Source organism: Mchenga conophoros, linkage group LG22, assembly GCF_057382185.1.
Source record: "Mchenga conophoros isolate Kocher_MC1m ecotype Shallow Benthic linkage group LG22, M_conophoros_male_GT1.1, whole genome shotgun sequence".
In the NCBI taxonomy this organism is placed as follows: Eukaryota; Metazoa; Chordata; class Actinopteri; order Cichliformes; family Cichlidae; genus Mchenga; species Mchenga conophoros.
The window spans coordinates 34024365-34168543 of record NC_140546.1 but is presented as its reverse complement, the minus strand read 5'-3'; the positions used below and the strand labels follow the sequence as shown (position 1 = coordinate 34168543).

The following is a 144179-nucleotide window of genomic DNA, read 5'->3' as shown; positions in this document are numbered from 1 at the left end:
TCCCATGTGGTGTCTTGTGATATAGGAATAATTAGTGTGCGGAATTCAAAGAAAACAGAAAGATCTCTGAACTGGAAAAGTTGCATGCTACACATCCATCTGTTGTTAATATGAAGGTAATGCTGGCAGCAGGACCATCTTTGGACTCTCTTTTACTTAGAAGGCTGAGCAGTGTATTAAATTTGCATATGTGGTAGAATGTAATATACAGTAGAGCAGTGGTCCCCAACCTTTTTTGCGCCACGGACCGGTTTATGTCCGACAGTATTTTCAAGGACCGGTCTTTAAGGTGTCACGAATAAATATAACAAAATAAAACCAGTACCGGTACCCCAAAAAAAGAGATTTATTCATAACACACTGGAAACCGAGTTAACGATAAAAACGATAAAAAATCACGATGAAACCCTGAAAACCATAAATTTCACGGCCAAGCCTCAACTATCGCGGCCCGGTACCAAATGACTCACGGACCGGTACTGGTCCAAGGCCCAGGGGTTGGACCCCGGCAGTAGAGTGCAGTAATACTGTAATATACGGTAATATGCAATGTAAATATATTATGAGACAAGTAAACAGGAGGCAAGACTCACAGACATCTTAATGCATGCAAAAAACAACTAAATGGTATTAATAATGAGTTTTACCAGTGACCTGAGCTAAATGATAAACAGCAATAGATCCAAACATATGGGATTTGATTTTATAGTCAGAACTTATTGGTCAATTCAGTTCTATCTGTATAGCACCATATCACAACAACGGTCACCTCAAGGTGCATAATACTGTCTGGTAAAGACATTACAATAATACAGAGAAATCCCAACAATCAGACAAACACAAGAGCAAGAACTTGGCGACAGTGGAAAGAAAAACTCCCTTTAAACAATAAGAAACCTCTGGCACAAGCAGGCTCAGGCAGACGCACACATCTACCACGAACAGTTGGGGATGGGGGAGAGAGAAAGACCTCCTTATCTGGAGATGTGTTATGATTCCTCTGATAAAGGCTCCCTTTGCCAGATCCCTCACTGAGGCCAGTGTTGCCTTCACACATACTCATTCATGCTGTTCTAACACTATCACCTTCTAGGTTGGTGCATTTCAAACTGTGGCAGTTTTGGAACAGATGTGTGTAAATTAGAGGCCGACTGGACACCAGCCTGTTCCAATCACCGGCTTATTGATCAGTGCATGTCTAATAATAAGTTTAGATGCAGTAAAGGCCTTTGAAAGACTTCTATCCACTCTGCTCTGGCACACAGTACATTAGAGGGTTATGCAAGCAGAGCCTGGAGTGCCCACTAATGACCAACTGTCATCCCCATGTACATACACAGGGAATAATGCTGCCATTGGCTACGTTGGGCTTGCTTTTACATGCAACGAAAGCTCTACTAAGGCTTCGTTTTCAAATGGCAACCCCAAACCTGATTCGTAACAAGAGCAGAAAACCAATCAGTTGGTTTATTTCTTTAGAACAAGCAGAAACTAGCATTAATAAAAGGATAAGCTACAAAAAGACAGGTCTAGCAGTTTTATTAAATAGTTAAGAGGATTAATAATGATCCTTAATCAGCGTGGCTAGATATGGAATTATTTAACCCAGGTAGGATACTATTAAGTCTATTCTTTGCCCTATAGACCCAAGAAAAATCAAGACTGATGTGGATAATAACATAATAATTTGAACTTCTCAACAAGCCTGGCAGGGGAAAAAGAAAGCTACTCAAGAACATTGTCCTCCCTGGCTGCCATACAGAGTAACATTGATTTCTCTGAGGCCTGTTCAGATGGAGGATTCAATACCAGGAGGAGAGAGGGGGATTTTGACAATGGGGCATCTGTTTGACAAAGCAGTGATGCTTATACTAGAATAAATCCAACACAATCATCGTCTCCTCTTAAGAAAAAAACCCCCCAACTTTTCAGGTCTTTTCAAATTGTAGCTTTTGTCAGAGAAACATTATTTTGTGCTTTTTCTGTGCTCAATTTAACCACACTACTATAGTTCCGTGTCCTCGGGACACTTTCAGCATATATCAAATGATACATTTAAGCTGACAAATAAAAGAAATTTGGCAATTTACCTCAGGCAGATATATGATCTAAAGTAAGTTATATAAGTGTATATTAGCTTGCCGGCTAGTTTCTGATTTGTCACCCTTCCGGACGGTATGTTCACACATGCTTTGTTTTGTGTCCTTGTATTTTGCGACACTACAGCAGTGACAAACAAACAAAAAAAACACCTACTCTGGCTGAAATGGTGAGCTTAGCTCATCTGACTTGAAAAGACATTTTCCAAGAAATGTGTTTGATCACAATAACCGTGTAATGCACTCTTTCACAGATGAATGGAACATGTCCTTTAGCTATTATATGCCCCATTAATAATGACTTACACAAACCCAACCGGGCGCACGGAACCAAAGCACACAGAGCATGCAAGGTTTCTCATTAGTCACATGCGTGACCACTGCAGCTTTAACTGGGAACATATTGACTGTTAAAATCATGGTTAGTGCAAACTCATCAAACTTAAGCTCTCCTTATTTTTCCTTTTTGAATATCTAGGTCAGGAGAGACCCACAGTTATTGATATCTCCCCACTAACTAGAAGTGACCCACGTCTATTGTGTGATAATACTCTCTAGAGAAAGGAGGACAAGGAAATGGGTTCTTAAGGGAGAAACCATTATTGATTGTCCATAAATCCTGTGTCAGCTTCTTGTGGCTGACTGAAAACAATACCCAAACCAATACTTATGTTGGAAAGCTAGCTGTAGCAGGGAATTCATGCATGCGCTAATTTATGAAGGAGAACAAAAGAGTGGATTAGCTCGTATACTCCTCACATGTAATGATAGCAGCTGTTCCTCTGCTGAACATCTGTTAATCTTTTCTCATAATCAACCATCTCTCAAGTATAAAGGATCTAATTACACTGTTATTTATAGAGATACATTTTATGTAGGAGGTAGTAAGTGCAAAAAACATTGTCGTTTTACTGTATATATAAAACATAGTTACGTGTGGGTAGGACCAGGCTGGTTAATTCCTCGTGGCACTAATTCAATCAGTTGCTGGAAACATTCCTCTGAGAGTTTAGCCCATATTGACATGATAGCATCACACAGCTGCTGCAGATTTGTCAGCTGTACATTCATGAGCAGAATGTCCTGTTCCACTAATTCCCAAAAGAATCTGTTAAACCGAAAGACCGTTTGAGTACAATGCACTTATTGCCATGTTGAAGAAACCAATTTGAGATGATATGAGCTTTGAGACATGGTGCGTTACTCTGCTGGGAGGAGTCACTGGTCAGTAACAATACTCAGTCAATGCTCAGTGTGCCAAGAAAATCCCCCACACCACTACACTACCAACAGCCTGAACCACTGATACAAGGTACACAGCAAATCCAGCATGTCCAAATTAACACTGTTGGATTTGATTTCAACACTATTAAAGTGTCTATATGGGTCCACACCAGAGAGTGTTAATTTAACTCTTTTTGGAGAGTTGGTACGTTAACTCTGATTTAGTGTTAAACACCAAATCTGTCTGGAGTTGATAATTTAACACTTGGTGTTAAGAGTTTATATATTAACTCTCAAAGAGTATTTTAGTTTAACTATGTAAGAGTTATCTTCTAATTCATTCTAAAAAGCGGGAATTTTACTGTTCTGAACTTCAAGAAATTTCTTTTGGAAATAAACATTTACTAAAAAGATGCAATGGTTTTTGAAAAACATTTATTCTGAACTGTGCACCACAATTTCAAAACATTTTCTGAAAGATGTAACAGTATACATGTTCTCACTTTCATTAGTATTTTGTTTATCAAAAGGTCTGACATGGTAAATGCAAATAACAGCATTCTCATCACTTATTTCTTCAATACAATATGCATGTCCTTCATTCATCCCTTTGTGGAACTTCAACGCACTTCTGCTCTCCCCCATATTCCATCTTCACAAGCATATCCTGTGTGGAGATTGAATAAAAATTAGTTGACACTAATTAATGGCACAAATAATCCAGTAAACAATTGCAGCACAGTAAAAAAAAAAAAGGAATCCTCTTTGAGCCATTACTTGTGTAAAGTATTTTCCCAAAAGACAAGGACACAGGCAACAGGTAATACTGAACTAAATGTAAAACCTCAACCTTTTTCATTTTTACCTAAACTGTGTGCACAAAACTCTGGAGGGATCTATGCTAACGTAGAATCGAGTCAGGACGTCAGCTACTGCTGTTTGCTCGTTTTTTGTTTTTTTTAATGGGAAATCGTTTTCAGGCTTCAAGTAGCACCATTATACCAACATTTCACATTCTAGACATTGTTTTAGGTGTATATTAGACCAAAAGTTTGACTGAAATTTCACATGCAAGCTTTTTTCAAGGCTGTGGTATTTGCCCGCAAACAATACCTTTCAGCTAGCTAAAACAGAATATTATGCTATCAGCGAGCAACATGGCTAATGCCTTTCACACAGCTTTGTCTCAACTCCAAAGAGCCACAGAAGTAAAAGCTCATAATAATAATTGAAACAATCTTTGAAAAAATGACTTACCAAGCATGGCAAACAACTCAAATATGTAGAGCAAAATGTTCTGAAACGGCTTCACTTCAGCTTCGATTGGAGCCGTGCTGGGGGCGGAGTCTGTGAATTTACTCTGTTGGTGTCATAGCCCCTCTAGGAGTTCAGAGTTAAGAGGTCAAGAGTTAATGTTTCCATTGTAACACCTCCAGATTTGACAGAGAAACACTCATTTTTAACACTCGATTTTAACTACTGTCATTTTACACCTCAGAGTTACATTAAAAGAATGTGACTCTGCTTAGAGTAAAATTAACTCTACTTTTGCAAGGAGACTATTAACACCAAAAAATTTAACACTTTTGAATTTGCTGTGTAGGATGGATCCAAGCTATCATGTTGTTTATGACAAATTTGACCCTACTATCTGAATCTCACAGCAGAAATCGGGACTCATCAGACCAGACGGGCTTCAAGGTTTGATATCTTGTGTATTCAGAGATACTCTTCTGCATATCTTGGTTGTAATGAGTGGTTATTTGAGTTACTATTTCCTTCCTCTGACCTCTGGCACAAGCAAATCATTTTTCAGCAGTCCGTCTTGACCATGTCTACAAGCCTAAGCGCACTGAGTTGCTGCCATTTGATTGACATATTCAGGATTTGTGTTAATGAGAAGCTGAACTGGGGTACCTAATCAAAGTTGGCTCGTAAATTTATATAGCATAGTTAGAGCTTTACACCAAACATCAACCTCTGGCCAATGTTGAGATCCCAAAAGCTGCAATTCCTTAAATGGCCACTTGGGGCTAACTGTAAAAGTGAGCTCATACCCACAGACTCTCACCACAACTTCAGCTATGAAATGAACAAGTTCACAGTCTGATTGGTCCCTATTTGAACATTTAAACCGAACATGTTCTGAGGTACAGCCTGTCCAAGAAGTTTGCCGTACACTAAAAACAAGTCTAGTATTTATTAGTGTTATTGAGCACTTTTTAGAAGGCATGCATAGTTTAAGAATGAAGCATTTTAACCCAGCTTGCTAATAACCTACCACACCACCCAACTGTCATCTGAAAATGGGTATTTCTGGCTCCACAAAAATATAAATAGTAGCTTCAAGTTGTAGGGTTGAGAAACCAATGGTAAAACCACTGTGTTCATCATTTACATACAGTCTATGATTCTGGTGGAGCGTTATCAGGTACCACTAGCAAACTAGGTTAATAAGACACATCGCGAAGCTGTATTGACGCCATATACAGACAGCGATACTGGCTAATTAGTGCTAAGTAACAGACTAATGACATACTAGAAGTTAACTCATCAAAACTGGGGCACAGACTTATTAAACAGGCCATCTTAGGGTTATGTTGTGCATATGTTTATTAAAACTGGGGTTTCTTTGAGTCTGCACATGCTTTTCTGTGTGTATTTGAACCTACCAGAATGTGACCAGCGAAGCAAAGGAGCAGGATCAAAGCCAATAACAGGAATGCCATCCCAAAGGAGATCCCGAGCACAGCAGTTCTGCAACACACACACAGACACACACACATTACTCTTTAGTCTCTTGGCACCTCTCAGCCTTTTAAAGTGCCATCCAGGCCAATAAATATCACAGAACTTTTAATGTACTCTGCCTCAGACCTGCAGTTCGTTTACACTAAGGCAGAATAACATGGATCGTGTGGCTCAAAAACAGGTTTGCTCATGTTTCAGTTTTCCTGTGGAGTAACACGGTAACGGCTGATTTAAGGACGCCTGCCATAAAACTGATGATGTCACGTCTAAAATGTGCGACGCGATGCTGCAGCAAACAGAGCAAAGGTAAAGAGGGTGAGACGGCTGAATTAGAAAATCAATGGCCTCTCAGATGCGGAATTACACTTTTGGCTCCCAGAAGCAGTAAATTAGCATGACCGCGAATCTCTCTCTCCCCGCTATTAAAGAGACGCCACACTTTGATTCACCTGATCTATAATCACTAGCAGACACGCTGCCCTTTCATCTCCATCGCCTTTTTTAACATTCCGCCTCTTGCTCCCCTGCCTCTTTCATTTCAGCGCGGTGCCCGTTGATGAGACAGCTGGCGTCAAATGGCTTTTTCACATCAGCCCTGCTGTCACAGCTGGAGTTCGCGTAAACCCTGTAAGACTGGCACAGACTTACTTGGGCAAGACGAGGACCTGCACTATGAATATACAGGAGAATATGAGGCAGGCGCAGGTGACGTAGTACTTGAAGGCAGGTAATGTGGTGGATCTGTACTGCAGAGAGAAGATCGAGACCATGAGTGCAGAAATCAGAGTCAGAACGAGCACTAAACATGCATTGCAAACAAGTTAGAATTGTTCATGTGTGAAAAAAATGATAGTGCTTAACATTTACCATGTAATTGCTGTGAATTCAGGGTTCAACTTTCAGCACCTACAAGTTTATACTGGTTTCTAATGATACTCTAAATTTAGGTAGCGTAAAACAAAAGAAGTAACAACAATCAGTTTTAATGGAAAGGACACTCTAGCTATAGTGTACTAGTGTAATATAGTGGTAATCTCCAAATGATGAGACGAGCATGGAAATTTGAAGTCAGAGGTGTAGTATAGAATATTTAGTGGACACCCCTGTGTTCTATAAGCCTTATATAGCCTGCATAACAACTTCTTTTCCACCGATACCCACACAGTTGCATTGATTTGTTTCTCCCAGCGAGCGATGCCGGCTGCTGTTTTGTATGCAGTCGCCTACCTCTTTCTCCAGGGCTTTGTTGTGAAAGAACAATGAGATCCTCTGGATGTCTTCAGACTTCAGCCACTGTCTGGAGACAACAAGTGAGACAAAGTCCAGAAGTCATTCCCCGGATGACTAATGGTCGCTGTATCCTCAGTGAGAGATAAAATCAGCTGGCGCGGAAAAACAATATTACACGTCACAATGTGCCAACGGCTATGTATAGAACAATAATGCACGTCCCAACCACATAACAGCTGAAGAGTGTGTGAGCTTCGGTTTTACAACTCATCCATTTTGATATTGCTAAGGTCAGAAGTTAGGGGTGCAGCCCACTTCCTTTATTTCCCAAGGGGTGGGCACAGTGGATGGGTCCGCATGTTTGATTTGGCACAGTTTTACGCTGGATGTCCTTCCTGATTCAGCCCTCCTGGGCGAGGTATGACCAGCACTAAGAGTACACCAGCTCATGACTCCCCTGAGGCCGGATTTGTGTCTCCTCTGAGTCTTGAACTGAGGATCTTTCACCTGTACGGTGAATGTAGTGACAACTACACAATTGTGTACTACTATGGGAAAAGAGCTTTTCTATCCCTGTGATACACCAGAGCCACTTTCACCAACTGCACACACATGTATACAGCGCTGGAGAACATGCTGAAGACAGGGTTCATTTTTGAGAATGACTCTCTGAGGACACTCTGAGGACACCCACTCCACTTCTCGAGAATACACATAGGGTATTTTTTTCCACACGGAGCAAAGTACATTTGGATAGCTTTGTTTTCCCTTCAAGAAGAAAAATTAATTTTTGTATTTACTCAGGTTATCTTTGAGCAAAAACAAAGAAATTGGGAAAAGGAAAATACTTTTTCACTGCACTGTATTATACAGTATTTCTATTGTTATACCTCTCATGGGAGGGTCTTTTTACTTGCTTGAAACAATATCCCAAAGGTGCTTTTTCTTATAAATGCTTACTTTACTTTAGATTTATCTGCTTAGTGCTGTAATCGTCTCCTTTTTCCTTCATCATATATTACTTAAAATTATTCATCAGTGCATTAAAGACTGCTTCATCATATTTAAATCATAAAACATGACTAAAAAAAACAGACCTTCATCTGCATCTGTCACTTCGGCCCTGAATCCGATGACGTTCTTTGACTGCAGACTGACTTCAGAAATGTGAAGCAGAACTAGATAATGCAGCGGACACAGCGCTTACTTACTTTTGTGAGTTAATGCCGTCAATGGTGCGAATCATCCGTTCATTGAGTTCTTCTTCAAACCTCCTCCTCTGGGATTTGGACCTGGGTTTAAAGTGAGTGACAGAAAGAACTGATACATAAGCAGGATAAAAGTGGTTCTGTGTAACTGCTTGAATAAACTGTCCTGAGGGCGGAGCGATCACGTGTCATAAATATGCCGCTTGCTAACCTTTCTCGTCTCATCTGGAAGTGGTACTGGCCCATCGGAACGTCCTGAAAGAAGAATCGGACCATGAGTAAGTCATATCTGAACCTTTGTGTTCGCATCTGAGAAAGAGCAACACTCACTCTGGTGTTGATTTTGCCGTTGTCTGTGGTCATGCTGTCTCGATGGTGGAGATTGGCGAAAGGTTTGGCAGCTCCCCAGGACTCCAGGTATCGGGTCATCCTGACTGATGCTCTCATCTTCCCGCTGTCCAGAGAGGGACGAGAGCGTACGCCTAGCAGCGGGCTGTGCCTGTCGGTCTGGGAAAAGCATCGGGAACAGAGAAAAACAGACCTCAGAATGAGTGGACGCTAGAGCAGGGCCAGCAGGGTAGTCCTCGTCACTTTGATTGGTTATGCATGTCAACAGTCAAGGCTGCTGTGGATATTTTACTGCAAATATCCAATATTAGCATCAGGTCCAGAGTAAAAACCTCATTGTTGTACTCTCACTGCAATGGTGTAGTGTTCAAAATGGTAAAAGAGGACATTCAAACCCCATAATAGTAAAAAGCTAGCACGCGAAAGGACAGCTAACTGTGATCCATCAGTTGTGCCTGTGTAATCCAGACTTTGACACATAAAATGTGCTCAAACCAAGTGGGTGTGAAGTGAAAAGGACCGGCTGCTTTGAGAACAGTGGTCATTTGACAGCTCTTGGTGTCTCCGACCTGCCCGTCAATCTTTTTGAGCTACTTAAACACTTTCAGTCAAGAATAATGCATCTCTATCTCTCTCTGTCTGTTTTTTTTTAAATCCAAATTTTGTGATGAGTGCTTTTTCCCTGACAAAAAAACGTACCACTTTAGCACCGCCCGAAACGCTGACAATCTGGGAGGATGACAAATGCCACATCTCTGGTGGTATATTTTAATTACTCACAAAGACAGGTATTGCGAGGGACTAAACATGCGCACACATGCTTGTGACGACCACACCGCACACACACACACACACACACACACACACACACGGTCCACGATGACTGTGTTCATTTCCTGAGGGTGTACCCAAACAGCTCTGACAGTGACAATCAATGAAAGCGAAGGCAAAGATGACACCTCTTGTGATCGATGCTCCACGTTCGGCCTTGATCCATTTTAAGGCTCCTTGAACATGACAGAGACCTGCAGCCTTTTCACAATATCTGATAGGAAATCAAAAAGCCATCTCTAATAAATAATAAGGGCTACAGAGTGGCATCTTGAGAGACACTCGTGTAAGATCATAACACTACTGTATTTTGTAAGAAGGTAAGTACCACAGTTTAAACACCCAGAGGCTTGGGTTAGGTCTAAAACTGCTGTTTTTGTAATTACTGTAGCGCTGCATTCAGCAAAAGTAATTTAGGTCTCTCTACTCAAGTGTCACTCTGCATTTATAAATAGGATACTAGGAGAAAATAATGAAAAAAAACTTTCATAAAAAAATCTAAGAAATCAACACGATGAGTGCCAATCTCCCATAAAATGTACCAATCTACTGGAGAGAACAGAGGGTGCTGGTGAACATTTACGCTTTTTGCATGAATATAACATAAACTCTGAACCCTGAATACAAGTCTAAAGACTGGACACAGGCTAAACAAAAGCACGAGAGAGGCAGGAGAGCACAATCCTCCACCAAGGCAGCTCACTCTGTGGGTAGTGTTTATTTTGAAAGGAATGGTGTTGTACTTCTTATAGAAACTTTTGTAGAAGTAGTTAATGGATAATAGGTATTGATTTCTACATTCAGCTGGAATATTGGTGGATTTCCTCACGCAAGCTCTGTGCGAACCTTCAGGTTTGACTCAGCCGTTCCAAAACATTAACTTTCTTTGGTGGGCCAGCGTGTGTCCCACTCACGAGCTGCATGAGCTGGTTTCTGCTGGGATTCGGTTCACAAATCGATGTTCTGACATTGCGCTTTAGAGTTCGCTGGTGTAATTTAAAAGTTAGTGGCTCCATCAGTGAAGTTGAGCCGTCCCTACTTAGGTGGAATGAAAGACTCAAACGGCTGAATGATGGAAAAGATCATCATAACAGTGACCTCACCAGCAACTCAGCTGGTAGGAAAACATGAGGAAGGACCAGGGCTCCTCACTTCCTGTTTGAGAAATGAGTAGCTCAAAAGGTTTAAAAATGTTTTCCACATGAGCGTGGAAAGTTCACCAGTGAACTAGCTTCAAAGTCGTGCATGATGAGTGAATTGGGCCCTGTGTAGACGCAGCTTTGGGGGCAACAAATTAAAGTGTAAGAAATGTTAGAATTCTGCATGAAGTGAGCATAACATGAAGTCTGAATTTAGGGGGGTCACCCAGTGGGGGGCCTTGGATGTTTTTACACACTAACACCCTTCAGGGTATTTGTATCTCTGGCAGGAAGTGAACCAATCGACCTTTTGCTTGCCAAACAAACTTGCTAACAGTGTCCTGTACATTAAAAAATAGGGCTGCTGTAATCCCATACGAGTATTTGTAATGTAAAATACAATCCAGCATTTTATACTGAATTCTTATTTCTTATTTTAAGCACAAAAACTCTCCAAGTTTGTTTTTTTCTCAGGTTTGCAGACCAAGTCATCAGACATCTGAATGCCGTTCCAGCAGCTAATGACTGCAAAAAGCCTGACCGAGTTTGAAGTTAGTCTTGGTCAGGCAGCTCAGATTAGTTCAGAGCTGAGTTACTGAAGTGTGACCAGTTAATGATGAAGAGAAATGCTTCAGGAATTTAAGTGGAGACTTTTACTCTCTGCTGCTCGGCATGACTCTCTGTTTGAGCCATCGGGAGCCTCTTGAGCACCGTGTATAAATACTGACAGGCGGAGTGCATTGCTCCATTAATGAAACTGCAGCAGTCGAGATTCCAGATTGCACCGGCTTCACTCCAAACTGAAAATCTATGATCTTGCATGCAAATTTGCCAGATTTTTATTGAGCTGAAGACGCCAGCAGATAAAGATGAAACCATCGAAAGCATGCTCTCAGGGTTTGGTGAAACGTTCTTTGAATTCACTGGAGTGAGTGTTAGTGTCGTGCAGGAAAAATAAGACATTGTTTTTCTCATGCAGAAAAAAATAAAGCTAAAGATTCTTGGTAAAGCTCTAAATAGAAGAAGAAAACACACAAGCATATTTGATTTGAAAAGATGTGGGGAGAAACACAAAAACCAAATTTCTTTTGATAACACATGCCGGCGTTGCACCGAGAACTGAGCCCGGTGCAGACAGTGAGCAGAAGATGCCTGGAGTAGGGATATTTTGGGGAGTGGGTGTGATGTAGCCAAGTTATGGGGGGGGGGATTAGGAAGGAAGACTGTTAAGCACGGGTTTTCATTTGCCAAGCTAAAAACTCTGAGCCCAGTCTGAATGCCAGCAGCATATTCTATACAGAAATAGTCTCAACACAGTTCACAGAGGAGGCCGATCGCTTAAATGCCCTTAATCAGCCCTCCATGCCCTGTGTGGACAGGAGGAGCCGTGCGGTGTCACAAACCACTCGCAATGCCTCGAGCTTCCAGACTAACCCGGCTCGTACTCAAATGTTGTCATTTGATAACAAACTGTGGGCGCACTGCATTATTTTCCTCTTCTTGACATTGCCAGTATTGACTAGCTGCTCGCTTTAGCAGGATGAAGAGGGGATGATGTATTTCAGTGCATTTTTCGTGTCAGCCTGACCAGCATCCAAATGATTATGAAGCAGCGGCATTGTCCATGGTGTTGAAAATAGATTTCCCATGTGTTTGTGGACTGCCTCTTTACATCTACAAGAAGTTGCATAAAAGCTTAAGTCATTACCCAAAATATATAAAATGTAAGTAGATACTGTGGTCAAGGTTTGACGGGTTTGATCAATAAAAGAGATTTTTTAGAAATCAGGGAATCAGTGGCTTTCCTAGATAAATCTCCTTTCTGGTGGAATTTTTTTGATAAATTACTGTAAAAGTTTTGTTTTTTTATTTTTTACCCCAACTACAGACGTATCCTGTCACAGCTTTGTTGCTCCAGCTGTCTGCCAGCAGCAGAAGATACACCCAAGCCGAGCTTGATATGAAACAGGTATACTGTCTTTGGCCATTTAGCAGTTTCCCTATGACTGATCAGCTGGCTCTAGTAGTGGCTATATAGTTTTCTCACTAGCCTAGTAGTCAAAGCATTACTCCATCACAGCAGCGTTCGATACTGTTGACCATAATATCCTATTAGAGCGATTAGAACATGCTGTAGGTATTACAGGGACTGTGCTGCAGTGGTTTGTATCATATCTATCTAATAGACTCCAGTTTGTTCATGTAAATGGAGAGTCCTCTTCACACACTGAGGTTAATTATGGAGTTCCACAGGGTTCAGTGCTAGGACCAATTCTGTTTACATTCTACATGCTTCCCTTAGGCAGCATCATTAGAAGACATAGCATACATTTTCACTGCTATGCAGATGACACCCAGCTCTATCTGTCCATGAAGCCAGATAACACACACCAATTAGTAAAACTGCAGGAATGTCTTAAAGACATAAAGACCTGGATGGCCGCTAACTTTCTGCTTCTTAATTCAGATAAAACTGAGGTTATTGTACTCGGCCCTGAAAATCTTAGAAATATGGTATCTAAGCAGATTCTTACTCTGGATGGCATTACCTTGGCCTCCAGTAACACTGTGAGGAACCTTGGAGTCATTTTTGACCAGGATATGTCCTTCAATGCACATATTAAACAAATATGTAAGACTGCGTTCTTCCATTTGTGCAACATCTCTAAAATTAGAAATATCCTGTCTCAGAGTGACGCTGAAAAACTAGTTCATGCATTTATTACTTCCAGGCTGGACTACTGTAATTCATTGTTATCAGGATGTCCAAAAAACCCACTGAAAAGCCTTCAGCTGATCCAAAATGCTGCAGCAAGAGTCCTGACAGGGACTAGAAAGAGAGAGCATATTTCTCCTGTTCTGGCTTCCCTTCATTGGCTTCCTGTTAAATCCAGAATTGAATTCAAAATCCTGCTCCTCACATACAAGGTCTTAAATAATCAGGCCCCATCTTATCTTAATGACCTTGTAGTACCATATCACCCTATTAGAGCACTTCGCTCTCGCTCTGCAGGCCTACTTGTTGTTCCTAGAGTATTTAAAAGTAGAATGTTAGGGAGAGCCTTCAGTTTTCAGGCCCCTCTTCTGTGGAACCAGCTTCCAGTTTGGATTCGGGAGACAGACACTATTTCTACTTTCAAGATTAGGCTTAAAACTTTCCTTTTTGCTAAAGCATATAGTTAGGGCTGGACCAGGTGACCCTGAATCCTCCCTTAGTTATGCTGCAATAGACATAGGCTGCCGGGGGATTCCCATGATGCATTGAGTTTTTCCTTTCCAGTCACCTTTCTCGCTCACTATGTGTTAACAGACCTCTCTGCATTGAATCATATCTGTTATTAACCTCTGTCTCTCTTCCACAGCATGTCTTTATCCTGTCTTCCTTCTCTCACCCCAACCGGTCGCAGCAGATGGCCCCGCCCCTCCCTGAGCCTGGTTCTGCCGGAGGTTTCTTCCTGTTAAAAGGGAGTTTTTCCTTCCCACTGTCGCCAAAGTGCTTGCTCATAGGGGGTCATATGATTGTTGGGTTTTTCTCTGTATCTATGAAGCGCCTTGAGGTGACTTTTGTTGTGATTTGGCGCTATATAAATAAAATTGAATTGAATTGAAATGAAATGTAACATTCCAACTTCCCCCTTAGTGTGTTTGTTGGGCAGCTTAGATAATGTCACTTCAGAAAAGAATATAGCCCATATGGTTTTCACTGCCCTATGCATAGCCAAGAAAACTGTCCTCATGAACTGGAAAAATAAAAATAATCTTAATTCTAACCAATATAGAAATTATCTATTAGATTACATTAGTCTTGATACAGCCTCTGCCACCACATCAGATCAATTGCTCTGGGCTCCTTTGATCAGCTCCTTCACCTAGTGGGGGTGGGGGGTCATAGTTTGGTCTTCACTGTTGTGATTGGTGTGGGGGTAGGGACAGGCTTAGGGCGTCGGGGGGTTCCCCGGAGGCATTTTCCTTGGGGGGCTCAACCCGGGGTAGCGGTCATGTCCGGGTGGGGGCTCTTTTGGCTCTCGGGTGACTGTTTCCTCGCGGCTGCGTGCAGCGGGGCTAGGGGAGGGTCTGTGCTGACGGACGTGGGTTACTGACCTGGTAGCCTGGCTGCCCCTGGGTGGGTCCGGGATGGGCGTGAGGTTCTGGGGGCGCTCCGTCTCTGGGCTGGGGCCCAGGCCGGGCCTCGGGGGCTTGGGTCCTGGTTGGTGTGTTGCCAGGGTTGTGGGCGGGTGGGTGCATGGGGGCCCAGCCCTGGAGCAGGGTGCCGCCGGTGCATCGAGCCACCTGGGGGGCTCTTCAACTGGTGGGGGAGATTGTCACATCTTGCAGGAGCTTTCCTCTCCTCAGGAACTCTCTCTGCAGGAGGGGGAGATACAGGAGAGGTGGAGGAAGATCTCAGCCTGGGTGTTTATTGTCTTATGTAGTCTGGAAGATGAGTGGATGGTGGGGTGGGTGCAGTTTTCTCTGTGGTGGGGTTGGGTGGACTGTCCCGGGCTCTGTGGGGCCGGGAGGCGCTGCTGCGCTGGGCCCCGGTCTGGATGGGCCTGGGCCCCCTTTCCCTGGCGGGTCGCGGAGTATGGGAGTGCCTACTGGGGTCAGCGGGGGAGCTGGCCCCAGGGAGGGGTCACCTGCCCCTCCCTTCCTTCCCTCCCCATCTCCAGCTGCCTCCCTCTTCCCGCTCCACCACAACCACTCACACATGCAGGGTGGTTGTCACCAGGGTGCAGAGGAGGCTACCCCCCCCCCCCCCCCCTGTCCCCTTCTGGCTGCCTCTGCCTCAATTTTAGACATTCACATTACTCACACTCTCATTACACATACATATAGGATCTTGGGGGTGGGCATGATACACGGAGTCCAAATTACCATCAGGGTGTATACCCCACCCCTGGCGTCGTTGCCCACCTCTCAATTTTAAATACACATAGACATTGAGGGCTAGCAGGAGGGACCATGCGCTTACCTGCTGCTCTCTGGCAGGTAGCTCCATGCCCTCCTGGGTTTTAAATGCACCTTAGAACACACATGCATCAACATTACAATGAGCGGGTGGAGGGAGGTTTGGAGTCTTCTCTCACCCCCGTTCTCTGCGACCTGCTGGAGTGGGGGGGCTAGGAGGAGGAGTTGGCCGTCCGACTGCGGTCTGGAGTGTGGGGCCTTCCTGCTGCTGCGGAGTCGGGGCGGTCTGCCTCTCCCCACCGCAGGGAAAAGGGTAACACCACCTGGGTCTGGGTGCAGTTCCCCCCTCCAGGGGCAAGGGTACCTAGACCCGGTTTGTAGAGTACGCTTGGGGAGTGTGATCGTGTGTACAGCGTCTCTTTATGTCTGTCTCCACGTTGGTTGAGTGTGGAGTAAGTGCATATGAGAGCATGAGGGTGGGAATGGATGTTTGTATATGTGTGTGTCTGTATGTCTGTGTCTATATGTCAGGTTGGGTGTCAGGCGCCACCTCTCTGGGGACATCTCAGGCCCTCCAAGGTTTGGAGGCCTATCTCCCCCCACCACCACTTCCCCTGCCGGTGGCGGACTCCCTCAGACATCGGTGCGTTGGTGGTTCTTTGTGTCCGGGGATGGGCGTCCAGGTACACACCGGCTCACTCCTTGGCGGCCGCTTATCGGGGCCTGGAGCCTGGGGCTCGCTCGGGCCACTTCGGAGGTGGGGTGCCCCCGGCCTCTCGGCCTGGGGCTCGGTCACTCAGGCGCGGCTGGCTGCCGGCGGAGCTCACGGGTGCGTCACTGCAACTCCCCCTGGCTTCTGCTCCGTGGCTGCTGAGTGAGCCCTCATCTGGGACTCTCCTCAGCTCTTTCTGGGACAGTGGCGCAGCTGCCCCTCTGTTGGTCTTCCTTGGTCTCTTGTGTTCTGGGGGCCTCTGGATGTCTGGAGTTTTGATCTCCTCCATACCTGCTTCATGCCCTGGAGGACGGGGCTGTGGCCCCCCCCCCCCCCCCCACACCCTCTAGCAGATCATTACATGAAGGAACCTTTTAAAAAACAAGCGCGTCCATGCTCACAGGTGTACACACGGGTGATCACACCCACAAACTACACCCTTTTTGGCTCCTACCTCAAAGCACACTGTGTTCTGTTGATCTTATGTGCTGCACAATAATGTTTAATATTTAGTATTTACTGTCATATTCCCATATATCATTGTGATGTTGTTTATTCTATTACTCTTGTTCTCTTCTGCTTGTTTTCTTTTTTCTTTCTCAGCAGGTGATCCAGGTGATTGATATATGCATATTTTTTTTCTTTTTTTTCCTGCTCATTCTGTTGGTTTTTGTCTTTTGCCCTTCTCCCCCGTCCCTCTTCTCAGCTGTTTCTCTTTCCCTCTTTCTTTCTCCCCTTCTTTCCCCCAGTCAAGTCTGTCCCGTATTCAGTAAGTGAAAATAAAATAAACAATAAAAGGTGAATCAAATGGACCATTACGGCAAGGCTGGGATGGTCAATTTGGTAAAGTAAATCCGTTGGGCATCTTTCTTTGCCTTTAGACAACAATAAAAGCATTCTCCGTCAGCCTCATTTGTGTTTATCATTAGCAAATATACATGCTAGCATGCTACTATGCTATAGCTGACCACGCATATTTAGGCTAAAAGTTTCTGCTGCAGTGACTGCTGCCTGCTCCACTCCGTATGTAGGGGGAGAGAGGGGCACGCACAGGCATGCTCGTTTGGCTGTCACCCACATACATTAATGCATTCCCAGCAGTAAGTTTAGCCTTCAGAACTAACTATAACCTAAACCTCTTTCTAACTTTAACCCTGAACTCGAGTCTTTACAAAAGGCTGTTGGAAGGTTGTGAAAAAATGACGTTTGCAAAATGTAATAACTCTGATTGTCCAAAACTAGAACGGGTCATCATAAAGATACATGGACATGCTTTATCTTAACTCATCACACACACATGGACACAAAAACATTCAGTGAGCGTATTCTTACAGCTGTCCTCTTTTCAAGACAGTAACTTTATAACTACCATGTGATGCGTTTAGGGCACATCTGTAAATTTTAGCTAACAAGAAAAACTCCTCTGCTGCTTTCTGACTGAGACTACAAGAGCTGTCATGGTATCTGACCTTGGGGTTGATGACCAGGTAGGTGACCACGTTATGTTCTTTTAGGTAGGAATCTCTGGTCTGTCCATCTCCAGGCTCTACCTTGTATGAGCCTTTCAAATGCTCCAGTGTTACTGAAGAGATATGGACCCTCCTGGAAAAGAGTAAGTGGATAGACGAAATCAGTTGAAGACTGAAGAGCTTGCATCACTGCACCACCGACGGCTCAATTGAACTTTTTTTTCTGCTCGAGCTTTGTAACTACACTACCCTGTAATTCTTGCTTTTCAGCTCGGTTGCCCTGCAAACAGAGATGGAAATATGTTTTGGTTTTTTTTCATCTGGCATATTTTTCAGATAGCTTTCAGCAGGCATAACAGGAGACAAACTATTAGCAGCCCAGTGAGACAACACTGTGGCATTGGAGAGCTTATTTTCAGAGTAGCATACACATAACCACCGGCCAATTTTCTGGAGCTTGCTACAGCGCTGGGATGGCAGCCCTAATGGCCACAGAACAAATGCAGAGCTGCTTGTCAAATGAAGTAGCTATAATTGACAAAAATGCTCATAACAGGTAGAATTAGAGGAGACGGATCCCATGTCCAAAAATGTCTCAAAATGTTACCATTATTATGATGTAAAACATCTCAACAATGGAGCAGGGAAGTCAAACACTAATTGCAAAGTAGCTTTGCACCAGCAGTGAGATGAAGTAAAGCATTCTTCGGCTCATTAATCTTACCCAGGCACACCTCCAGCCTCCATGTGATTTGCTAGCGTTACATCATGTGACCACACATCATATTGCCACTTCCGGAGGCCAATCACGCCACAGAGGACATTTCCAGAATGAACGCCAACACGCATGTTGATGTCGACTCCAGTGGCGTCTCTGACCTTCCTGTGGACAGTACAGAAACGCCCTGATGTATTGTGCTCACTTTCTGTAAACAAGATCAAAAACTTAAAGATGACTTGTTACGCCAAATTCAAGATTAATATTTTTATTCCAGGACTGTGGAATAGCTTTGCATAGTTCACACCCCGATTTGGTCTTATTGGCTATCCTTTGCAAACAAAATTTGAACAGTGGGTGGGTGGAGCTGTGTGGCTGTGATGACATTAGGGATACCAGCTATCAATGGCATTGTTCAAATCCAAGCATAGAAAAAAATTCAGAGTAGCCTGAAATCTGAGATTTTGGCTCGCAGCATAAAGCATTTCCATCCATCCGCTTTAAAAACGCCCACCATTATTAAAAGCACATAAATGAAAGAAAATAAGGAAAAGCATAACATGTTTAAAACAAATCACAAAGTGTAGCAATGTTGCGGTTCACCTTTAGCATAAATCTGGGAGTAAAAGGAAATAGCTAGCCTGGTTAAATCAGAGGGTGAAAAGCTATGAACCGCAGACTATATAAAAGATCTGCTATCAACAATGTGTAACTGCTTTAACTCTTTACCCCCCTGCAAGCCTACCAGCAGTAATCCTTCAAGCTGAGCAGTTTCTGTCATATTTCAGACCTGCCTATAGAACAAAATGACTGGGTGTGCATCAGAAGCTAGTGAGGGTGACACGTTAGCCAAAGTGCTAGCAGCATCCCCGACTCACGTGTGCTTCGCGTTAATGTGACATTTTAAGCTGGAAGTGCTTCGGTGAAAAGAGAATTCCTTCTTGCACAATGTGCATAAGACTTTATGTCGGTCGACTGTTCCGTCTTGTTAGTCTTTTAATACTCAAATTTCCCATCGAGGGGGCCAATCTGCGTTTATCATCTTCCATATTGAGCTGATTGGTTCAGCTGCCCGTCACTACCAGATCAACTGCCCATTTGCACATGTGCGAAGGTAACTCTACTTGGACAAACTGCCCGAAATACGTTGATGGAAACATTTCAGGGATTTTGAGTCATTCTGCACTCCAGATGCGTTAATTGCGTGAAAAATTTTAATTGTGTTGACCGTGATGGTGGATTAATTTGCGTTAACGCGTTCATTTTGACAGCACTAGTTTATTTTGCAAATTATGGCTGCATTTAGAATCAGAAAACAAGAAAATTGTTGAGTTTTTTTCTGTATTATTATAGGGTCTTTACATTATAAATAAAGAACCTTGAGGTGACTGTTATTGTGATTTTGTGCTAGATAAATAAAACTGAATTGAAAGTGTCTAACCAACCAACCACACTCTGTCTCAGCATGTCACAGGTGGCCATCTTTAATCTGATTGTGATTAAAGGTCTGTGTTGAAAAGCTAATATATTAGCCTATGAAACGAATGCGCGTGTGTTCACGCGTGAATGGAGACACACAGACAGATAGCAGAAGAGGGAGAAACCAGGCTAATATATTTTGTCGTTTGTTTGAATATTTTATTTGTCCATTCTGGAGGCTTATCGTATTGCGTTCACACTGTGTTTACTCCAGAGTTCAAACAGAGCTGGAATCGAGTCTGGCATTCCTTCTGCTCAGTCTGTTTGACAGCTGTGTGTTTGTTTGTGTTTGCGTTTCCCTTTGTGTGAGAGAGAGCGGAAAAAAAAATACGGGTGAAAAGAGAAGTAAAGATCTGGTGTTTTACTTGATGGCCTCACACATATCCAGGCCCATCTTCACGCAGTTCCTGGCGTGGTCAGGCAGCGATTCGGGCAGGCCAGACACACAGTAGTAACAGTCTCCCAGGATCTTGATTCGCATGCACTCATTTTCCTTTAAAAAGCAGAAAGAGAGAAGGAAGCGAATTGCAGCCATTATCAAACTCTTTCATATCCAAATCTGTCCAAAATTATTATCATCTAAAGATGATAATAATTTTGGTCATAATTTTAGTTAATCCTCAACTATTTTATTCCTTCCTTACCTCCATCTAACCCTCATGCACAGAGTCACATCCATCAAGCCCAAAATCATACACCCACACGTAAAGCATATTAGCTCTTATTCCACATGTGGGAAGTGTAACAGCTCATCGTTGGACTGGGTTTATGTAACAGCAGCTTTGTCAGACGGGAGGACAGAGCTGCTGGACACAAAGCAAAGAGAGCCTGACTAAACTGTTGAGACCCACGTAGCTGAGAACCCCCAAGACCGCGAGATACACTCTGACCAGCCCACGCACGCACGCAGGGCGCTCCGGGAAAGCGCGGCAGGAAGGCTGACAGAGGCCGCAGGACCGAGAAAAAATGTATTTCGAGGCCACGTTTCATCTGGTAGACAACACCAGACAGACCTCGTTCTCTCATCTTGGTTACTTTCTAATTAAGCCGTTCTAATTTAGTACATTAATTCAAGCTTCAGATGACATTACCCTGAAAGCACTACATGTGAACCAAGACCAACTGTTTCATGTCTTCCATTATTTCCTCATTAAATTCAAATGAATTTCTGATTAAAATGCCATTTGCTGCTTTGATTTATGGAGGCTCTTACTGCATGATGCATATGACTGTGTCTATTTTAATCATACAGAGTGGGTATACGTACAGTAAATTCAGTTGAGAGTGTCTTTTCGGTTTACCTTCGCGATCTGGTCAAACTTGCCGAAGAGTTCGTTCAGCATGTGCACGAGCTCGCCTGGGGAGCAGTCACTGGCCAGCCTGGTGAAGCCCACGATGTCTGCGTAGAGAATGCTGTAAAAACAAAGATAAAGAACACTGTTAAAAGGAAAACCATTGTGTAATGTAGTGCAGTGCAAAAGTCCTTCTTTATATTTTGCTTCCATGTACTTTTAAAGTGGTCTCGAGCAGCAGTTTTCCAGACTTTTTGAAGCAATTTCAAAGTTTTTCTTCAGTCATTTGTTGCTCTTTCACTCATTTTCAGTCCAGTCCTTTTACTGACAAAGGATCAATTTTAAATGATATCTTTAAGTACTTTGTTATCAGCAGCAAGATGCAAAAATGCCAACACCAAACTTTTTGTCAGGACCTGGGTCTGTGGGACCCCAAGGTTTGAGCAGTCAGTGGACTTGTTTACTTGTTGTTGATGTGTGTGTATATTATGCTGCTGTCCCTGTTTCCCTGCTTGCGGGCGTGTGTGTGTGTGGCTGTACCTGGCAGGGACACCCACCTTCAGGTCTGGTGGGTGTGTCCCTGCCAGGTAGCTGGCCACACCTGAGGAAATGATCACACACCTGCAGCTGATCAAGCCTCGTCGGAGGAGCTACTTAGGAGTGTGGTGGAGCTTTCTCAGTGAGAGTAAGCCTGCTGCAGTTTGAGAGTGTCTAACGTCTGCCTCTGTCATTTCCCAGGAGGAGCGTGGAAATGAGAGGGCAACAAGCATGGGGTGCGTGGACACTTGGAAGCGAGGACACAGAGAAAACACGGCACCGGAGTCTGGGGCGCGCAGGGATTTATTTGTGTGTGATTATTTACTGCACTGTAAATAAATGCACTGCTGTCATTGTAGAGTCCTGCATTTTGGGTCCTCCTTCCCCGCCTCCCCACGGTCTGCCATACAGACCGTGACAATTTTATTCATTGATAAGAGTTAAGAACACAGAAAACCACCATTAGATTTTGAGCTACTACTAAATACCACCTAGGAAGTATCTGAATGGTTTAATTTTTCACAATGACAATCATCCCAAACACTCCCAGTGCAGTAAAAGCATATCTGGATTGGAAAACAATAAGTCATGGATTGGCCTCCCCAAAACCCAGAACTCAACATTATTGAAGCAGTGTCGGATCATCGTGACAAAGAGTAGATCAAAAGGCAGTCCACATCCAAAGAAGAGCTGTTAATGTCCTTCAAGAAGCCTGGAGTACTACTCCTAAGGACTCCTTAAAGAAATTACATGAAAGCTTTCCTTTGGAGTTCAGGCTGTGTTGAAGAAGGAAAGCCATTAGAACTGTTCAAATTTTGTTTTTACCTTATATACTTAAGCAATTTGGGATCATGTCGACAGCAAACATCCAAAGAAGAGCTTTGAATGTCCTTTAGGAAGCCTGGAGAATTATGCTTGAAGACTACTTGAAATGATGAGAAAACTGTCTAACAGAGTTCAGACTGTTATGAAGAAAAAGGTGGCCATACCAAATATTGACTTGTATATACTGAATTGTGCCAACTGTGTTTTTCTGTGCTGTCTGGGAGCATTTTTAATGGAATTATCTGACAAATAATGAAGCTTCTGTGGGCCAAGAAATCCAAGAAGTTGTGTTTCAGTTTTGTTGGATGAAATTCAAGGATTTTATTAATCTATCGCTAAGCCAGCAGGTATCTGTGAGTGTGCACGGCGTCTGTAAAGTTTAGAGATAAAGATGAGCTTATAACTTTAGCGCTCCACCATCTGGTTCAAATATAGCTTCAAAAAATTAGCACTGCAGTTGGCAATATACCGCCACTGAGGCTTTACAGTGGAAACTAGGATACCCAGGCAATAATATGATTTACATATTAGCAGCGAGTAACGTTGGTAAGTTGATACAAAACGCTGGAGAACTCGTGGGATTAGAGTCCAGAGTTCACAAACCAATAAGTGACGTAACGGTTGCTGCATCAGCCTTTATGTAACTCTATAATGACAACAGCTCTCTAACACCTGTGCTGCTGATTCAACTTTTGGAGGCTGTAGTTTCTCATCATTGTAACTCTTATATAGCAGCATAAACTGCATGTTCTATACTTATATACAATTTTTAATGGTTAAAATGTATTTTTTTAAAAATAGGAAAGGTGTGTGCACTTTAAAGCAACCATATTCACACGTTACATTTCCAGCTATCTATCTCGCGATGTGCCAGCGTTTAGTGTGTGACCATCTCCCGAAAGAGAAAGAATGGTATGATCTTCAGCCAAGCCTATTACTGCAGCTGGAGAACTGATAATGGGGTAGTACCTGTTTGGCTCTCTGCTAGCTGATTCATTTAAGAGGATCCCAGCAAAACTGCATTTCCACCTGCACCTGTTCTTTGTTCTGGAAAGATTTCCCTTGTCTCGGCCATCACTGTGAGCTGGACCATGTGAGATTTTGTTATTATTGGAGAGATAATAGGCAGATCAACATGAGACACACACATTCATCCACACACACACACACACCTGAGGCCTGCTTAAATGAGGCACGGTGCTATTTCTCCTGTGAAGCTCCATGATGAGGGTAAAAACAGATTTTTAGAGGGCATTTGGTGAAGAGGCTCTCATAGTAAGCCTGGGTTTGTGTACTCTGTTACTATGAACCCCCTCAGTACAGAGGAGGATGTCATCGGGAAACAAGGACAGAGGCTCCTGCTCATTTCGCAAAGTGACCTCAGAGGACAATAGAGGTGGATTAACTCTGAGGTGAATTCAGTCATGAAAGGAAAGAAGAAAATGGGATGTAAAGAGGATGGCCCAAAAAGAGTGGTTTGAGGAAAAGAAATGAAATTACAGGACATGACAGAAGATGTGAAGATTGCAGTAATATACAGTAGGAGAGATCCACCTATAAGAGCTGGTGGAGGGTGGAGGACAAAGGTGGGTGAAGTGTGAGCAGGAGGACAGGATAGCATACGAGCAATCAGGAGCTAAGATGAGAGCAGAAAGTAATCATCTTTATCATGTGGAGGTACAGAGAAAGGAGAGGGACACTTACCTGACATTGGTGTGCCGCTGCACGTAGAGGTTGTGGAAGTTGTTGGTGCTCTCAGTTCGACCGAAATTCGGTCCCTGAAGCCTCTGGATGATCTCAGCTTTCATCACTCTGGCTATGTGAGCAGGCAGTAGGGATAACAGCAAGCGCTCCTACAGGGAGGGAGATGTGGAGGGAGGAATGCAAGGCAGGCAAGGCAGGCGGTTAACGTAGTTTAAATGTTAACAGTGAATAACAATGGCAGGTTGATAAAGAGACTTTGTCTTTCTGATATACTATGATATGGAAATAATCGGTTTTGTTTCCACCAATCAAACAGAAAGGCTCCACGAGTACAAAAATCTTAATTCCCATTCAAACTGGTTTAAATAATTTGCTCCCTGAAACTGAAAGCTGAGCTCCTTTTCTAGGAGACCTAAAGGATCACATGTAGTGTCTGACAAGGAGTAGTGCATAATTAAGTCTGTTCTACTCTATTCTCTTCTGTTGTCATCCACAGCTAATATTTAACCTATTTTTACATCCCTTAATATGGCTCATTGGGGCTAATTTTTCAAGCACTGAGCACAGGAAGCCAAAGTCAAGCACTGAAAATCTCTCGAGGCACATTTTCAAATATGCAGTGTGTCATGGGAAACCAGGTTCTGCACATTTTTAGGCTGCCGGTTAAATGAGTGATTGAATGGAACATTAAGGTAAATGCACTTGGTAACCTCCAGTGGTGTCAAAATTAATGTGGAAGTGCAAAAATTGCAGTTCAGTCAGCGGTACTATAGATAATAACAGTAATTTATATTTGGAGTTGTGGCGCTGCTTGGGCGCTAACAGCCACTGCTGAAAAGATCGGCAGAGAAGTTATCAGTGACAACAGAGCTGACACTAATTCAGAAAGAGCAAGAAAGCATAAGATGCGGTCCAGGTGGGTTGCAAAGTGGCTTGCAGACAAAAGCATTTTTTTAAGCCGCTTTCAGCCACTCCCTTATTTACATGGGGTCCTCGAAGCAGGTAGCTCTGCATGTTTGATTTGGTAGATTTTTGTAGGAGAAACCCTACCTGCCATAATCCCAAAGGCATTTGTGTTTTCTCTTGAGACTGAACCAGGCATATGAGTTTTGGCTGTCAGCTTTTTTGTCAGCATTGAATCAGGAGATTTGCTGGGATTGCAGCTGAGGTGAGCTTGACGTTGTTGACTATGTGAGCTTCCACCATTAAAAAATAGTTAAATAGCCCCACTGGGAATTTTTTTTATAACCACCCATTCAAATTGTATTACCCATTTAACATCCACCAAATCACCTGTCTACTCCATTAGGATCCATCTGTTTTTATCAAATTTTTGGGTTGTTGTGCATAACTAAATGGAAATGCTAATGAAAGAAGAGCTGCATAGCAAAATGCACTGTTGAAACTTTAGTTTCTGAAAAATGTGATTCTTTAGCATAAGGTACCAAATGGTAGTCCTATCCCTAATGGGTGACAGGTATATGTTGTTCTATTATTGTAACAGCTAGCTATCTGCTAAACATCACCTCAAGCCAGTTTTTAGTCAGTGAACTGGATCCCTGAGTGTGTTTTGGGGTGACAACTGATGACTTGCTGAGAGGTTTATTATTGTATTAACAGTCCAAACAAAAAATGAGCTCAAGTTTTATATTATTTTATTTCAGTATGTATATGTAGGCACTTAGGCGCTACTTGCATCTGTATGATGCGCCAGTTGTCACAATGAGGATTGATGAGGACCGAAATGCATGTTAGCTAGCTGATCACAAGTCAAATATGAACCAAGTCCAAAGGGAGGTGGAAACAATCAGAGAATTGATGGGAGACAGACATGAAGTAAAACTACAATAGGTAACCTACAAAGTTGTACAGCAAGTTCATGAAATGCAAAATAAAAAATGCAGCGAGAAGGTCCGTGCTAAACATGAAAGCAGACAAGGGAACAGGCAAAAGATAAAGATGAGACAGAGGACGGAACAGACGGGGAAACACATAGGGAACTAAAACGACTACAAAGAATGAAAATAAGTGAATGACCCAAACTGTGAAACTGAATCATGTACATCCATTTTTTATATACAGTCATAATGAAAATGTAGATGCCATATAGATGTACCTTTGCAGTGATGTAAAATTTATTTGACCTATTATAGTCCCTAGTCCAAATCATTGATTTCTTTCTCATTTTGTAGGTTTTTCTACATTTCCCAAAAAGCATCTTAAGCATCTGATGAACACTGCTGTGCAGCTGCATTTGCTGGAATATCTCAGAAACTGAAATGCCTCGTGGCTGAAGTCAACAAAAGCACACAGGTGGCTGTTGGCAGTGATCTGGGTCTGTTTATCACATTTTGCTTCCGAGGATTCATCTCTTGTCTGATTTTTGAAGGCTACATTATTGTTGCACAAATACGACTATACAAACGACTCTGACAGCTGCTGGTGATTTTTTAGAAAGTTTACCTACGCTTTGGAAAAGTCATGTCATTATACAGTGAGGAGAAAAATGCAGAACCAGAGATGTAAGATCCATCACCCTTCGCTGTTGTGTAACCAGAAGTTTTTGCTTTAATTTAGCACCATACACACTTGCATAGAGGGTGATTTTGGCGTGCATGTGCAAGCGTGTGGGCATGTGTGTGGGTGTGTGTGCATGTTAGAGAGAGTGAATAGCTGCCTGAGGGGGTGTGACTCATAAATGCAGCTCACAGCAGAGAGGGTCATTACATTGTTCACACACCACGGGCTCATTTCCTAAAACACAGCAGCAAATTAAGTCGAGAGAGGGACCAGGGGCTCTAAAAATAGAAACCAATAGCAACACTTGCTCTTATTTACTTATTCAGCGCCGGAGCAATATGAACACTCCACTGTGAGCATGCACAATAGGTATAATAGCCTGGGGAGATGTAGTGTTATTAATCATGTGTTTGATTAATCAACTAAAGTTGTGTGTTCAGTCGCTGAATGAGATTTGTTTTATGCAGTGGCATTTGTGTGCGTCCTCACACAGTGATGCAGATACTGGTGCTGAGGAACAGATGCCAGCTTAGTTATAAAACATAGATCAACAGATAGACTCTGCTGACCTATGTTCACAAATAAAACATGTAAATAACTTAACAAGAAATAACAAGAAATGGTAACTACACCTAAATTCAGCGTTTTTACAAAAAAGATTCCTGTAGTAAGTAAGCAACTTTTTACAAACTTAGCAAGTTAAAAAATGATTTAAAAACTCATAGTCAATGCCAAGTGCGTACACTGCAGGTTATTAGTGTGCACGTTCATATGTCATTTCCCTGGTTGGAAAGAATGGCTAATGTCAGGGCAAAGACGCTAATGTCAAGCAAATGTCACCGCATAATGCCACTTAGACATGACGGACTTACCAACTCCTCATCCCTGACAAAACTAAGAAGTGAAATATTTTGGCAATTAAAACAGAGGCGGTTTGAATTTAATGTGGGCACTCATATTAAGAGACAGATAGCAATAACGAGGCTTAGGACAAGGCAGAGGCCAGCAAGGCCTTGAGCTAATTATAAAAATCAGCATGCAAATAGGATGCTTGCCTTTGCCACTTAGCAGTAAACACTAAGTATAGTCAAGGCTAAATAGAAATATTACATCTGTGTGTTTGTAAAGGTAATACATTTTGATTGATTACGGTGCTTGGTAGAGATCACGCAAGACATCAAATCCTGGATTAGAATCCATCTAACCCAGGACCATCTTTAGGGTTTACAGAGATATATTCACTCAAATATCCAATCATTACAACCAAGGTATGCAGAAAAACCATCTCTGCACCAACAACATTTTGAACTTTGCAGCAGATCATTTACAGCAGCAAAAGACACTCTGTGAGCTAAGAACAGGAATCTGAGACCATAATTCGCACTAGCTTGCCTAAATTGGACATTATAAGATTGGAAAACGGTTGCCTGATTTGATGAGTCTCAAGAATTCATCAGAATTTGGTATAAACAGCATGAAAGCATGGATCCATCCTGCTTTGTATCGGCGGTTCAGGCTGGAGATGGTGATGTAATGGTGTGAGAGGATATTTTCTTGGCACAGTTTGGGCCCATTAGTAGTTGAGTATCATTTAAATGGACATAATGGGAGTGACATTTCGGACTATATCACAAATCTCAAACTGTTTTTTGAACAAAACAGTGAGTTAACTGTACTCAAATGGCTTCTGCAGTCACCAGATCTCAGTCCAGTAGAGCACCGGTGGGATGTGGTGGAATTCGAGATTCAGATGATTGATTGACAAAATCTGCAGCAATTGTGTGATGTTTTCATGTCAACATGGACCAAAATCTCTGAGCAATGTTTCCAGCACCTTGTTGAATCCATGCCATGAAGAATTAAAGCGGGTCTGAAGGAAAAAGGGAGACCAACTCAGTCCTAGCAAGGTGTAACTAATGAAGATTAGTTGGGTACCATTAGTTGATGTCAGTGGGTGAGTGTAACTAATCTCAGGACACCTGAAAGAGATCCCTGAATCAGATATGTGGTCAATGGATTGATATGTTTACTAATGAGTGGATGAATGGAGCAAGAAAAGAAGTCAAAGATAATGACTCTCTACCAAATTCACTGCAATCTATCCAATTAGCGTAGCTATTTTTGAATGTATTTAATACTTTTTTTAGTGCCAAAATTTGACAGGCCTGTTTTGTAACTTCAAAATGGGAACTTCTCCAACTCTTAACAGCTTGTGGAGTAATTTCTAAGGGAACCGTGGATGGATGGATTCTAGGCAAAAATACATAGGATATGACGCTTGTCATGCACAAAGTTTCAACACAAACTCTGCTTGAGAACCAAAAGCTGTTGTAGTTTCAGATAGTATTTTGTTAGCGATGGAACAAAATGATGGAAAGTGGCTGGAACGTTGGGAAGGAATCAAGCTAGTTAGCAAGTTAGCCCCATAGCTGCTATTTTGGTAGCTAATGAATTGTCCGAGTTAGCAACAAAACTAAAGCTGACAAACATTAGCCAGCCCCCAGTACACATAATGTTTGAGCCCCAGAGTAGAGTTAGCATGACTGTTGGATTTGCAGACAGTCAAACTAGTGGACAGAAGAAGCAAAAGCAGGATAATAACCAAGAAGTAACTTCAAGAACTAAAGTATGGCTCTCAAAGTGTGTACCTGTTGGTGCTTTTCAAACTCCAGCTTGATGGGAGACTTGATGCAGTTGCAGGTGTCCTGATAGGTCTGTTTGAGTGCCAGGTCCATCAGATGCTTGTGATATGCCCCAGCCAAGTTTCCACAGGTGAAGATTATCACATTGGCTAAGATCTGCCACACACAGGCACACAAACATGGAAGAAATAAGCAATTAAGAGCTGACCTATATTGCAAATATGATTGTGCCAGTCATTTTTCCACTATACGACCTTTCCACTTAAGCCTCTGTTATTACCTTGTAAAACCAGGCGAGAACACACACTTTTGCAGTGCTTTCCACCACCGTGTCAACCACAAGCTCTTTACAGTGTGGACCTGCATATGAATAAGTTGTCCTTGGTGCCGTATCCAAGATCATGCTTTGCCTTTGAACACTGGTTTATTGGTAGAGTACTTTTCCACTCTGCATGTGTGAGTGTGTGAGAGCGAAGAAAGCTATTGAAGGCTGTTGTGATTACAGTGTTTTTACTCTGATGGTTGATTGGAGTGTGTGTGTGTTTGTGTGTGCGTGTGTGCCAGCAGCAGCAGAAATGGATCTGATGCCAAATCAATTCTAGTTCACTTCATGTTTCTGCACGCTTATTGACGTTTATGGATAATATTTTTCTCTTATCGGTCTGCGGCGAGACTCTCTTTGTTTTACTGTATCAACAGTCCATTCAGTTAGAGCCAGTTTTGAAGGGCTGTTCCCTGAGTGCGGTAAAAGGCCCTTCACATTACTCTGGAGGCCCTGCTGAATGTGCTCGATTATACAGGATAGGTTCATTGTTTTACAACCCAGACGCTGCACCTCATCATTTTTAATCATGCTTGGAAAAACATTAGAGAACAAGTTTTCATGCTGCAGCTAATATGGAGAAGAAATTACATATGCAGCACAAGCAGGAAGTCATGGAAAATATATCGGCAGATTCCAACAGCGTGGCTGTGTGTTCAGGTTTACCTGCCAGACTAAAGGATCCTCCAGGTCTGTGTCGCGGGTGGTCAGACAGACACTGAGAGTGATAGTGTGTGAGAAGCAGGTGATTCCACTGGCGATAATGGCCCCTCTCATGGAGAAGGGAAGCATGGTGTAGACAACAAACACGATAAAGAGGAAGAAGGAGACCTGGAAACGGGAAAGCAAGAGCAGGTGAAGGTGCAAATTTTTCTAAATTAAACCACACGCATTAATACAAACAGCTTTGACAAGAAGTTCCCAAATGTAGAAATATGCTTGCAGCTGAATCCCAGCAGAGATCTCTGCTGTACGTGTTCCCACTTTGTCTGCTGTTTGCCTAAATACAGAACACAGCTGAGTGGGCTGCCAGTGCTTCTTTGCTAAGAGATCCAACGATAAACTGCTGATCCTGTGATAAATCATTAGAGATGAGTGGGCTGCTCACTTAGTTTTCACAAAAATCCTCTGCTAAATTGTCCAGAAAACAAGAATACAACAAATCAGAGCATCAAGTTATTAAATGACTGCTCAAATATGTCTTTACATGTGGGAATAACATATTGTAACAATTACACGAGGAGTTTGTTGCTTGATTTCTGTGATCAGTTGTACCTCTTTTTTTGATTTCCATGAGACATTTTTACTCCGATTGCTTATCAGCTCCTGCTGTGGATGTGCGCATGCATGTTTCTGTGTGCTGTGCGTGCGCATCAGCATATTTTTCACTGATACCTCATGCCTTAACCTCCCACTTCGTCTCTGTGCACTTCCCCTGCTCTCACTCCACCTCTTCCTGTTATGGTGGCTGTGGTGGCAACCAGCGTGATGAGGTCACAGCTTCAACTAGGACACCAGATCAACTTTGACCTTCCTGCCTGTCTGTTTATTTCCTGTGCCTATCAGGTTCAGAAAGTCAGACTGCAAACAGTACTTCACTACAGGTGACAGCTCTGAGTGGATGGTTTCTCCTGAAAAGAAACCGATAATTCCTAGACCTCGATTTGTGTCTTACCTTATTATGCATGTAAACTTTAAGCTTTAAATACACTATGGCCTGCATTTCTCAGTTATTTCAGGGTTTATATGGATGCTTGGAAATCCTTTGAGTCCTTGGGTTTTGGATAAAGTGTTTGAAACTGCTAGAAATTTATTAGCTTTTTTAATAAGACTAAATGAAAAGCTTGCTTTTGGGAAAACATTTCTCTTTGAGCCTCACTTAACACACAGTCTGTAAATGTGTGGTTAAAGTATGAGCGGTGCTCTCTAATGATAGTGATGTGCGATACCACTGATTTCCTTTCCGATCCGATACCAAGTAATATCCAGGGTGATATCGACGATACTGATCCGATACCGATACTCTGTACAAAAACTTATTTTATTTATTGTATCTCAAATTATAGCGTCATAATGATTACAGGACATCAGATTACTTGTTCTTATCACTTAATAACGCAGGATTCATCATATAGAAATAAAAAAAAAAACTGAAGTTGTGTGCTATTTGAACAGCTTGCCTGCCTGCAGCACTAAAGTACTCCGTGGGAGACGTCTGTCTCGCCCTAGCAGCACCTGTCCCTCTCCTCCACTTCAGTTCGCCTGAACATACGCTCGTCATGTTCTGTGATGTGATTTACTCTGAGGTGTTTGACAAGGTTAGTGATGTTGCCACAACCATACATGCCAACCCTGCTGATTTTTCCGGGAGAATCACGAATTTCAGTGCCCCTCCCGGAAATCTCCCGGAGCCACCATTGTCCCGAATTTCTCCCAATTTTCCACCCGGACAACAAAATTGAAAAACCATATCGCAGAATTCATAGCGCGGCCAGCCAATTCCAGTTTCCAACAATGGCGGCAGCGTCTTAGTTTTAATATTACTCCTATTTCTCTTTCTGGGTCGCAAAAAAACCTTTTAACATATTTTCAGGTGAGAATGTAGCTGTGTAAACTTCAAATATCTGAGCCGACCGACACATCGTTTTCAAACCCCCGCGGTCTTTCACTACTCGGGTTAAACATGATATATAAGTCACTTTGATAACTTAAAAATGTTATTGTTTGACTTTTTCAGTGGTTTATTTGTTCGTGAGTAAATCGGTTTGGCTGAGATTAAAGTTTACATTAAATTAAATGTAACTTTATTAATCCCTCGGGAGGGTTCCTCCAGGGTTTTCACACAGCTGAATAAACATCAAACAGAAAATGATCAAACAGAAGAGTTTACGTCAGCGCCCGGTTATATTTTAGATAGCAAGGAGAAGACGGCAGTTTCACTCCACTGAGGGAGCTCGTGACGTGCTACCCGGCTTTCTTTAGACCGCGAAGGCCGGGTCCTCAGGTAGAAGCAGCCTCTGAATTTGGACACCCCCGCTGTTTCTGAGCCGGCCAATAATAACAGTGACATTTAACGTATTTTACCCGATAAATAAACCCTGTAAAATGTATCTATCACCCCCCCAACAGCCCTTTTGAATGTCTCCCTAATTCTGAGGTCTCAAGGTTGGCAAGTATGGCTACAAGACCTCACTTTTTTGCCACATGTATCGCAAACCACATCTCAGCTGTTTGTGGAGGTAAAATACGTTCACACATGACTCCAGTTACGCTCAGCCATTGTTGTGAGTGCGCACGCCAGGGGGCTGCAAGACATTTATACAGCCGTATTTCGCACATGACTATGAAAGGCGGAAGAGGAAGTAGTTCCTTTGAAAGTAGACAATCCGAATGTTATAGTTTCTTTCCACTGCGTTCATTTTAATGATAAACTACAAATTTACCCTAAATTACTAAAATATCGATATTTTAATGTGAGAATCGATTCTAGAACATAAATGATTGGTATCGGAGGAATCGATATTTCAGGATCGATCCGCACATCACTACTAATGGAACAGTGGGTGGGACAGGACAGCATGCCAGGAGGTTGCTGTTTTAAGAAACATTGGCTTTAAAAATATAAATCAGGGTTCAAATGAGGACCAAATCCTCAGTGATGCTTCAGTAACTGATGGAGTCATTTACAGTGGGGCAAAAAAGTATTTAGTCAGCCACCGATTGTGCAAGTTCCCCCACTTAAAATGATGACAGAGGTCAGTAATTTGCACCAGAGATACACTTCAACTGTGAGAGACAGAATGTGAAAAAAAAATCCATGAATTCACATGGTAGGATTTGTAAAGAATTTATTCGTAAATTAGGGTGGAAAATAAGTATTTGGTCACCTCAAACAAGGAAAATCTCTGGCTCTCACAGACCTGTAACGTCTTCTGTAAGAAGCTTTTCTGTCCCCCACTCGTTACCTGTATGAATGGCACCTGTTTGAACTCATCATCTGTATAAAAGACACCTGTCCACAGCCTCAAACAGTCAGACTCCAAACTCCGCCATGGCCAAGACCAAAGAGCTTTCGAAGGACACCAGGAAAAGTATTGTAGACCTGCACCAGACTGGGAAGAGTGAATCTACAATAGGCAAGCAGCTTGGTGTGAAAAAATCAACTGTGGGAGCAATCATCAGAAAATGGAAGACATACAAGACCACTGATAATCTCCCTCGATCTGGGGCTCCACGCAAGATCTCATCCCGTGGAGTCAAAATGATCATGAGAACGGTGAGCAAAGATCCCAGAACCACACGGGGGGACCTGGTGAATGACCTGCAGAGAGCTGGGACCAAAGTAACAAAGGTCACCATCAGTAACACACTACAACGGCAGGGAATCAAATCCCGCAGTGCCAGACGTGTTCCGCTGCTGAAGCCAGTGCATGTCCAGGCCCGTCTGAAGTTTGCCAGAGAGCACATGGATGATACAGCAGAGGATTGGGAGAATGTCATGTGGTCAGATGAAACCAAAGTAGAACTTTTTGGTATAAACTCAACTCGTCGTGTTTGGAGGAAGAAGAATACTGAGTTGCATCCCAAGAACACCATACCTACTGTGAAGCATGGGGGTGGAAACATCATGCTATGGGGCTGTTTTTCTGCCAAGGGGACAGGACGACTGATCCGTGTTAAGGACAGAATGAATGGGGCCATGTATCGTGAGATTTTGAGCCAAAACCTCCTTCCATCAGTGAGAACTTTGAAGATGAAACGAGGCTGGGTCTTCCAACATGACAATGATCCAAAACACACCGCCCGGGCAACAAAGGAGTGGCTCCGTAAGATGCATTTGAAAGTCCTGGAGTGGCCTAGCCAGTCTCCAGACCTCAACCCCATAGAAAATCTGTGGCGGGAGTTGAAAGTCCGTGTTGCTCGGCGACAGCCCCAAAACATCACTGCTCTCGAGAAGATCTGCATGGAGGAATGGGCCAAAATACCAGCTACTGTGTGTGCAAACCTGGTAAAGACCTATAGTAAACGTTTGACCTCTGTTATTGCCAACAAAGGTTATGTTACAAAGTACTGAGTTGTATTTTTGTTATTGACCAAATACTTATTTTCCACCCTGATTTACGAATAAATTCTTTACAAATCCTACCATGTGAATTCATGGATTTTTTTTTCACATTCTGTCTCTCACAGTTGAAGTGTACCTCTGGTGCAAATTACTGACCTCTGTCATCATTTTAAGTGGGGGAACTTGCACAATCGGTGGCTGACTAAATACTTTTTTGCCCCACTGTAAATGGTGAGCAACTGTTGGAAATTTTCAAGTAGGCTAAAATTACACGTCTCATTTGTTTAAGCTAGCTAAGCTAATAGCCAATTTTGAAACTGTGCTAGTATGAGGCCTGTCAGTCACTTACAGCACTTTCACTCATATATACCATCATATGCACACTACCTGTACGTGTTTGCTTGGAGTGTGATGGTTTGAAAATGGAAAATGTCCACTTTTTCTATATACCACTTATGCTAGTTAGCCATGTAGAGCTGTCAGTGGCTAAAGCGCGCTAATCTGGTGAAAGCTACAGCGCTTCAAGATTGTTCAGGTAATTAATGAAACTGGAAAAGCATCAAAATAATAGAGTTTATCTTTTTTATGATCCAGTAATAATGGACTGATCATTATAGTTGAGAAAGTCTTTCTTGAGTCGCCCGGGCTGAAGAAAAATATGGACTTGTTTTAGTAGACCCTGTGTCATAAAAAACAACACACACCCACACAGTATTTCACTGTCAAAACTTGTAGATAATGTATATATTTTTTTTAACTGAATTCACTTAACTTACTTTAAATTTTTATATACAAATTTCAGCCGGCACAGTGCATTTCAGAATTTAATGAAGCATAACATACAACCATTTTAGCAGTCAGATTTGAAGAGTTGGTTGAAACAGCATGAAACCTCACATGAAACTGAATTATTAAACATCCATCACAATAAAAACAGCTAAATCCGTTTAGACTTCCTCTTCCAAGCACCTGATGTCCATGGAAATAGATTTCTGAGCCAAGGTGATAAGGCAACTTTTCAGAGGATTAGCAAAACTCTAATTAAATTTTGAATTAATGTTTAGCTACTGAGTAATTTTTTCTTGATTGGAGGTCTAAAATATGTTTAATCGGTACATACCCTCCAATGCTAGATGCTAAAATTGGGTTCAAATTGCTTAAAAAGTCAAAGTAAAATAGATTTCTAGATAAAAACTAAATAGTCCAAAAACAGTAAATGGGCTGGTTCTTATGTCATCTATGTCATAAAAGGAGCTTTTTACAACATATCTCCTCATAACAAGAGGAGTGTTCTTGTTTGGCAACGTCATTCTTAATATCTTTTCAAGGTCTTTTTGTTGGGTGGGTCCCAAACTTCCTGTCTATGAAGTTCTCACTGGAAGTGTAAATTAACTTTGTTCTGCTTTCCTGCAGTGAAGTCAACAATTGATTGAAATTTACAATCATTTCTAATTTAATTTAGTTGCACTTTGAAAACCCTGGCTTTAGAATTTGTCAGAATTTTTAGCACAGGACATGGCTTTAGTGTGACTATGTATTCTTATGTGTACCACAGATGTCTTGGGCTAAAAAATCCATCTTTAGAGTGACTTTGTGAGAGCTGTAGAAACCCTGCGCTCTGTTCCGCTTGAGAAAAAAAACAGATAGTCAAAATCAACGCTGCGGACATAATTTGCAGCAACGGGTTACAGAGATTTCTTCTCTCGCTAGCATGCAGTGTTTTATCAAGCCAAATCACAGCTAGAACATTGGATATAAGTAATTGTTTGGTTGACCTGAATGCAGCGAGCGCACACACACACACTGAGGTGTTTTTGTGTAGGCTTAGACCTTCTGTTACTAAGGGAACCAACAAAGGGAAGGATGCTGACGTCGGAGCAGATGTAGCGTTTTGAAGGCCTTGTATATTTTTGCCATAACCTCCAACTCCTTACCCTGAACTCTCACCTCAGCATCGGGGAGGGGGGTGACTAAAGGGGTATGTGGTTAGTCGGAGTGTGTGACACTGGGTGTGTTCAGGTGGCTGCGTGGAATTGAGAATGGCAGTCCAATTTCAGGTGTGCCACACAGACAGGCAGGCAGACACCGTCTCCACGGCTTTCTATCCTGAATCCTAATACAGCCTCAAACACTCCGACATGAGTCCTGCAGCCATCACATCACTTCAGCACCTTCCATGACTTTTTCTCCCTCTGCCCTGCTCTGTGTGCTTCAAGCATAAGCAATGCATGCTTACCCGCCTCCTAATGCAAACACAGACAGATGCACAGATGCATGAATACTCCCATTTAAAAAGGTTTTGCTCTCCCCTCCTAAGAAGCAACACCCTGTTTTTTTTGGTTTGTTTGGTTTTTTTGGGCAGGTACGTACTAACACGCACAGGTAAAAGTGACTATATCTTGATTATTTGGCACCAGGTGTGACAGCTATGTTCCATCTGCCTTCTGGAAAGAGCCGTGGCCTTCAGAGAAATTAAATAAAGAGCAGACTAACAGGCTACTGCGGCTAGATAGTGCCACACATGGCTAAAGATATATTTCTGTGTGCGTCTGTGTGTGTGCGTGCGTGCGTCTGTGTTTACAACAAAAGCAGGTGAGCCAGCTCAGAATGGGGTGGTTGAGAGTGGTGGAGGGTGGGAGTGGGAGAGAGGGGGTCCAAAGTGAATGGCTGAAGAGAGAAGCAGCTTCTCCCGGCCTCTGTCTTTGTGGCCTTTCTTTCTCTTTCTGTCAGACCCTTACTGTTATTAGCTCCGTGTGCTCCATCAGACATGCTGTTCTCTCAGTAATCACAATCAATCCAGCCCACCGAGAGCAGGCAGCAGCTCCAACTGTTCTCCTCTCACAGGATTTCTGCTCCCCTGCATCTTTCTTTCTTTCTTTCTTTCTTTCTTTCTTTCTTTCTTTCTTTCTTTCTTTACCCTGTTTGTTATTACCTTTTTTCCTTTTCTCACTCCTTTCCTGCCTTCCTTTTCTCATTTTTTCTTTTCGCTATCCTCCTTTCTTTCCTTGTTTTCCTTTCTTGTTGCTTTCTTTCCTAATGCTTTTATTTCCCACCTTTTTCCTTCTTTTCCATTTTCCTTCATTGATTAAGTGTTTCTTTCCTTACCTAATTCTTTCCTGCTTCCTTGTCTTTCTCCTTTATTTTTTTTATTTCTCTTCCCATTTTTCTCCTTTTTTCTTTCTGCTTTCCTTTTTCTTCTTTTTTCTCCTTCTTTCTTTTCTTAAATATTTCTTTCCCTTTCTTCTGTCCTTCTTTTGTTAACTTATTTATTTCTGTCTTTCTGTTTTTCATTCTGTCATTCTATCTATCTATCTATCTATCTATCTATCTATCTATCTATCTATCTATCTATCTATCTATCTATCTATCTATCTAGATAGATAGATAGATAGATAGATAGATAGATAGATAGATAGAGGAAGAGTCATGGGAGCAAAATAGCATAATTAATAATGCAGAATGATTATGCTCTCACAGGTGGCCGATGTTAAAAATATCCCCAACCCCACCGTGGAATCGAAGAAGTAAAACGAAGGTAAGACGGAGAAAGAGAGGTGGGGAGTGGGTCGTGGGTGGAGGTTAAAAGGATAAAAGGAGGCAGGTGGAGAAACCAAGGAGAGAAAAATGGGATTTGATGAATAGATGGAGACAGGAAATAGGAGTCCTGAAATGGAGAAAGAAGGAGCCTGGCGCTGAAAACTAATGTGTCTGTCTGCTGATCTGCTCACCTCCAGCTCTCATCAGGGCTCATTAACACGTCAAATTAATTCTGCACTCACACACAGCCTCAAACGCACACAGTCACACACACACAGCCATGTATGCATTCAAAAAATACACATTTAAACTAAATGACAGGTGTGTGTGCGGAAGCAAATTCTTTGTCACATGAAATCCTGAGAAGACTCTTGAATGCACGGCTACGTGTCGAAAGGCCAAATTATCAGGTTCGGGTAATCGTAAGCCATTTTCACGCACGTACTGCAGCGCTGAACGTTTCTACGTGTAACAGTGGGAGACGCATGCAAATCTCTGACACAGTTGGCTTGGCATTAAATGGCCTTTAACCTGCCAGCTCCCTACTACAAAGTCTGTGTGATGTCCTGTGGCACTGATTTGCATCAGTGTGGAATCAGTGGAGATAAAAGTCTGCTGCAGCGAGTGGTCATCCTGCGTCCTGTCTCCTGCACGCTATCTTAAGGCAGCAGAGTATCTGGGCTAGAAAGAATGTGTGACCAAACAGCTTAAGTCACATATTTATTAATTGTTTGTTTTTGTAGACTGTAGATAAAAGTCTTGTCAATCACAAGCGCGCCCTGTATTATCCTCCTTTTTCACTCCCATGGAAATCGTATATTAAACAATAAACATCGTGACGCATTCATTATGCTCTGAAACTAGAAGATGACTCATGAAGAGAGAGTGTTTACTGAGAGTATGGATCATGGGAGTCATAAAGCTGTGTTTTTGTTTGTCGCAGACTTTGAGGCCCCCTTAGTCGCCCCCTGCTGGCTATCTGAAAAAAATGTAGCTTTAAGGCTCATTTACATAGGCTTCACCCCAATAATTCTTCACCCTCAATAACATTGAAGCTATCCAATCTTTAAGTGATGACATATGAACCTGGCTTCCGGGTCCAAACTACTCTGTGTTTATTAAGGCTGTTGTGTTTTTAACTTGTTTTAATGCTTTGTTTCTTCTATTCAATCTGAACAAGCCCTTAAAAAAAAGTCAGTGATCACTGTCGGCCTCTCTCAGTTTTTATTACCACTATTCATTTTAAAGCTCAGTTTTTAAAACCTTACGATGTAACGGGAGCCCAGCTCATGCAGCAGTATATTAACGACTAACCTCGTATTGTGGATGGATTATCTCAGTTGTTCTCCTGACTAAAGTTGAGTCCGTTTACAGCATCGTGCCATGCAATTACATTTATCCCTAACCTCTCGGGAGCAATCATGTTAACTTTAATTGAGTGGAAAAAAGTTAGCGTTCATCCTCCATCTTTACTGTGTTTATGTTATGCTAACATAGCTCTGTAGCTAGCCACCACGTAGCACATCATTATATACCAGCTAGTCCAACTTCAGTAACCCTACAAACATCACTTCTGTTTAGGTTTTTGTTTTCATTTATGTTGGAAGTGATAGCAGAGCTGTACGTTTTAATTTTTTCAGAAATCTCTCAGCCAGAGCATAATAAATTATGTTTGGGTGGAAACTAGCTAGCTAACTCCCCGCTAACGTCTAACTCCATTAAATTTAATAAATTGTAATAATCATGGATGCCTGGATGTTAAACTTAATTGTTACACCTGGTAGAGCAGGCACACCGATGATTTTATTAAAGATTAAAGAATTTAGACAGTTTTTAACTTTCAGTGATGCCGTAGTGTTCCTTTGAATTTGGGGCCAGAAGTGAAGTTTGGACCCGAAACGGCTTAAAGACCGGATAAAAATAATAATAAATTGAAATATATATGATCAACTTTACACTGAATCAACTGATTAATCATTAAGGAAAATGTGCTTGGTGTAAACTAATCATGAAAGTACATTTCATTTACATTTTATCAGATTCCATTAGATTTAAAGTTTTTCATGGTACTTATGTGACTAATCTACATGAAAAATCTACATGTAATTAAATGAGCTAAAGTGTGAATTTTGGGCTTAAACCCTCTTTAAGTGTACAAGCTATGTCCATCTTTTATATCCAGTTAGTTTACTTCACAGGAAGGTAGCATCTGATTAAGTCTTTCAGAGTCTGCAGAAAAGCTTTGCTGCTTCCATTTCATATTGAAGTTTTAATCTGAAGTGTGTGAATCCTTCAGCTTTATAAAAGTATGAAAACGTATCTGCCGAATATGACTTCAAGCTGATGCATTTTCTTTGCAGGGCTCAAACACCTGGCTGTGTTATTATCTTTCCTTTCATGATTTTTACCAGTATAATGATTGTTCCACCATTGTTGTGACTGTCAACCAGTGCTGGGTGTAATGCATTACAAAACAACACTTTACTGTAATCACATTGCATTTTTCAGAAATGCAGTAATGTAATGCATTACTGTACTAACTTCAGTAGTCAAGTTACAATTTCAGGCATTATCGTCATCACAAATCACAAAATACAGTCACAATACAAAATAAAGTTGAGCATGATAGGGTCCCCTTCAAGTCACTTTTACAAGATTCTCAATTCCAAATTGGACAGCTGTAAACATTTTAAAGCCATCTGCTGAACTCTTGTTGATCAACCCGAACACTCACACAGAAAATAAAGAAAACGATCTACCTGGTCCCAGGGGCTGAGTCTCCCTCCAGAGAACATGAAGAGGTAACCCATGGTGACCAGACAGGCCCATATTAGCAGTGAGAACAGGCGAAGCATCCGCTTGAAGACAGATTCGATGCAGACGAGGATGAAGATGGACAGGAAGAGGAAGAGCGCAGTGGGCACTGTGATCAAGAACGTCAAGTGGTCTTCTGTATTCTGGAGAGAGACAGAGATGGTTGGAGGTGAGGTGAGTTTGGTGAAATTGAACACATTCATGCTTTGGCCCTGGGTTAACCAATCACCTCTAATTGGCTCTCCCGTGGCATCAGAATGCGACCACTTCTGTCCGTATCTCACCTAACCCCGTTCTCAATGCAGATAAAATGCCAGAGATTTACATGTGCAAAGAGTAGTTCTTTCTCTCTACACCAAACCACATAATGGAACGGCCGAAATTAAACACAGAGAGATAAGGCAGGGTAGGAAACAAAAGTAAGATTAAGGAGGCAAACTCTTGATTGTACTGTGACTCATCTGATATCATCTCCCCACCTGATTCTTAATATAGGATTATATCTGCACATCGGAAAATGATGCTAAGGAGGTACCACTTCCGTTAAAGAGAAGGGGACCTGATGACCAGATCTCGGTGTGTTTGCTTCTTCTATAGGTCAAAACCATGCACTCTGACTAATGTGTAAGCACAATTATGGACGGATTTTGATTTAAGAAAATGTTACTGAATCTAATTTTCAGCTTCTTCCTAATCCCTGATGCTCACCCCATAATACCTACAATGTCTTCTTCACCTCTCTTTAAAACTGTCCATTGCTTTGGATGGTTGACCACAGGACTCATCTGTCTTCGCTATCTCTGCTCTTTGCATTTTCACTTTTCCATCAGCCTCCCTCTCATTCACACTTTCAACTGAGCTTCATTCCTCTTCTCGCCAATGCGTACCTCCACCTCTCCACACTCTCTTCCACCTGGTCCCTATATCTCGGTACAGAGATCATCTGCAAACATTGTCCTGCCTAACCTCAGAAAACAAAAATGGGCTCAGGGTTGATCTGTCTCACATGGGAGGTCTCTGCTGTGGGAACGCACAAAAAAAATATGAGCCACCCAAAAACATACTTGAAAACGGCCAGTACTGAAAAAGGAATAATTCACCTTCGAGGCCGAAACCATTTTGCACCCGTTCTAAATTGGGGCATCCTCTCAATTCATGTCCCTTAACCAGAGCACAGCCTGAAGGCAAAGAAGCACCTACCAGACCACACAGATGAGTTCTGATATTGTTTTAGACACTCATGTCTAAAAGCTTCAACCTTAACTCCAAATTGACAAAATGTTTGCTCATTTTTTTGTTTGCTAGTGATGATGTTAGGTCCTCAAAAGGATGGCGGTACTACACAGCGTGCACGCACAAACAGACGAGCAGACGGCACAGATCGGCAGGCAGACAGTCTGAGCCCAGGGAATGTGCTACAGCATCACTTCCACGCTCACACTATCAAAGTCAGCATTTAGAAGCTGTCACCACACAGACAGAACACTCTCTCGTCCTCATTTGGCATATATGCAGGTCAAGACGTTAAAGGCAACAAAAACTGTCCATCCCGTCAAGTCGTAATTTCTTTTGTTTCTCCCCCACACAGTGGTTCAGCTTTTTTCTCTCATTTAGCTTTGTGCAATTACATGCCTTATTAATATATTGATTCTTCTTTGTAGAAACTTGTGAAATCAAGTGCAAATGAGCTCATATAACTGCCAGATATATACAACTGGTTCAAGAAAAATGGCTTCATATGAGACTCATTAAAGCTTATGCAGCTTTTGCTTATTCTTTATGCAATCTTTACCTTTCTGGTCAAATGTTCTCAGCATGGAGACTCAAAAAACCCCGAATGCAGTTATGGGATTCAAGGTAGATTCATAATCGTCTTATTTATCATTTTTATAATTGTTAACATGAGCAGACTAGAACAAATCCAACAAAAACTGTAATGGAACGAGTCTGCAGGGTTCACCAAACCTACTTGCTGCTTATATTGAGGCTTCTACATACGAGTTCAGGGGAAAAAAGTGCACTTTTTTTTGCAACAATATTCATTATTTGGAGAATAATACGTGATGAACATGATGATGAACTCATGATGTTCATTTTCCTGCTCCATATTTTTTTCCCTTGCACTCTAGAAGGGCCAGCCTGGTGGTCAGCTCTGTCTTCTCACAGCATGAACATCCTGGGTTTGAATCCTGCAGCAAGATAGTGATGTCATGGTCCCAGCACTTTGACCCACTTATACAGAAAATCAAGATACTTCCTGCTTGTTTTTTTCATGTTATATTCTCAGACTTTCTTACTTTTAATCTCCTGTCTCATTCTCAGTGATTAGTTTCACTAGTACCTTGTTTCCTTCAATCATTTCTTGTGTTTCTAATTAGCCTTTAGTGTATTTAAAGCTGCAACTTGCCTTAGTACCTTGTCACGTCTGTCTCCCAGAGTGTTTACCTGTTTGGACCTCTATGGACTTTTGTTTGTTTGTTTGTTTGTTTGTTTTTACTTTGCCTCAAAGGTCTGCTTTTGGGTCCACATTTCCCTCAAACATGACAGAATGATGGACCCAGCCGACGTTGATGTACATTCTGGGGAGCTTAAAGACGAGTTTGTGTGGTGCTGTAAGATTTCCACCTGGATTCTTGGATCCACAAACATTAAAACCCTGTGGGTGGGAGATCAACAAACATCCACAATTCCTTCAGTCTCCCACAAGTTCGGACAGTTTTCCCAATAACTGCAAAGCGGAAAGATGACTGCAGTTGCTCAGATGTAAGTAGTATCTGAGTCTCCTTAACTCCTTAAATCCATCTGCTTCATCCAATTTCCAGTCACTTGTTCCTGCTACCTACCTGGCCAACAACCACAACCAGAGGATGACGAACTAGCCTCCCTTGACCCTCCAGCTGCTACATCCACAACCCAGTCATCCAGCTCCACATAGTAACTGGCTGCACCATCCACTGCCAACCTGCCAGAGCTCACTTCCTGCATTTTATCATCTTTTAAGAAGTCCTCAGTGACACAGCAGTGGTCCAGCTCCGAACTTTACTGCAATGGATATGGATAGATGGATGAAAGAAAATGGCCTCTAGAGGACTGGACTTGAACTACAGTAACTTTGCATGATATAAAGTTCCTTTAAAGTCACCCTCCTTTTATATCATTATGTTTCTGGTTAGTGGGGGGTGGCAGAGTGGGAGGTCAACACACTGCAAAAACTCAAAATCTTACCAAGTATATTTGTCTTATTTCTAGTCAAAATTATCTCATTACACTTAAAATAAGACACAATCAGCTACAGGGCAACATTTCAGTAAGCTAAAGGAACTTGTTTCAAGACAGTGAATCTTGAAACTAGAGAAAAACTAGAGATTTTTCACTTGTTCCACTGGCAGATTTTTTCACTTATTTTAAGCTAAAATATCTTGTATTAAGTGAAAAAATCTGCCAGTGGAACAAGTGAAAAATCTCTAGTTTTTCTCTAGTTTCAAGATTCACTGTCTTGAAACAAGTTCCTTTAGCTTACTGAAATGTTGCCCTGTAGCTGATTGTGTCTTATTTTAAGTGTAATGAGATAATTTTGACTAGAAATAAGACAAATATACTTGGTAAGATTTTGAGTTTTTGCAGTGCAGACGAATTGGTGCTGCATAAGCAAAGCTCTTGATTTACCGGTCGATCATCCCTACCCTCACCTATGGTCACAAGCTTTGGGTGAAGAAAGAACGAGATCACGGATACAAGTGGTAGAAATTATATTTGTCTGAAGGGTGGCTGGCATCTCCTATAGAGATAGGATAGGGTGAGGAGTTCGGCCATCCGGGAGGGGCTCAGAGTAGAGCCTCTACTCCTCCACATCGAAAGGAGCCAGTTGAGGTGGTTTGGGCATCTGACAAGGATGCCTGCTGGGGACCTCCTGGGTGAGGTGTTCCGGGCATGTCCCACCAGAACAAGGCCCCAGGGCAGACCCAGAACACGGTGGAGGAATTATATCTCTCAGGTGGCCAGGGAATGCTTTGGTTTTCCCCTGGACAAGCTGGAGGAAGAGGCCGGGGAGATGGAGGTCTGTGCTTCTCTGCTTAGGCTGCAGCCTCCGTGATCCGGAAATTGATGGATGGATGTTTCTGATTGGCTGTCTCTCACAAACAGAAGGCTTAAATTGAATTGCTAATAGTTGAATGAGATGACCAGATTTAGGTTTCCCCCTCTCTTTGAAATCATACAGAGCCTGTGCTTTTGGCTCATAGAGATTACTTGCACATACACTTAATTCATTATTTGACTAAGTGTATGGCCCACTTTAATACCAATTCCACAGTCATGCTAATTAAAGACTGATGACAGCCAAGAGACAGTTGTTAGATTGTTGTCCCTTTTCCCTGCTGGATGTATCACGGATTCCTAGCTGTAAAAAATCACTGGCTAATTTGGCCTGGACCTACAGAAGAGGTATGACTAATTAAGTTAATATTTTGCTAAAAATTTCACTTGCCACTTATGATCTGATTAGCTGCTGAGCCTCTGCACCAAGAAATAATGACAGTAGTGTTTTCAGCAGGTCTGATTGTGCTGAGTGAACGTCCACAAAAAAAGGAGTGCATAGCCTCCTAGAGCTCATTCTACTAATCCGCCTGTGCACTCTGCAACTAATGTGCAAATAAAGCACTCCGCAACATCTTTTCAGAATTTATACACTCTGAGGGGAAAACAGGCAACAAAATAACCATCATTCACCCAAAGAGCAGGATGTGAAACACCTCACAGGCTCCATCCTAAAGCCAGTGCCCACATAAACCATTTAAACTTATTCTAGTCGAGTCATGATTACACTGACAGGTCCGGCATGATAATTGAGCGAGACTCTCTGTGATAACTTGTCAGCCATTTTACAGTAAAAGGCACGCCGGTGGGCAAAGAAACGCATTGGATCCTCTCCGCGTCCAATTCAATTTCTGTGAGAGAAGGAAAAAACAAGATGTCACAGCCTCAACCTTCAGTAACGAGATGTTTTGACAGTTTATTGACTCGAGCTGCTTGTTAAAATACAGCAGAAGCTATTCGGTCAGAACAAATCCAAGATAGCAGCATTAATGTGGCAACATGGTGCAGCAGCGGTAGCATGAGTCAGGTTCTGGTGAAGGGATCCCATGGGATCCGGCTGCTGACGCCACGGCAACTATACAGTCAGCCCGGAGCACAGATTGAATCCTAATGAGAATGTAAGCAAGACTGCAAACTCTTACAACAGCAGAGGTTCTTTTAGCGTTAGAAACACACGCAAAACACACATGCGCACACAAGTCAGAGACATACAGAGAAAGAAAAGGGAGGGACCTCCTTTCTCGCTACATGCGCATTTGGAGTGAAGCAGCTGTTCACATCGACAGAAAGAAGCATCTGCACTTTGCACATTTCTGATCGTAGGCCATCTAATCCTGTTAAAACCCCTTTGAAACTGGTTAAAGCGTTTTCCCTTGACATAGCACAGAGGGAGTGGGGTGTGTCTGCCTGCTATATTGTGCAGCATTGTCACCCAGAACAATAATTTCCTTTTTTAACCCAGTCTGTCTCATCCAGCTATTATACTGGGAGGGGAAAAAGGCTGGGGAGGGGTATGGGGAGACATAACAGTGGCAGAAAGAGACGCAAAGATTCAAAAATCTAATTATTCAGCAGCAAAATGACAAAAACGCACCAAATAAAGAAACTGAGGAGAAATGGGGGCCAGAGAGGGTGTGTTGCGATCGCGGCAGCGTATGTTCTTTCCACGTGCTTGTGCCTGCTGAATATTTATACTGTCTGATGAAGCAGCACTGGTGGCATATTCCTTCAATTTGCTCTCAGCCTGGTAATGAAATTCATCAATAATCAACAACCCTTTCCCTTGAAGGCCCATCTGCGGCACAGAGAAATGTTAACGCGCTCTCCACAAACAGGTCAAAGGTTGCAGAACATCCAGCGCTGAACCTAAAAGTTTATGGTTCACATTATTAAAGCTTTTTTGGAGTGAAGTCACAGTCACTTTAATGGAGGACCTACCATCACGAAAAGGACACTAACTCACTGCAATGATGTTTTATGGGCGCTTTAGCAGCTTTTGTTGTGTTTAACTGTCATGACTGTTTTCATTTCATCTTGAGAGATTGCGTTACTTCAACTGTGTGATCTTACATCCGTTCATCACAGCACCATGGTGAAGGAATTCATCGGAGGCGAGTGAAGAAATGGTCATTTTGCCAGCAGAATAAAAAGAAGCCTGATGCCCACAGCAGGGAGACGGTGCTGCTCAGTGGATCAAACCAGTTTGAAATGCTTCTGCAGATTCAAGAGGCCCAGCAGCTGAGTAAAAAAAGATCACTTATTTAAAGATGAGCCATGAAGAAATGGTAATCTTGGTCGCATTTCTGCTTTAACTCTGGAAATGGATGAACTATGAATTTCAAAGAAATCTGATAAATTTAATGTTAGTTTAAAGGTTCAAGGGGCTAATGAGGACTAGATCGTATCTCAAACTGAATTACTCCTTTATTTATCACAATCACGAGGGAGACATGTCGGGTGGATGTCATTTTGAGACAGAAGTAACAAGAGTTGAAGATGGAGCACTGTCAGCTAACACCAACAACCTACATCCATAAACAACACACAGACACACATACTTGCTAATCAGTGCTTAGTAATAGCCTAATAGCCTTCTGGATGATCTGTGCTACATGGCAGGTCGCATCAGAGAATTCCACTAATAAGACAGAAAAAAGGGGCCAAACACTACAACACAGGGGAGAGGTTCAGTCAGTCAGTAACTCGAGTTAGATGAGGAAGTCTATGGGAATTCACTCACTTTTGTCTTCTCCTAGGAATAATAGCAGCTGTCTTGAATATTTCCTACACTCAAGCATTAATAGTTTAGTTGGTTTTTACACAGTGCTTGTGCATTTTGACTTTTTTGTTAAGGGTACAGCATCAAAAATTTCACCACTAGATATCAGGAGACTGCATATCCTAGTCAACTGAATTTTGTTTCCTTCCAATTCAAGTGCATAATCCTAGCTGTTGGGGATATCCTGAACTTTTCTATCAGTATCGCTCTTTTTCTTTTTTTGTCCTTCTATTAGCTGTGGTTAGCCTCTTTTAGCTACTGCTACCCTCTCTTACGGTGCGTTCACACCGAACGCGATAGACGCGACCAAAAAGTACCAGACGCCCATAGCTGGTCACGTGCACATTCGCACCTCAACGCGCGACCAATTTGCAATTTTCACGCGCGTGAAGCGGACATGTGGGATGAAGTAGTGCCAGATGGTATGTTTGCAAGATGGCAGCTGTTGATCTAGCGTTTGAAGAGAGAGTCTCCTTTCTCTATTTACTGTGGAGAGCAGAGCAGCGGCGTAAAGGACGTCCTTGCCATACCTGGGTCCATCAGGTCCTCCAGACACGTGAGCAGTTTGGTGAGTTTCACCACTTGCTCCAGGAGCTGCGTCTGGATGACGGCTGCTTTCAGCGGTACCGCCGACTTTCCCTCGTCCAGTTTGAGGAGCTGCTGTCCCGGGTCGGTCCAAGCATTGCCCACCTAAACACCAACTACAAGCGCTCAATCCCACCTGCAGAGCGCCTGTCCGTCTGCCTGCGGTTAGCAAAAGTGTTTAATATGGTAGTCCTTTATCGATACCTGTGCTAATATATGCTCATTTGAAGTCCCAGTGACTTCCCGCCACCCACAAACCTCTAAAAAGCGTTCCTGCCTTTTTAAAAAATTTCTTAATAAATGGAGCTTGCCTCCAAAATAAACTAACCTCTCTTAAATAATTGGGCTTCACTATGTTCCTATATAGTAGTATATTTTTTCATTGGTATAATATGAAATAAATTCTACGTGTGTCAAGTTGTGTGTCAATATTTGCTGTGTAGTAGAACTGAGACATTAGTCATTACAAAAATTTATTTGAAATAATATTAAAATTCTTGGTAGAGAAAGCAGCTGGTGTTGTACAGCTCCGGGTGGTTTGCTACGGCGTTGATGAGCCTTTCCTCCATATTGAATGAAGAATGAGGGGCTTTGGCTGGACCTGCCAATTTGAACTAGGCCAGAGCATCAAATTCAAATTTCAAATTCAAATTCAAATTTTATTTGTCACGTACACAGTCATACACAGTACGATATGTAGTGAAATGCTTGGACAACTGCTCGTGACCTAAAGAAAACAAAAAAGGAAAAGGCTATGAATAAGATAGGAAATAAATATGAAAAATTAAAAAGGGTAAATTTAACTAGGAAGGAATAAAATATAAATTAAGGTTAAAAATGAAATAACTGTACAACACAAATTAGAATGAAGGGTAAATTTAACTGGGAAGAATAAGATAAAGATAAATATATAAATTAAAGTTGAAAATAAAATAACTGTACAACAAAATACACAATACACAATATAGAACTATATAAGAATGTATGAAGAAATCTAAATATAAATAAATATATACACAATAACAGCAGCTGTACAAGTATTAACCGGAAATGAAGAATATAGTGACCAGTGTTGTGCAAAACCAAAGTCCAGAAAGTCCAGTGTGTGTGTAAGAACTGTATGTGTGGGTCAGTACTGTGTGGTGGTGTGATTGAGAGACCGTATCGCCTGCGGGAAGAAGCTCCTCATGTAACCAGGCTCCTGATTGGTTGTCGCGGCGCGACTTGACGCTGAGTTCAGATTTTTCCAACTTGAGTGGTAGACGCGATACGCACGAATGCGCAAAATGCACCACACAAACTGCCGTGCGTATTTTTATTCGTGCTTCAAACGCGTCAGTCGCGCAACTGGTGCATTTTCGTGATTTCACGTTTCCGTGATGCAAATCTGAATTTTCGCGGGATCCTCAGTCGCGCTTCATCGCGCTCCTCCATTGACTTTACATGTAAACCTGACGCTCTGGTCGCGTCTATCACGTTCGGTGTGAACGCACCGTTAGATATTGTTAGCCTCTGTTAGCTACTGTTAGCTAGTGTTGGCTATTGTCATCCACTGCAGGTCTAACATTGTTAGACTCAGACACTCAACAAACTCTAATACGATGTGAGAATGTAATCAAACTTTATCAGAGGGAAAGTGTGATTTTTAGAATACTTGAGCCTAACATTAGCTGGTGTAATATTAGCTTATAACCAGCTGTTCTTGTTGTATAGCCAGTTTGCCACCAGCTGCTGGAAGATGGGAGGGTCTTCTCACATCTAAGACCTCCATGTCTAATCTGCTGACAAGAAGTAACTGCGGAAATATCTGAAATAAATAAGCATATTTTCGTGTATTAGAGCCCTGACTTCAGCTCAGGAGATTCAGCTTAAAGTGAGGAGGAAGAAGGTGATATTTTATCCAGATGTTGGGCACATTGTCTCTTTCCTTCTTGTCTTTGCTTCTTTGGTGAAGGTAAGATAAAGGAGAAGATAAAGGGTAGGTATGATCAGCGTCTGATAGTGCACACACAACACCATGCAATTGCCTATGAGTTCTCTTCTCTTCCACCTTTGGCATACTACTTAGCTGGTCTCTAACCACACACATAAAACATGATTAGTCATAATGGCGATATGTATCTCGGTCACTGTATTCAAGATAGCCTGGGAACATGGTGGCTTCTACAAACCAAATGGATTTATTTTAAGTTTATGTGAACTCACTTTGTTGGGAGATCTAATTTCCCTAATTTGAAGACCAGATTGTTTTTATGATGTCTTGGTACTTAAAACCTTAGAACTGACTGGGGGACATGTTTTCCTTTTTTTTCTTTTCTTTTTTTTACCACGACTGTGTAATTATATCTAACTGTGATTATATCTTTTTTAAGGCACTTTAATCAAGAATATACAAGCAATTGAATATAGTTCAGAAAAGGTCAATTTTTCGCAGCATTGTTGCTTGAGGTCTCTGTGTCTAGTGGATTATTTTTACCCTGTGTAGCTCCAACCACACCTAGTCAGTGACGTCACAACATCTATTTCATTCCACTCGGTCACCTTACTTCTCTCCCAGTAACAGCTGGTGATCCATCATTACAAAAACACCCTTCCCTCACTGCCTCCCATCGATCAAACTGTCAACGAGAAGGAAACTAAATCTGTGTTGTTGCTTTACTTAAAATATCAACAGACTGCTCACGAGCCGGCAGAAACAGTGCTGGAATCAGTGATGAGCACCAAGGCAGCAATGAGAGCGGTTACAGTTCACAGATTACCAATCTTCTATAATCAGACGGAATATTGATTTTGATTAAACTGTCAAATTATGTTTTGAATGACCTTAGGTTAACACGGAGGACACACACCACAGAAAATACAACCTCAAGGCAGAAAGAACAAGAATGATTTTCCTCTCAAAATTACTCGGACAGAAATTAAAAAAGACTTCCTCAGACAAACACACCCAAACAGCACAATCGCTGATATGCACATACCAGCACACACACGTACTGCGCAAACTGGGTGGAGGGGCCGGCTTCTTAAAACAGCACTTTGAGCCACTCCAGCCATGATGTGTGGCGACAGATAAAAGTGGGCAGCAATTTTGGGAGCATTAACGCTGCTTTGGTTGGGTTTCTGTCGGCTCACTGATAAAGCCTCGGCACTTACAACAACATCCTCCCCTCTCTCTGCTGCCCAGCCTCCTAGCTTCAGACCCAGCCTCTATTTATTCCTGCCATTCTTCTTGGTCCAGCAGTAATAAATACACACGCCTCGCTGAGCAACCGCTTCATCACTATAGACAGGCTTGGATGTTATTTAATAGGAGCAAACTTGGGGGGAAAGAAATGAATGATTTCAATTTGCATTGAGAATGATGGGAAATTACCTGCGGGATTGTAATTTAACCAGTGAAGCACAGAGCCTAAGAAGGAAAGGAAACTTGGAGGATTAGATCGACCAGCGGGGAGTGCAATAAATTCTATTGATTTGTTTTAAATAGAAGGCATCAATAAAGGTGGAGGTGCTACTGAGAATGACCCCCACAATTATTGAGTCGAGGTGCTACTTAGAGAGCAAAACAAATGTCTAAAGACCGTCCTGGGCATATGAGAGCAAAACAATCTTTATCAAACAACAACAGCAATAGCAATGAGTGGGCTTGCTTTTGTACGGCTATTCCATGAAACACAAAGGCAGCGCTGGCGAAACAATAGCTTGTGTTTATGGTTGAGTGTTTGTGGCCAAAACAACACTTTTCACTTGACAAAAGCACCAACACCCACGTAGCCGCGAACTAAACTGTCATCGTGCTCTTGATCCGCTCTGCAAACCCAGCGTTGAGATTTAAAGTGCCGCTTCACGGCCTCTTATGCTGCCACACGTAATCATACACACACACACACACGCACACACACACACACACACACACACACACACACACACACACAAGCACACGCACACACGCACACACACACACGCACACACACACACACACACACACGCGCACACACACACACACGCGCACACACACACACACACACACACACACACACACACACAAGCACACGCACACACGCACACACACACACACACACACACACACACACACACAGCTCCCCATCTCCCCACCTCAGTCTCATTCAGTTTCATGCCAAAACGAAAACTCTTCTTCTGATCACAGCGCTCTTCGATGATCCCGAGAATAAAGCTTCTTTCTGATTCTTGATAATGAGAAACATAATGAAATCCAAAGTCCACGGTACTCTTTATTCTTATTATAAATGACTTAGAACTTGGAATGTGATAGCATTTTCATTCTGATTTCAACAATTATGATATCAAGATAATTAAGATGAAATGATGTGTCTTGTTCTATAAATACAGCAGTTTTATTTATACAGCGCCAAGTCACAACAACAGTCTGTTTAAGGTGCTTTGTATTATAAGGTAAAGACTCTACAGTAATGTAGAGAAAAGCCCAACAATCAGATGAGCCCCTGTGAGCACAACTCCCTTTTAACAGGAAGAAACCTCCAGCAGAACCAGGCTCAGCCACAATCGGTTGGGGGCGAGGAGAGGAAGAACAGGACTGCTGTGTTTTTTTGTGGCAGCTTTAGCTCAAGCTACATTTGATTTTTCAGTTGAATTTATGTTAAAATTCTATGAATTTCACACCTAAATGGGACCTTTTATGTGTTTCCTACGTTTTTCCCCTATATGTATATGTACTGTTACAGTGGTAGGTGACCATATTAAACATGGTTAAAGTTTGAAATAACGATGTCAGCTTATGTGCAAATAAACCAAGAGTCATGATAAAATATTTCTGTTTGCACAAAAAACAAAAACTACCAGTTGTTTTTACTATCATTACCCCCTCTGAAAATCTGATCTTTTTATTGGCCCATAGCACAAAGCACTGCTGTGCTTTGATGTGCTTTAACTTTGTAATTGTGAAAACTTGTAAAATAAATTGAAAAGAAACTGTTATCTTCCAATTAACAAACAGTATAAATACTTTAGTAAGGGTCTGAGCTGTCACTTGTGAAAGCATCATGCTAAAAACAAAAGAAATCAGTTTGGACTTGAGAAAAACAATAATTGATGCTGACAAAGCAGGAGCTGGATATCCAACTGTAACATCAAGAAATTCAAAGAAAGCCACGACGTGCAGGACAAACCTGGCAGAGGCAGGAAGTGAAGGATTTCAAAGACTCAAAACTAGTGGGAGATTTGCCTAAAAACCCAGAACAACTGGCAAGACACGAGTGAACAACTTAACCAAGTTGGGAATTGTAATCTCGAAGAAGACGGGAATGGCCTGCGAGGCTGCAGAACAAGAAAAACTTCACTTCTGCAGAAGAAACGCCTTCAAGCCAGACTGAAGTGAGCTAAATACAACCTGGAGAAAGATTATGCGACAGTGGAATACACTGGAAGCGCATAGTTTGGTCAGATGAGATGAAAATAGAACTATTTAGCCACAGAGATGCTGCTTATATTTGCGTAAAGAAGGTGTATAACCTAAAGAACTCCGTACCCTCAGTGAAACACGGTGGTGGAAGTATTTTGCTGTGCGGACGCTTCAATGCGTCTGGACCTGTGGAAGGAATCATGAAGGAAGAAAGATGTGTGAAGATTTTGAAAGAAAACGTGAAGAAGTCAGCAGCAAAACTGGGTCTGGAAGGGCACCTCGCTGGTTGAGCAGGTGACACACTTTGAGAGGGGTACTGAATGAGCCCGAGTGCGAGTCTGTCTCAAAACAGTTTCCTGATTTCCTCATGCTGTGTGATACTGACCTTATCTGTTATCGATCGAATACTAAGTATTTACAGTATTGTGTAATGCAGATACCATTACTAGGGGAAGAGCGGTTTGTCATGATTTATGAGACGAGTCATCATCATCATCAAGTATTGATCCAATATCAATATCAACATTGGTATTGATACTATCGATACTTGGATCTATCCGCCTACTCTGTACCGTCATGTCTAATAAAGGCAAAAAAAATCAAATCATCCATTAATCTTCTTCTGCTCATCCACTTCAGACTGACAGTGGGGCTGCTGTGAGCTCTCATGGGGCTAAAAGTGTGGAAAACCCCACACACTTCACCGGTCTGCTGCAAGGCTAACACACAGAAACAGCCATCCATAGTTACTTCTAACTTAGAATAGCCAGATAACCTAACAAGAATGTCTCTAGACCTTTGGAGGATGCTTGGGTACCTGGAGAGAGCCCTTTCCGCTCGGGAAGAACATACACTCCACACACAAAATTCCCGCTCAGCCGGTGGATTCAAACACAGGACCCACCCTACCATCGAAATAACACACTAATGCAAAAAAGAGAGAGAGAAACAAAAGGGAAATGCTGAAATAAAACTAACTCTGCTCTACGCAACTTTACTCAGACAGGGAGGACCCTCCGGTCTGTCCTGTCTCTTTTTCGTTGACCCTCTGCTGCTGCCGCTTGTTTCTCTGAACACAATAATATGAAGTATTTATTCAGTATATTTTTACTAAATGACTCATATCGCCACCATGGCTGATTGAAACAGTCTTTCACTTGACATGAGAAACATTTTCCCACATGGCAGAAATAATAAGCGGCAAGTGTGCAAGAGTGGTATGGATCTTCTCATTTCATTATTAAAAAGAAGGCTAAAGGCTGAAATTACTCCGTTAATAAGCAATCTGTCCTTGTGGTGACTAAAAAACCCTCAAAAGCAGGAATTTGTGCTGATAACACAGAGCACGTGCTCGTGTGTCTATTGTTCAAACACAACAATGACAACATTTTCGCTCTGTAAGCGTTTATTTTTAGACTCAAACTAACCTCGGACTGCTGTGTGGATTATTCACCACACCTCTAAAATCCTGTCAAAACACTTCCCCCAGGACACACACATAGACAGCCTGTTAACACACACACTCACAGACACATGCACACACACTCTCACCAGTCCCGAAGCAAAGAACACCGCCAGCAGTGCGAGGCAGGTTCCCATGACGATCAGCAGCAGGAACACGATCAGCGGGTGCTGCTGGCTCATTCGGTAGTACGACTCGTACAGCCAGTCCTGGGGCTTCTCGCCCTCCGCGCACACGTCACCCTGGAACCCCGGGCACCCGTCCCCCAGGCTCTCGGGCCCCTCAGGCCCCTCGCCTCCATCGCTCTTCTCCAGCAGGTAGCGTCCGCGGGTCCACAGAGCGTCCTGCCACATGGGTAGCCTCCTCTGGATGGATAGTGATGCCTCCTCGTTGCCAAAAAACACGTGCGCAAGGAAAAGGGTGCTTTCTTCCTCTCTTCCTCTCTTTCTCTCTCCCTCCTCCTCCTCACTCTCCAGCGTCCACCGCCTCCTCTTCTGCTTTATTTATTTATTTATTTTAACGTTTGCTAAGCTGCAGAGTGACAGATCGACTGCCGAGTGAAGCAGAGCCAACTTTCCAGCTCCTGCAGCTTCCTCTGCATCCTCTGCCGCTCCTTCAGCCCCGAGGTGCCAAACTGAGTCAGGACAGTGAGAAACCGAGCGCTCTCCTCTATCCCTCCTCCTCCCGTCAGAGGCTCCGGAGAGGGAAGACTCGAGGGGAGGTAGGTTCTCACCTCTTGCCTCTCCTCCGGGCTTTGCTCTTTGTGTCTGGTCAGTCTGATGGGGAGCTGGCAGCAGTCTCTTCTCACTGCTTAGAGATGTAGTTGTGCCGAAGCAGCATGTTACTCTGCTGAGGTGCGGATGGGAACTGAGAGAGAGAGAGAGGGGGGTGTAACTGGGAGGGAGGGAGAGAGAGAGAGAGGGTGTTCCAACGCGTGTGATAGAGAGAGAGCTAAAAGTGTGTGTGCTGTACCTACCAGAGCAGTGTGAGAATAGTGATGTGTGAGATTAGATAATGTGGAGGGAAGTGGTATATGACTCAAGACTGTGTGTGTGTGTGTGTGTGTGTGTGTGTGTGTGTGTGTGTGTGTGTGTGTGTGTGTGTGTGTGTGTGTCTTTGTTTACAAGGTACAGAAAAGGAAAGAGACTTAAGACATTTACATAAGAGGAAAAAAAGAAGACACTGTGAAGTTGGCAGAAGAAGAAAAACAGTGTGTCAGCGTGTGTGTGTGTGTGTGTGTGTGTGTGTGTGTGTGTGTGTGTGTGTGTGTGTGAGAGAGAGACAGAGAAAGTGAGAAGGGTTGTAACAGCTGTGCAAAACCAAGGAGATGGAGTGTTGAGAGAACAAGCACAAAATACCATCCAGCAGCCAGTGACAGAGATAAAAAGGACAGGCAAGACAAACACTCGGAGGGGGGAAAGAATGGGGGAGGAACGGGAAGAAGAAACAAAGTCAGGAAGGAAAAACCTCATGAGACAGAGAGAGTGTGGGAGGAAGAGAGAGAGAGATCAGTGCTTCAAATGGGAGGGAGGGGTAGGAGGGCTGGTAATGAGTGAAAGTTTTGAGAGGGGCGAGTGTCAGTGGGAGTAAAAATGAGATGTGACGAGCCAAAATCCCAATCTCTTCTCCGAGCCTCATGCGAGGTGAGAAAAATGCAGTTTTTTTCAATGTGTCAAATCCACAGCTTCCTGAAACAGAAAGAGCATGTGTAAGCAGATTCTGATAATAACACAAGCCCAGCAGTGCACAGAACTCAGGGCTATTTTTAGAAATCATAAAAAAAGCAAAAGTAACAGAATGAAAAAAGAAACCCAAAAGCAACAAATAAATCATCCACTATAAACCCACCCAGTGGAAACCTGGTAACAACTTATTCAACCTGAAAAGGCTGCACAGTCCTGAACGCAGCTTGGCTAGACTGAGCTGATAGGCTGTCTATCAGTATATGCAAGGTAACTTTGATTTGAAAAACTCATGACTTAATTACTTGATTCCGCCCAGAACATAGAAAACATATAGACTGCATAAACCAATTAAATTTATAGTTTTCAGAAAAATACTGGCTCGTTTTGACCTAGACGGCAGCGGCACGTTGGATTCTAGTTGCTCAACAGTCTTCTTTGGGGTATTTTTCATTTCATGATGGCTTAAATGAGAACATGAAAAAAGAATTAAAATTTTAATTCATGTGACCCGAGAACAGCTGTTGACTTTTCCTCAGTCCATTTTAAATGAGCTGTGGTCCAGAGAAGACAGTAGTGTTTCTGCGTTATACTCACATGTGGCTTTTTCTTTGCATGATGGAGCTTTAACCTGCATTTATTGTTGAACTGTGTTCACAGACGGTGATTTCTGGATTCTGAGCCTATGCAGGGATTTCCAAGACAGAGCCGTGCTTCTTTTCAATGCAGTGCAGTCTGAGGGCATAAAAATCATTGGCATGTAGCTTGTCTGTTGCGCACAGAGATTTCTCCAGATTCTCGGTTTGATTAAGTTATGTACCAATGGGATGGCTGTGCATCGGAAGGTAGAACGGGTCATCTACTAACTGGAAGGTTGTCAGCTCAATCCCCGCTGCTCCAGTCTGCATGGCGAAGAGTTGCCACTGATGCGTTTATCTGCATGTGTATGTTTGATAGCTCTTAGATGTAGAACAAAGTGCTTGCATGAGTGGATGGTTTAAGCTTGAGTAGAGGAGAAAAGCAGTATATTTAGGAACTTTGCCTCCAATGTAGGTGATGAGGTGTTCAAAGTCTTTGCAGTTTGACTCTCAGGAAAATTATTGTGAGATTCTTCCAAAATTTGATGCCATATTTGACAGATTCTCAAGCCCTTGCCCATCTTTACTTCTGAGAAACTCTCTAAGTTGCTCTTTTTATACCGAGTCATGCTACTGACTTGTTGCTAATTAGTTAATCTAATTAGCTGCAATCCTATTTCTTGTTTAGTACTGCTTACTTTTTCAGTGTTTTGTTCCCCCGTTCCAGCTTCTCTGAGACATATTGCTGGCATAAATAGAAAATGAGCCAAGTGTCTCAGTTTAAACATATATGTTTTTATATATTGCATTGTGAATAAAGTATGAGTTTATGAATTTTGTAAATCACTGCATTCAATTTACATTTGAACTTTTTTGGAACTGGATTTGTATCATTTGATATAAATTATTGGGTGGGGCGTGTTGGGTGCAGTGCCACACCATGCCTCCCCTCTGGACACGCTACCAGCTTCAATGCAATGTAAGGACAAACGTCCTGTGGTGCACTCAACAATTAATAAAGACTGAAATGAAATATAAACAGTTTTTAAATATGTTTATTAATGTGAACACAAAACTATCACTTTGTTCCAAATGCAACTCAGCTGTCCCACGTTCAAAACGTCTTTAATATACAGCACAGTTCACTTTAATCAGCAGTGCCCTACTTCTACTGATGCAGTGCTGCTGCCTGATCTGAAACCTACTTCACACACACACCTGTCCTCTATGGGAGGGGCTACAGGACAATCACCAGTGATTGGCAGATGCTGCCTGTATATTATGCCCACCACTGAAATGTGGACCACTGAAACAGTCCTCAGATGTTGGTGAAAAAGACAAATCATTACTCTTAAGCCATTAGTCCAATTTACAGTACATAGGTAAATGTAGTCCCATTTACATAGATCAGCAACTCCCAGTGTGTGAGCTGAAGCCCCCTGGTGGGTCTCGAAGGCACTGCAAGTGTGTTACAAGAAAGTTCTATGTTTTCAGATCTATTTTTGATCCTGAATTTGTCTTATACTTCATCACTATAGCAGCAAAAAGCTGTTTGATAATCAAGCTACTGATGGAAAATCAGCCTCAACAAGAAAATTGTCTGGAGATCAAAAAAAGGAGGAAATGCTTCATCTCAAGCTTTTCTGATAATCAGAGCTGTGATTAAAGACTTGGATGCGCTGCAGAAGATTTTGAGATTTCAAAACGAAGGGCACCGGAATGGGACCGAAGAGATATTTGTATTCTCAAGATGCATCTCCTTACAGTGTTTGTTGTCCTGTTTTGACTGATTGCACACTTGGTCAGAACATGTACGAAATGAATGATTAACAAACAGGTTCATGCTATTCAGATTACCCCAAAAATCAGTTTCACCCGGTGGAAGCACTTTGAAAATCCTGAAATGCAGCTATGTGACTATGAGAAGTGTTGCTCTCTCTAAATCTGATTAACAAAGTCTTTGAAATCTGGAACAGAAATAAACAAGCAGACGAATGATTCTAAAGACTCTTTGTAGCTTCTTGGTCCGGGAGTCTGCAGAGCCTGTAGCATCGATAGCACCGTCTCAAACAAAGCAGAGGATGATGCAGGACGTCTTCAGTGCTGCAGGAAAAAAAGGAAAGAAAAGGAAAGAAATATTTCTATAGCAATTTTCAGCAGGGGGTATGGAGCGAGGAAATCAATCACTCTGGAGAAAGCAACATGGGGGAAATCTATAGAAAATTGCTATCCAGTTTGGCATTGATGGTAATGACAGTGACAATGATACCCGTGCTAACATGTCCTTCTGCACATAAGCCGCAAATATCCAGCTTGTTCACACAGATAAGTCAGGCAAAGCTGACAGAGCTCTGAAGAAGAGACTGCAGTTGTCTGACTGTCAAATAGCCAGTACCACATACAATGGATCGCATTCTAGTATCAGAGATAAACTGATTCTTTTAGTGCATGCAGGGCTGTGAGGTATTTTTGATTAACCATGATTAAAATGCTGCGTTGTTTATTATTATGATTCCCACAATCAGTGTAACGAGATTCTGGCCTCCCACACTGGCTTCCAATTGAATTTAGGCTCTATTTTAAAAATCCTTTTACTGGTTTTTAAATCCTTAAATGGTCTGGTGCCTGAATATTTGTCCGATCTGCTGAAACCCTATGTCCCCCCTTGTTCACTCGGGTCATCTGAGCAGCTGCTGCTCTCAGACCCTAAATCTGAAACTTAGAGGAGACCGAACATTCTCTTTTGTGGCCCCGAAGCTTTGGAATGATCTTCCTCAGTGGGTAACTGACACTGTTATTCATTTATGGTATTTGTTATTCTTATTGTACTTTTGATATTTCTGCTGTACAACACTTTGGTCGGCCATGTGTTGTTTTAAAAGTGCTATATAAATAAATGATGGTATGGTAAACAAACCCCTAAACCTTGTGGAAAACTTCCCAGAGGAGTTAAGCTGTTATAGCTGCAAAGGTGGGCTGACATCACCTTAAACCAGGCTTGGCCAACTCCAGGCCTCGTGTCCTACAGGTTTTAGATATCACCCTGTTTCAACACACCTGAATCAAAAAAATAAGTTCATTACCAGGCCTCTGGAGAACTTCAAGACATGTCGAGGAGGTAATTTAGCCATTTGAATCAGCTGTGATGGATCAAGGACACATCTAAAACCTGCAGGTGAGCGGCCCTCGAGGCCTGGATTTGGACACCACTGCTTTAACCCTCTGGATTAAGAATAATGAATGAATACTTTTGACAATATCGGCATTTGAAGATGGCTGGATTAGCAAATTCAGTCAAAGCATGAAGATTCAACTCAAGAACACTTATAGCATCAGTACAAGATAAAGGAGACAAGTCCAACTCCAAAATGTGCAGCCACTGAAGCTTTAACATCGTGCACCCCAGTTCAACTTCAACCCCAGGTCTGAGAAATGACAGAATTGGGCAAATTGACTTTATTAAGGTCAGATGCTCCGGCGAATGACCGGATGAAGCGGATCAGGCTCTCTGTGTCAGTAACCTCCCGAATGTAAAACAGGGCGCTACTGCGGCTGCAGAAGATCGGGCCTTCTTCTGCAGCGGTACAAACCCAAATATTTATTTTAGTAACAGGAGTCTCCAGCACTCAAGCACTGCAATAACCCAGATTTCCCCTGACAAGCCAATATCTCTATGACATGAAGTGTGATGCATTTGCAGCCGTTCAGAGTTGCTCATCCTGCCTCCTCTGACTGAGTTTCTGTCCTGAAGTCCTTTTTGACTCTGGAGAAATTGGTGTGAATCTGTGTTTCATTGTCACATGAACTCTCCCGTCTGGTGGAAACAGAAGGATTTGGAAAACGTGTGAAGAAGTCGTTCTCTGCTCTGCGACATATCTGTTTTATCCCCGTCTGTGTGTGTGTGTGTGTGTGTGTGTGTGTGTGTGTGTGTGTGTGTGTGTTGTGCGTGCACATGCCATATTGCAACATATGATAGACTTCCTGTTCAGCTCCCTTATACTAAGCTGTGTAATGTAATCTAATTAGGTCTTCCTTGGCACAACAAAGACAAGATTAATGAGCTGAGCTGAGCTTCACGCACGCTGATGCGCACGCAACCCCCATGACAGTTTGGGAGAGCGTGTGCAGTTGTGCAAGTGAGAGACAGCTTGCACTGTGTGTTATTTTCTTTTATCAAACTTGAACTTTGTGTTTTTTGCTTTTTTCTTTTCCATGTGCGCCCTTAAGCAAGTTACTCAAATAAGGGATTCGCATTTATTTTCCCGGCCACGGAGAAACTAAACTGTGAAGTGTGAGAGGAAGAGGAGAAATGTAAGGAAACAACAGCACACATGAAGTCAAGCACACGTGCACACGCACACACAGCAGTTATGAGTGTAAGCCACGTCACAGACGTTACTATGATCCTTGATTTTCCTGTGTCATAAAACTGCCTCACAATCATGATCCACATGTGTTTGTTGTGCTATAAATGGAGTCTTCTATATAAGGTTTTATTCCCCATCACATTAACAACAGGTGTGGCTGTGCTCACCACCTGCTACCCACTCCACACAAACATAGACATGCACACATACACGCACTCATCAAGCGCCAAAGGCATTGACAGAATGAGAGCACACTGAGGAAGAGTGGCCTTAACACACTAATTCTGCATCAACACCCTCCCACATACAGACAAAGGCACAGCGGCAGGACAGAAGACGAGGTAACACAAGCAGATGGAGAAAGGACGAAAGGGCTCGGCTGCCTTCATGTGCTGTGGGAGATATTGCCACTATGAGATGAGCGTGTACGTCTAGTAGTCTCACCGAGAGGCTCGCGTTAAAGTCCGAAGGCCTTGTTTAACGCAGCTGGCGGGGATGGTGAAAAAAGAGATAGCATTAAAGATGATCTTTTTTAAGTTGCATGGGAACAGGGTCATAACACAACACCTGACAAACCATTGACTTGTGAAGTTTCTTTGGGAACTTTGGACCATGTTGGCATGTGTGAGGACCAGACCATCGCTTAGATTAGATTAGATAAAACTCCGGGAAATTCAGTTTCCAATAGCACAGCACCGATAGAAGTTACAGAATGTGAGCAGAAATATACCATATATCCACATATATAAATACAGAGTATACAAAAGGGACAAATAGAATAAATAGGAATAAGAATACAAGGGAATTGCACATTTCAAGTACTGAAGTCTATTGCACTGTTGGATATTAACAAAAATTATTGCACAGTGAAAAGGCACTGCAGCTTAGTTGTCCCCCTCCCTCTCCCCTCAGGAGAGGAGTTAAACAGTTTGATGGCGTGTGGGACAAAGGAGTTTTTAAGTCTGTTGATTCTTGACTTTGGGAGAAACAACCTGTCACTGAACAGACTCCTCTGGTTGATTATGGCCGTGTGCAGAGGATGCCCAGCATTGTACTTTACTCCTAGGTGACTTATTCTCACCAACCCTAACCAAACACCTCAAGACTTTTATCTTGATAGCCACAATTTTTTTAAACTTAATTGGAAAGACTGAATTATGAATAAATCAGTGGCTCAATTTTCTAAAACATGATGCTAAATCACCTGTATTTGTCAGTAGATTGAAAATTGCAATCCACTGAGCTCTGTTTTTTTACCCCTTCCAATTCAAGTGCATAATCCTAGCTATGATGGCTGACGTAGGATCAGCACATCTTAGTCATCCAAGAGAGATCAAAAAAATTAAATGTAGCATGTGCCCATGATAGTTGTAGACAGCCAGCGTGTTTCTACTACTGTTTGGACTGGGTCTGAAGTTTCTCCCTGTCTGCGGAAGGCTGTCAGTCCACTTCTTACCTCAGATGTCAGTGCCAGGTGACAAGCATCCAACTGTGTTTACTCTGGAAAGGATTCAATAATTTATAGAATCTCACATCTGACTGGTGACAGCGATACTGCGGTGAGTTGTTGAGGATAAGCTGAACTGTCAGTAAGCACTGTTAGCCTCTGTTAGCTGCTGTTCGTCTCTGTGAGGTGCAGTTCTCCACTGTTAGCTGCTGTTTGTCTCTGTTAGCTACAGTTAGCTGCTGTTAGCCTCTGTTAGCTACTATTAGCCTCTGTTAGCTGCTGTTTGCTAGCATTGGTGAAACTTTCTTTGAAGTGGATCTGATGTTGTAGGACTTAGATACTTTGTGATAAACTCTCACATGATGTTTCTCACAACTGTTTATCAAAGAGAATGTGAATTTTTAGGACATTTGAGCCTAACATTAGCTGGCATGACCTTATCTTATATAACCAGCTGTTGCTGTTGTTTAGCCAGCTCATTGTCAGCTGTTCAGATAAGGTAGGTTTGCATGTTTAATATTTGTTTATTTAATCAACCTTTAAGAACAATTTGACCCCATTCCAAAAAAAAGGTGTTACATGTTACATCCATAGCAGATTCCTCTTATCCTACCTGCCATGTACATATAACAAAAATGTGACAAGATGCTAAGACATCGTGACTGGTACATACAACCCATTTATTCTTTTTACTGTACAGGTTTTATATGTTTGTTCCCATGTTTAATGTGAAACACCCTGATCTTTGGTATCTTGTATTTATTTAAATAAATAAACAGTAATAAAAATATTTTTTTAAAGAGAAACTGCTGTGGTTAACTCCTGCTCAACATAAATTTTATTGGTTGAACAAAAACCTTCCCAAATCATTCCAAACCTGAATGTGCCAGCAACACTCAAGTTTATATCTGTGGATGCCACCATACATGATATGCCCTGTTTGTGGTCCAAACAACTGAATAACTGAACATAATGAAAAGGCCAGTGAACACACAAGGCAGGAGAATAAACCATAAACCAAACACCACCAGTCTACCACAGGCCAAAACATTTAAGAAAAGTAACAAAGTATGAAAGAAAAAAAAATTTATATATATATATATATATATATATATATATATATATATATTATGAATAGGGCTGGGTATCGTCACTGATTTCTAGAATCGATTCAATTCCGATTCACAAGGTCCCGAATTGATTCGATCCACGATTCGATTTAATTCGATTTAATTCGATTCGATTCGATTTAAATCTGGGAAATTTTGACAGTCAGAAATATTATAATTCAGATCAGTACATTTACATATTTTTGTATCAATAAAAAGGAAGCTGACACTCGCAAGACTTTATCAAAGGTGTGAGCGTCACAGCAGATGCTTTTGTGTCAAAGTAGCTGAAGATAAAACACAGAAAAACATGAAGGTGATTTTCCTGGCCTGGGATTTTATAAAAATATTCTGCAGTACATCAAAAACGAAAGAAAACCATTAATCAACATATGAACATTACCTCTGAAGTTACAGCGGTTTTATTAGAGACACGGTTAAGCGTTTTGCATTTTGAATAATTTTAAAAAGTTTAAATTTATTCAGTATTGAACAGCAGAAATGAGGTTTTCTTTTCGGAAGAATGTAAAAGGGAAAAAAACAGCGGCTGACAGCGCTGTAAACAACAGTAGACTTGTCAGTGCGCCCCAGGGTGGCTGTGGCTACAATGTAGCTTACCATCACCAGTGTGTGAATGTGTGCGTGAATGGGTGGATGACTGGATATGTAAAGCGCTTTGGGGTCCTTAGGGACTAGAAAAGCGCTATATAAATACAGGCCATTTACCATTTACCATTTGTGTAACAAGCAAGCGAATAATGAAGAAAGGGAAACTGTTCTTGAAGTACAGAGAGAGAGAGAGAGAGCTGTGCATCGCGGTGGAAGCAAAACAGTAAAAGTCAGAGTGAATTCATGACGATGTTTATGTGAAGCGTTTGGATCTTCTTCTGCTGCTGGTTCGGTCAATATTGTTTGGACAGAGATCAAACTAACAGCTTTAGAATCGGCTCATAAAGGGCGTGAACACAAAGCGCGGACCCGCCGACAGATCAGAATCAGCGAGCTGTCGGCTTTCAGCCCCGACCGTGAGAAAGGCGACATCTCACTGATTCTGATCCGCGGGTCGCGCTGTGTGTTTAAGTCTGTGCAGAATCAGTGTACCTGCTCTCATTTACTGTCTTAACTGTTTGGTGGTTCTTGAAATTTTGTGAGATGTCACCAGAGATTCTGGCATTTCGGGCAAAATAAATTTATATTAAAAAAATTGATTCAGGATTTTAATGAATCGATTTTACGTTATCCAAGCCAGAATCGATTTTAATCAATGAATCGATTATAAAAACCCACCCCTAATTATGAACTTCAGATTTGGAAAATAATTCTTTCATCACAAACCCCCTCATTCTATTACTCATATGTCAGATGTCACTGTTAAATATCAATTTATGCTGCTTTTTGAAAGCAGCCCTTTGTTCCTGATCAGTTTCGCACTCCCGTGGTTCGTCGTTCCGTTCCCCCCTGTGGCGCTGTCTGTGTTTACGCTGTGTGGCTGTGATAGAGCACACACCACTCCTCAGCCAACAAGTGATTCTCCTCTGTGCAGCATTAATGATAGGGTAGATTTATTTTTTGGGGGGGGGGGGTTCTTGGAGATCCAAAACCAATGCGGGCTCAACATGTGACCATACATCTCTGGGTAATTTTGTATCCAGTGTCTCATGCCTTATTGTGCAGTTTTAATTGGTGGTCTGGAGACACATCCTCGGTCTTCTTTTTTAGCTTATCTTTCGCAATCAAATGAAAAATTAGGATGCGTGAAGACAGTGTGCCTGCCGAGAGAAATCTGAAGCACGTCTAAAAACAGAGCAGTGTGACCTCAGGAAGAACAAAGAGGATATGTGTGTAACAGCTGTAAACTAGAGGTGGACAGATCAATCCAAATATCGATAATAATGATAGCCATGTTGGTATTAGTATTGGATCAATACTTTTTTCTGTCTATATAAGTTCAGTATGTAGCCCTAAATAAGTTGCCATAAATTAATTATTTTATTGGAGAACAGCACTACTGTAAGCAGAGCAGCAGAACAGCAAAAGCACACATCCATTCATAGATGTGACTTGTTCTTGCATGGAGTCACACATGGGAAATCAACAGTGATAGAGGTCAATCCTGTCATGTGGACTGAAGCACATATTCATAAAGGGCTCAAAACAGAATTGGCTCGTGTATCTCCTGTAAAGCATCTGAAAGTATCAAAGGCAAAAAAACAATCTAGGCCATGGATGTTGAATTATTGATAAAACTGGATGTCATCCCAGATGGAGCTCAGCACAAACAATGATGTTGCGCTAGAAATAAACCAAGTTTCCCACCTTGATGAAAAGAAAAAGTGGGCTTCATCACCTAACTGGGTCTAGCTCAACCCAGCGGTGATTAAAACACACTGAGATGACCTAGATAAGCAGCAATCAAGTCAGGAAGGTGGCGGGGAAGAAGAGTGATGGGGAGTGAGGGAGGGAGAATAGACGACCGTGGGCTTCATTAAGTACACACGTATGCAATTTTCTCAATTAAAGTCTTTCCTCAATCAAACACGGTAATTTAAAGCACCCTGTACAGTCTGTTTTGCATTTGATCCCCTCGACAAAAATGGCTTTTTTTTCTGAGAGGCGCACGGCATTTCTGGGAATTGGCAAAATACTGAACTAATCAGGCTTTTAATTGCATTTGATTGCTATTGTTCTGGGGTTTCTTACGAGGCTTGTTAAAATGCAGTTTGGCTCAGTTTCCCACTGTAGAGAATGTAGAGAAGTGGAGTAATTTTGGAGTTTAAAGGCTCCCAGGAGTCTTTAAATACAGAAGCTTCACAGCATCATTAAATGCTATAGGCGGGGATCTCTCTGTAGGAAACAGTTAACAGTGAATACAATGTGTGTAAGCTTCACTTTTATGTTTGAAAACCATCACAATGCAAAACAGCACAACGTTAATCAGAAAGCCTCCAATAAACAAAAAAAAATAAACATATTCAACTGCATATGTGATATAATTTAACAGGTTATCAAGCTGTGTACAATTTGCACTAATTACGTTTCAATTTTCCTTCCCAGCCAGGGATTTAGGAGCCAGTATTAAAATAAAATATTACATACACACATAAAATATCTTCAACTTCTTTTAAAAATCAGGTTCCTGAATAAGACTGGACCCTATTCTAGGGCGAGAGGTGTCCTACACCCTGCATAGGTCACCAGTTCATCAACAGATAACCACAGAAAGAACAGATAAACCACTCATCTACTACCAGTTTTAGACCACCAGTCCCTCAGTCTGTGGACACTTCCCACAGTGTCCCACAGAGCCACTGCAGGGGGGGAAATCATGGAGTGAAACTTAGCTGAGGAGGTAAGATAAACAAGAGCTTGCTGATATTCCATTAAAATCCAACTGAGGTCACTTTTGTTATGTTCATGATATGAATAGTGGGGACAAAGTCTGACCTAGATTCATGTGAATGGACTGATTTTTGAAATTTAAATGGGCATGTCACCAGTGTACATAGGCTGTATACAAAAGACAGACCCCCACGTCATTCCCCAATCATGTTTTGAAACCTTGAGCTGAGCATTTTGGCCGCCCAAAATGATCTGAGTAATCTGAAAAAGGTTAAAAAAAAAAAAACTAGGCTTAGCTCTGACTCAGAAAATAGCCAACCGTATTATTATACAGTCTGAACTTATCATTCATAAAGCATACCCCATTTTACTATCACCTTTGACTCTAATGGGGACTGTGATTTACAAAATGATTGAGCAAAACTTGAGAATGGCAAGTAAGACCATGAACCCGCCAGAAAAGTGTACACTGAGGCCACAGATCAAGTTAGCAGCAGGATAACACTCAGCAGGCTAGCTTCTGCACTTTCTGCACTTTTCAGACCCAGAAGCAACATCCATCTTTTTACAGATGGATGTTTTATGCCAGCCAAATTGTCCTACAAAGATACTTGACTCATAACCAGCTAATGGCTCCATCATGTACACAAGCTAGCAGCAAACTGTGCTTGGAGCTAGCATTGCTCACCCTCTGCTAGCAGTGCTAGGTCATAGTGCAGTCAGGTTGAAAAGCAGCCATATTACGCTGCTTCTAACAAAGCTGCAAAGAGAAGTGCAAAAATTGGGGCCTTCAAATTAACACGATAACTGTAAAGATGCTGTAATGCTCCTTATGAGGAAAACTTCACCGTCATTTGATCCAGTGTAATAAATACTGATAATAGCAGTCTTGAGTTCTTATAGGTTAAGATGTGGGCTACATGTAGACATGCTTTGTTTTGAGCAATATTCTAAAAGATTTAGTCTACAGGATAATTTTTTTTTTAAACTTATGGTATTTTTTCCTACAAATAAACACCTTTTTACAGCCAGGAAAGAAACTTTATCGTGAATTTATGCTCCAGCCTCTCTCTCTCTATCCTGCTATTTCTGTCCAAAAAGAAAAAAAAAAAATCAGGCTAAGTGTGGAAGCAGCTAATCACTGACTTGTGAAAGACTTGTTCATTCAGCTATGCAAGAAGCTTTTCCAGTCAAAGTGTTTTAATTCAGCTCTGGCTGAGGACAGACCCTTGGCTTCTGGCTGGCTGGCAATGAATATACCACATCCAGCAACCCGAGTTATTTCTTAATGTTTTCTGTTTATTTCCTGTGAGAATGCAGCCTTTTCTAGGCTGCATAGACATATTCTTTGTCGTTTTAAGGGCACTCTGTCCTAACCTCCTCTCCACTTCTTTTGTCTGTTCAGCCTTGTCTGTGCTGTTCATGGCTTTTGAACACTAAATCCAGTGTCTCACCTCCTCTCTTTACAATTGAAATGCTCCTACATTTTGACCTCTTTCACCTTCTTCAACCAGAGCTCAAAAGTCAATTATTTTCAAGCGTCCTCTTATGTTCAGCTTTATTACTACATCGAGGTCATATGGGGGAGGTTAAGGAAAATGTCATAAACATTCCTCGGCAGGCATTTCAGATTTGCCTGGGCTGATTTTCTGTTTCTGGAAGCACTGCTGTGGATACAGACAGGGCACCTAATCCAGAGCAAAAAACACACTTTTCTATTGAAGGCCCTGTGAAGCTGACAAAAGCTGATAATACGGCATCAACACTCCTTCCTTTGGTTTGGGGCTTAAGCATGTTGAAGACTCCTGGGAGCTGAGGCACAAAGCAGCCATGCCTCGGAGACCTTCGCTTAATCCAGTTCTGAAAAACAACAGTAAGTGTGCTCCACCCAGTGTTGATGAAAGGAACTGCAAGTGAAGAGATACACGGCAAGGTGCACTAATCTGTTTTTATATCAACAAAGGGTCACATGTAAGGTCAACTGACCCAGTCTCATCAGTGTTGTATGAGCACCAGAGGCTTTTAAACACGTTACACTCTACTTCTTCAGCCCAAGCAGCAGCTAGCTGACATTTCTCCCTCAGAACCACAAATTTACAGCTGTGGTTAGAAGTTTAAACCCACTCATCATGGGCATGAATGCCACGGTAATTTGGTATTTTAATGCTTTGGTTGAAATGTGGAACGATTGCTCAGCATAGATCTTTTATAACTTTAAAAAGACAAGAACTAGGTGCACAAGTTTGAATTTATTTTGATTTTCTTTAATCCACACAAAGTGAAATTTATACATACAAATTTATAAATACATACACTCACGTAAATCTTTTAATAAGGTTCTACAATGACTGAACTTGAAAAGGCCAGAACTATTAACTTCTTACTACAAATGGTAAATTCTCTTTGCCTCTGTGAAGAGGATCTGACGGCTCTAACTGGATTAATACTGAGAACAGTAGCTTAGGGAGGAACTAAGGAGGAGAATTAGAGATTTAAACAAGTTTAGAGGGTCTGTTTCAGACATTTTTAAACAACTACAGAGTAAGATTATCAGATCAAATAACTGTATGCAAGCAAAAGTTCTATCTGGCCTCAGAATCCATAGAGGACTAAGGTGAGGCGTTCGAATCTAAGAACACTATCAGCTGTCAAGCGTGGTGGTGGCAGTACCATGCTCTGGGTCTGTTTTGCTGCGAGTGGTACAGGTACATCAAACAAAGGGGATGAAATAATGGAGGCCGACTACCTCCAAATTGGACACACTCTGCTTCTGCTAGCTTTTACTGTTCTTTCAGGTTTGGGGGATCAAGAACCAGAAGGCTTCAGAGGGGCTTTTAATTCATTCAGGGGTCCTAGTGGAACCCTTTCGAGGGTGGAGGTGTTACGCCCCTCTGCAGCGGCAGTGCAAGAGTGTCCAGCTGTTGCTAACTGACCACACCTAGTCAGGTGTGGGTAAAGGCACACCTGAGACAGGCTTTCAGGGAGGCTCACTAGTCTTTGCCTTGGTGTACCAGGTATTTCAGCCCACTTGCTATGTAAGATAAAACATCTTGGCGTTGACATTCTGGTGTTCGTCTCCATATTTATGTTGTGGCTTTTGAGCCGGGACCTCGTGTGGATTAGAGAAAATCAAAATAAAGTCAAATTTGTGGACCCAAGTCTTCATTTTTAAAATGAGCAAAGATGTATGCTGTACAATTGTTCCACTCTGGAAAAAGAACTGATCACAGAAATTGTTAAAAGCTCTAAATTACTTTCACTCCGATGCCCATGTGGGGTGTATATCAACTTTTGGCCTCAACTGTACATTCTGGGTTAGAGAAATTAATCCAGAAATACGTTAAATCTGCATTCTACCTAAAGGGTGCCAGATGGAGATCTATGGTTGCTAAAAAAAAAAACCCTCCAGTCCTGTACAAGTTTATGGGAAATTGGCTTTCCAACTTTATCTCTGTAAACATTATTCTGCTGAGCTTCGGGGCTCAGTCATTCGTTTGAAGGAATATTGAATGAAAATAAAGTCTGTTTAGTAAATGTAGGTCATACCATGTTTCATATTCTGTGCTATGAAATCATTCGCTTATTGGCTAATAAGTCATTGTCAATCACAAGTCACAAACCAAAGACTGTACGGTTGCCACGGTGCTACAAATGGGTTACTTTGTAGATAGCTCTTACCACCTTGTGAAACATGGAGTAATCTCTTTACACCATCACCTTAGGCCTCAGTTGCACAGGTCTATAGATGTGTCAGGAACACCATGGGAAGGTCCTGGAAAGATCCCCGTTCTCCACCAGTTAGAGACTGGTTGCTGGCTGTCACTGAAATCTGTTACAAAGAGGATGCTACACCAAAAACCTTGTGACTGCTTTGGTCAATAGCAAATTGAGGCGCTTGATGACCTGTCTGCATATACTCACTAACAAAGAGGGAGAGAAACTTAAAGTGCAAAACAGGAAACTTATTTTGACTTCAAAATCAAATTATGCCTTACAGCAGAAACCAGTTTCAAAAGGGGCAACTTTTACTTGGAAGGCAAATGGTCACTATAGACTGTGTACGTAGCACTTTTCAGGTTCACTACCACTTTGCAATTATTTAGTGTTTGCAGACATCTTCCACTCAATCCAGGCGTGACCTTTTCAACCAATTTCTCCCAGCAACCACTCGAAAACTCGCAGAAATCGAGGAATATTCATGTTTTCTTAGCAACTGGTGGTTGCAAACCGGTTCCTAGGCTTGTGTGACTCCGTCACTCACACTTAAATCAAATAGACAAACCCACACACAGACTGGCAGTTTTAAAATGTTTATTAAAAAATAAAATAGAAAAAAAATATTTACATAAAAATGTCAAAAAGAACAAAAAGAAAAAGAAAAAAAGAAAAGCTGGGCAGTGGTTCCCTCTGGCCACTGATGTCCATTTCGAGGGTCACTGCTCACATGAATCAGCCAGGACACTGAGGGGCTGCCATCTTTCTCTGAACAGCAGCCACCAGTTTAAAATCCCTCATTGTATTGCAATGAAGAGGGGGGGTGTTAATATTACATTGCATCTACATGTACATGTGTATGGCAAAATCTCAGCGGTCCAAGTCAAGTATCCAACTCTCCTCGCTTCCTTTTCCGCCTCACTTTTAAAACCATCGGGAGAAGTCAGGACAATGTGGAAGAGCGCAACTGAAGCTTTGACCTAATTGTTCCTTTTTCCTCACCAGAGGGTCAAAACAAAGGAAAGTAGACGGGGTGAGTTGGCTACACCGGACCGCTGAGATGCACAATTCTTTATTCCATAGACTTCCTTGGATACTGCATGTCAGTCTTTGCTGTTAAGATTGCAGGCAACTCTAACAGAGCCAACAGCTTTCGATCCCCAATTTAATTTTTTTTGTCTCAAATCATTGCTGGTTCTGAGCTCTAGAAGCAAAACGCGGCTGTAAGAATCTCAGTTTGAAAGGGTAACTTCATTCCTCTTGTTATCAAATTACTATTGGCCTACAACTGCATGAAAGTCAGTGCTGAATGTTCAATTCTGATTATTACCCTACAGACGGAAAATTATCTATAAAAATAAAAAAATGTAATAGGGAATAATAGGGTGAGAGTGTATACGCCAGAAAACATCAAGAACTTCTCACCCTTTCCATTGGTCAATGATTTTGATTTTTCTGGTCAAATTTATTAAGTATGAAAGGAATTTGTAAGCTGGAGGTTATGATTAGCTCGTAATCAGCTCTGCCCTGTGACCTATCGGCCAAAACAGCAAACCTGCTGTGCAGTTCTGACCGACAGATCCGAGCTGCCATGGTTCAACAACAAAAGACAAAACAAAAAAAACCCCAAAACAAAACAGTGCAACAGCAGTGAATGCGTGCAAGTAAGAAAAAGTCAGGAATTGTTGACGGACACTTTGGCCCTTTGCGAAGAGCACCCGCAGAGAGCAAGTCGCTCTGTGGGTGGCGCTCGTTCGTGAACGGTCGGGCGTACGATTACCAAAGAAAAAGAAAAATTCAACTGTGGTGGCGAGTCACGAGTCTTTCTCACACACGTTTCACTATGTCACACACTACACAGACTCAGACCCGACCACTGACATTAACATCCCCCTTGTTCCTTACATTTGACTGACAAGATGCAGAAATACTGGGTCTTAAACACATCATGGCCTTCATACAAACACAAGGGAGTTGTGGCACGGGTGGGGGTCAGGGGATGGGGGCTAGAGTTTACATGTGTTGGCTTGAGAAGTCTGACAGTCAGTAACATCACTCTAGTCCAACAAGCAGTGAGTGTTTTTTTTTTTTTTTTTTTTTTTTGGGATACATTTTTTTTTGCTTTTTTTGTCAATGGGAAAAAAATAACCCCAAAAATAAAATACAAGAATTGACACAATAATTAGAAGAATCCACTTGCATAGTAATAACACCGGCATGTGTAGTGTTTCTGGGCGAGTCACAGCCTTCGACAGCGTGTGTATTTGTGTGGCGCGGTGTGCTCGCAGGAAAACGTGGTACACACACATACACACCCCGAGTAAACACAAAGAAAGGCATTGCAAACAATTAGCGGAAGTACCTGGCAATCGAATACACACAAGATTCCTTAATGGAATCAAAATATAATTCCCTTCACTCAGGGTCCTTGGTTCAGGAAGAAACCCCCCACGCCCCCACCCTCGCTCCCTCCTCCTTTGTCCAGGACCACAAAAAAAGGAGAGAAACCTTATCGCTGAGCATCTAAAGTGTTGGTCTGCGCTAATTTACAGCTGCGGGCGAGAGCTGACCTCAGCCCTGGGATCAGATTTTCCACAGCCACGCCCCCTCTGACACAGCTCAGTGACTTTCTGCCCGCCATTCTTGATCTTCTAATTCAAGTCAGATAAGCTGTTGCCTTCGTGGCCCCCAATGCTCCTACAAAAAATATTAACAACAACAACAACAACAACTTTAAAAGAAAAAATGAACACAAAGCCTAAACAAAACAGGCTGAAAATCCTCCGGGCGGAGAGAGATATGGCCAAGACAAAGCTATCAGGCCAGCCTTCTTTTGCCAGCCTTCTCTCCCCAAACGACAAAATGAGACAACGACACATTCCCGTAAGAGACGCAAACAGATACGCGCAGTCACACAATCCTCAGGTGGCCACAAAACTTGAGCCTCTCCCTGTGCTTCAAGGATATCCCAGGGCAGAGTTTCATTCCCTCAACTTCCCCTCAGCATGCCTTAGAAAAACTGGAGCGAGGAACAAAACTTCCATAGGGAATTTTTTTCCCCCTTTTGTTGCCCACCTCGCCCATTTTCAGAAAACATGTGAAGAGAAATGATCAGAAATGCCAAGATGATGCTTTTCTGATACGGCTTCCCTTGAGCAGACCACATTTAAAGAGGAGAGAAGAAGAGGGGGGAGGGGTCATTTCAACCTGGGTCCATCTCAACCTGATGGAGAGATGCGCACACACACGCACACTTTAGAGATGCTGCCTGGGGAAAGGTTTCGTAAACAAAATTTAAAACTCTACAAAAATAAAATAACAGTATAAAAATGCCTTTACATATACACACACACGAAATTAAATAAGCTCTTACTTTAGTTTCAAAAAGAAAAATAACATTATTGCACAAAATGGAGAAAAAAACGTTTGTTTTTAAGTGTATTAACTGTAAAAAGGAAACCGTGGGCAGCTTGGCTGCAAGGGTCGAGATGAGGTCAAGTGAGCTTAGCAATACTGTCAATGCCAAGTTCCAAAAAAGTAAACCGACCTGAACGCAGAGAAGGAAGACACAATACTGAAAAAAAATGGAATTAAAGTCATGCAAAAAAAAGAAAAGAAAAAGGGGAGGGAAGGTACAGAGAGGAGGAAGATGCAGAGCTGAGGGCTGCTGTTCCATGTTGAGGAGCCCTCGGAGTAAAAACTGCTGGTCTCTGGTCCTCTTGTCTGCCTGTCCATCCTCCTTCAAGACGAACGAAGAGCCACGGCATGCAGTCGGAGAGGAGACGGAGGAAACGGCGAGGAGAGGTTTCTATCTGCTCAGGCTAACCGGCAGGCTGTCCCTCTTCCTGCGTCGCCAAGTGTTGCGGTGATGCTGCGCGTATCCACGGTTAGCCATAACAGCGTTGTTGACCAGTGGCGGATTGTGGAAGCCCTTCCCGTTGAACTTGGCTCCGTTCTGAAGAGAGATGGAGACGAGAAGAAGACTGAGGGAAAAGGATCAAGGCTGTGATCCCAACAGATTTGTGTGCGGACTTGTCTTTGTGGTTGCTCTGTGTTTAAACATGAGCAAAACCACAACACAGAAATAAATGCACGCTGGAGCTAGAAGGCAGGAACCGATATACAAGCTGCCACTGCTGTGAAGAAGTCTTTGCCCCCTTCTTGGTTTCTTTTGTTTTGCATATTTGTCACATGCACATGATTCAGATCAAATAAATTTTTATATTAGACAGAAACATAATATTTGGCCCACTCTTCTTTCCAGGATTAAATTCAGACATATTGGAGGGTTTTCCACCATGACTGGCCTGTTTAAGGACACGCTAAAGCATCTCAATCAGACTGAAGTCTGGACTTAGACTAGTCCACTCCAAAACCATTAAAAAAAAAAAAAAAAAAAAACTGGTTATAACCCCAGTGTGTTTAAGCTTCAGAAGACAAACTGATGGTTGGACATTTTTCTGGATTTTCTAGAGTTCATGGTGCTCAGTTAAAACAAGTCATCCAGGTCCTGAAGCTGTAAAGCAGCTGCAGACCATCACACCATTAGCACCATCATGTTTTGATTGTTGCAATGATGATCTTTTCTATAACATTCTGTGTTAGTTCCACAGCTGATGTTTGATGGGCTCAAACTTTACAAAAAGTTAAACTTTTGTCTCGTCAGTCCACAGAATATTTTCAAAAATGTGGGACAAACGTTTTTGTTTTGTTTTTTTAGTTGGCAGCGTTTGTTTTTCCTAAGGAACTCTTACTGAGGCAAGTAAGGCCAGCAGTTCTGTATTTGTTGTTCTGGGTTCTTTTGAGACCTCCTAGATGAGTTTTTGAGGCTCTTAGACTATTTTTTGGCACACCAGCCAATTCTGGAAAAGTTCATCAGTGTTTCAAGTTCTCTTCATTTGTCGACAGTTAATTGGCTGGATTCACAGAGCTTTGGAAATGTCTTTGTGACCTTTCCCAAAATAATAGACGGCAACGACTCCACGTTTCATCCTTTGAGTTTCTTTAGTTCACGGCATGATGATATGTTGCCTGTTAAGATCGTTTAGCCTACTTCACTTTGTTACACAGGATATGTTTTAAGTGATATCTTGATTCATCAGGTCGTGCAGTAATCAGACCTGAGTGTGGCTAGTGAAACTAAATTCATTTTTCCACATAATGTTAGGTAGGTTTGGATGGGTTTTTCCCCTTTAATACTCCAGTTATCTGAAACATTTAAGTGTGACAAATATGGGGGAAAAAACCCCAAAACAAAATAAAAAACAAAACAAACAAACAAACAAAAAAAGCGCACAGTATTATTTGTGCTCTTCTTTGATTGAACGTTTCCAAACGATAAAGACTCACAGGATTGGACAGACGAGTCATTTCAATGCTGAAGTAAACTCTTCAGTTTTTACATTTCGCAGTCGGTTTTTTAAAGCACTCACCACTTTTTAAACGTCACCAAAACATATGAAAAGCCAGCTGCAGATTTTGTCATATTCCCTTTTAGATATATTATGCATGTGGTATGGAAAACTAATTTCCATAAATAGATGTCTGGCATTTGTATCAAAACCAAACCTCTTCATGGTGCATGCATTAGGAGGCGTGGCTCCCTCTGGGTAATGCAGCGGCCACATTGACCAATCATTACAATAAACAGCAGCGACCAATGCGGTGCATATGGGTGAAAGCTAGCTTGGTTTAGCATAAAGGCAGGCACAAGAAAATCACCAGTTTTTAAGCACTATCACAGCTGCAGCAATGTCATTAGTTATTGGAACGCAAATAGCAATTGAATTTTTTATGTAACCTGTACAGAATAATGACAGCATAAAATGAGAAATAACAAACGTGACATAGGATGAAGATGCTGAAGAGAGACAAGAAATGAAATGACAGAGTGGAAACCCTGTGTGGGAGACAAGGTTGTCTCAGTAGTACATTTGAGTGTGGTTGTGGCATCCAGCGCCTACCTTATGTGTGTGGCTGGAGTGGGGACTGGGCGGAGGCTGGGGGCTGGAAGGGGCAGGGGCATGAGCATGGGCTGGGGGGTGCATGTGGAAGAAGGGGGGGAGCCCGGTGTCTATACACACCTGTCTGCCAGGCATGGAGTGCATTGCTAGACCACCGGGCAGTGAGACGCGAGCCTGGGGAAAGAGAGGCAGAATTTAAATTGGAAATCTAGTAGTTTAGTTTTTTTTAAATCGAATACTGCAATAAAAATCTGCAAAAACCTGCACATTTTATGTCTTGTTCTCTACCCTACTGATTTAATATGCTTCATTTGTAGTCCAAATTTTAACCACCATATAATCCCATTTTACATGTAAAATTCAGGCTAATTCAGGCAATCACTGCTGCTTGTCGCCACGGCTGCGTGCCTACCTGGGAACCTGGAGGCATGAGCAGATGGTGTCCCCCCATGCCAGGTTTGCCGGTGCTCATGTTGAGGCCTGGAGTTAAAGCTAGGCCAAGTGGTGGGAAAGGCGGGTAAGCTGGCAGGGTTGGTGGAGGGAGGGGACATGGCAACGCTGAATCAGAGTCCTGATGGATCAAAGCAGAGGACATTGTTTAAAAAACAAAAAAAAAACCAACAGATTTCCATCTGAATACTAGAATAAAATGACAGTAAATTAAGCTGTACTACCATGAGAAGGATAAGAGGCATGTAGTTATGTCATGTGTGTGGCAACATTATCCTTTTATGCTGGATGTCAAGTGCATAATCAGAAGAAACTGTTTGGTATTTTTCAAGAACTACATCAGAAATACAAGCAGCGTGTGCATTGTTACTCGTCCTGCATGGGGTTTCTTACGTTATCAGACCCAGACAGTGAGGACACTGATGAGGCGGACGAGTGCTGCTGGGGGCTGGAGATGGACATGGGAGAGTCCGCGCTGTGGGGTGACACCGAATCCCTTTGCTGCTCATCTGACCCAACACCACCTCCCAGCACACAGTTCTCTTGCTCCGACACAGGCTTTTTGGGAGGCGACACTAAAGAAATAGGATTAGTGGTAAGAATATATATCATGCTTTTAAAAAAAAAAAAAAAGCTGATGCTTAATGAGACAATTTAATAGCATCAGTGGGAAAACTGCATCTATTTTGTTTTGAAACCCAATGATTTGTACCTCTGTTGTCCGGTCGCACCAAATCTCTGCCCCCCCACTTCTTAACGATCCATTCCCTGTAGTCGATCACTTCCTTGGTCAACCTGATTATCCTCCCCAATGTGCTGCAGGGACAAGATAGAAACATTTAAATAAAAAAGCTCTTCTCTTATCTAAGGTGTCAGTATTACTTTTAAATAGCTTGGATTCTAACCTTTCACAGTCTTTGTTGGGATATGACTGTGCAAGCGGGGAGACAGCATGACTCAGGACAATGAAAGCATAATTAAACACCTCCTTGACTTGCATGGCACCGTAGGAACCCCTTCCCACGTCATTACCTACAAGGTGGAGGGGAAACAAGAGAGGAAAATTTTAAAAAAGACCAATTTAACCGGTTTTAACCAAGTTTTACATTTTCTAAAATTGTTAGTGGCTGTTAGACTACTTGTTACTTAATTGCAAAATGTGCAAAGCATGACTGATCTTAAAATGTATTATTCAACACACAATGGACAGAGTATTGGAGTGAGCTATATAAAAATACATGTGATTAAAGTGCACTATGCAGCATTTTGTATAATACAAGCTTTAAAAAAATAAACCGTCAGTGAGTGAAATGCGAAATGGGATATTTGGGCCCTACACTAAATGCCTCAACGCTTTTCTTCAGCTTCCCTGCACCCCAATAAGCTAACGTTAGCCAAAGGAGAACACTAATCACTAAAGCCAGCAAATATCAGCTCTCAACACAAGACAAAACCGAAAATAGATGGCACTCTCCCCAAAGAGTCCACACTAGCTAGCTGCTTTAGTGGGTATTTAGCAAATTGTCTAAATTAGCGAGTAGTATACTGTTAGCCAATGCTAACCAGAAAAAAAAAAAAAAAAAGCCCCTTCTGGCCAAATGCGTAGATGATTCAAGACAAGGACAAACTTGGGATAACATCAGCAGGGTATTTTCTTGACTGACTTTCATTTCATTTGGAGAATATAATTAGACTATAAGCTAGCTCTGTTCTGGCTAATGCTAGCATGCCTTCTAACACAGATATAAGCTAAGCTCCAACACTGTGAGCTATCCAGCTTAGTAACATAAGGCCAGTTAATACACTCCCTGGGCTGATCAGGATAGTGAATTAACATTTTATTTTCAAGCTACTTTATCATCTAACACTGCAAACTACTACCAGAGTAACATAGCATAGCTAAATTAAAGCCAACTGGCTAAGTGTAGCTTTCAATAGCAAAAATATCTTAAAGTATTCAAAAAGTTTTCCAAATGTTTGTATTTTATGTCCGTTTTACATATATACAGCATCTTTAAAAATCATTTTATTGTTTTAAACAAATCAATCCAGGTTTAAACCTTTACAGTACCGGTAATTGGTTTAAACATTTAGCTGCTGTGCCAGTCTTAAGACGAAGACCAAATGATACTAAAAATTAAAATCAAACATAGTATGACACACTGATGACCTCTCTTTGGATCATAAATGCCAACCTGAAAATGTAGCTTAAAGTCTTATTTGTTTAGAGACAGATGGTATTTCACACACACCTGGAAGTAGAGGGTCCTCTATGTAGAGCATGGATGGCCTGTATCCATTTGTCATGCCCTTCATAATCTCCTCTTTGGCTATGTATGCGCCTCCATTTTTAATGCGAATCCCTGTTTTCAAGTAGTTGAAATTACGGCCATACAACTCAAAGAACTCGATGAGTAACACTCCCAGGTTCTCACTGGGGTTGGTGGGATCGATACGAGGATGGAGCTGAAGAGAAAGGAAAGAGACTGGATTAGGGTGTATTTGAGACAACTGCTTCACTAATAAAGATTCGATTTTATGTTGTCCTACAACAGCTAATAAACTACTTCTGCTTATGCCACTATAAATACATACATACGCACACGATATTATCAAGCAGCACTACTACAACATAAGCCGCTTCAACTGTTGTGACATGACATCCCTGTACCTGTAGGAAACTGATGACCATGAGGATGAGACTGTAGGAGCTGATGCCCCCGGTGAAGACTTCGTTTAGATCCCTCTGCAGCAGAAACTGCTTCAGCACGAAGATCAGGTAAGGCAGCACTGGATACTTCTGAAAGCAAAATGCAGGGACAGATGTGGAATGAAAATGCCTGATTCAAACTATAGATTAAGTAAGAAAACACCAGAGCGCAGCACAGAATCTTAAGAGTAAACGCAGATAAAAACAAATTGACTTGGGCTCCAGCTACATAAATCACTCAGGAGAAAGAGGGTTTCTAATGAGATATATGTAGAACTGTGAGTCAGAAACGAGACTAGACTACATTATAAGTAAAGAGATGAAATGATGCGGCTGACTAGCACGTCAATCATTATCTCATTAAGGGTGTGAATCTTTGTCTAAAGAACAGCCTAATTCATGACTCAGGGACAGGCTGGTGCTTTGATCCAAAGCGACGGTGAACAACTTTGAACGTGACGCAGTTTAATCTTGTAAACTAACTCGATTCAGAAACCACCCAAAAAAAAAAACAAAAAAAAAAAAAACACTTAGAACACAAGCCCAAATGAATCCAACAAATCAATAAGTCAACTTTAAATAAGAAGTGTCTTATATAATGCTTTTCCTTATATTCATCATAAATATTGTTAAAAATTTGGATGGTCAATTTTTTATTTCCCGTTTTTGTTCTTGGCTTTGTATGATTTGAGTGATCCAAGTGATTTGATTTGAGAATAGCAGATATCCTTATACAGTCACTGCAGGCACACAGAGACGATTACTACTAGGGCTGCATGATTAATCGTTAGAAAAAAAAAAAAAAAAAAAAAAAAAAAAATCGCAATCTCGATTCATACTTATGTGCGATCTCATTTCCAAATGACAATGATTTAAAAGAAAAAAAAAGAAAAAGAAAAAAAGACGACGACTGTACCGCATTTTTTGTTTTTATGTTTATTTGATGTATTTTGATGTAGGCTAGGCAGCGCCTGTATCACCTACGACAACTGAGGAAGTTCAGGGTCTCTCCAAAGATCCTCAGGATTTTCTATACAGGCGCTGTGGAGAGCATCCTCACACAGAACATGACATCGTGGTTCGGGAACAGCTGTGTGAAGGACCAAAAAGCTCTCCAGAGAGTGATCCGTACAGCAGAACGCTGCTGCAGGATTGCTCTCCCCCCGCTTCAGGACACCTACACCAGGAGATGCCGGACTAGAGCAGCGCAGATACTGAAGGACCCGTCCCATCCTGGCAACAAACTGTTCCAACTTCTGCAATCTGGTAGAAGGTTCCGCATCTTCCGGGCAAGGACAGAGAGACTCAAGAGGAGCTTCTATCCCCAAGCCATCCGTGCCCTAAACACACACACCCGCCCTCTCACATCATCTATAATTGACTGAGACAGGACTCTTCCAGACACTCTAAACCAAGGCACAATGTACATTTCAATTCCTTTAACTTTAAATATGTTTATATTGTCTATCCTGTAAAATAGTCAGATGTCTATTCATATTAATGTACAGAATTCACCTGCTTGCTGCTACTACTGCACATTCACCCAGTGTGTGTGTGTGTGTATGTATGTATGTATATATTGTTCTTCCTCTACACCCCCCCAATTTTTGCACATGTCGAGGAGCGTGTCAGGCTACATTTCACTGTGTGTTATACTTGTATAACTATGCATGTGACAAATAAAGAACCTTGATTTATTGTTTTTATGTTCAGTCTCAACTGTTACGAAGTTGATGTGCAGTTAATAAGTGCAATAAATATTTATACTGGAAAAGAGAATCGTGAGAAAATCGTGATCTCAATTCTAAGCCAAAAAAAAAAAAATCGTGATTCTCATTTTATGCAAAATCGTGCAGCCCTAATTACTACTGAAAGTAATGTTTTATTAGCAAGTCAACGAAGCTAAATACAGAAACTTTCAGTCGTTCAATGTACGAATTGTTACAACCCCGACTTCCAACTGTCAAGCTGCCAACTGGGCCAAACTTTCTAAAAAGCTATCAATATGAGCTGCGTGTGATAATCCAGAGGGACCTGTTTTTTGATTTTCCAATTGAAAAGGCAGCACAAGCTCCTGGCAGAATGTGTGTATCTGTGCCAGTGGAGCAGCAGAGCGCTGTCAACTTTTCAAATATCCTTTTAAGGAGTAAGAACAAGACTGCGGGATGCACTGAGGCACCTGGCCACTAGGGGTGCAACGATACACAAAATTCACGGTTCGGTTCGATATTTTTTCGATACAAAAAAAAAAACAAAAAAAAAAAAAACAACGTTCATGCCTTTTTAATTTGTCATTTATTAAATTTTCACGGCACATTCTGCACCACATCTCTGTGCGTTCATCATTTGTTTGAAGCCAGCTCACCTCCTGCAACTACTTTTCCGAGAATACGCTTTTGTGGTTCGGACTCCTCCTGACATTTCTTTGGAGGTGGAGGAACATCACAGTAATTGCTTAAAGGAGCTTCTTCGACATCTTTAAGAGTTCTAAACAAATGTCTGTCCTCCTCCTGAAAATCTTATGTACGCAAACACGCGTTGCAACTTCTTATCTTGTGCGCGTTTTTTATTTTGACAGCGAATGCGCACCTGCGGACCACTTATGTGCAGCCCTGGTTATTTAGCTCGTCATATTGCAGCCACAGAAATTCTTTTGTCCATGAAACCATAAAGCTGCACTTTCTTTTTGCCTTATAGTCTGATTTGTCATAACTTCTCCGTTTTGTGGTAAGCTTTTCTTTGGCTGTCACTTCTTCACCCTGACCTGTCTTATTTGGCTCAGCAGAACTAAAATATAAATCCTGCTGCTTTTACACGCACACTCACATAACGCTCAGCGATTCTCTGCGCGATCAACGTCTCACATGTTTAAGCTGCGGGAGATTTCACTTGTCATGTTTGCATAGTAAGCTAACGATTGATAAGACGACGTCAGAGGAATTGGTGCGCAAATTATCGTCACTCACCAATCAGTGCTGTCGCTCTCTATACACAGTTCGCGCGATTGCAAAGTGAAAGCAAAAAACAAGCGCAAATTCAAACGCGATTTCAATATGTCACATATTGACAGTGGCTCACCGATGCCAATGACATAATTACCCAGCTACATTTCCGAAAGAATGCAAAAACATTGACATATATTTTTCCTTCCTACGATAGCCCGACGGGCAGGGCAGAGATAGATTTTGGTAGCGCGACAGAAAAAAAAATCGCTAGCCCCGGGACGTCGGGCTAGAGATTTTGCAAGCCCTGTATCTGATTGAGAAATCACTCATCTGTGGAAAAGAGTTTATTACAGAGAAATGGCTCTTTCCAAAATAAAAGCTATACTATACGCTTCTTCTGGGCTATATTCTCAGCAGCATATTAAACATATCAGGTCCCCATAAGGAGAATCATGTGCTAACGGCTGTCTAAATGACTCGGGTAAAGTTTGAAGAATGCGTGCTTGTTGTTTTTGTCTGCTTCCACTTGTCTTTGCACTAGGATGATGTCGGTGTAAATGTGCAGTCATATTCGTTGTGTTCCCACTAGTGCTTTCAGGTTAATCTCGTTAAAATGACCTTAACGCCACAACACGGCAAATCTCCGTTAACGAGCTACCCCTGATAGCCCCGTGCATGGGGCTAGACCGCCAACACGTTAACGAGCTAACTGTGCTAACACACTAGTTCCCACCCATGTAATTAAGCATTGCGTGGCACATCCAACATACTGTTTTACTTTAGTCCATGACGCGCTTACCTTCAGGGTCATACGTCACATGAAAACCAAAATAGTTCCAAACGCCAGATCTGAATGAGGGCGGGGGAGGTTCAATTTGCCATGTTGCAAGGAGAGCTTAACTTCTGTCTCGCTAGCTTGCCCTGCGCTCAGTGAATCTGCGTTCGACTACTCCACCTAGGCTGCACTGTCGAGCGCAGATCCACTGAGCGCTCAACACAGACAGCATCGTCAGAAGGAAAGTTGATCAAATAAATTAAAAATTTTGTATTGTTCGATACATGTGCGTACCGAACCGAAAGCACTGTATCGAACGGTTCAATATCGATACGAGTATCGTTGCACCCCTACTGGCCACCATGTGAAAATCAACTCTGAGGTGACCTTTCAATGACAAGACTGCACCGAGTCTGTCACACCCACATGTTCACAACATCAGCTCTCTGGGTTGGTGTAGTTTGTGGTTGTCAACAGCAGGCTTTCTCGCTGTGACGTGCATTCCCAGCGATCGCCGTTCCAACATGCAACCACGGCAGCAAACAAAAGCCCCAACAAAATCTGACAGCTCGCGGCAGCAGCGGCACCTGGAATTCCTTTCCCGCATTAGTTCCTAAAACTGTGACTAAAGTGGGCATGGATCAAACTCGAGCAGGAATTTCTGTGCGAAACTCACCTCTGCTGTGCAGATTTAGCAACAAGAGCTTCAGCAGGACACAGACTCTGACGGAGTTAAATGGGGGCTTGACGGAGCGATGTTGCTGGTTCTGTTCCAGCTTCACTTTGGACATGAGATGAGCCGGTACAAGATTGGAGTGAAGTAAAGAGTAATGGTTTAAACTGCTGGGTAAGCTATATTCAAAGAGGGAATTTCCAATTTCCACCTCACTGCAAGACAGCAATTATGTGACTCCAGTGTTTTTTTTTAAATTCAAATATGAAAACATGACCTTTTCCTGCTCTCTTCCTCCATCTGAGTGTATTCCTTCTACTGTGCACTGTTGCCTTCTGGTCTAAGTCAACAAAGAAAGCAGTACCAGAACTACACATAGCCATGAAGTTTGACTTTAGACAACAAATTATAGGAAATAACTAAGTCTCCCCCTCTGTGCCTGGTACGATTTAACACATTGCTCATAAGTAAGCAGCAGCAATGCAAGTCCCCATGTTAAAAACAGCAAATAATATGCCTTGCTGTGAGCTAATTCATTTAGCTAACAACTTGTCAGTCCATCACTACACCAAACATGGCCACTCCTAGCTCCATAAAGCCAGCGCCCACAACCAGGCAGCAGACTGGTGAAGTGTGTGAGTGGGGTAGTTATTTGTGCTACTGCAAAAATAGGAGAAACATCCACAGCCAGCAGCCAGCGAAGCCCTGTGAGAGTGCTTTAAGATGGAGGGGTGATCATCAAAGAAAGGTCAAACAGTTTCCAGTGACTTTCATGTGTTTTTGCTTCAGAATCCCAGCTCTGTCCGCAAATCACAAATGCATCTTCAACCAAAGCCGTTGATCTAATTTGCAGTTTTAGGGACAGTGATCTGGTTTAAGCCAAAATGGCATGGGTTCTAACTTCATGCTTTGTCCAGCTCTCCGTCAAATTTGATGAAAAACGGCTTAGTTTTGTGTGTAATCTTTCTGACACACAAACATATATGAAGTAATACCCCGTCTGTATCGCCAACCATGTAAAATCTCCAGCGCTGAAGGCACCTCTCACCTTCATGTAGCCTTTAATGAAGCTTGCAGCCTTGACTCCAGTCTCTACGTTAAAACTGATGTCCACCTTGACGTCAGTCCTCTGGTCGGTCAGCTTGATGATTGGCACCTGAAAGATGAAGTGAAATGGCTCAACAAACACTACAGTCATGTCTTTCTGTAAAAACATGCTCACTGTGTCCTGGAACACAAAGAGGAAAAAAAGGAACAACTGTCCCAAATGACAAGCTTTTAGAAATAAAAGCTAATCCAAAAATGAAAACTCAGCCATTAACTACTTATTATCATGTCAGTCAAGAAGGCACTGAAGCCTGTGGTCGCTTGCCTGGTTGTGTGCACAGCCCACACGACGACTGTGCGGGCCACTGAGTTGCTGTTTTCAAATGTATCCCTGCAGGATAGGAGCTATAAACACCTCCGAAGTAGGTGCACACATTAGCCCGAGCTGCAGAGTGATGGCTTTGACACAATGAAGGGAAGTTGCTGTGGAACCGAAATGAGTCGATAAGTAAAGTATGACTGACCTCGGCTGAACAGATGACGGCAAGTTTTCATTTTGGGTGAACAAGAGCAGACAAAGTACGCACTTCAGCATTCGCATCATAGTGGTTTCCAAAAAACAGCAGACTATTAATCAATAAAGAAATTGACAGAAAGTCCACCACAACTCAGGAAATGTGTCACCTGTGAGGCAAACAGATGGACGACACTGATGGTGTCTCACAGGTTAAAGTGGACATTAAAGGGAATAAGTCAAAGCTTTATACTTCTGGGCACTGGAAGTGCACAAGAGCTTTTTGGTGGCAAATTTTGTTTGCCTGGATTTCTTCCAGCTCTCCTCTTGATTTCTCTTTACTGGAGCTACAAGCATTTATTAGTTAGTGTGAAGAACTATCATTTTATCATTAGGCCAAAGCAATCAATTACTATTTTATACACAGGGTGGAAATTTATCATGTAGTTCCTTACTGAGAAATAAGCAGTTTTTAATTTTGACATTTATGTTAATTTTCTGAATTGTCTTTATTAATCCGTCTGTTTCTGTAGAAACATTTCACAAGTTTCTTTTGTAGAAAATACTGAGCTATAAAGATACAGATGTCATGTAGAGCCCAGCTGATACAGCAGGTGATTTAACAATGTGACGTATTTGACAACTGATTTTTTTTGAGGCCCACAAAACAGATTTCCATCAAGTTTATTATGAGTTTCATTTATGTTTTCCATTTTCTTCAAATACTCTTTTATGCTACTCCGGACTCTGTTGCTAACCAGGAAATTGCAGATATCGTGTCAACAAACCATGCTTTTCATTTAGCAGCCACTGTGAATGGCAATACAGTAGGGCTGCTCGATTATGGCAAAAATGATAATCACGATTATTTTCACTGAAATTGAGATCACGATTATTTGACGATATTTATTTAACCCTTTAAGACCTACTATAGAACCAAGTCCACCAGAGCTTATATTATTTTTTTTACATGCTGTATGTTGTTTACATGCCATTTGTGGGAGCATTTCAAGTTGCTATACATCAATACAACTGTTATAGCCCATATTTTAATAATATGTATGCATTAAGTGCATAGTAATTACATAAATTGCAAAAAAGTGCAATAAACTACAAAAAAAAAATTGAAAATCGCTTTTGTTTTGTTTACATAATTTCTACTTCGAGGAATTTAAGAGGTTTATCCCTCAAAACTTTAAATACAATAAAGTTGCAAAAAATAGTTTCCCACCACAGGAAATTTATTTTGAGTGTCTTCATAGTTTTATTTTGGAGATACAGCAATTTTTATATACTGCAGGAAAAACAAAAAACAATCCTATGATGCAAATTTGCAAAGAAAACAGCAGGTGCATCATTTTACTGTGGGAAGTGTTACGAACAGCTGATAGGAACGGCAAAGCATGTTTCTGGAATATTATGTTTTTGTTCATGCAAGCGCTTTTTATGCAATTTTTGCAAAGCTATATGTGGAACGAAACCGTGACCGAGGACAAGCTGATGGCATAAGATGTAAGTACAACTCCTCCGGTTTCATATGTAAAACAAATTATTGCGCTAGCTTACACGGTTCAGGTTCTACAGGGATTTAAAAATAGTTACGCAAAACGGAGCGTGCTGCTCTGACCGGCTTTAAAGGGTTAACAATGACTTTAAAAAAATAGTATAAAATAGTGTGCAACACCACTGAAGTTTTTTTTTTTTACCTCTCTTTTCAACCAACAGCAGTCACTCTCCAAATAACTTCTGCTTAGCTTTCCGAGCTTCCCTCGGGTCCTCTTAATCAGCGGTCTCCAACCTTTTTTGCGCCACGGACCGGTTTATGCCCGACAATATTTTCACGGACCGGCCTTTAAGGTGTCGCGGATAAATGAGGGAGGGGCTAATAATCGGCTCAGTCATTTTTAATGATCGTTGAAAGCCCAGATCGTAATCGTGATTAAAATTCGATTAATTGAGCAGCCCTACAATACAGTTAGATTTGCAAGTCGCCAATCTATGGTCCAACAATAAATCAGTGCGACTCGACTAGCTAACAGGTATCCAACTAAACCTATGGGATAGTTTGGACTAATATATTAGAAAGCATTTTTCACCGTCAAGTGTTAGTTTTTCTTTGTTTTGTTTTTTTTAAGAAATACCAGCCAATAACTCGTTAAAGTCTTCTCAACCAGCTGCAATAAAGGATCAGTTGCTGGCCGCTATGAACGCAGAAAATAGCCAATATTGGCTGATAGTATTGTCCCACCAATAAATCAGCTGTGCTCCAGTGTGATGGCCCAAATGCAATGACATGCTATAGGTGCACACAGGCACAGAGTGGAGAAGCACGACCTGCTTGTCTCTACTTACTGTAGCCTTGTCCAGCACTTTAATGGAGTTAGGGTCGGCAACTTCATGCTTGCGAAGAGCTTGTTCAAGCTCTTGCAGTGGCGGGCGCTCCCACTTCCCAGTCACCATCAGGTCAATATCACTAAGGGCAAAAAACATACATGAACTAATTTAAACAAACATTAGTCCTAAAATTTAAATGACCTCGCAGCAAAACAAATCAGAAACAAAATTAAGTTGGCTATTTAAAAACTGAATAAATTTAAATCCTGCTCTTACCTTGTTGGAAGGTACAGCCCTGTGCTGAAGCTGCCATATATTTGGACCTGGTAAAACATGGTTACAGAAGTGTGAAAATGACCGAAATCACTGTCATTCATGGCATACAAGCTGACGTGTTACAGCTCTTCACATCACATTTTAACCATAAAGGGCTTGGCAACTTGCAACAACTACACTTCTAGCTCATTTGCGGTGGTGCTGTATATATCCAGTTCAAATGTTTGCAAACGACCAGGACTTAGGCATTTCCGGCTCCCTACTTCAGAGACTGTAAACACTGCCAAGTTAAGTACGCTGCCAAATTAAGTACACAATAGCAAAGAACAAAAATGCTGTGCTTGAGGGCTGCAAGTGAATGCTCTCCAAAGGAAGCGGAGTCATTTCCTTTTCCGTCAAGGCAAAAGCACCACGACAGGCCAGGGTAAATACATGGAAATGAAAAGGGAGGCTGGGACAATCTGAGGCTTGATCCATTTACCTGACAATGTGGCTCACAGCAGAAGTGGTGAAGACTGGCAGCCAACAAATCACTGCTGCGCGTGTTTTACATGATTAAGCAACGAGAGAGGCGGTGCATCAACCGCGCCTCGCTGTACTCTTCTCAACCAGCTGCAAGATCCTCCATCACCATTTCTACACCTCTCAAGTGCGAGTACAGACTAGAGATGGCACGATACCACTTTTTTATGTCCGATACCGATACCGATATCATAAATTTGGATATCTGCCGATACCGATATGAATCCGATATAGTGTTTTTTAATCAACAAAACTGTTTTTTAAAATATCTTGCTGCATTTTGCAAGTCTGCAAGTTCATACTCAAGTTTAAAACAACAACTACACTAAAGCTATTCTGTTATACCTGTATACAAAAAAAATATTTCATAGTTCAGCAATACTGATCAATCTAATAAACTTAAACCTACACCATCCTCCCTATTCTGGTATTTTAAAGAGTACTTAGCGTAAATATTAAGCAACCTAACTAATAGGGTTCCAACTCCCAGCAACAACATAAATAAATAAAAAATAGAGAACCACCCCTCACGCGCCACCTCATGATGCTTAATCGACGTAATCAACCTTAATTTGATGCAGTGTGAAAAAAATGCACAGAAATCAATTATTTTTCAAGAAATATTAAATAGATTCAACATCTTTCTTCAACAAAATTGCAGACTGCACAGATGGTACCTTCCCAAAGGAAAAAGTACTATAGCTTACTAGGGTATATATATTAGACTTAATAGTCACTATGTACAGTAATTGACTTCTATTCATTTTACATCAAATTAAAACTTTGGGTGTCAGATAATTATTTATTAAAAGCTCGACATTTTAAATGAGAATAAGAAAGAAAAGTCTGTCTTTGTGCCCCCTTTTCCCTGTTCATGCCCTATCGGCCCCCCTGGCTAAACTTTGCTAGATCCGCCCCTGCACAGTTACAGCCGTCAGCTGCTAGAAAAAGATCCTGGTGTAGAAAGAAATATTAAATAAATTGTAACAACAGCTTATCAAGCTTAAACGTTCTGCTGTTGTTCAGCCGCTGGTTTCCTCTTTCTGGTGCAAAGTGGGCCAAAAACAAACGGAGTCGCGACAGAAAAGCCGATCAGCTGATCAGTTTCACGATTGAAGTAGCAGCCGGAGAGCGAGAGGCAGTCGCTTGTTAAGCTTAACGTGGGAATGCTTTACAAACATTCAGAGATGGACTTACACACTTGCTTTACTTCTCTCGGGGATAACTTTGTCGGAGATGAAATGCCAGGTTGCTAGCGAAGCTCCAAATGCTATCCAGACCACCGACAGGTCCGGCATGCCACAGCTGCTCTATCACGTGATGCATACTGCTCCGACTGCTAACGTTCTGAGGTGAGTTACGGCGTGTTGCAAGTTTTGTGAGGTGCTTTCGTGATATTTAATGGATCGGATTACATTTTTTATTTTTCTCCGATATCCGATCCAGTATTTTAGGTCAGTATCGGACCGATACCGATACGTAATATCGGATCGGTCCATCTCTAGTACAGACACTAATTTTTCTGTTTTAAAGAGTGTCTCATAACTGCTTTCCAGTTAGTTAATTATGTTCTCATTCCTTCTAAGGAAACTACAAAACAGTGGTAGTATGAGGTCAGTTTTTGTTGGGTCTGACACATAGTACTTTTGTTAAAGAGGAACAGTTTGGTCAAAAGTGTGAGTAAGAGATCGATGCCAATCTCACGTCTGTCTGTTATTTAGAAAATTAAAACTAGGAGTCTGTTTGTTAGCTTGCGGTTTAACAGGAGGAGGGGTGACATGTGCCAGACTGAAACTTGGACGTGCACACCTACGGTCCTGTGACGCTGCCAGGTAATTAAGTCACTAAACCTGGCCAAAAAACATCCGAGCTGACTAATCTCTCACGCCCAATCACACTTCCTGATCGCAATAACTGATGTCATCTCTTGTCCAGTGATATTTCAAATGTCATATTAATACATTTTGTCTTTATAGTTTTTGAAATGTTTGTGCCTAATTTAAGCTCATTTTTAAGGGTTGTAGCCTAATGAAATTATTCAGTCAAAAATAAATAGTTTTTAAAAAGCACTAGCCGAATTTTCAAAATTTAAGCATGTTCCTTTAAATAATAAAATCATTGAATTAAAATGTACAGCTGTTAAAGGAGGGTGTAGTGAGAGCAAGGCTGGTATGCATAGATGTGCACAGTTAAAAAACAAACAGTTGGTGCTCCACCTGCTGTGGATCCAGGTTAGTTTCAAAGACTGCCAGCTGCGGCCCAAAAAGATCAAAGGTAGCGTCTTTTTCCCAGACAGAGAAAGAAAAAATAAAATAATAATTATTTAAAAAAAAAAAAAAAAAAAAAAGGGGGGGGGGGGGAGAGACACTGTACTGTATTGAAACATTTGATAGTTTCAGCTATGATTTAGGAACACTGACAGGATATCAGTGAAGTCTCTGATTTATGCTGATCCAAACAAACATGTGTGCGTGTGCATGCGTAACATACATCAACAGTAGGCCACAGCTCCTTGATGACCACCTCTATCCGGTTCACCACCTCCTTCCTCATAGCTGCCTCCTCCGGCCGAGGAGATATGTATTTGTAGAAATCCATCACCTCTTCGTGGAGTCTGGACAAAAGGACAAATAAGGGTTAAGTACAAGAATGAACTAAAAATAATCCAACTACGTGGTCACTGCTCTGGAAAGGTTCACACTGCTACTGCCGATGTATACATGTACTAACAAAGCTCATGATTACATGGACACTGCAAACTGAGAAACACTGCAACAGCATAATCGATGCCACAAGCAGATCTCAAGGTGTAATGAATATGCACCTCAGCCTGGTAGTGTTACAGCACTAATGAAAGCTTCCCTAATGAAAATGAACTTCGACTTGCAAGAGTGTCACAGGGTTCAAAACCTTCAGGAAGTGGCTTCTCATTTTAGCAGGTACTGATCGTCATGTTCAGTGTTTAATATGACAAATGCGGCAGGTGGCGGATTGTATCAGCTGTTGCTAATGAACCTCAACTCTACAAGTGATTGATGACAGCCCCCACCCCCCAAAAAAGCATCACTCTGTAACATCCCGGTAAAACCAGATCACGAGTAATGCTTCTTCTCTGCACCACAGTGTCATTTGAGAAAGCGCATTATCCCAAATAAGCTGCCATGTAAGGGGACTTATACTCAGTTCCAGCTTTGTATTCTTATTCTCAGACTCCAGATTAGCTTTTCACAATTCACACATCAATATAATCCTTAATCATCTTACACTGGTCCCCAGTTCATGCTCTGTCTGAAGGGTGAACAGAAGGTTTGAACAGCAGGTGGGAGGGCTGGGAGATGACCATATTGGGGATATCTGCTCTCACTGACATCATAGAGAGCCAGGAGTAGAAAAAAAAAATAGTGTGTTTAAAACCATCTGAGGCCAAGCTTTCAGGTCACAGAGGTACATAAACTGACCTCAAACTTTGTTTAACGTTTCTATCATTGAAGCATTACATATGTGAGACAATGAGAAAAGAATTTTAGGTCTCCAAGTATTTTCAGACAGTAAGTTTTATATTATATTGTTAAAGTGATTAAAATGGGTAATATTCCAGTGGAGTAAGAGTTACATTTAACAGTTGCATATTATGTTCTTTGGACATCTAGGCAAATTTTATTTGAAATCGCTGACGGCACATTAGACTAGCATGGGCCCACTTTAAATTAGGAATCCATTAGCTAGCAGTGACCCTGTTGACTGATATCAACATACTGGAAAATAAAATGCCATTAACCAGTGTCGCTGGCCCATATGCATCAGCTGTGGTGCTGTGCGATACTGCAAATTTTGTTATGATCCAATACCGAGGAAATGCAGCCATATTGCAGACACTGATACGTTTAGTGCATCAAACGGCTTATGCAGTGGAGAACACTGTGTCATGACTTATGAGATTAATTATCAATAATTTGTAAACTGAACATTTTAATTTTTCATAGTGGATGTTTGAGATTTTTGAGGGGGTTTCTTACATTTCCCCCAAAAGTAAAACGTTAACATAGTTCAGTGGGCTACATACTGAACTCGGAGAATACAAACAAACGATCAATCCTATTCCGCTAGTATCAATCCAATACCAGTGTTGGGGTTGGGTCATTTAGACTGATCTGACCACCTGTAATTGGCTGTGTCGCAAAAATTTTAAGATTCCTTCTTTTAAATAAAAAAACTAAAAAAAAAAAAAAAAAAAAAGCTGCGTAGATGTTACTTTGTTATTTTATTGATCTGATTTTATTGATATAAATATATTTTGAAATTGCAACTTTGTAAAACCACGTTACTAAACCTGCCTGATTCAGTAACAGTCAAACTGAAATAATTTGATATATTTGGTTTTTGTTAAAAAGACAAAACATAAGTTTTTCTATGCCTTTATGAGAAGTCTCTTAGATCAGTACCAATTTAACCATCATAGAGTCGGCTAACTGTAGCCCTGCCCCATATTGTAACCACCAGGCCAAAAATAAGCCTGAACTAAAGTGGTCAACGTGCAGAGGAGCTATGCTTTGCAGAATACTCATCTTCACTGAATACATTTGGCTTACGGAAAGACAACGGCACAACACACACCTGAGGTTTTGAGTGGAAATTGACCAAGGTTTAAGCAAAACACTGGAGGGCCAGAGTAGGCCTGGGAGTCTCCCAGGCCCGTTGTTGATATGGATTTGTGTTTGACAGCAGGGCACACATAATGTACAGATTTCTGACCAGTTAAATGCCTTCGAACAGAGGAAGTCTGTTTGACCCATTCTTTTTTTTTTTTCCTAGGAATGCATGCCACGATGCCAGTGTGAAATACAGAACAGGGGGGGACTGTCACAATCAATTACCAGAGCCCTGAAGAAAATGCACTCAGCCCCATGGGCCCACTCCTTGGTGAAAACTCTGTCAGCAAACCAGTCAGTCCAGCATGTATCCATGCTAACCGTCCAACGATTACACTCCACACAGCCCACAGTTAGAATAATAGCTATTACCAGAGCCATCCCTGACAAGCAATCTTACAGTAAACACTCAAAGCTTACAACTTTACTCCACCACAACATACAAGTATTTTTATGTTCACACTGTTCCAGTTTGTAGTGAAACTCCCTCTCTGTGCAGAACTTTAAAGGGCACCCCTGAAGGCAAACCAAAGCAACACTAGTCGGCACACAAGCTGAAACTTGTGTCAGAAAACTTGTAGAACCACGAATTACAAGATGAAATTCACTGTGGTTTCAGAAGAAAACATTCATTAACAACTTCAAATTTCTCAGCTCACTTAGATTTCACTGCAATTGGGAAACTCTGCATCACGCATGTGGAACTGCTTTCGTGACAAACACTGTTTCGTTGTTACAGAAGAGTCCCAGATGGGTGCAAGCAGCCATTACAAATATCACAAATTCCTGCAACACATTCAGAAATTCTTCGCTCATTTGTTTCAGGAGGGCTTCGGTTAGTGCTCAGTTATACTTGAAAATCAAAAGCTATTCAGTTAGTGTTTTTATTACACCAACAATGCAGATATTGCAAATTTAAACAACCCTTATTTACCATTTATAGACATTAATTTTAGGTGAACTCAATACTAAGAAAATATAGCTAATCTGTGGCTAAAGCGAGTTCCTGGAAACTGATTTTAATCATACTTCAGTACTCTGGGATCCACCCTGTATGTTATGTCATATTGGCAGATCTCTGCAAATAGGGAGTGCACCCAAATTAACTTGGGCACAAAGGTAATTAATTCTGAACTAAAGCACGTACCTTGCACATAACTAGTCCTTTCCCCCACAAATTATATCGAATTATGTTTAAAACAGTCAATATTGAGAATTAATCTCGCAGGTTTCACCTCCCACGCTCACTGTCAGATTGCCAGATTACTTTTCGGATTCACCACAGCAGATTGCTAACAGGTTAAGTGCAGTTGTCCATATCGTTCAAATTAAGCTGGTTTCAACCTCGTCAACAAAAAAAGATGTTGTAAATAGATTATCATATTTAATTTCTAGTTCTGTGTAATTACATTTCACTGGAGGAATAAAAAGGTTGTAATTCTGTTTTAAACAGTTTTTCCCGTTAAGTCCAGCCTGCATAGGAAACCGTTGGGTAAATTAGCTTTAGGCTCCTCGTTTAGGCTAACTAACGGACTACATTTAAAAGCAGCGTATCCGGTCGGCACCTTCTAAATAAATAAACCATTAAGAAAATCTACTCAAACTCGCTTCACGCCAACACATTATTCAACACTTCAGAATACATTTTATTGCTTTACTTAATAGTTGGGCTCGACAGCTTGTTGGAATTATCGTGTTCGGTAACGGCCCAGTTTAACCTTCTGAATACCAAATCACGGCACTTCCGGTCTTTTTCTGGCCGTCTGCGGCTGCCTTTACGCAGCTGTAACGGTTAGCTAATCAGCCAACGGCAAGAAGAAAAATGTCCAGCTTACTCTCCAGTACTCAGTGTACCGCCATAATCCAACTGCATTGCAAAACAAGAGTATAATATATAACTATACTGTTTATATTGCCAAACAGACGACAGCGGCAGGAGACGTTTGTCAACTTATTACAGCTTATTTCACCACAAATCAGCGATGCGGTTAAGTCACTCACCCGAGTACCCCTGGGCTGTACTCCCTCGTCTTCCAGGGCGTGCAAGTGCTCGCATAATTGCCATTAGTGCAGTTAGAAATCGAATAATTCATCCCATAAGTGCTCGCCTTGTTGTCACTTTTCCTTCGGCCCGGGTGGTGACTGTGTGGTTGATTAATAGGTACAGAGGGGTGAACCTGATGCTGGTTCACGCAAATCTGCTGTAACTTGAAAGCCTGGTGCTCCTGCGGGTGACGGTGATGGTAAAGGTTGACATTATTGTCCATGCTGTCTCTCAAGTTGAAGAGCAGGTTGGCACCCCCGACGTTATTATTAATACTCCCCGTAACATTTCTATCCATAGTCCTCTCGAGTGAGCAGCTGGAGGGGGGACTGTCCGTCCCGGATTCCTGCGAAGACGACGAGGCAGATCCCGTTTTATGGGACGCAGTTTTCCCCTCACCTGGCTCGCTGATGTTCGACGGGGTTAAAGAGTTGTGTACGTTCCTGTTGGACAGTGCTCTCCCTAGCGGAGGAATCGCATTGCCGTTACCGCTACTACTGTGTGCAGCGCCGTTCGTGATGCTACGATGGCTGCTGCCGTTGCTCAGGCTTCCTGTAACGTTACCGTTGCTGCTGCAGATGCTCTTGCTCGAAGCCACGGCGGTCGCCACATTTTTTAAAACCGCGTAATTCACACACTGGTTGTGGTTTTGATTGTGGAGCTGCTGCTGAGCGGAGAGAGTCCGTACTCCCTGAGAGGTCTCCCAGACGTGCATCCATAAGGCGTTCGCAGGTCCTTTCTGTTCGGGCTGAATCCAAGCTACCCTCGGATCCATTCAACTTCTTTCTCTGGTAACCCCCCCGACAAGTCCCTAACACTTCCGAGCCCGTGATGAACCTGCGCCGCTTCTCGGACCTTTCAAAGGTCGCTACGCTGTCCGGGGTTACGAGAACAGACACGTTTGAACATTAAACCGAATTAGGACCATTGATAAAGTGGCCCCCTTTTACACCGCTAGCTCGAAAATTTGCTAGCCGATTCCTACGGGAATTCAATATGGCGTATGCTCTTCAAAATCCACACGCATGCGTCCTACCAGGGATTTCTTAAATGATTACTGCGCCCCCCCCATCCGCCCACTCCTTTATCGCTCCTCAGCCGGGAGACTGATGATTTGAGGGGATAAATATTAGAATTTTTATTTGATAAATAATTCACTGGACAACAAATGAGGTACACGGTAAACGTCGATAATGAATAAAATGACCTGGGGTCTTTCTATTTTTTTTTTATTTTTTAAATAAAGCAGGGCCTGGCAGTCCGCAGATCCTTGTGCGCTCAGTTTCAACTTCCCCGCTTTCACCAGTGGGTGGAGGAATGGATGGGTGGGTTCAGAGGGGATCCCCATCAACACGAGGCCGGACAGAAGCTTATTGTTGCACAAATGATTGACTATTAACGTCCTGGACACGAATGCATGTCTTGAAATATTCACGGATTAAAGAGAAATCAGATATATAGATTTCCCCAATTTATATGTTATATACTCATTAGACTAGAGTTCGGGGACATTAACAGATTTGGCCCTGCAGAATACCTGACCTTTTCCGTGGGTGATCTAGCTATGGATCCGCAGCTTCCTCTGAAAGACAAAAACTGGAACCATGTAACTTTTAAGGAAAGTATAATTTACTTCAAAAGGAGATCAGGCCATGAGACTGTCGGCATCCCAAACACTTGCTCGAGGCCACAAACTCTGGCCCTTGAAATGCTGCTCACATACACACAGCAGTAAGCCTACACTGCAGTGCAAACACAGACTGTATATAAGGACATAGAGGCTTTTCATACGATCTAAGTACAACAACACAGTAACATGGTCCCCCCCCCCGTCTAAGCTTAAAAGGGCCTCCTTTTCCCCCGTTTATTATTTCAGATGCACACTGCGGACCTGGATTCCAAATGTTCATTTTGAAGTGAAGCACAGCAGGTGGTGTTCATCATCCCAGTATCTCAGTACTGCCCAGGCCCCACCGGTAACAGCAATTTCCCAAGCCATTAAACACTACGGTGAAGGAGTGGCAGGCAGGATAACCAGCACCTTCTGGGATGTGTATGTATTTCTTTTTAAAGAGTATCTTGCATAATGCCTGCCCCCAACCTCTGCTACTCACGTGCAGCATGTGACATAGCCAAAGAAACTCCCCCCTAGAGCAAACTATGTGTCGGCTAGGATATGCAGCCCGCCATAAAACACACTCGGGCACACACACAGATGCTTACTCCCACTGTACGCCTGCAGAAAGCCAATCTCTTCTTCCTATCTTTTCCATTTTACACTGCATGAAACACGGGCACTGACAAAGCACACTGAATAGGTTATTCCTCTCATCTCTCATGTCACGGACTCAGCTCGAGCCGAGCGCCGACACCGACTATGTCTCAGCGTGCGTGTCGTTTCAAGGCTGGTTTGCCTCATTGTCAGCTTTTATGGGATTACAACATTGGTGACGACTGGACCGTAGCTGACAGACACCTAAAAGATGCACACGAACACACACACGCACAGAAACAACAACACAGGAGAAGCTGGAGAAGCCACTAATATGCTCACAGGCAGAACAGTAATAGGAGATAATATTAAGGAAGCAGGCAGTTGTCTGAGGCTGCATGTGGCTTGAATAGTAATGAGGCTGCAGTATGTTCCAGATATTTAACCCACATTAGTGGGAAGCTGCGCTTACAATGTCGGCAGCCATTACACTGTTTCTACATGTGAGCATATTGCCTGTGGTGCGTTGCCCCCACTGTGCAGTTAGGTACAGTAATAACAAGGACATCATTAGAATGAACCCACTGATTATCATCTAACCGCAGAGCAGGTTCAAAACTGCAAATCTGGGCCATCGACTTTATATGCAGTGGTACAGTCCAAACTGTACCACCTGAATGCAAGATGGGGGGGTTAAAAGAGTTTAAACCTAGGAGGTGTAGGTGTGTTAATATGCGCCATCTACAGGTAAAGAGAACATCTTCAAACTGCTGTCCATCGCCTGCATTCTGGGTGCAAAGGAGGGATCCTGCACCATTTACAAAATCATAACCAAGGGATTTTAAGACCTCAGTAAACACGAAGGAAGACCAAGAGATCATACTGATAGTTATGACAGGGTAGAAATCAGTGCAACACCAAGTACGCTGTTTTTCTTCATGCATGACAATAAACTGAATATTTCTGTTAAAGTTAATGTTAAACAATTTGACATAAAACAGAAACTTTATATATTATAAAGTTCACCTGCACTGTTACACAGAAATTTTACACGGAATCTAAGACTAGGACTTCATGTTTCCTTTAATTTCAGACTTTTTGAGATAATATTTTGTACAAAGTCTAGTCCTATCCATGGGAGGCAAGACTGGAGCCATAAATAAACAAATAAATAACTAAAGCAGCTATCACATTACCGGCTGGCTTAGGACTCCATGTTGCCATGTTGGTTTTCCCCCTTTTATAGCCAGCAGTGGCCATATTTGAAGAAGAGGGTGGATCGCTAACTTATCAACTGGACTTGACTGTTTTGAACCCTTCGTCATTTTCACTGTTGCTTCCAATGGCCACTCATACAATAAATGGCCTGTATTTGTATAGCGCTTTACACGTTCAGTCATCCACCCATTCACACACTGGTGATGGCAAGCTACATTGTAGCCACAGCCACCCTGGGGTGCACTGACAGAGGCGACAATAGTGACTTGTCAATCACAAGGTTGATCCAGTCATAAACATTTCATGCTTTATCCTTATTTCCCTCTTATTGGGTCCACAGTTTACAAAATGAACATCTTATTGTTTTCAATAAATCTTGAAAGTAGATTTCCAGGCTGGCTTTACTTTTCACATCGGAAAGCGGTGTCCATCTTTTATATACAGTCTATGGCTTGCAAGACGGGCAGAACATGCAGCAGTGGCTTGTTATTTTACTTTCCTACCACAGACGTGTGTTTGTTCGCATGCAGCAGTCTTAAAGGCTGAAGGTTGTTAATGCTGCTTAGTTGTTGCTTTTCCACGTTACATTAAATTATATAGCATGCGTATATTAAATATTACTTGTATCCAGAGCCTGTGTGTCTAAGTTTGGGACCAACAAGCCATTACACAGTGCATGAAGATGAATGGTATTACAGGCAAATGGCACACTCAGTTGTAAATAGTGTCTGTGTAATATAGTGATGCAATTACAAGGAGCCCAGACAGAGGATGCACAACTAGAAAAAAAAAAAACACCCTGGAAAAAAGAGAGAGAAGGTGGGGGCACGAAGGACGTCTCTCTGCAAAGCAGCCATCATTTATCATCACACTCAGACGCAGCAGTCAAAGTATTTATTGGTGACAAAGTGTAAAAATCCCTTTATCAAATTCCTAAAGACATGACCTCAGTTGTGACAGGAAAAGGACTTCATCAGAAAATGAGTGAGCAAACTTTAAAGATAACTGCACTTCTTTTGAATAAAAAGTCATTTTTAAAACCCACCCAAAAAAAGGGCACCTGAGTACCAACAAACCATGACATGATTTAAGAAAAGTCTTAACTTACACTGACAAGATTATGACTCACAGTAACAAAAATGAAACCGTAATGGAGCGAAAGAGACAAGTCCAATATTTCCTGTTCCTGTCTTTACTTCCAGTTTTTCTCCGTCCCTTCAAAAACATCTCGCACAGCTTTATTCATTCAGCACGCGTTGTCCTCCTGCTTTCACCAGGCCAATATTTTTCTCTAATTTCTTCTCCACTTCTTCACCATCTCTCTGAGAAACTCCCAGCATGGGGCATGTTTTGGGGCAACTCTTATTTTCTAATTTCAGGCATGGGTGACTTATTGACGCCTGTGCTTGATCTTCATTCTCTGTCCCCGCAGTCCATGAGTGGGGGACAGGCCTGATGCAAGTCTCAGTCTTTTTTTTTTTTTTTTTTTTTTTTTACTTTGTACATTTTTCCAACTTTGTAGTACATGCAAACAAAAAATACGAAAAAAAGAACACAATCCCGTCCCAAAAACACCATCCACCCAGACTCTTACATCCATATGAAGGCTGCCAGACAGGGCCCGAAGTCTGGTCCTCTCCCCGACAGGTCCAGTTCCATTTCCATTCACAATCATAACATATTTGAACCCGGAGCGGGTATTAGCAGGACCCCATTCTCTCAGGGTCTGGCCGTCCGCCTATGCCTCAAAGGACCAAGAACCAAAAGCTGTTTGAATTAAGAAGAGGAAAGAAAAAAAAAAAAAAAAAACCCTCAGAGGAGAGGTCCCTGCCTTATGGGGTTGAGTGAGTCTTATAGGCTATCCATTTTGTCCACAGTTTATCAGATTTCAGTCTCAAAGTGTAGGTCATCTCTATCTCTAGAGATCTATCTATATCTATCCTCAATTACATCAGTCCATTCTTCCAATTTTAAAGGGTCACTTTTCAGCCAGTTTTTTGTTATTATCTTTTTGCTTGACAACAACATAATTTTAAACAAGTAATGGTCCTCCTTTCTTACATTTTCCCATATTCCAAAATACAATACTCGTGCCTCACATGACATGCTTTCCCAGTAAGGTTTGCTATTTTTACACTTCCAAAACACATGAGAATGATTGGCGTCCCAGTCTCCACATAATCTCCAGCATTGTTGGGGTGTTTTCAGCTGCTTGCTTTTGATATAAGGTGTAATAAAGAACCTAATCACATTTTTCCAGCCATATTCTCTCCATCGTCTAGAGCTGGTGGAATTATGCTATGAGAGACAAACGGATCGCCAGTCATCCTCTGACATAATTCAGATTCCCACTTTTGTTTAATATATAATGTTTCATTCCTATTCTAATTTTGCAGACCAGTCTTTTTTTGAGTCCAGATATGCAGTTACATTCACAAAGTTGCTTCTCTTTCAGGACTTTGAGATGACGAGGTCAGTAGATGACACCCAGAGCAAAATCCAGTAGAAAACACGTTCTACGTGATTCAGAACTCGTCTATTTGATGTGAATCGACATTAAAAAGATTTGCAACAGCTGAATCTTGAGGATAAAATGACCATTTTAAATGTCTGCTTTGCATTTCCAACTTTATGTTCCAACTGGGAGAATATGCAGAGCAGGAGGAGAGTCTTAAAGCTGTTTACTGCTGATGTAGACTGTCATAAATCCCGTATATTACCATGGAGCTACTCCATTCACAACCTTTATTTCCTCTGGAGGAGAGCTGAATGCCGCCTCTCCTGCAAACGCAACACCTCCAGCACATTCAGTCCATGCTTGTTGAGGTTCCTTGGTGCTTTGTGATGTTATTACCAACGTAACAAATGATAAAAACCTTTCTGAGATGGTGACTTTTAACAATTGCTTCTTCACACCAAGAGTGCGCTTGTTTTCAGTGGAAAAAAAATAAGCTGTGTTCAAGGTTTGTTGCTACATTAGAGAATGTCTAAATTAGGCAAATGATCACAGGAATGTTCTTCGCCGTTGCAGGAGAACACATTACCTTTCGAGGTGTCCAGCTTTCTAGAACAGAAAGGGAATCAACACCTTCCTGCTTTTAGGGTAGTCCTCAAACTTGGCAAGGTACCATCTGCAGAGCAAGAACAAAGGAACAAGAAATTTTCCTGTGTTAATTCTGAATTTTGTTTAAAATGTACAGTGTGCACACTCCAGGAAAATTGCTCCGAGTGTGAGAACGCTGCCTGTTTTTGTTCTTACTTGTGGTGGGCCACAGCTCTGCTAGCGAGGACCACTGCGGTAAAGATGGCGAAGGCTGCACTGTGAACAGAGTGACCAGCCAGAGTGAAGCCAGCCCACTCTGTTATCTCGCCCAAGAAGTTGGCCCCAGACACGTACTCGAACATGCCGCCTGTGGGTGGAAGACAGCGACATTAGAGCAGGTGGGTTTCTCCTTTGATGTGCTCACTGATGCAAAAATAACCCAAACATTTTCATGTTGAGGGAAATAAAATCCAGTGACTTTTTGCAGAATACAATTTGATACTAAGCTGAAGAAGTGGTGACATTTCCACTGCCTGTGAATCTTATTTGGAGGCAACATGCAGTTACAAAATGCAAAGGGCATTCACAGAGCTGGCTTCATACCACACATACATGGCTGAGCACTCAGTATGCGACTGCAGGCTATGTGCTCAGCAGTGCTGCTACCCTTTATGTGAAAATAGCAGATTCTTGGCTGAGGGGATTCCAGACGTGCCTGTAGGTTGATCTGGAGCAACAAAGCTCACAGCTTCCTCACACCTCGCCTTCTCTGCTCTATTTTCTTTAAGGTTCAGGGAAGGATTATTTCAACAGGTTCAGTGCAAGTTCAGGCTCAAGGTGCTTTTGTTGTGACTACGCTCCCAGTCAGGGGAGCCGCTCACTTTGTGAACCCGTTATGATTACAGATTTATTTAACAGAGGTAGAAGCCAACTTATGGTTTGGATTTTTCAGAGAAAACAGTTTGATTCCATGTACCCACCGTACAGCCTGTTTTGCAAAAGGAATTTGGACGTGAACCAATGCCTTGTTTACCCAACCCCCTCCTTACATGTCACATCTTATACAGTGCTCAGCCAGTTAAATGCAGTACAAGGTCACACACACACTTAAAAAAACCAAAACCAAACCATAAATCCACTCATGTTTCAGTTGTTAGGTCTGTTTTAGCCAAGCTGGGGCGGGCTGCACAGCAAACTCTTCCTAAAATGGGTTTACTCATCAGAGAACGTTGATGTGTTGCATTCCCCTCCCAAAAACACCGAAACAAACAAAACATTTATCGACCATTTGTACGGAGAACCACCAACCATCATTTTGACACTCAGTGTTAAATGCTGCAGTCCTGACTGCCTAACAACATGAAGGCTGTATAGCATGACCCAGATCTAGCTAGATAGCTCAATATATAAGGCACTGTCGTTAGATAAAAGATTAGTAATTATCACAGGGTTTGAATGGATCTGGGATGGAATTCTGATCCAGGGTGTTGGATAACAGATGTGTGGAGAATTAGACGAGTTGCTGCCTGTGTAGAGCAGCAAGTGAACCATAGCTGAACTAAACAGAGTCGAGTCTGTAGAACAGGGGTCGGCAACCCTAGGCAGGGTTAACTGATGGCACCATAGCTGGACGGGCATACCAGACATTTGCTCGGTGGGCCGATGATTTATTTTTTTTGGAACGGTATAAACAATGAAAGGTGGTGGATTGGCTAGATACTGGTCGGTGTGTAAAAATAACTCAGTTGTTTGGTGGTGGCTATGGCGGAGCTTCCGCAGATTCAGTAAAATTAACAAGTGGTGGAGGCCAGCAGGTGGATGAGGGAGAGGGGAGACAGGAGGAGGAGAGACCCGAGGCAGCCGCCAGTCCGAGTGTCAGGTGAACTGAACTTCAGGTAAGAAGTTATGACCTGCAGTCTATCTGGGTCAGATATAAACCAAGTTTAGGTGGAGTTTATTTTCGTTATGCTGACTTTTTACAGTCAGTTACAATAACTCGTACTGCGTGCTAACTAGCATGACGGAGTTTCTATACAGCTGGGTGGTGCTATGATGTTACTGATAGTAAACTTTATTTTATCCATAAGGTCAGCTAGTAGAGTTGCCACCCGCCCCGTACAAACGGAATCATCCCGTATTCAGAGACATTATTACGTGTTTCGTGTTGAGCTGAGATGTCTAGGATGGAAAAAGACACAAAGCTGGATTTATTCTGTCTTTGCTGCACAGCTGCCTCTTCTTCTCTCATTCTCCCCCCTCTCTCTCCTGTTTCTACTTCAATCATGAAACTGATCAATGATCAGCTGATCGTCTCTCTTGTTTGTTTATCGCCCACTTTGCGCCAGAAAGAGGAAACCAGCGGATGTCGCGCTAAACAACAGCAGCATGTTTAAGCTTGATCAGCTGTTGTTAGAATTTATTTAATATTAATTTCTAGTATCAGCTGATGTTTGCTGGAGCCACAGCTGTAAAGCTGCTGGTCATGATGTCTGTTTGGATGTGTGGTGAGAGGGAAACATGAAGATGAAACCAGGAGATGTCCTTACTGAATCATCAGAGCTGAACAGGTGATGGAGAAACAGGTTTACCTTTTAGGTGACATGGATGAGTTGAAGGGAAGTTATGAACTGTTTCTGAGAGACAAATAACACCAGGATCCTTTTCTAAGTAGCTGACAGCTGGTAACTGTACAGGGGCGGGTCTAGCAAAGTTTTGCCAGGAGGGCAGGTAGGGCATTAACAGGGAAAGGGGGGCACAAAGAAATACTTTCTTATTCTCATTTAAAATGTCTGGCTGTTATTAAATTATCTGAAGCTTACAATGAAAGTTTTTATCTGATGTAAAATGTATAGAAATCATACATATACCAACAAGACTGTACATCACTGTCACAACAGCGTTTGTTTTCATTCAAAGGCTTTATGGCTTTAATACCTGGGGGGCCGGTCTCTAGTCAAAATGCCCGGGTCAATTTTTTGTCCCAGTCCAGCCCTGGGCACGACACGCAGTGAGTTAATCTGAGAAGGTGCATCAAAAAAAATAAATGGTCGCGCCACCAGTGCACATCGCAAATCAGCTCGCATAGACACATTAGTTGTGCCTCTTCTTAATGACGGTATCTTAGCTAAAAACCCAACTACCAGATTCAACTTGTAATTGGCTAAAAATAACTTAGGCTACTGGTGAGAGGGACGCTGTTGGCTTTCCACATTCCGACACTTCAAAGGTTTCTGGAGCTTTCCGCTCAGCACAGCATCAGCACCACGGAAATACTCTGATACATACATAGACTCGAGACACAATCCATTTTGGGACTTTCAGGTGTTTGGACCAATGTTCTATTTTCTGATCAAACCAGAAATCTTTAATGAGCAGCTGGATTTGTCTCGCATTAACTGAGTTAATGCCAGTTAATGCAACATCGAAGCAGCTGGAATCCACAGCTGTGTGTGTTCATGGAGCTGGATTTTCACCTGCTGGACATCACTATCTGACAAGGTTAACTGTCTTCAGAACATTGCAGAGGCCTTATTGACAGTATTTGGCTCTACATATCTGTGTGAGCAGATTTTCTCTCACATGAAGAGAGTCCTCAGGTCTGAATGCTGGACCCTCGGAGACCCGAGTCTCTGAGTGGGAGACCAGAGATCACATTAACATGTGTGACTCTGTATTAACAAAACATGCCATATTGGCCCAGTTTATTTTTCTTATCATTGTTGTGAGGAGACCATAAATAGCATTTGTATTTTCTGTTGTTCAGTTCATTTGCTGTTATGGATAAAAAGTCTTTTTTTGTTTCAAAATAGCTGAGAACTATTCGCTGACAGCTGCCAACATCTACGAACAAATATAATCCTATAAAGTGGCTCTATATAGTGTGTAACTGTTAATATAGAGCGTTATTCAATTTATTGCTAATGCAATCATATGGATGGCACACTGACCTCTGAGGAAATTTTAAATGGCACTTGCCATCAGAAAGGTTGCCGACCCCTGCTGTAGAAAGTAAAGAGTGAAGTCCAGATCAGAGTAGGGCTGCTCAATTAATCGAATTTTAATCACGATTACGATCTGGGCTTTCAACGATCATTAAAAATGACTGAGCCGATTATTAGCCCCTCCCTCATTTATCCGCGACACCTTAAAGGCCGGTCCGTGAAAATATTGTCGGGCATAAACCGGTCCGTGGCGCAAAAAAGGTTGGAGACCGCTGATTAAGAGGACCCGAGGGAAGCTCGGAAAGCTAAGCAGAAGTTATTTGGAGAGGAGAGTGACTGCCGTTGGTTGAAAAGAGAGGTAAAAAAAAAAAAACTTCAGTGGTGTTGCACACTATTTTATAATATTTTTTTAAAGTCATTGTTAACCCTTTAAAGCCGGTCAGAGCAGCACGCTCCGTTTTGTGTAACTATTTTTAAATCCCTGTAGAACCTGGACCGTGTAAGCTAGCGCAATAATTTATTTTGCATATGAAACCAGAGGAGTTGTACTTACATCTGATGCCATCAGCTTGTCCTCGGTCACGGTTTCCTTCCACATAAAGCTTTACAAAAATTGCATAAAAAGCGCTTGCAGGAACAAAAACATAATATTCCAGAAACACGCTTTGCCGATCCGATCAGCTGTTCGTAACACTTCCCACATTGAAACAGACGTCAGCGCGAACTATCGCATGTCCGCCATTTCCTGGCTGAAACCGGAACTGACGTCATTTTCGCGGAAATGTAGTTTTTTACTTGTAGGCCTTAAAAGCCTATACTGGTCATGTTTGACTTTTCTGAATAGTTGCTGGGATGCTTAGAACTCGAGTTGCACTGCTGGAAATAGTTTATTTTGATGCACCTGCTGTTTTCTTTGCAAATTTGCATCATAGGATTGTTTTTTCGTTTTTCCTGCAATAAAAATTGGTGTATCTCCAAAATAAAACTATGAAGACACTCAAAATAAATTTCCTGTTGTTGTAAACTATTTTTTGCAACTTTATTGTATTTAAAGTTTTGAGGGATAAACCTCTTAAATTTCTCCAAGTAGAAATATATGTAAACAAAACAAAAACGATTTTCAATTTTTTTGTAGTTTATTGCACTTTTTTGCAATTAATGTAGTTACTATGGACTTAATGCATACATATTATTAAAATATGGTAAATGGTAAATGGCCTGTATTTATATAGCGCTTTTCTAGTCCCTAAGGACCCCAAAGCGCTTTACATATCCAGTCATCCACCCATTCACACACACACACATTCACACACTGGTGATGGCAAGCTACATTGTAGCCACAGCCACCCTGGGGCGCACTGACAGAGGCGAGGCTGCCGGACACTGGCGCCACCGGGCCCTCTGACCACCACCAGTAGGCAACGGGTGAAGTGTCTTGCCCAAGGACACAACGACCGAGACTGTCCAAGCCGGGGCTCGAACCGGCAACCTTCCGATTACAAGGCGAACTCCCAACTCTTAAGCCACGATCGCCCGTTTATGGGCTATAACAGTTGTATAGCAACTTGAAATGCTCCCACAAATGGCACTACAACATGTAAAAAAATAATATAAGCTCTGGCGGACTTGGTTCTATAGTAGGTCTTAAAGGGTTAAATAAATATCGTCAAATAATCGAGATCTCAATTTCAGTAAAAATAATCGTGATTATCATTTTTGCCATAATCGAGCAGCCCTAGATCAGAGTAGCTGAATCGGGCCTGAGGAGCTGAGGGAGGTGACGGGCTGCAGAGTGAATGGCAAAAAGCTGCAGAATGACAAGTGAACAGTGTTACGGCCCTAGCAGGGCCTCCTCCTGAAGGTGCCTGTGTGGGCGTGTCACACTACCTCTTCTGCCTGAGGTGCCACCTTTCCCTTTTGTGCAGCTGACTCTCGTCAGTAATCAAGGAGATTTAAGCCCAGGGAAAGGTGAGCTCTGGGCCAGAGTGCCATTTTGTGTGGTGTTTGCAGCTAGTGAGCTGTGTGTGTTTTGTGATGTTTGCAGCTAGTGAGCTGTGTGTGTTTTGTGGTGTTTCCAGCTAGTGAGCTGCGCTTTCCTTTTGACTTTGCTTTATTGACCAACGCCTGAGTTTTGTTTGTTTTTCTTAAATGGTGATAGCGGCTTGTCCGTCTCTCTTAGTTGAGCTACTTTAATAAAACTCTTTAATTTAACCCTTTTGCCTCCTTGACTCCTTTTTCTGACCTGGACACCTTTTGTTACTTCCCCCTCACCGCCTAGACCCCTCAGGGGAACGTAACAACAGTTTTCTCCTTTGCAGCCTCTTTATCGTGGTTAGTGAAGAGCCGTGCAGAATATTTTGGCTGTTGGCAACTTGGTCTGTCACAGATCAAGAGGCAACTCTGACTGAGAAACCAAAGGTCATCATATGTTCTTACATTACGGACTTTTCAGTCACATGGTTGACCCAGCCTGAGGCATGCTCTGCATTTAAGCCTCCCTTCTAACCAACTGGGGCAGTGGTTTACAAAATGAACATGTTATATTCAATGAGACTTGAAAGTAATAAGTGAAAACACCAACAGCTTGTTTCAGAAATCCCATGTGAAATGTGATTTTTTTGTTTTGCTTTTGTAGTGTTGTCAACTGACCCTTCTGTGCTTAAAACACTCCAATGTTAAAAATGTAAACAAATACTATAAATACATCAATCTGAAAGCACATTAGTCTCAAATAACATGAACACTTCATAAAGATGAATTATGTACACAGCCTGAATACTGAATAAGTGAGGGTTTCACATTTACACACATCTTCCACTGTACGCCTGGCTAACTGTCTAACAATTACTGTCAACTCTGTGTGGTTTAAAAGATTTCCATGTTTGTGTCAGTGAAAGCAAACACACTAAAAGTCCTACAAGTTGGACCGTATTAGAGGATGTGCAGCAAGAGCTGTTTATACAGTAATGTAAGGGCTCACAGAGGCCCAGGCAAAGACAGCTAGTGACAACCTGTGATTCTGCTTAGTGTGATCTGTATAATCATGAGACCACACTGGAAAATTAGCATCTAGCACACAGAGACCGCAGCGTCGAGGGCCATTATGTGATTGCAGGTTTTGTGACTTCCTTCTCACTCATCACGTGTGCTGCAACAAAAACATTCAGAGTCTAAACCTAAGAATAAGTAGCGCCACAATGTAAAAACGGCACCGTTTACAAGGAAGGACTGTATCCTAAAATTGAAGAAGGCCCTGTCTCAGAATTTCATGAAAGTATTTTATGCTTATTTCAAGCTGTATACTTTTATTTTTGGAATTTGCTAGAATAGCTTTATTGGAAACCATGCTTATTTATTTTATACTAATCTTAGCATGGCCCCTCAGTTACTCCTCTGCCTGAAACTATGTTTCACAAATACGTAATCGATTTGATCAGTTTCCCCCTCTACATTCTGTATGCATATGCCAGTTTTTACATGCATACACAACGTATAAAAGGTAAACTTGGTGTGACAGTGTTCTGAGTTAAGCTCTTAAATAAATAAATAAATAAATAAAGTTTACCAGCACAATCGATGTACAGTTCGCCCAGGACTGAGAGAAATTACATTGCCCCATTCTTTATAGCTTACTTTACAGAGTACAATGAAAACCTAATGAAATGATTTCATTATATATTGTTTTCTTTCATCGTTTAATGATCAAATTACTAACAAAAATGTTGCATTGCTTACTTTAGGCTGAGTATGCAAAAACTTAAGACTACACTTACAGAAATGATTTATCCTTAATTACTGGACACCTGCTGTTGAATTTATTTCTGAACAGAAAATTAAATAGTCTAAATCAAAGGTGTCAAACATTAGGCCTGGGGCCCAGAATCAGCCCGGCACAGACTCCAATTAGGCCCAATGGACAGTTTTGGACAATATGAAGGAGTGCACACATTTTGAACTGTATTTTCATTTTTTTTCTCCCCCTCAACACAGACGCTACACTTTTTTGGTTGTTTTTTAACAACAAGTCCACAATTTTTAAAAGGCTATTTTATTGCGAATTAACAAAACTTTCTGCTGTACAATTACAGGACAGTCTGGGTGACAAACTTTATGTAATTTTAAACATTTATGTCTTACAGCTTAAACTGAGCTTGAGTAGTGCTGACAGATTATTTCTTCAACACAGCAGCATTTCTAGAACAGATAGAAGAACTGAGACAACCTTGAAACGACACCACTTTTTCCTATGAAGTTATCTCAGGGACAAAATGTGTACCTAAACTCCTTTACGCTGACAGAAAGAGTTTCACTGGTTTGACCCACTGGAGATTAAAATGAGTTTAAAATCCCAAGTCTAAATAAAATGTCAGAGTCTGACTGAAGCTCTTACCTTTGGGAACCTTGTAACCAGTCTCTCCGGGCTTTCTCAGGTTCCTAAGGATGTGGTCAGATTGTACATTTATAAACCAGCCGACGAACCACAGTACCGAGCCTGGAGACAAAAGCAAAAGCTGTTTCAGCAAGTGACTGTACTGACAAAAAGCCAGAGAGCAAACCTTTGCGTTTCTTTTTCTTTTAGCATTTCCACATTTTGATGAATACTCCTGGTTTCCTTCCGAAAGCAACCTTAAAATATCATATTTTAAGTTTTCCTGCTAATCCAACTTAGGGTCACATACAGACTCGATATTTTCCCAGTTGTAACAGGACAAAAGGGAAGGTTTTAAAAGAAAAACTGCGTTGAGAAACTGTTGTTATAAATAAAATACATACATACATGATGCTTTAGACAATGTGCACAAATTGGCGAATGTATTAAACTGTGTAATCACTGTCATCTGTGAGGTACAGCTCTCCAAATATCCACCCACATCTATCATTTCCTGACTTTTCAAAAATAGCTCACACTCCGGCTGTGGTTCTCAGACAGAAAGAGGGCAAAGTGCCCACAACAGGTCACTTTGTTGTGGGCAAAGTGCACCTTTGTAACCTTGTATCTCTGAGTCTCGTTGATGAGTTGATGACTGAACCTGGGGTTATTTGGCATGCAGCCACCCCACTGACAAATCTGATAATTCTACCTTTCAAAAACCTTTATGTGTGTACAAACACCAACAACTATACATGACATCTTTCTCACTCACTTAGAAAAACTCAAATACATGTGGACGAATCACCTGATACCCACAGATCACATAGAATGCCCACATGGGCATTCAACATGTAAAACAAGAACATCTGGGCTTCCAGTGTATACCGAAACAGAACAGCTCGTAACCATTCTACTAGATAACACAGATATTTTTTTTTGGCTCAGTAATGCCTCCAGTCTTCCCAGATGAGCTGGAGGAAGGGGTGAGTCAGGTCTTAGCTCGTCTGCTTAGGCTGCTGCCTCCATGACCCGGATAAGCAGCAGAAAATGGGTGGATAGATACATGGCTGGACTTATCCCAGATATACTGCCACATGTGTATATGTTGCTTTATATGGGTTTTTGAAAACTGTCCAGCAGATGCTCTGCTGGACAGTTTTCAGCACAACACAGTGCATGTAGAGGACTATGCAATCAGCAGAGCCTCACCTTCCCCTACTTAAAACTGATACTATGTAATCCAACTGATGCAGTCTACAGCGTGGTTATTTTTTAATTGCACAAGAGGATGAGAGTGCAATTGTAAAGTGGAAACTACATCCAGGACGCTTGGCTAGCCAAGAACCACAGTGAAAGCTGAGTGAATGCCGACGCCAGCCCATCAACCAGACCTTGAACTTCAACCGGTAACAAATTGATGAGCAGTCAGGCTGCAGTCGCTGTTTCTACAGTAAAATCACAGTGGAGATCGCTTTGAAGTCGCTGTGTTGGTTTTTATCTTTGTTTTGTGCAATACCAAGGACAAAAACCCCTGTCATTAGGACAGGGGTTTTTGTCGGTATGTGAAACTATAGCTTACAGGTTTATATTGTTAAATGGTAATTATGAAACAATGTGTTACGGGTCATTTTACAGAGTAACATGAAAGTAATGTAACAAGTAGGATAACAAATCATCTTGAGTGCGCATGCGTCAACCATGCATGCAGCCTGTTATAGTTGCTCCTGTCTTTTCTCTTTAGTTTAACTTTTTTTCTTATTTATTTCTATGTCCTTTACTTTTAACTTAAATACAGAATTTTCCTTGGGGATTAATAAAGTATTCTGATTCTGCTTCAGACAAATTACTGAATCCTGGGAGTAATTAATCAACGTACTGCATTACTTTTAATAAATGTTTTATTTGTAATATGTGTGATAATTATTTTTTTAGAGTAACAACCCCAACACTGATCACAACAAAGAGGGGGAAATACCTCCAACATGGACAAACATTTGACCAGACAACATGCAATTAATTTGCATGACTTTAATGTCTTTGATATGCTGCTTAGCGATGGGGGTGATTCTCAAGGAAGATCCAGTGAGAATCGGTAAGAGAATGAATAAGGGATGGAATTGATAAGTGATATGGATATTAGCTCAATTCTTATCAATTCCCATCCCTATGTACACTTATAAAATACTAATTACACTCAGTACAACATTTTAACTTCTGCACACAACAAAATAATTCACATTCCTGTTGCAAACAGTCAGGGAACAGGACACCTACCAATGAGGAAGCATGGATGTGTAACCCAGTATGCTGGGTACTCAGCATAATGGCTCAGGTACCTGATCTGCATGAAGCCATTATAGCAGCAGAACACAAAGGCCAGAGCGAATGAAGCGAACGGTGTCGGTTTCCCTCCTCTGATTAAAAATGGATAAATGCAGGCTCTGCAGAAGAAGAAGAAAAAACACAACAAGAACACATTATTTTGAGTAATGGCATGTTTATACTGAAATGTATTCATCTGTGCACATTTTGACATCTCCTGTATCTGAGTTGCATAATCAATCAGGCGTTTCTTTGCCCAGTTGAAGGGGCACTGCTCCTTGCGCAAGCCTGCTTATAACACTGTATAAATAAATAAACGTGACTGCCCAGGGTTGCTTACCTCTGGACATAGTGAAGGAAATACATGGCAATGAGGAGCTGATTAGGTAGTAAAGACGTCTTGGAAGAAGATGTCCAGAGTAGCAGACACATAGGGAGCAGTAAGGCTGGCAGCTCCTGGACGAACCAGGCGAACCTGGCGTTAACTGGAAATCCATACTTGCTTGTAGCATACCGCCCGTAAGGAACATTTTCAAACAGCAAAGTAATAAAAGTGCAGGCTGCCATTAAAAACATGAAGTAAGCCATGCGGTCCAACATGTACAGCTCCTCTTCCTCTGAGGAGAAGAGCAGGGAGAGGAGAGCATCCATTTCGACCTGAGGGCTAATATTTAAAACTAAAACGTTCGCAATTAGCTAACTATACATACCGGTTATTCCCTAGCTTGCAGACAAGAGCCTGGACAGCGCATACGCTCGCGACCGATTCGGACCAATCAAGAGTTCTTGAACGATTACGCAACCGATCCTTTCAGCCAATGAAAGCGCTCGGTCTTTGCATCAGCATGTTAGATTGGATCCGATAGGTTTCTGAGTTCATAAAGTCGTCAGACTAAACTCTCGCGAGATCATAACCCAGCCGGAGAGCCGGCTGTTCGTGTATGAAAATGCTTATAAAAAGTCCAATCGGGGAAAAGTCATTTAACCTTCTCCTCATCCCCTACTTGCCAAATTTATACATTAACATTTATATCGACTGCTTTGTGCAAAACTCAGCTTGGTTAAACATCTCTCGGTTTAACATACGCAAATTGTTGCTGCAGTTTATTGTTGTAATCACAGCAATTCCCAGATGAGGTTGCCTATTTAACCCATCTCTTGGGTAATAACTTTCTGCTGGGTTAATGTGACGTTGTGTTATTTACTTCAAGCCAGGGTTATGCTACAGTTTTATATTTTCCTTCTTTCCAGGCTGCCACTACTGTTCACTTTTAATGACAAATGGTTAGTCGATCTTTCTTAATGACTCTTTCTCAAAATTGAACTATAATGTGGAGTAATGTGGAAAATAGCAACTTGTACGGTCACTTTAATACTGTTATATAAAACATTGTTTTTACTTTTCATTGCTGTTAACATATAAACACACAAAAAGAGACAAAGAATGTTTCATATAGAATACAAGCATTTTCAGTTCATCAATATTTTTCACAAAGAGTGGCTGTGTTTTCACTCATGTTTACACATTTACTACATTTTAAAATTAACATGAAGTGTTAAACTTGGGGACATGGCCATCATCTTCACCAACCAGCAGGCGAAGATTATGGAAAGTGTGAGAGAAGAAAGGCCAAAGGACCAAACGATATCATAACAATAATAGTAACAGATTTGTGTCTGTTATGTGTCTGCATATCTAAGATGATAAGATGTCAGCGATAAAAGTATATTATGCAGCCCCCTATAGGCCAAAAAGAATTCCTAACATATGTTTGGCAAACTGCTTGTATAGTGCTTCATGCTGTCGGCCATGAAGTTATAATGAAACAATGCTTTCATAAGATGTAGGTGGCTTATTGCAAAAAATGGGTCATTGCTAGGTGGTTGCTAGGCAATGATATTATGTTTAATACAGCGTTTGTCCATATAAATTACATGTTATTGTTATGGAAATAAAAGAATAGGATGCTTTCATAGGGGGTTGTTGGTGGATAAAAAAAGAAAGAAAAGAAAAACAGATCATTTTACCTCTTTGCTTGCTGGTTGCCATGCAACGTGAAGATAATATATTTAACTAGTGTTTTGTGTGTATAAAATTGCTGTGATGAAATAAAAAAGATGCAACATTTTAAGGTGCAAAAAGTGCATAATTGCTAAAATAGGTCAATTTAACGGGTTGTTGGGTGGTTACTAGGCAGTATGATGATTCATAATATAGGACCTTTAAGGGACCCGTTTGGTTGATCAACTCCTGATCGTGTAGGATCACTGGTTATTATTTATTTATTTATTTATTTATTTATTTATTTTTAAAACAGAAATTTGATGAAGTAGGATTAATATAACATTCAGGGCCAAATAACGAACACATGTATGTTAAGGGAGTCTTTGTTATTTTCATAGACAATGATTTGCATAAAATCCCACAATGGCACATATTACGATTATATTTAAAAAAAAAACGAGTTGGGACACTTTTTAAATAATGTGTAAAAAAGTGAAGTTTGTGATTTCGACAATAAATATTAGTTATTTAATTTGCACAACTTTAATGGCATTAATTTAGGAAAACATACATTTATACAAATTCGGTCATCGTCATTCAAGCTGGAATGTATATAGTAAACAAGAAATTAGAACAATGTATTTTATATAATTCAATTTTTATGGTTGCAAAGTTTCACGTAAACAATTTAAACTTTATTTTTGTAATAATAATATTTCAGAAAAGTGCAGACCGGAGCGTTTCTGCTTTCTTTCAGGCAGATTTTGCGGCCACCTCAAGGGGTCCTCATTCACGTGCGTCAGAGCAGCACGTTCCGTGGATACACAGCCTGTCCATCATCAGGCGCCTTGCACGTTTACACTTTAGCTGAGCAACAGCTCTGTTTTGCTCGCGTCCAGTCACCACGTTGTTCCGCAGACTTTTCTCCAGAGTTGTCTGCTATTCCAACATGGGGAAAAGAAGCAGACAGCGGCAGAAAAACCAGAATGCTGGCAGGGACAACAGAGACACCGCTGTAAGTAAAACTCCTGCTCCAGACAAACTAGCTAGTGTTTGTGTTTAGCCACGCCGCACATGAATGTTTAAATAAAGTAACTGCAGAAAGGAAGCGACTGCAGGGATAATTTATATCTGTTACCTTTACTGAAAGTAGCAGATATAAACTGCTGCTGGTTACCGTGCTGTTTTCAAAGCCATGTGTGACCACCATTCCCCCCCCCCCCCCCTTTTTTTTTTGAACAAAGATCTGTATATCTTTATATATGTGAACAGCTTGTTGTACTATAGGCCAAATTCAGCACGACACCAGAGTTAAATGTAACAGATCGTATGGTATGTTGTTCAGGCTGTTACTCATAAGCAAGTAAAGTTTAAATTTGATTTTATCAAACGACATTCAGTGTAGCAATTTTGTCTCCTGTTAGTTTGCATGAACATATTTGTTTGTCCCAGGGTTGGGGAGCTGGGTATGCTGACATTATCAAGGAGAACAAGCTGTTTGAGAACTACTATAAGGAGCTAGGTCTGGTACCTGAGGGGGAGTTTGAACAGTTCATGGAAGCAATGAGGGAACCTCTGCCAGCAACCATCCGCATCACTGGATACAAGAGGTGAGCTGGACAGATCTACAACTTGGGCTCATGCTTAACCCCAGTAGGAGGTTGTCATTGGAACGTATGTGCCCCTTTGTAGGTTGTTCTGAACTTTTTCATGGAAATTCCACTTTTAATTACAAGGTGAAAATGCTTAATCATTAATTACATTCATAAGGAGAAATATTAGATCCCTAATGTAAATGCTACTAATTTCCTTTTCCAGCCATGCCAAGGAGATCCTTCATTGTCTGAAGGAAAAATATTTCAAGGATATTCAGGAGCTGGAAATCGATGGTCAGAAGATCGAAGCTCCGCAGCCTCTCAGCTGGTAATATATCATGTTTTCCCCAAGACTAAAAAGATGCACTGATTCAAATTAAAACCAGATTGTGGACTGTCCTCTTCAGGTACCCTGATGAGCAGGCCTGGCACACCAACATGAGCAGGAAGATCATAAGGAAGTCTCCCCTGCTGGAGAAGTTCCACCAGTTTTTGGTCAGCGAGACAGAGTCGGTGAGTCAGTCACAATCCCAAAGATCACATTTGTGTTACCAGTGGAAGGGGGTTAAAAACCCCCAAAACATGTCAGGAAGTTGGTAAAGAAGTGGAGAGACTGACATTCCTTTTGTTTGTCCTCGCAGGGCAACATCAGCCGACAAGAAGCTGTCAGCATGATCCCTCCTCTGCTTCTGAAGATTGAGCCCCATCACAAGGTAAAAGCACAGTTTTATTATACTTAATGCAATTGAACTTTTTCTCTGTTTTAAACTCGTGTGCAAATTTACCCTCTGTGCTGGTGAGGGGTGTGTGCATAAATCAGATGAACATGGTTTCATAAATAAAATCTTAGGTCCTTACGAGTTTAGAATAATCCTTTAATTAATTGTCCCACAAGGGGAAATTTGGTTGTAACAGCAGCCAAAAAGACACATATACAAACAAACAGTACACAGGACATGGAACAGAAACATACACAATTTTTCTTACATATTTACATCAAGGACAGTGGTTACTATATACAATTATATATAAATTAAATAAAAATAACTACAGATAAGAGGCAAAGCAGGTTGTAGTGCGAATCAGTTAATTAACTTATTGCAGTTATAGCGGAGATGTAAACATCTGTGTTTGTTGGGAGCAGTTCTGATTGTGCAGTCTGACAGCTGCAGGGAGGAAGGACCTGCAGAAACGCTCCTTCATGCATCGAGGATGCAGCAGTCTGTCACTGAAGGAGCTCTGCAGTTCAGCAACATTTATATGCATGGGGTTGGAGACTCTGTCCATCAGATGTTATTTTGGCCAGAGTCCTTCTGTCTCCCACCACCTGCACTGGGTCTAGGGTGCATCCCAGAACAGAGCTGGCCTTCCTGATGAGTTTATCCAACCTCTTCCTCTCAGCTGCCGATAAACTGCTGCTCCAACGTACAACACTGTAAAAAAATGACAGATGCCATCACAGAGTCATAGAAGGTCTTTAAAAGCGCTCCCTGGACTCCAAATGACCTCAGCCGCCTCAGCAGGTAGAGTCTGCTCTGACCCTTCCTGTAAAGAGCATCAGTGTTGTGGCTCCAGTCCAGTTTATTATTCAGGTGAACACCCGGGTACCTATAAGAGTCCACTATCTCAATGTCCACTCCCTGGATGTTCACCGCTGTCAGTGTGGTGGGTCTGCGTCTCCGGAAGTCCACCACCAACTCCTTGGTTTTGCCGGCGTTGATCAGCAGGTGGTTCTGCTGACACCAGTCAACAAAGTCCAGAGTCCACTGTCTGTGCTCTGAGTCGTCCTCACCTGTGATGAGGCCGACTATGGCAGAGTCGTCAGAGAACTTCTGTAGGTGGCAGCGTGGGGAGCTGATGGAGAAGTCTGCAGTGTAGAGGGTGAAGAGGAACGGTGCCAGCACAGTTCCCTGTGGGGCCCCCGTACTGCAGACCAGCGTGTCAGAGATACAGCCCTGTGTCCTCACATACTGTGGACGTCCTGTGAGGTAGTCCAGTATCCACTGGGACATGTGGTGGTCCACTCCCGATATCTCCAGCTTGTCCCTCAGAAGTCGTGGCTGGATGGTGTTGAAAGCACTGGAGAAATCAAAGAACATGATCCTCACAGTGCTTCCAGGCTTCTCCAGGTGAGTCAGAGCTCGGTGCAGGAGGTAGATGATGGCGTCCTCCACCCCGATGCCAGGCTGGTAAGCAAACTGCAGCGGATCCAATGAAGACCTCACCAGGGGGCGCAGATGGTTCAGAACCAACCTCTCGTGGGTCTTCATCAGATGCGATGTCAGGGATACCGGCCTGTAGCTGCTGAGGTCCTTGGGATGGGAGGTCTTTGGTACCGGTACCACACAGGAGGTCTTCCACAGCTGTGGTACTTTCCCCAGTGACAGGCTCAGGTTGAACTGATATCCTAGGATGCCACACAGTTCATCTGCGCAGCATCTCAGGAGCCTGGAGCTGACGCCATCTGGACCTGCAGCCTTCTGCACCTTGATCTTGCGAAGCTCGTTCCTCACTTGAAGTGCTGAGATAGAAAGAGTGGATTTTGGGGGAGGGGTGTGTATGTTGGAGTCCACAGAAGCCGGGGGTGTGTGTGATGGCTGGGAGGTGAGAGGTGTGAAGTCCTGAGATGAAGGACAGTTTATTCCTGACAAATATTTTATATCCCAGTTAATTTGTGTTACGATAACTGCAACATAGTTAGCTATTTCTCATCCTCAGTCAGATCGAGCTGTTCTGTCCTTGTTCCACAGTCTCGATTAGCTCAGTGTGTCGGCACACGAACCAGTTCTCCACCCACTCCGGGTTCTGGTTACATTGGTCCTCTTGCTCACAGGGGATCTCCAGAGTAGAAGGCTGACTGTTACCAGCAGAAAAGCAAGACAACTGAGTTGGAGTCGGTTCCTCTGTGGGACGAGGCAGCTGAAGTCTGTGTTGAGTTCTGCCACAAAAGCAGTTTTGCTAGGGAGCCAGTCAGATGGGAAAACACAGGACAGGAACAACTGATTAGCAGAGACTACACTCTGCCAAATGTCCTTCAGCGACCGTGAACTTATTGTCCTCCCACAGGAGTCTGTGTTGGTAACAATAAAGTGGCATCAAAGTTTAAAAAGAGTTTCTATGCAGATCCTGGACATGTGTGCAGCTCCAGGGTCGAAGACAGCCCAGTTGATCGAGATGCTTCATGCTGACATGGATGTGCCGTTTCCAGGTAGGAAAACTGGAAGAAATCCATGTTTTGTCTTTAAATTGCAAAAAAAAAAACCAAGATTCTCTTGCATTAATAGTGTATATAAGTTCAAACCTGATCTCCACCTTTCAGAGGGCTTTGTCATTGCAAATGACGTGGACAATAAGCGGTGCTACTTGCTCGTGCACCAAGCCAAGCGGCTCAACAGCCCCTGTATCATGGTGGTGAACCACGACGCCTCCTGCATCCCCACCCTGGAGATCAACTCCAATGGCAAGAAGGACGTCCTCTTCTATGACCGCATCCTGTGTGATGTGCCCTGCAGGTCAGCAGACGTATCCGCTACATGTCTGCATCGCTCATGCAGAGAGTTGGGGTTATGAAGCTGCTAAAACAGTGAATGATCAGTAAGCTCTGATTTATGTGTGGGTGTTTGACAGGAAAGCAGATTTTATGAGGCAGATGTAGATGACGTACCACACTCTCCATCAAATGCACCGTCCTCATACGTTGCTGTTAGTGTCTTTGCGACCTTCAGGTTTCAGTAGGGTGGTAAAACATTTGTCCACATCTTTCATCTCTCGAAATTTAGCATCATTTTGTGGCCAAAGCAGAACTGCCCCGGTTTGCAAATGCTGCCTGAGTTTGGGCAGCTGTAGTGCTGAAGCCAGGAGTCTCCTGCCAAAAACAACATAGGGAGGGGAGAGGCGTGGAGGGGAGGAAAAGCAGTAATGAAGACAGAAGCAGACAGTTTGTGCTTCGCAGACATTTTATTTGCCCCATGACAAGTTGAAAAAAGGCTCCGTGGAGGTTTCACCGCCTCGGGCCAAGACGAGGTGGGTGTTCTGACTGTTGCTGCTCTGTGCTCTGCAGTGGGGATGGCACCATGAGGAAGAACATAGACGTGTGGAAGAAATGGACGACCAGCAACAGCCTGCATCTCCACGGGTGAGTGGAGGACAGTGCGCGCTCACACCTAAGCTACAACACAGGAATGCAGTCGTGTGGTACACCAAATTGACTAAACAGCAAGGGAATGGAGTGTGTCGCTTTTGGTCTTAATTTAAAACGTTGGCAGGATTACAGAGCGCACACGTGTGTTTTCACCAGGCTCCAGCTGCGTATCGCTGTGCGTGGTGTGGAACAGCTGGCTGTGGGAGGGAGGATGGTCTACTCCACCTGTTCACTCAACCCCATAGAGGACGAGGCTGTCATAGCAGCACTGCTGGAGAAAAGTGAAGGTAACAAACACACATTCTGGGTCACACAGTAAGAGGTCAGCATTCATATTAATGTTTTAGCTGTTTCATGCTTCTTACTTTGAACTCCTGTTGCTGTGGAGCAGGGTTTGATAATAAAACAATGGCCTCATTTACTAATATTTGTGTGGAATCGTTCTTACTGTGGACAAAAAATGAGTTCGTGCACAAAATTTGAGTCGATATGAAACAACAACCTTGTGGATCTTCATACAATTTGCGTACTAAGGAAACACGTTTACATCCAGGTGAAGAAGAGAAATTGGTGATGATATAAATTGGGTGGATACAGACATTTGTTTACACACTTTTATAGTAAATGAGGCTCAATGACTTGTACTTAGGTTTGTGACAGAAAAATTGACAAATATTCATCGTAAATTGTGTTTAGACACTGAAACCCAAGTCAGCCGCTCACACACACAGTCAGATTTAGACTACAGTCCCTCTTGCAAAGTTATCTCTAAGATTTCCTTGAATATTAGAAAGCATTGACAATTTTGACCAAGTTTAAGGTGGCACATTTTTCATTTTTGTAAATCCAGTGTGCCCCCCCCCCCCCCCCCCCTTTTTTTCTTTTAATTTCTTTTTCTAAACTGAATCTTGTAAATTAAAGTCAAATGGTACTTCCGGCGGTGCCATGAGCAGGCAGCGGCTGATAGCGCTCCAGCAAAATAGTGTTTTTTCTTTTTTTTTTTTCTTTCTTTTTTCTACGGCGTAGATGTTTTATTTGGTTTCCCGACCGAGGAATTCTTTTATTTATTCATACTGTAAACTGTAAAGCTGCTATGTTGGTCATTTTAAACCACTTCAAGGTCACTTTAAATTTCAGTTGTAAATTTTAGACTGTTATTAAGCCTTTTTACCTCAAAGTGTATATTTACTCTCCTTATCTTAGTCCTAAAGTGTATATTTATTCTTACTCTTCCTATATTTCTTGTTCTTTTCCACTGAATGCAGCTGAAGCCTTGTCGTCTCGGCTCTCTATATACTGTATTGTATATAGCAGAGATGAAAAAGTTTACTTGACAAATTTAGATTAAGAGCAGGAGATCATTTAGACTATGTTTACCTTGTTATTGACAAGTGGCTGTTCGAGATATCAGTTCTGGTGGCATCTGTGGTTGCTACTGTAAGAGCAATTCATAGTCAGATCATCTCCATCCAAACACCAAGATGGGATGGTTTAGTGGCAAACTCGCAGTTCCACAAACCAAATTTTTCACCGTGGCTTGTCCATCATTTAATAAAGTCTGTAATCAAACTACCGTTTTTCTCTTGCATTCAGTCTGACATGACAGGATACCTTGCATTCAGTTGTGTGTTGGACATGGTAATGTGTAATTATGCTGTCATAACCTGAGATGATACATGAGCGTGGACATTCCCTAAAGTTCATCCATGTCAGATCCACAGGAAATGATCTGTCAGTGTCAGCAGCTACACCTCAGCTCTTCAATTTTCAACAGGCTAAATATTTCACTTTGTTTTATGAAAGTTATGTGTAAATGTCATGTCTTATAAAGACTGGCTGCTCTCTTGCTTCATGTTACCAGGAGCGTTGGAGCTGGCTGACTGCTCAGCTGACCTGCCGGGGCTGAAGTGGATGCCTGGGGTCACTTCCTGGAAGGTACTGGATTTTATTTTATTTTATTTATTTATTTATTTATTTAATGCCAGTCGTTACTTTTGAATTGTAGATCTGTACCCAGACTATTTCTGTTTCTTTGTAGCTGATGACTAAAGAAGGCCAGTGGTACACGGACTGGTCCGAGGTCCCGAGTAGTCGTCATACGCAGATCCGACCAACCATGTTCCCGCAAAAAGACTCAGAGAAACTGGCAAGCTTTCATCTGGAGAGATGGTAAGTGAGCAGTCCCAGACAAACAGATGCAGGTCCATGCTAATGCGTTTTAGAATTGAAGGTGTTCTCTTAAAAATAGTGTGAAATAGCTTATTAAAGTGTTCAATCTTGGCATGACAAGTGTCCTTAAAACGTTTCTGTTAGCCTGCTTTGTTTTGGCTGATTTCTTTCAAGAATCGTTAAAATACAGAATTTCATTTTACAGAATTGGAGTACAGTAGAGAGCATCCTACACCGTCACCTCTCACCACCGTAAACTGTGCTTTTTGAACTTACATCCAGTGTGCAGTAGATGCAGGCGCACCTGCCAACCTCACATTACGGAGGATGATGTCATGTTTAAGCGTCAGTGCTCACAATGACTTGATATTGGCAGCAGAGGGAGCTGTTGTCACATGTTGATTAAGGCGCTTTTTCTTTTCCCACATGCTGTCTTCACAGCAGGGGCTCTATCAAACCCCAAGCTGTGATTTATTTATTTATTTTAAATTAATTTTTTTCTGTGTGTGTGTTTTATGGCAGTATGAGGATTCTGCCACATCACCAGAACACTGGAGGTTTCTTTGTGGCTGTGCTGGTGAAGAAAGCCCCGATGCCTTGGAACAAAAGATATCCTAAGGTACTTCATCTTAAACACTCACACACGATGCCCCCCACCCCACGTGCCTCACCTCACCTAACCTCGCCCACCTGGTCAGGTTATTAACCACACCTGGAGCTGTTTTTTCTTTGTCTGTTCACTCTCCTCCTCTTCCATCTCCAGCTGAGGAAAGACTCCAAGCTGTCGAGCTCAGCTGCCCAAACCAGCAGCTCCAAGGAGGCTCCGTCACCAGGAGACACTCCACATCTCCCCCCTGAAGGTTCCACTGAGAAGGTGGAGAGGAACAGCCAAGAGGAAAAAGTGGACAAGGAGGCAGATGAGACGCCCGAAGGAGCTTCTGTGGGTCAGGATGCTAAACCAGAGGGGATGTGTGGGTGAGTCGCACTGAGCTCATGAACTAATAAATGGAAACTTATGACTCTTAACTGGTTATAAATACAGATTTAAAAAAACAAAAGCAGTTTTGGACCCACAAACAAGCTCTTTAAAATGTAAGCAAACATTTTGTATCTGTCCTTTTTCAGGCCTCCACCCTCAAAGAAGATGAGGCTGTTTGGATATAAAGAAGACCCCTTTGTGTTCTTAAGTGATGATGACCCCGTCTTCACCACCATACAGTAAGTGCACCCTTGTCTTCAATGTAAAATAGGTGTTTTCAACATTTTTCTGCAGCATAAATGCGTGTTTCCTGTTTTCCTCTAGGTCTTTCTATGATCTGTCTCCCGACTTCCCCAAACTCAACGTCCTGACTCGGACCCATGAGGGCAAGAAGAGGAACTTGTACATGGTGTCCAAAGAGCTCCGTAATGTCCTGCTCAATAACAGCGAACGCATGAAGGTAGGCACACGTGTTTGATAATGAAGATGAAACATTTGTGTTTTTGAAAATTGATACAGCCAATCCATAATCAGTTATGTCCTGGAGACATTGTATCGATCCTCTGGAGGAAGAAGCATTATGTTTACCTAAGTGCTGATTTATGGGCTTTACATTGATTCGTTTGTTTGGTTGGTTGTGTTGTTGTTATTTTTCCGTTCTTTTTGTGCGTTTGTCTCTGTGTGAGGGAAGCAGCTTAAACAGATGGGAGCCTCTCCTTTCCCAAATCCCTCTGGTCCTCCACCCTGCAGGACCTGCACAGGTGGCATTGTGGGGACTCGGGCTCTTTGTTCTCCCCGGTGTTTGTTGTTTCTCAATTTTTAGTCACTTTGTCTTAAAGGAACCGGAAACTTCAAGATCTTAATTTTCATATTTTTCCTCTGGTTTGTTGTCCTGTTTATCCATTTAAATGTGTTACGAGTTGCTCAGTTCTGGAGCGATCGTGTGCAGAAACGTCTACATTAACATAGTGGGAGTAAATGACAGTCCGTGTGTGGTGTGGAGTGCCTTCACCTAACCTGTCATGTAGTGCAGTATATGACCAGTGAAAATGCGGAGGGTGTCTGTTGATTGCTGTGTCAATGTGTCTCATGAAGGCCGGGTTAGATGTTGTCGGACAAGATGCTGAAACCCAGATTGTTGTCATTCAGATATCCAGGTGTGTTGGTGTGTATGTGATGGATAAACGCACTGTATAAATACTAGAGATGGACCGATCTGATATTACGTATCGGTATCGGTCCGATACTGACCTAAATTACTGGATCGGATATCGGAGAAAAATAAAAAATGTAATCCGATCCATTAAATATCACGAAAGCACCTCACAAAACTTGCAACACGCCGTAACTCACCTCAGAACGTTAGCAGTCGGAGCAGTATGCATCACGTGATAGAGCGGCTGTGGCATGCGGGACCTGTCGGTGGTCTGGATAGCATGTGGAGCTTCGCTAGCAACCCGGCATTTCATCTCCGACAAAGTTATCCCGAGAGAAGTAAAGCAAGTGTGTAAGTCCATCTCTGAATGTTTGTAAAGCATTCCTGCCTTAAGCTTAACGAGCGACTGCCTCTCGCTCTCCGGCTGCTACTTCAATCATGAAACTGCTTAACGATCAGCTGATCGGCTTTTCTGTCGCGAGTCCGTGTCTCTAGTTTGCTTTTGGCCCACTTTGCACCAGAAAGAGGAAACCAGCGGCTGAACAACAGCAGCACGTTTAAGCTTGATCAGCTGTTGTTAGAATGTATTTAATATTACTTTCTACTCGAGGATCTTTTTCTACGTAGCTGACGGCTTGTAACTGTCCAGGGGCGGATCTAGCAAAGTTTAGCCAGGGGGGCCGATAGGGCATGAACGGGGAAGACGGGGCACAAAGACATACTTTTCTTTCTTATTCTCATTTAAAATGTCTAGCTTTTAATAAATAATTATCTGACACCCAAAGTTTTAATTTGATGTAAAATGAATAGAAGTCAATTACTGTATATAGTGACTATTAAGTCTAATATATATACCCTAGTAAGCTATAGTACTTTTTACTTTGGGAAGGTACCATCTGTGCAGTCTGCAATTTTGTTGAAGAAAGATGTTGAATCTATTTAATATTTCTTGAAAGATAATTGATCTCTGTGCATTTTTTTTCACACTGCATCAAATTAAAAAAAAAAAAGTGATTTGAAATTAAGGTTGATTACGTCGATTAAGCATCATGAGGTGGAGCGTGAGGGGTGGTTCCCTATTTTTTATTTATTTATTTTTGTTGCTGGGAGTTGGAACCCTATTAGTTAGGTTGCTTAATATTTACGCTAAGTACTCTTTAAAATACCAGAATAGGGAGGATGGTGTAGGTTTAAGTTTATTAGATTGATCAGTATTGCTGAACTATGAAATTTTTTTTTTTTGCATACAGGTATAACAGAATAGCTTTAGTGTAGTTGTTGTTTTAAACTTGAGTATGAACTTATACAAAATGCAGCAAGATATTTAAAAAACAGTTTTGTTGATTAAAAAACACTATATCGGATTCATATCGGTATCGGCAGATATCCAAATTTATGATATCGGTATCGGACATAAAAAAAGTGGTATCGTGCCATCTCTAATAAATACCAGGCCATTTGTGTATGTGTGGTAGGAAAAAAACATGCATAATCTGTAGGCCTATTTCATTTTAAAAGCATGTATTAGTGTTTGTATACTTAAGGCTTTGAGTGGTCAGTAAAACTAGAAAAGCATGATTATAAAGTATCTGTTTAAAACCAGGAATTAAATCTGGCAACAAGAGAAAAAGTGTATGTAAAGATTTCAGAGCACCATCATTAAGACACAAAGTATCCGACTAAAATTACAGCTGTGTGTTTCACTGAGTTAATGAGATGCTCAGTGCATTGTAATGGTGTGTAAGACCAGCTGAAAGAAATTCAGCCTCATTCTTTCAGCGGGCGCTAAATGGTCTGAGAAATTAAAAAATAAACATCAGAACATGTTTCTAATTGGTAAGTAGGACCTGTGTTGGCATCGGGTCTTTAGGCTTTTAGGCTCACTGTACACAGAAGTCTGAGGAGTCTTCCAGGAATGAGGGGACTATTTTCTAGAGGACCGATTAGGGAGTAGATGGTTATTTTGTACTTGCAGCCCTCTTATCTGGAACATAAAGTTACGGTCGTGATATATCCTGCTGAGAGGTGAATCACCTTCACAGCCTCGCTTTACTATACAGGCCTCTGGCTCCATTATGTTCAAGAGAAGGCAAACATTTCTACAGCAGGCATCTCCAATAATGTTCAGCTCACACCAAAATAATCCTGACATGTAAACAGCACCACAGGAAAACCTGAGCGCTGATTGCACCTTGGTGAAACAAGCCTAGACACTGGCAACATTTTCTGTTTCCAGTTTTGTTCAAGTTTCACGTCACCTCTGAGAGTAAAACATGAGTGTTTGCATACAAGTTGGCGTCTTCCATGCAAACTACAGGTGACAGCAGCAGTCTGCTAGTGATCAAAGCAATGATGAGGTTTTTGGTGCGCCAGCATCTTTGCAACCTCCAGCAACCACTCGTCAATCAGTTGCCAAGGGGTTGCCGACCAGTCTCTAGGCCTGATGATTGAAGCCTTGCGGATCACCTTGACCTTAGTAGTCTCATTAAATTGACTTTAGTTCCCTTATAAAAAGAACAGCATGTGTGTGGTAGAGTTTTTACTATGCAAATCACTGACACAGTTGCTCCCACACCTGCTGGGACCCCAGAGACCGGCTGGGCTGTGTGCCGATGTCTTGTACAGTCGTTGCCTGGAGGAAGAGAGTTCAGTGTAATTACAATTGCATCACCAGGAAAGCTACAAGAAACATAATTAGTCACTGATTGGAATTTAAATAACCTGTCTCTTTTTTTCTGTTTATTTCAGTGTGGTGTTTTTATATGGACGTGGTTCATTACACTCTGTTTTTTGTCTCTCAGGTCATAAACACAGGTGTGAAGGTGTGGTCTCGCAATAGTGAAGGAGAGGAGTTTGGCTGTGCCTTTAGACTGGCTCAGGAGGTAACACACACACACACACACACACACACAGTTTTCAGGCAGTCACAGTTCAGTCCTGTATATAAATCTGTGTTTCCATTTGTTCTTTGGCTATCATCTTGACTAAAAGCGGCATGATTTGGAGACTGTTCAGTCATTCATCAGTGACGTGATGCACAAAAACTTTATAGTTCTATTATTTTATCAACTTAAATATACTTTGAGGTTATAATACATTTAATTTAATGTTCAAATATGCAAGAAATCCTTCCTGCTGTCTTTACTGTTGCCAACGCAGAGCTGTAGCCGAATAACAAGTGAGCCAGACGGCCGATTTCACACTCAAACGAGTTGATAATGAATTCATTTTATATGCTGCGTGTAACTGGAAAGAGTTTCTTTGTGCCGATTGTCAGCCACATGTACTTTCTGTCCTACCAGGGTATTTACACTCTGCAGCCATATATACGCTCCAGGATCATTAGGGTGAGTGTGGAGGACATCAAAGTGCTGCTGACCCAGGAGAACCCCTACCTCAGCAAGCTGGAGGATGAAGCACATGCACAGGCCCAGAAAATTGGTACAGTCAAATATAGATATGCTCTCCAACTGTGTGTGTTCGGGGAAAATATATCCAGGGTGCACACTGGTCTTTAAATTGTCTTAGATATACATTTATGGCGTCAGCGTATTAAATCACGGGACATTCAGTTTGGGTGGGTCGGATCACTCTGAGAACGCAGTTATTTTTGTTCCTCGACACATTTTAAGTCACTCGCCGTGGCTGAAGTTTTAGGGTCGTGCTCGAGAATCCCATCCATGCTCCGATTCAGGAGGCGACACCAGCAGGAAAACAGTGATTCACTGGTTCATTTTGACCCTGTTGAGTTCACAACTGGGTTTTACTGTCGACCTTTAAGTATGATTTTTATGATGTAATTTTTTTTCCCCTTCCCAATGGAAATGATGTAAGTTAGGAAGCAGCAGATAAGTGACAACGAATGAAAGTGAAAATGGAATCTGTAATTCTCATCAAAAAAATATTTTTACAGATCAACTTTGACCAAATTCCCACTCCCACTCTAATATATCCCACCCACCCACAGTGTTACTCATGTCACCTGTCAGTGGTCATATTTTATGTACGTTTTCCTGCCGTATAACCTAACGTCACGGTAGGTTGTATCACTTTCTACTTCCTGTAAAACTTTAGTTTTCTCTCCACAGGAATGGGAAGCATTGTGCTGAAGTACATCCCAAACCCAAAGTAAGCGTGTAACATGTTTTTAGTGTTTCTGATGTTTGCATTTTGAAGTGACAGCCTGTTTTTTGTTTGGTTAAACTGTGCGACCCACCATCGTCCTTTATTTTTCAGTAACCCGGGGGAACCTCAGTGTCCCATCCAGCTGTGTGGCTGGAGGGGAAAGACGTCCATCCGAGCATTCGTCCCCCGCAACGAGAGGTTTCATTACCTCCGAATGTTAGGTGTGGAGGTCTTCAGAGACAAACAGGGCCTCGGGCAGAAACGGAGTGATGGAGAAAAGGACGGAAAGGAGGAAGCAGAGGATGCGGCAGAGAAGGACGAAGAGCAGGAAGAGGAAAGAGCAGCAGACAAAGAGGTGGATTTGGAGAACGGCAATGAAAATGGATCATCAGAATCAAAGACCGACTGTGGTGACAAAGAGACGAGTAGCTGAGAGTGTGAAGGTGATTGTAATGAGAAAGGACTGACTGACGTATCGGAGCTTTAAGAGCTGTTGACCAGGTCCACAACCACACGCCGTGGTACAGGAGGGTAACGCACCGCTACGGCTTCCTCTGCTCACCACACTGCCAGTGCACAAGGATTCCCTCCCAGAGATGCACTCCCGTGGGATTTTTCATTTATTGGAGCCTCTCTAGGAGTCAGCATTTTAGTTAAATGGCTTATATTATTTTATAAACTTTTTTTTTTGCATTTTAACAAATATAGTCCACCGATAAGTGGAACAGATCCATTTCATTCAATTGCTCACATTTCAGGAGGTTTCTATTAATTGCTGTTTTATTTTTTACACCTGTAATTAAGCAGAAGTACGAAGCTGATTAAATGCTTAAAAGGTTCACTGTGTCACTAGTCAAGTGATTTCACTTTAAGATTAATGCGGCCCTGCTGATCTGCAAAAGGGCGCTTGAGCAGGGATTGGTTAGAAGTAGATGGTGAAGGTTGGATATTAAATAAACTCTTGCAGGTAAGTTACTTTCAGTGACATGCTTGTGGTTTCCAGCTATCAAAGACAATAACAAGTTTCCAGCTGGTTGTAGAACACAGGGCGCAGAGGCTGGGGCATAGACTGTAAATAAAAGATGGCCACATCCACCTTGTCGGTTTTAAGGAGCCACATTTGGATTACAGGCTGATGTGCCAAATTAAATCTGATACTGGCAAGCTTGGTGATAGCTACACATTCATTTATTTTATGGAGTGGAGAAAAGAATCCTTAAGGTTATATAAGATTAAAAGTTAGGTGGGGGTGGGATTTCACTCTGGTCCAAAATGGTTAAAAAAACAAAGTGTGTATGACATGACCAAAAAGCCTCCTGTAGATGTGTCTCAATATTATTTGAGAAAAGTATTTAAACACTGATGCATCACAATGCTGAGTTTCAACAACAAGTCCACTTCTTAAAGCGAAGGTCAAACCACATTTCAGGCAGCGGTTGCCACGGCGCCTTCACTTCACTGGCTGGCTGGACATTTCCTCCTTATGTTTATTACTCAGTCCAGCTGCCATGACAACAGCTGCCATGACAACCAGCCCCCTTACCTCTGTCTGGTGATAGAACAGAGGGACCACGGAGAGCATCCTGCACTCCTCCGCTCTTCTTGTTTTCTGCTCCAAACTGTCCTTAATCCGTTCTTCCCTTCTTTTTCATCTGTGACCTCTGAAGTGCAGAGCGCTGGGTATTACCTTTCAGGAAAGCAGCTTTCATGTCACTTCCTAAAGCTGTGGGTATGTAATAACAGTGTTTGCAGTGGTAAAAGGGGACAAGTATGGGATAGGAGTTGGTGTTAGATGTTAAGAACTAAACACTGATGCACTCACGTTCCTGGGTAGCCGACTGAGATTGGCAGCCAAAGCGAAACAGTCCCCACAGACTCCTGTTTTCAAGTACCGAACATCAGTGATGGACATGTTTAGCCTTGTACTGGTTATCTGGTACATTGTGGTCCTAAAGGATTGCACGTGTCTGACCATGTTGTTTACGCCAAATTCTTTCAAATGTTGCACCAGAAATTGAGACTCATCAGACCAGGCTTAGTAAATTTGGGTCTGGTGGTATTTGGTATGCTCTTCTGCTGCTGTAGCTCATCTGCTTTAAGGTTCAATATATGCAGTCGCAGATGCTCTTCTTCATAAGTTTGAAATGTTTGTTATGTGAACTTCTAATATTTATTTAGTTTATTAACTAGAATTTGCGATTGCTGGAGAAATTGCAGTGGGATTGTTGCTACTTGCAGACTGTGATTTTCTTGGATGTGTTTCTGTTAATCATAAGGTAATTTCATAATGAGAAACAGAACAGGTGTACCCAATAAATGTAAATGGCTGACATTGCAAAAGCAGTATGATTTTTTTTTTTTTTTTTTTTTTTAAATGCTGAACATTGTGCGATGTCGAGTAAAAGAAAAACAGCTCATGCTATACTTGAATCTACAACCTTCAGTTCAATAGAAGGGAAGTAGCAGTTTACCCACCGAGCCACTCATATCAGTAGGACTATGGCCAGACACAGGCCGACCAATCCACAAATAATACTTATATATGAGAAAAGCGCTTTCCACTCCTATTACAAACAGAACGTGATTCTGGTGGGTTTTAAAAGGTGTGAGCATCCTGACAAGATGCTCTACACATCTGTGGATTTTGGTGTGTCTAGTGCTTCAGTTGAGGTCAGGAGCGCAACTTCAAAACTGAGTTTATTTTCTTTCTCTCCAAAACTGGTTGGAAAAATTAAACAGGGAGTGAATGGGAGCACAGGATGGTATTCCTCTGAAACAAATGGCTCTGTTCAAAAAGTATACATTTCTGAGGAAGTGTTTGTGTGAAAGAAGGCAACTGTAGCTACATTTTGAGGCTAAAATAATGGTTGTAGGGTTGTAGATTTGAGTAAAAATAACAGAAAAAGTAGAAAGTACAGTGAAAAATAAAAAAGATGTGTGACATCGGTGTCTGTAGGGTCAGCAGTGTGGGAGAACATCGGCCCAATTTACTCCCACAGCAGAAAATTGAGAGAGGCTGGTCTCTCTATTCAAAGTCAATGTCAACCTACCGACAGAAAAAGTAGAATATTTCAGGAACTGTACAAAATTTCACAAATTTGAAGAAAAGCACGCAGTGCACGAATGGCAACTGGTGTGAAACTAGTTAGCAGAGGAATAATAATAATAAACAAAATGGCCACCGACAATAACACATAATGGGATTGTTAGCCAGTAATGCTAGCTAGCTTGGTAGCTGAAAATCGAGCACATCACCACCTTATCTAAATATGGTCACTTCTGCTTCCAAAGAGCCAGAATTGCAGCAGCCAAATCGCTAACACTGTCTTCACAATGGAGAGTGTAGAAATCAGCGAGTGTCGCATTAGTTGCACTTCCATCCTTTATATACAGTGTGTTGGACATGAAATGTTTTATGGTAGTTTCACAGACACAGATCTACAGTATTAACAGTGTGTGTGGGTAAAGTGCTGACATTTAATTTAATGCGTTAAATGTTTGTATTCATTAAAATGCTATCAGTCAAGGATGAAAGAAGGGAAGGAAAAATGCTTCATTTTCTTCAGGCCGAGGCAGGATGGCACGTGAAATTGGAAAGAGTTTGGAAATGATAAGAGCCTTGAGAGGATGACGAGAGATGGGAGCATGGATGGAGGTTTAGAGAAAAGGTGGCGACGAATAAATTGAATCGGAGCGATAGCGAAAGGTTTGGAGATGAGGCAAAAGCCGTTACTGAGTCACAGTCCTGTGTGTGCGTTTTGGCAGCTTGAGGGATGCCTTTTAGCTGTGACGTTTACTGCCAGCTTAATAATGCTGGTAATAACATCAGCTGTGCTCAGGGACACACATTAACTTTACATCGTCTTTTCCTTCCTCTCCTACTGTAGCTCCCCACTGTTCCCTGTTTGCCTTTTACTTTGCAGTTAAATTTCCATTTAGTCCTTGTCTCAAACCTTATTCATACCACTAACCATGTCTTTCCATTTTGATTATCTTTCTCCCTCAGAGGAGCTTTGTAAAAACACTAGCGGCCTCCCAAAAGCTCACACTCTAAAATGTTCTCATACTGTCAACTCAGTTTAAGCTGCTGCTCTTGGTTTTCCCTGAGAACGCCAATTTTACTGGAGCGCTGTTGTGCTTTGTTTTTTTTTCTTTTTGTGTGATTCACTGAGATTTTCTAGCGATGACTTTAATGTAACCCAACACTCGAGTTCTGTGGTTGTTTTCTGCCAGTCTCTCCCTTTTGTCTCATGTTTCTGTGTCAGAGAGGTCGATGGTTCCAGGTTTGAAACAACTGTCTGACTGATGTTTCTCGTCCTCCACAGTTTTTGTATTTTCAGGGAGCATTTTAGTTTAGAATAGTTCTGTGAACCCTTCCCTTCTGCACTGTGGTGCAGATTAAAAGGTTTAGTAAAATGTCCTCATAGGAGTAAAGAAACCCTTCATCCTTTATTAATGATGTCATTTCTTAACCATACAAAAAGCAGGATAAGTGGTGGAAAAACTGCACCAGCAGTGCATCGGATGTGAAAAGTTGTAGCAGCTACAGAGACATTGTTCTGTTTCAGTTTTTATCAGAGGTAACAAGAAGCTTGAATATTAGGCTTTGGCTTTCTGTGAGTGGCCAGCAGAGGTGGGTAGTAACTAATTACATGTAATCAGTTACAATCACCTGACTAACCTTTTAGAAAAAAGTATCGCTACTCTTACTTGAGAAAAAATTCTGGATACTCTACTTAGGGTGAGTAACTTCAGTGAATGAATAAAAAAAACGTGTTTTAACCAAAACTGCATGCGACAGACACAAACCTACAGTTTATCTTAAAGTGAGACTTCTTGTTTGAACATGAGGTTTGTTGTTTTTATGTTATTCTAGCCACTGAACCTGTTGTGCCATTTGGAGATGTAGAGTAGAACTGGTAGGTAATGTATATGTACTCGAAATATTAGTTTAATAATGATGTGGAAAAGTGTTTCTTCTGCTTAGATTTATTATTTTGTAATCATGGTTTTGTTTTTCAGTCTTTAAAATACCAAAATTGGCGCTAAACTTTGTTTTTGTCTGTCTGATTATCTCATTTTTAAACATTAAATCAGACGTTATGATCAGTTACTCAGTACTCAAGTAGCATTTTTTACTAAATACTTTGCTACTCGAGTAATTTCTTGGCTACTTTTTACTTTTGCTTGAGTAAAACTGAGTTGAGGTAGTGCTATTGTTACTTGAGTCTAATTTTTGGCTACTCTACCAGTAACGTAAGTCCTCAAATTATAATGTGTGTTGCTATAGATCCTGTCTCCAGGACACATGGGCATACTGGGCCATCTTACTCACCCCTCTCTAATAATCTGATGGTATCTGAATGTGTCAGCTTCAGATGCAAATATCTGAAGGCATGCTACCCCATTAACTGCTCACACAGGATTTCAACTTTGCCACATTCGCTCCTGCATCTCAGTTGCTCAGCAGATCAAAAGATGGCCACTCTGTAAAATGTCCAAATAAGCCCCCCCCCAAAAAAGAAAAAAAAACCAAACCCAAACTTTTGAGCTGCACAGATAACTGAAGAAACTTTGTATCACAAGTAACGACATAACTGTAATGTAATTAACACATTACTGTGCAACTGAAAAATGCAATGTGATTACAGTAATGCATTACACCCAACACTGAAAAATGAATCACTTGAAACTAGAGCCCAGCTGATGTTATGAGTCAATAAATGGTATCATTTATAACAGCTGATATATGAAAATGTAAAAAAAAGAAAATTAGTTATGATTTAATCAAACTACATCTGAGGAATATAATAAAATATCTACTGATCTATCAAAATATCATATTTTTAAATCAACAAATTTCGGTATTGGACAAATAAATCCTATATCTGTTCCACGGGCACGGTCAGTGATTGAAGGGTTGTTTTATTTTGAAGGATGCTGTAACAGGTTATTGCATCATTTGGCTGTTACACAATCCTTTGCATGTCACCTTGTACTAATTAAAGAAATGAATGATTTAAAACATGGCGGCTCCTCTGCCAACATGTAGTGAGAGCTTACATCAACATGAAGGGATTTACAGGAGTAAATGTGGGATGGTGTCAGAATCTAATCCAGATGGGAAGTACGCTCACAGTGTCCCTCCTTCACCTCTTTCTTTTCTGTCTTTCCTCCTCCACCTCGACTCTTGCATGCTTCGTGCCCTCTAGCGCTCAACCTTGTGGCCATGCATATATGTTTGGGATTATATAATCAAGCTGTTATGCAACACTAAAAGGGACTGAGGGAGGCAAATACACACACACACACACACACACACACACACACACACACACACACACACACACACACACACACACACACACACACACACACACACACACTTAGAAGGAGAGAGAATGACAGAGAGGAGGTGGAGGAGGAGGAGGGCTGGTGTGTTGAGGGAATATAGTTTCATGTTTGGCTTAACCAAATCCCACTCAGCTCACAAACTCACACACACATGCACACACAACTGCTCGCCCTTTTAAAATCGGCTGGTAAATCTCTGGTTATGGCTGTTGGCTCTGCCTGATAGTGCTATTGTGCAAAGCCGGAGTGTGACTGTGTCCATGTGTGCACGTGCACACTCAAAATACAACAATTTCACAGCAGGCTCTCGTCCCACTCCACACATGCACACGAGGCAGAGCCCGTCCCGTGCTATTTTCTTTCTATCTCTGATACACACTCTGTTCTTCAGTGCATGATGCTGCAGCTTTCACAGGTTTTAATCCTTTCATTTTTTTCTTCCCTCATCCTCTGTTTCTGTCCCATACGGGCATGTGGGCATGTCCTTGTATGCACATTTCTGATATGGCACGATTAATGCTGCCATATCAGTTTAAACCCTGCATCGCCTTAAATTCATCTCACCTAAATCCACATTGCACAGGGTAGCAGGAAAACTTAAGTCCTCCCCACAATTACTGGAACCAGCAGCTAAATAGAGCCCACACGCAATGTTTCTAACACTATACAAGGCTCCTAAAAGTAGCAACAAAAACGTCAAATGTTAGACAATACCATGTTATAATAATCAGAAATATACTGCTCAAAATAATAAAGGGAACACTTGGAGTTACATTGTGTTGTTTAAGTGTTTTTTAGCAGTATATATTGATAATAACATGCACTAATAATCGATAATTATTATGCATGTTATGTCATTAGTTTGTGGCTTTAAATATTCTTATGAATTATATATTGGTTTATGTAGTTTATGTTTCATCGATGAGAGAAAATAAAAATAAAAATCTGTTGACTTTGCATTTAACATTTTCTATATCATGTTTTGTGTTTGTTGTGTTGATGATTACCAAATGTTATGTAAATCAAATGTCTGTTCCCTAAGTTCCCCAAAACGTGTTGATCAGTATGTATGAAACATATATAAACAAGGGTACCAGGATTATTAACGTCGATTATTTTTTATTTTATAACATTCAAATCCTTAAAACATATAAATGTAATTACGTTTAGAAGCTGATCTCGAACAGCAAAATCACGTCTACGTCGCTGATGTTACGTGTACGTTACCTTACATATATGTTAGATATATTAAGTAGGTTGTGTTACATGTATGCGTTTGACGTTATGCATATGCTACATTATATTATGCATGTTACAATACATGTAAGTTGTTGATATCATACGCATGTTATCTGCACATTGTATTACACTTTTTACATACGTTTTTATTTAATTATTTATTCGTGTTTTTCCATGGTTGTCAAAGTTTCAGAATGCTTATCCAAATTCAATAAGTGACGCCACGTTGGATACTTTACACAGAGCACAGTCTTCTCCTAAAACTAACCAAGAGTCAATCGAACAGGGGTCATTTCTTACAAAATCTTTTCTAAGCCTGTCAGGTTGACTGATCTTATACATGGTGCCAAGATTTATCCTTCTCAGCAGTACAGCGAGAAAGATGGGGTAGTACGTCAAGATGACAGTTTGGGGTTAATTTTTACCTGTCGGTACCCCCTGAAGTGTGCCTGCTTCATCTCCAGAGCCCCAGAGCCGTCATCCCGTCTCTGCTGATAAATCGCCAAAAGAGAACTGCTCATAATCTCAAGTTAGAACACGGGTGGGCAGTTCATTTTACCAAGGGGACCACATGAGAAACTGGGACTAGTGTGAAGGGCTGCACATCTCTTTATAAGCTTATTGATACGGCCCTCCACAACAGTCCCAGTTTTTCATGTGGTCTCTTGGTAAAATTAACTCCCCACCCCTGAGTTAAAGTGAATTAAAATGCAGGTGAGGGTCAGGGAACCTGTGAACTGCATGCTTTTTAATCCGTGCATGCTCATGGGATCCTCCAGAATTAAATTAGCAGAAACGCCTCCATTCAGATTAATCTTTCCTAACAGGTACAGCTTAACTTTTCTACTCTTAACTTTGCAAAAAGAGGCACATACAGCCTTTTGCCATCACTTAATCCTTTAAGAATGCATGAAATGCTAGCTCTATATATAGCTAAAAGAGAGAAAGCTCGAGAGCATTTCTGTTGATGTCAGTGGAGGGAATGTATTGCAGAGTCTGATGCACTTTGTATGCAAATAATATGCATTCAAGAAAAGAAAAAAGAAAAAGCCTCCACTGTGTTACAAATGATCAACTTGTAGGCTTTAATTCAAAATCAGCCCACCTCAGCACTCTTTTCCTCATAGTTGGCTTCTCTGCGACTGCAGCCACTATCGTTTTTCTTTGGTGCGGGCCATTCAATAAAGCATTTCATGGCTTTTCTTTAAAAGTGCCTTGAAGCACTTCCTGCAGCGTCTCAGAGTCAATCTAAATGTGCGTATGTGAGTCACAGACTGTGGGATTTTCATTAAGTCTTCATGGAGGTTCCATGTCTATTATTATCAGAACTGATTAGAACCAATCGACCTGGCGCCAGTTGCATTTTTCCATGTTCAAACATGACCTACTTATAACCAGGAGGATTTATACAATATCCAGAGAATGCCAAAAAGACCGTTTAAAATGAAGACTCAAAGAAATTAAATATGAATGTTAGATAAAGTGATTGAAAAGTGATGTGAAAAGATTCAATATTTCATAATGTTACAGCACACCTCAGGTTATTAAACTGTGATATTTTGCTAAATGACCCAGTGACAAACCTTTCACAATATATATATATATATATATATATATATATATATATATATATATATATATATTTTATTATAAAAGATTAACTTAAATTAAGCTGTTTTTTCTTAGCAAATGTAGCCAATATGTTTAATTGGTGCACATGGTGCTACTGCTAGCTACAACATAGCAAGGATTTATCTCACAGGTGTCAGACTCCAGGCATCGAGGGCCGCTGTCCTGCTTGTTTTCCAACTAACCTGCCCTTGTAGCTTGTTATTGGCAAAGCACACCTGATCCAAGTAATCAGTAGCAGGTAGGGCAGGGATATCTCAAAAACAAGCAGGATGCAGGCCCACGAGGACTAGAGTTTGACACCTTTGAAGTCTTAACACTAGTGTTTTGTAGCCAGTGGTGGAGTTGAGGCCTAGCAGGCAACTGCTGCCTGTAGCCTTCTGTGCTAGCACACATGCCAATCAAAGGGGCCACACCCCCTGCTTTAAAACTAAACAAAATCCAACAAGGTGACTATTGACTAAATCATCCATTCGTATATAGTGGTGTGACACTAGCTATAGAGACCAAAATAAATTTTTGCATAAGGCTGTAAACATGTTTATTTTATCAGTGAAATTGGCCTTTTTAAGAAGTCACTTTTCAAGCCAGCCTCCAGTGGGCATTGAAGGAACTGCAGGGTTTTTTTTTTTTTGCAATTTTTGTGAGATTGCTCTTGAAAAACAACAATGATCTTGATTGTTTAATTGATCAATTCAATTTTATTTATATAGCAACAGCAGTCGCCTCTAGGCGCTTTGTATTGTAAGGTAGATCCTACAATAATACATACAAAGAAAAACCCACCAATAAGCAAGCACTCTAGCAACAGTGGGAAGGAAAAACTCCCTTTCAACAGGAAGAAACTTCTGGCAGAACCAGGCTCAGGGAGGGGCGGGGCCATCTGCTGCAACTGGTGAGAGAAGGAAGACAGGACAGGTCCTTAATGATCCTTAATAAGGAAATGCAAACTTTATCTTAGAAGCATTTTTTTTACAAGGTGAGTTATTTTGTTCCTCTTGATTAACCACCTGCAGCTGAAGAATGAGTAACTTAATTTCAACACTGAAAGAGGATTTCTTAAAATCTAGCACCAGCACCAGTCATATAATTCCCTTGCAATCTGTGTCCTTAACCTTTTTTTATTTATTCATTTTCTTTGAAACATGGAGTTCTGTTGTTCCTGCTCAATGTCAAAATAAAAAGGACAGAGAGAGACAGTGAGAGGGTGAAAAAAGCCCAAACTCCAGTACAGTCAGGAGGTGATGTAGGAGGAAGAGGATGACATAAGAAAGAATGGCATGTGCAAGAAGGGCTGAAATATATCGGCGCTGGGATGATGGGATGGAAGTTAGGGGTTCTGGTGAGTTAAGGGATAAATGAGAGAAGGCAAGATGGATGAGGTTGATGAAGAGAGAGACAGAGTGAGAGTTGGAGGCAGGGGGAGTGGGTGGTGGGTGGATGGGGGGGGGAGTGGTGGGGGGTGGGTGAATAGTGGGTACAAGGCTTTATTTAGTGCATGCCTGCAGGTGTTGCCTAGTAACAGAGAGGAAACAGATCGAGGGAAGAGCTGGAGAGCACACCTCCCTTTATCTTCTTCATTCTTTCTGTTTCTGCTCCTGGCCTTAGTCTGTTCCAAAACCCCAACACAGGCACGCACACAAACAAAGACACACAGTCGCTCTCTGTGTGTATGTGTTTTTCTCCCTTAGACACTGTCACAGCAAAAGCCCTATCCCTCATTAGCAGTCAGGATGGCTGCTGTCCTCCTGTCACGAAAGAAGACGAGGAAAGGAGGGCAAGGAGAGGCAGGAGGAGAGAATTAAGGAGAAACAGACAGAGAGGAAAGAAAATGCAGTGTAAAACACACACACAGACACACACAAACACACACATTCATCAAGGTTGTTGCCATAGCATTTGTTGCTCTGTTCCTCATTTTGCTGTTTGAAAGAGCGTTTCAGATGGGTGTTCTTCAGTTCAAACACTCGTCATATCTATCCAGCACGATGCGTCTTAATGAGTCTGTTTTATATTCTGCATGGTACTGGAGACCTAATAAAACGAGGGAGGAAAGCAGCTCAGTAGACTGATCGATGTGCAGTTGGATCTTCCATCCAATCATGGCTCTTTCAAATTATTTATCAGGGTTTGACCAGTCTAGCTACCTGTAGCCTTGTAATCGAAGCTGATCAGGTATAATGTGTTTAATGTACACACACACACACACACACACAGACACACACACAGAAATGTGGCCACATATTTGAAAGAAGTTTCCTGATTATGTCTAAATTGAAAAATCACGCTCAGAAACACACAAATTGCAGCCGTGATGTGCTTAATGATCCAGGGATAAGTCTAATGTCTGGACTACTAATGAGAATATCCTTTTTTTTCTTTTTAAATATTACTTCAGTCTTTCAGATGTAGTGAAAGGCTACATCCTCTATGACTGTCTGACTGCCGTCTGCTGCTCATGTTCATGCATGCATGTCTTGGTGGCAGGGGAAGAGTGTGCTTTGCATTTTAACATCCCACCGCTCACTGCAGACATGTGCAAAATGCACAGTGTGCTATCATTTCTCTGTCTTTCTGATTGTCCTCTTGAAGACAGAGGCATCATCCTGTGTTAAATCCCTGAAGTGTTGAAACACAGCTCCTTAAAACGCAAACTTTATCTGCTTTAAAGCTCACACAGGCACATCCCGCCCTAAAAGACATAATTGAAAATCAATGTAACCATCGCCAGTGGAAAGCAGTCAGGATTGATTGAATTAATCAAGGCTCGACCTTGATGCAAATACACGTACGCGTGCAGAGTCAAACGAATCCACACCAAAAAGCTGTCTGGCTCCACAAAAAGCTGGCTTCTTGTGAATACGCCGAAAGAGGCTAAAAATACATTTTTCCCACATGCACTGTGCCATATAAAATATTTATAGTGAGTCCTAGTCTGCTAAGTATGGCAGAGATGCTACACAGAAAGAGAGGGAGGAGCTGCCAAAGCTCGCTGTAGCTTCCATCTCGGCGCCAGAGCTTACATAAGAGCTAACTGCAGTTTGAAAGAGAGGAGTAGAGGCTTTACCCTCTCTATCTGTATTTAACACACACACACACACACACACACACACACACACACACACACACACACACACACACACACACACACACACACACACACTTGTTTAAACAGAGAGTGACTGAAAAAGACAGACAGGAAGGCAGAGGACTGATTCTACTATCTGTTTCTACAGGAATCTATTCTTGTCAGATCCCTTTTTATACACTACTATGCACGTCCTGATTTTGCCAAGCTTACAGTATGTGGGCGTAATTCGTCACCCAAGGCCAAATATAACAAGGGAAGAGAAACGTGTATGAGAAGCATCCAAAATCATAACTTGGACTTTGTCATTAGACAAGAACTAACAGACTTAAAAACTCCTTTGTCCCACACGCCATCAGACTGTTTAACTCCTCTCTGGAGGGGAGAGGGAGGGGAAACAGGAAACAGGAGGACAAAGGAGGGGGGAACAACTAAGCTGTAGTGCCTCTTCACCTCACTGTACAATACCTTGTGCAATACTTTTTGTAAATAGTCAACAGTGCAATAGACTCAATACTTGAAATGTGCAATTCACTTGTATTTTTATTTTTTATTCCTATTTATTCTATTTATCCCCTTTGTATATTTTATTTATATTTGTCTCTGTATTTATATATGTGTGTGTGTGTGTGTGTGTGTGTGTGTGTGTGTATATATATATATATAACAGTTCTGTAACTGTAACTTCGGTCGTTGCTGTGCTTTTTTTTGGAAGTCGAATTTCCCAGAGGAACCCACCCGAGGGATTAATAAAGTTCTATCTTATCTTATCTTATCTTATTACTACATTATTTACATTGTTACATATGGATAACATCAAATCCAGGTCCTAGCTTGTAGCCCTGCACAGCAGAATATGCTGCTCTTACACTGGAATGCAAATGCAGTATTCAGAGTAAAATATTGTAAATAATACATAAAACATACTTTAAAAGATATTCATTTACTAAGTCTGTATCTGTCAAAATGATGATGCACAAACTATGTTTCAATAACTTGCAGAATCACCTTTAACAGCAAGAACTCAACAATAGAAATGATTTTCTATTTACAGACATTCAATGATGCACAGCTCATCTTAAGTTTTCATTTGTATCAGTCTCTCACATCATTGTGGAGGAATTCTAGCCCACTCTTCTTTACGACATTGCTTCAGTTCGTCGAGGTTTGTGGGCGTTAGTTTGTGCACAGTTCTCTTAAGGTCCTCCAATCTGACGTTGACTGCTATATCGTAGCACCTCGATTCTTTTTTCTTTTTCAGTATTTCTTTTGTAGATTTGCCGCTGTGCTTGAGATTGATGTCCAGTTGTAAGATCCAAACTGGATCCAAGCTACAAAGCAAGCTGAAATCATCACTCCACCACCGCCGCGCTTGACAGCTGATGTGTTTGGTTTTCTCCAAACTTGCCCAAGAACACTTTGGCATGATGTGGATCGAAACACTGACCTTCTGATTAGTACACAACATGCTTTGCCTCTCACAGTGAACCAGCCTCAGCTATTAAATTAGTTATTTGAACATGAAACATTTACACTCTTTAGAATGCTCACCAGGACAAAACTGTATAATTTGTGCTCCTCAGGTTCTATTTCATTCAATAAAATTGTACAAATTGTTACTGTTAATATTTTTGTTCTTCCAGATGCATGTGCAATTATAATATTTAACTGTAATTAAAGGTAGGAAAGGTAGAACACTACAAAATTACCTGACGATTTACACCAATCTACTTAAGTGTGTCTATTGTCTGGACAATAAT

General features: G+C 41.8%; 4 protein-coding genes across 6 annotated transcripts in view; 1 reads left to right on the top strand and 3 right to left on the bottom strand.

The window, feature by feature from the left end:
- adcy2b (adenylate cyclase 2b (brain)) overlaps positions 1 to 56569 on the bottom strand; it is a 74859-nt gene extending 18290 nt beyond the window's left edge. For both annotated transcript variants that reach the window (XM_085261418.1, XM_085261419.1), the window contains exons 1-15: positions 55783 to 56569; positions 41317 to 41514; positions 30622 to 30786; positions 29640 to 29789; positions 24472 to 24620; positions 21415 to 21526; positions 20479 to 20606; positions 18641 to 18799; positions 17917 to 18049; positions 8843 to 9019; positions 8724 to 8767; positions 8516 to 8596; positions 7302 to 7371; positions 6723 to 6820; positions 5996 to 6080 (exon numbers count right to left, since the gene is read on the bottom strand). In XM_085261418.1, coding sequence (XP_085117544.1) covers positions 5996 to 6080; positions 6723 to 6820; positions 7302 to 7371; positions 8516 to 8596; positions 8724 to 8767; positions 8843 to 9019; positions 17917 to 18049; positions 18641 to 18799; positions 20479 to 20606; positions 21415 to 21526; positions 24472 to 24620; positions 29640 to 29789; positions 30622 to 30786; positions 41317 to 41514; positions 55783 to 56046 — 2013 coding nt within the window. In that variant the 5' untranslated portion in view covers positions 56047 to 56569. The remainder of the gene's footprint in view (positions 1 to 5995; positions 6081 to 6722; positions 6821 to 7301; positions 7372 to 8515; positions 8597 to 8723; positions 8768 to 8842; positions 9020 to 17916; positions 18050 to 18640; positions 18800 to 20478; positions 20607 to 21414; positions 21527 to 24471; positions 24621 to 29639; positions 29790 to 30621; positions 30787 to 41316; positions 41515 to 55782) is intronic.
- Positions 56570 to 72509: 15940 nt separating this feature from the next.
- On the bottom strand, positions 72510 to 97842 carry tent4a (terminal nucleotidyltransferase 4A). 2 transcript variants are annotated; one of them, XM_085261823.1, is made up of 13 exons: positions 96789 to 97842; positions 92629 to 92752; positions 89617 to 89663; positions 89359 to 89479; positions 86494 to 86601; positions 81014 to 81142; positions 80595 to 80808; positions 79248 to 79374; positions 79055 to 79158; positions 78736 to 78917; positions 78305 to 78463; positions 77893 to 78066; positions 72510 to 75884 (listed from the first exon to the last, which is right to left on the bottom strand). In XM_085261823.1, the coding sequence occupies exons 1-13, from the start codon at positions 97604 to 97606 to the stop codon at positions 75738 to 75740; spliced, it is 2454 nt and encodes an 817-aa protein (XP_085117949.1). In that variant the 5' UTR covers positions 97607 to 97842; the 3' UTR covers positions 72510 to 75737. The 2 variants fall into 2 exon arrangements, with proteins under 2 accessions (XP_085117949.1, XP_085117950.1); XM_085261824.1 differs by having other exon boundaries at positions 78013 to 78066.
- A 3004-nt stretch (positions 97843 to 100846) lies between these two features.
- Positions 100847 to 114676, bottom strand: srd5a1 (steroid-5-alpha-reductase, alpha polypeptide 1 (3-oxo-5 alpha-steroid delta 4-dehydrogenase alpha 1)). The gene is made up of 5 exons (XM_085262772.1): positions 114280 to 114676; positions 113892 to 114058; positions 111636 to 111737; positions 103521 to 103671; positions 100847 to 103392 (listed from the first exon to the last, which is right to left on the bottom strand). Exons 1-5 carry the CDS (start codon positions 114588 to 114590, stop codon positions 103326 to 103328), a joined length of 798 nt encoding a protein of 265 aa, XP_085118898.1. The 5' UTR covers positions 114591 to 114676; the 3' UTR covers positions 100847 to 103325.
- Positions 114677 to 116751: 2075 nt separating this feature from the next.
- On the top strand, positions 116752 to 130948 carry nsun2 (NOP2/Sun RNA methyltransferase 2). The gene is made up of 19 exons (XM_085262479.1): positions 116752 to 116959; positions 117397 to 117554; positions 117763 to 117867; positions 117947 to 118052; positions 118181 to 118252; positions 120663 to 120747; positions 120859 to 121051; positions 121600 to 121674; positions 121837 to 121967; positions 123542 to 123615; positions 123719 to 123849; positions 124372 to 124468; positions 124613 to 124824; positions 124975 to 125067; positions 125153 to 125288; positions 128786 to 128866; positions 129287 to 129425; positions 130073 to 130112; positions 130221 to 130948. The coding sequence occupies exons 1-19, from the start codon at positions 116894 to 116896 to the stop codon at positions 130540 to 130542; spliced, it is 2316 nt and encodes a 771-aa protein (XP_085118605.1). The 5' UTR covers positions 116752 to 116893; the 3' UTR covers positions 130543 to 130948.
- The last annotated feature ends 13231 nt before the right edge of the window (positions 130949 to 144179 follow it).

Bases quoted from the DNA above. Each gene is read 5' to 3' on its own strand.
- tent4a (XM_085261823.1), bottom strand. From the start codon at position 97,606: ATGGATCCGAGGGTAGCTTGGATTCAGCCCGAACAGAAAGGACCTGCG. The intron at 89,664-92,628 runs GTATGTTACGCA...ATGTTTTACCAG, and splicing joins AGCTGTGGCCTACTGTTGAT to GTCCAAATATATGGCAGCTT. The intron at 75,885-77,892 runs GTAGGCGCTGGA...ATCTCTCTTCAG, and splicing joins ACTCCAGCCACACACATAAG to AACGGAGCCAAGTTCAACGG.
- srd5a1 (XM_085262772.1), bottom strand. From the start codon at position 114,590: ATGGATGCTCTCCTCTCCCTGCTCTTCTCCTCAGAGGAAGAGGAGCTG. The intron at 111,738-113,891 runs GTAGGTGTCCTG...TTTTGTCTCCAG, and splicing joins ACATCCATGCTTCCTCATTG to GCTCGGTACTGTGGTTCGTC. The intron at 103,672-111,635 runs GTAAGAGCTTCA...TTCCACCCACAG, and splicing joins TGGTTACAAGGTTCCCAAAG to GCGGCATGTTCGAGTACGTG.
- nsun2 (XM_085262479.1), top strand. From the start codon at position 116,894: ATGGGGAAAAGAAGCAGACAGCGGCAGAAAAACCAGAATGCTGGCAGG. The intron at 121,675-121,836 runs GTGAGTGGAGGA...TGTTTTCACCAG, and splicing joins AACAGCCTGCATCTCCACGG to GCTCCAGCTGCGTATCGCTG. The intron at 123,616-123,718 runs GTACTGGATTTT...GTTTCTTTGTAG, and splicing joins CTGGGGTCACTTCCTGGAAG to CTGATGACTAAAGAAGGCCA.